At 42.8% G+C, this 124,771-nt stretch overlaps 5 protein-coding genes across 11 annotated transcripts; 3 read left to right on the forward strand and 2 right to left on the reverse strand.

Moving 5' to 3' along the window:
* Positions 1 to 2,325: 2,325 nt before the first annotated feature.
* LOC133214815 (synaptotagmin-like protein 2) lies at positions 2,326 to 26,328 on the reverse strand. Its single transcript, XM_061358113.1, has 16 exons — positions 26,194 to 26,328; positions 23,821 to 23,972; positions 18,976 to 19,066; positions 17,402 to 17,495; positions 17,153 to 17,246; positions 15,435 to 16,553; positions 14,038 to 14,136; positions 12,149 to 12,240; positions 11,588 to 11,689; positions 9,251 to 9,420; positions 8,353 to 8,455; positions 7,544 to 7,705; positions 6,721 to 6,799; positions 6,213 to 6,312; positions 5,148 to 5,353; positions 2,326 to 3,715 (listed from the first exon to the last, which is right to left on the reverse strand). The coding sequence occupies exons 1-16, from the start codon at positions 26,292 to 26,294 to the stop codon at positions 3,570 to 3,572; spliced, it is 2,910 nt and encodes a 969-aa protein (XP_061214097.1). The 5' UTR covers positions 26,295 to 26,328; the 3' UTR covers positions 2,326 to 3,569.
* A 304-nt stretch (positions 26,329 to 26,632) lies between these two features.
* On the reverse strand, positions 26,633 to 80,089 carry PSMD10 (proteasome 26S subunit, non-ATPase 10). 2 transcript variants are annotated; one of them, XM_061358135.1, is made up of 5 exons: positions 79,925 to 80,089; positions 79,687 to 79,785; positions 78,309 to 78,455; positions 78,038 to 78,204; positions 26,633 to 26,770 (listed from the first exon to the last, which is right to left on the reverse strand). In XM_061358135.1, the coding sequence occupies exons 1-5, from the start codon at positions 80,036 to 80,038 to the stop codon at positions 26,761 to 26,763; spliced, it is 537 nt and encodes a 178-aa protein (XP_061214119.1). In that variant the 5' UTR covers positions 80,039 to 80,089; the 3' UTR covers positions 26,633 to 26,760. The 2 variants fall into 2 exon arrangements, with proteins under 2 accessions (XP_061214119.1, XP_061214118.1); XM_061358134.1 differs by lacking the exon at positions 26,633 to 26,770 and adding an exon at positions 75,854 to 77,030.
* Positions 50,623 to 73,191, forward strand: VSIG1 (V-set and immunoglobulin domain containing 1). The gene is made up of 7 exons (XM_061358131.1): positions 50,623 to 51,511; positions 55,421 to 55,581; positions 67,347 to 67,545; positions 69,002 to 69,157; positions 69,846 to 69,965; positions 70,479 to 70,608; positions 72,039 to 73,191. The coding sequence occupies exons 1-7, from the start codon at positions 51,463 to 51,465 to the stop codon at positions 72,217 to 72,219; spliced, it is 996 nt and encodes a 331-aa protein (XP_061214115.1). The 5' UTR covers positions 50,623 to 51,462; the 3' UTR covers positions 72,220 to 73,191.
* Positions 80,090 to 80,166: 77 nt separating the features above from the next.
* ATG4A (autophagy related 4A cysteine peptidase) lies at positions 80,167 to 93,036 on the forward strand. Its single transcript, XM_061358129.1, has 13 exons — positions 80,167 to 80,320; positions 81,821 to 81,931; positions 83,097 to 83,168; positions 83,553 to 83,651; positions 84,907 to 85,008; positions 85,530 to 85,602; positions 86,965 to 87,044; positions 88,005 to 88,192; positions 88,305 to 88,383; positions 89,306 to 89,451; positions 90,082 to 90,138; positions 91,265 to 91,376; positions 91,762 to 93,036. The coding sequence occupies exons 1-13, from the start codon at positions 80,311 to 80,313 to the stop codon at positions 91,824 to 91,826; spliced, it is 1,194 nt and encodes a 397-aa protein (XP_061214113.1). The 5' UTR covers positions 80,167 to 80,310; the 3' UTR covers positions 91,827 to 93,036.
* A 1,567-nt stretch (positions 93,037 to 94,603) lies between these two features.
* Positions 94,604 to 119,608, forward strand: ZNF711 (zinc finger protein 711). Of its 6 annotated transcripts, none has more exons than XM_061358114.1 (10): positions 94,604 to 94,717; positions 98,860 to 99,446; positions 102,307 to 102,411; positions 103,944 to 104,474; positions 112,033 to 112,191; positions 114,452 to 114,598; positions 115,195 to 115,332; positions 116,697 to 116,744; positions 117,288 to 117,431; positions 117,906 to 119,608. In XM_061358114.1, the coding sequence occupies exons 3-10, from the start codon at positions 102,333 to 102,335 to the stop codon at positions 119,081 to 119,083; spliced, it is 2,424 nt and encodes an 807-aa protein (XP_061214098.1). In that variant the 5' UTR covers positions 94,604 to 94,717; positions 98,860 to 99,446; positions 102,307 to 102,332; the 3' UTR covers positions 119,084 to 119,608. The 6 variants fall into 6 exon arrangements, with proteins under 6 accessions (XP_061214098.1, XP_061214101.1, XP_061214099.1 ...); XM_061358115.1 differs by lacking the exon at positions 94,604 to 94,717 and adding an exon at positions 95,455 to 95,734; XM_061358117.1 differs by lacking the exon at positions 98,860 to 99,446 and having other exon boundaries at positions 94,614 to 94,717.
* The last annotated feature ends 5,163 nt before the right edge of the window (positions 119,609 to 124,771 follow it).

A 124,771-nucleotide genomic window follows, 5' to 3' on the forward strand; every position in this document is an offset into this window, starting at 1 on the left:
TGTCAGGTACTGAAGTGTGTTTATTCACTGAGGTTTTGATACACCGGTCTATTCGATACATTTTTTGACTTAACAAGCCTGCAAAACCATGGCACTTCTGACATCAACGGATGATGTTACTATACGGGTTTATTTAGCCAGTGTGATATGCTCCCCGAATCTTCATAGTACTTCAGTTTTATTCCTGTCTTGGTGAAGGATAAAGGTGAGTAAATATTTAGTAATAGATAATTAATTCAAACACTTCTTTTCCAACTCCTCCAAGACACTCATTCACTGGATGTTGTTCAAGATTCAGGATTCTTGATCTTCTTTAGTGAGCTAGCAAACTATTTTCAATAGCTTGATACCTGCAATATAAAGAGTTTTGAATGGACACCAGCCACATTATATTTGACTGATGGGGTAGAAACACTCTTGCTTTCTCCCTTTTCTTGCTTAGAAGATTCCCAAGAAAACATTATATAAATAAGGCAATAAACTCAAAGGAAGCACACTGACTCTCCAGTGCAAGACACTCGGGGAAGCAGTTACCCACCTCTACTGTAGATACTGAGCTTTGCATTTTATATTAAGAGGCTAGTGCCTCAGGGTCCCAGCCTGTAATATGGCATTTCACATTGCTCAGTCCCTGAGGTCACTGCTGTACTCAGCCAGAGCTCAGTGACCGCAGTCAGCTCCCACTGTGTCACTGCCAATTGCATGCTTGTATTCAGGAAAATAAGAGACACAAACCACATTTACTATGCGCATGGAGTATTTCCTTAACCCACTCCACAATGAACTAGCGAATGCAGTTAGAGAACTTGCCATCTGTTTTCTTTTTTCTTTACCAGTTACTACCCAACTCATGTTATCATCTATATATGCCTACAGGCCAGAGTCTGTTACATGTGCCATTCACAGAAAACAAATGTCAACATCATAAGCTACATAGAAACAGGCAGTTAACCTTATTCTCACAAGCTCTTCCATTCCTCCATATGACACTGACAATAAAGTACCTCTTTCTGATAGAGTGCTTTCTGTGCAGTAAATGAAACAGAAACAGCATAGCACATTTTACTACCTCAGATACAGCTGTTACAAAGGCACGTGTGGTTTAGCAGTGTAATCTTTTACTCTGATACAGTATTAAATGGCAAAGAAAGCTTCTTATGTTAATCAGGGCTTAATTTAAATAAACAAGCCACCCAAAGATTAACCCAAAATCCTCAATGGAATCTGAACGCAAAAATAATCTGCTCGCAAAGTCCTGGGCCAAGTTCATAAAAGCAACTGCGCTGGGATGAAACTGGCCCACTGACCCCCTTATTGGCACCCCATAGAAAAAGATGTCAATTTTCTAAAACACCAACAGAAATCATTTCTAGCTCCATTAACACAAACAGCAGTTTTGACATCGTCACAACCACATATGCTAACACTGCAGGTGAGGAGAAAAGGAGGCGGCAGGATGAATCCATTTCTGTGACAGAGAGGAGCCAGCTGAGCCCTCCAGGAAGAGACCTGGACCTACCCGAGCCAAAGGCAACTGATTTCACAGCAACAGCAGAAATCCCCCCAGCAGAACCCTACAGGATAGGGAAGCACTCAGGGTGAGAGCAGCAGTCCTGTGGGTAATTTCACTGCAACAAGCCACAGCTCCGAAGAGAGGGGCTCCTTGTAGCCTGTCACTTAGTGTGCATAAATACTCACATGTTCAACACCTAAACAGGTGATGATAGTAACCTAAAAACTCTCATCCTAGGCACAATATTGTTATTTTATCCCACAAGGGTAATAAGTGACCAAACCGTGGTGAACAAAACATGCCAGGCTGGAGCCCATGTAAAGTAACTCTGGGCTGACATGCTAGACATATGTATCAAGTCCTTCAACAATCATTATTCTGCTGCTCTACAGATACTCTCTTAGTGATTTCAGTACAACTGGTACAACATTTCCAAGTATTACCTTTCTCCCATTGCAAATCCATCTTCTTTCCTTATTTTGTCCCATGAAAGCTGCTGATTATCTCCCAAACGTCATCACGAAAAGGTCTGTTATTTTAAATATACAGTTTTCCATTCATTTCTTTACAACCATCTTTGCTAAGCTGAAAATTTACACTGAACTTGAGTTAAATAAAATCAATACATTAAAGAAGAACATGAGAATATCCACAGAGCTAAAATCTAGGGTAGGACAGGAACAGAAAACATTTCTTCATGACATTTCACTTGCCCTTTTGCGAAAATGGTTCATTTGGACAAAACTCAACAGTTCTTTTGCTTGCTTCCTTGTTACTCAGACCATGATGAAAATAGGTACAAGGAGACCAGGTGATGACTAAAGAAAAACATTCTATTTAATCACAGTATGTACATCCAAAATAGAAATCACAAAGCTGCATTACAAAATGCATTCACAACACCACTCTGCCACGGTCAATGTGCCAAATGCAAAGCTCTTGTGAGCCATGGGCAAAAAGGAAATCCCAGCCACAGACAACTTGTCAACAGGCATCAGGTGAAAGGAAAGCCAGAAGGGCAGCAGGGCGTGCAGGGGCAGGAGAGCAGCTCATACAACTGGAGCTCTGCAGCCACCCCTCACATTAATTCACTCCCTACTCACCTCTCCCACTGGCTCCCAACATCTCCCATGTTCCAGTGTGGTTTTGACCTTTCTTTCCTGACACATTGTGCCAGGTTAGCATTAGACTGTTTCCTATACGATTTCATATTGTTTTGCACACAAGGCATTTCAAAGGTGAGATTAGGCCCATTAGCAGTGTAACCATATTTTACATTTGGGCAAGCATTTTTTGTTTATATTGCACTGAAACTGTCCTTTCATAGAGAAACTTGCCTGAGGTCACTCAGGAAGCATGTGGGAAAACAGCCCCTGGCTGCAAAATCCCACTAACTGCAGGATCACCACTTTTCTCTTTCATATTAAAGTAGAAAGAACTTAATGTATTGAATCCCTCATTGTTACCCTCCTCAGGTTGCTTCATTTTCTGCTTCAAATAGTCCTCTCTTTCTTTATGCTCACCTTGGATCTCAATTTTTCCTCACGTTAGAGACATGTTATCATGAGCAACAAATGCTAACTCCTGTTCTCGGACTGTGCTGCTGGTGACTTGGAGCAATTCTACATCAAGTACAAAGCGTACCACTTGCAGGAGAATATGAATAATACCATGCTGCTGCTTTAGCACAACTACATCGCTGCACAGAAAAAAAAATGGCACAAGAAACAGTAAAAAAGAAAAAAATCTGTATCTCCTTTTCCTTCTGCCATTGTTCCCAGAGCTTAATGGAATTCAAATATACTGAATATAAGTGATTAAATAAAAAGGCAAATGAAGTTTCTTCTTGGTCAAAATCAAATATAGCATCAGTCTGGTATCTTCCATGTCCTCTGTTAGTGAATTAATACTTAACATTTAACATTTTCAAAGTGCTGTCCATCAACTGCCTTATAACCTGACACTTGCCAGGCCTATGGATGGCTCCATCACCTCTGTGCAGGAAGTTTCCTAATGCTAATGAACACATTCAGCCTTTCTGTGGCACAAATGCAGGTTATTTTAGTTTCTTCCTCCCTGCCAGGGAGCGCAGTGGCAGCAATCCCTCAATCCATTCATTGGCAGCCAACATCATCTCCTGCCAAAAGGCCACCTCCTCTTGCGTGGAGTCCATCCAGTCCACAGAGATGCCATAGCTCAAACCTGAAAAGAACAAGAGAACTATAATGTTGGGAATGCAAAAATACTCAGTGGGATGGAACTGTTTCAGATCGTGTCTGAATATAAATGGCGCTGACTTCTCAGCAAGTTGCACCTTAACCACCTCCTGCTTTTCCTACCGATGACCTCCATTTTACATCAGAGTTCAGAATGAAGGCAATGCAAAAACCACAAAATGCAAGAACCCTGAACATCTCCTGCCAAGGAAAACAATGGGATCAAGCCTTTCTGCCTCTTTCAGAATGGTAAAGAAGATCTAAGAGATTTGGGTTTTCCTTCATCCTTTCAGAAACCCTTAAGGATTTCCCTTAATCCTGTAAGGGAAAGGATTTTCTTGTGGACAGGGTGGAGTATTTGTCAACATTCTCTTGCTCTACATTTTATTTATACAGGAATCAAGCACACAATAGTGGAAAAGTGTGTACATCAATTCCAAGTTGATTATTTAACCAGATTGTCATGTGCCAACTACTTGTCAATGAGATAAAGGTCTATTCTTGCAGTTGGTATTTTTATGTCTTGCTTATGTGCTTATTTTTGTTGTCCCTTCCCACTAGGTAGTTCTCAACCCTCCTGGTGAGAGAGACTGAAAACAAAACACAAGCAGATCCAATATACATAAGTGCACCTGCAAGGCAGACCTTCCAGCTGTTATAAGCATTTTCGCAATACCCTCAAGGAACACTTATCCTTTATTACAACATTCTAAAATCTTCTCTTTACCTCTCATCTCTCAGAGAACCCTCTTGCTTAACAATCAAAGGTTTAGAAAACCTTAGATATCCCACTTACAAAACTACAAATATGAACCTCATGCATCAGCTCCCAGAGACAGGGATATCTCCCACTGGAGCAAAAGGCACCTCGGCTGAGGTCTTTCAGCACTACATTGTCTAAATAAAAACAAAACATAAACCCAACAGTAACACCTTGCTCTACACCCAGACAACTCCAGTATTCCAATCCAGGATTTCATTCCAGCTGATGTACTCTCAGTACTGATTACCTATTAGATCAACTAGTATAGCCTGGTTACCAAAGCATTTCAGGGAGGAGGTGATGTGGACAGAGTCACCAGGTGGTGCTGTCCCACATGGCATTCAAGTTCCTATCTGAGCAGCAATATAATGTTGCTTTGTCACTCGGCGTGTTTTCTTGTAACAGCAGTCTGATGGACCCAAAGGAGAGATTCTTGAGCTTTGCTAGACTGTAGAGCTGATGTTGGCAGAAGAGGTGGGAACACAGGGTTGCTATCATGGTAGGAGGGCCCCCTCCACCCAAGACACGGTACAAGTACCAAGGCTCCCCATCCCTGGTTTCTCCCCAACAGGAAAACGCTCTGCATCTTCCCATTATATCTTGCAGTTTAGCAATATGGTAACAGTATTCATTTAGTGTAAAGAAAATCACTTACCTGTCCCAAGGCCCAGCCTGATTCCTCCAAGGAAATGGTTGGTAAGTTTTTCATGATCCCATACAGTCAATTCAACACAAGCATCCTTTAGATCCTCTGTATGAAAGCCATCGTATACAATAGTGTGATTGAAAACAGGGTTTGTGTCTCTTTTTATGACTCGGGTCTTTTGGTAACTCTTCTTACTGGTGTCTGGAAGCACATAGCTTTGAGAGAAGAAAAAATACAGCATGTAATACTGAGTTTCACCTGAGATTTGAATTGTTCCTGAAAAATTCCTTAGTCTAAACAAGCCTCAGTTCTGAAGAAAGGAGGATTTTGGTCTCAACCTAAGAAATCGCTGTGGTTTTAATGGAAAATGTTCATAATTCCTGGGTGAAACCTTTTTTTTTTTTTCTCTTTTTAAAATTTCATTTTAAAAGCAAACATTTTCAGAAAAGAGGGTGTTTGCTTTAAAATTCCCGCTTTTGTCAATTTCTTTTTTCTTGCAACCCGACATTTAACATTAAAAAATGGACATTACTTTCACAAATTCCTATTTTCATATACTTCCACTGCTTAGATGCCAAAGGGGGCATTTCAAAATGGTCAGTTGAGCTTCTGGAGCAGCAAACCTTTTACCAGGAGAAACCTGTAAGGACTTTCTGGAATATGTGCATCACCTTCTCCCATATAAGAGGAAGAACTGATGTTGCAGGCTCCAGAAAACTGCACATACTAAATTCTGGAGAAGATCAAAGCTGGATGCAACCATCTGTACGTCAGTTCCATCAAGCCCCTAACAAATTCCCACACCTTTCATGCAACCTCGTGTCAAAACTTCATTCCCATTTACTCTTCTTACTCAGATGTTATTGAGGTGAATCACTGGGTGAGTCACAGACAGTAACTGACCAAGAACTTTACTACAGCAAGGAATAACAAGGGCAATTCTCTCCTAAAAAGCCCAATGCAACATGAAGGTTTTACAGTATGGAGACACAGCAAGGTGAGCCTGAGAAATGGGAAGAAAGCACACCACTCTGTGACCCAGGACCAAAGCCAACACCGTGCTTGTGCACTTACCATTTCACAAAGGAGTCAACTCCAGAAGGACGCAACTGCAGCAGGTCCTTGACATCTTTGACCCAGATGTGAACCTCACCAGAAGGAGGATTCTTGGGACCTGCCATTCAGGAGAAGAGAACAACTGTCATGCCAGTTATCCAACAGTAAGTTGCAAAATGACAGGCTTCCTCCCCAGGACCTGAGGGAAAAGCAACATGACTTTCCTGTGTACTCACTCCCTCGTGAGCTCTGTACCCTTCTGCCTGATTGCCAAAACACTATTACCCTTGCAGTTGCAGAGGGCTCCTGACAATGTGCTGGTGCTGCTTTGAAACAGGAAAGGAGAAGGAACCGTTGGGCAAACCCAGTCTTGTGCCACCCCACATTGAGAGGGGTTGTGTGTTGCTCACAGTGCTCAGAACACCTGAAGAGTTTGGGTTTGTTGAGCCCTCCTCTCTTCCCCCAGCACAATCCTAATAAATCCATATGTGAAGATCAGATGTAGGCTGCAGCCTACACAATTTACCTAGGCTTCCTGGAGGGACGTACTTAATAGACAAACTCATCACTCCTCGATGATCCACACCGTTAACAGCAGAAAGGCTCTGAAACAGAAAGAGTTACGATTGACTAGACAAGAGATTGTGTAAACATAGCAAGGTAAACAGCTTTTGAGTTCATTGGAGGGGCACAAAGGGACAAACTCTGATTTTCCATGGCTGAAGCAGCCTGTTCTTAGAGCAGCTCCTTTCTTTGTAGCTTTGTTCTCAAACTTGGTCCCTCAGAATCAAAAGCCTGAGGGTTCAGAGCAAGGTTGCCCTTTCAGACATGTCCAACCAGACATAATTAAACATCCTAGTTCTGAAAGACAAATGTCCTTTATTTTCTGAAAAGTGATCCCAAATCAGACTTGTGAACCCAGAAGGATGTGGGAAGCCGTGCAGGCTTGACAAAAACTGGCACCTGAATGTTTACCTCTCAAGACATGTTCAACTGCCTCACCTATTGCTCTGCTGTCTGTTTTAAACAGACAGTCTTTATGTGAGGAGAGAGAGAGGCAAAGTCACGTCAGAGTTTCTGCTGATTAGTGTCAGATCACATTTATGAAAGTGTCCCTACAGATCAGTCACCAAAGGAGACCTGAGAAGGCCCATCTGTGTTCAGAGCACTGAATTTTGCACTATCATGTCCAGGGCTTGTGGGTATTATACTGTGCTCCCCTAGGTATAATACACATTGTCCTGCTTCACCACACCTGAAGACCTCAGAGGAGTCAGGAAGAACTTCGGCCACCCGTAAAGGCTGCAGGGGTGGGCTTGGAAGCGGGACTGCAGTTGAGACACACTTACTCGTGGCTTCAGTGGGTACCAGTTGAGTTTCCTGTTGCTCCAGTCCCAGCTGGCCAAGTCTATTTCAATTTCTCCCAAAAAACTGTTACGTCCCAGTGGATCATTGTGCCAAACAGAGAGGTTTAATTTTTGGATCAGTAATACCATTTTCTCTATTTTATACTGGAAGAAGAAAGAGAAGTCAGGTTGTTCAATTTTTAGTCCCTTTCTCCCCCACTTCTCTCCAACTGGAAATAAAACTACTCAAAATCTTGTATAAGCTCTGAGACACTCAAACCCACTCCACACATGCCCTAACAGATTGGCCTCATTCTGAACATCTCTCTTTTGTCCTGCAGCAATACTACTGCCCTGACAGAGCTCTTTTGCTGAGCACAGGGAAACCTGCTCCATTCATCATAGGGCAAAGCCAATATTCTTTCAATAATTACTAATACAGACCTAGGCACTGCCAAATAATCCTCTAGGCTTTGATGAGTATGATCACATAATGAAGACCTTCCTCACTAGTCCATGCCTCTTGACTGCATCCAGGGAAAGGAAGAATACCCGTTGCTTTGGCTGAAGGCAGCACAGGCTGCAGGTCCCTAGCTCATCCAAAGACCACTGTGCAGTTTTGACAGAGAAATGTTGGGTGCCACACTCCTGGGTGCAGAGAAACATTAACATCTCTACCCTCACAAACCAAAGCACAGCGTTGGCAGGAGGCAGGTGAAGAAGCCTGGCCAAGGTGGCAGGACCTTTCAAGACTTAACCTGGTAGAGGTGCCTGCTACAACACAGGTTTCTAGAGCACGTATTTGTTCTTACCCGTAACACCTCGTTATAAATGGGATTCACAGTCCTCTTCTTCACTGAAGTTTTCCTCTTACCCATTCTAGCTTTGTCTGGGAGCAGGTAAGTTTTAACATACCTAGAAAAGAAAACAAACCCCACTTGGGTATCATTCCACACTGTCAAGTATTAATCAGTGGACAACCCTTGTGAAACAAAAGTCCCGGGTTGACTCCTTGAGGGCAAAAATAATTAAGAGATCTGCTAGGGTATTAACTTGGCTTGCATGTAAAGTTATGAATATCACTGAGGATGGGTAGATGTCACCAGCATTCAGAACAGGCAGCTCTCTAGGCAACACAGAAAGCCAGCAAGGCCATATATCCATTTTCTGAAATGTCCAGAACTATAGCATCTCTGTGCATTCAAAATCAGGGTGATATTACAGAGTAGGAAAGGGGTGGACTGTCTTTAAGTTTCTCTCTCAGGGTTCAAATCCAAGCTCCTTTTCATCATCTTTTAAACTAGAGATCATTAATCTCTGTACAAATACCACTGTGCCCCTAACAGCACTGCTTTATGGACTTCATTTTCATATAGACATGTGTCTGCATCATCAGTTACTGCCAAAGTGTATTTACCATGGGGAGATCAAGGTTCACGTGGATGCAGAGTGAATGTGCTCCAGTCATAACAGGAACTGGCTTTGTAGTGATCAAAACTTTCTCAATCTGTCCATATTTAAGTCTGGCAACATATTTACTGATGCAAATCTATCCAAACCCATCAGCTAGGGAAGTCCCAGCAGTAAGCATGCACCAGAAGTCTGAAGGAAGTAACCATGACATTTAAAAAGAGAAAACAAAACAAAGAAGTCCTTCAGAACACAAATATCAGCAACGTAGAAGTCAGAAGGCACTGAGGCATCACTCACGGGTCAGATCTGCCTTTCTTCTCATCCACGACAGCCAAGTCCTTGCACTGGGACACATGAACCTGGAACTCCCGGTTCTTCTCATCGTAGTCCAGAGCAAACTCCACTGTACCTTGGGCATCCACGCTCCCAAAATCACCACTGTAGACACTGAGCACACTGCCACTCACCTGCAGGTGGAAGAGCAAGGTCAGTGGCACTGAGACAGGCAGCCTCCCAGCCTGGTTTCTGACCAAGACAATAGTCTGGAAAGGGCATTCCCAGGGAAATAACCTGCAATTTGTGTCCTCATGTACTGCTGTGTCCTTGACACAGAAACGGCCCACATGTGCAGCTGTGCTCAAACAAGCAAGGATTGGGGAACCCAGATAGGTTCTCACAAATTAAGGATGTGCTACCCTAGACCAGGATTTAAAAACATTATTCTCCTGAAAACTCAAGAAATGCAGATTTTTCACCCCTAAATCCAAAACTTTGGGGAACAGAACAAATACCACTGGGGAGGCCACACAAATCTCTTCCCTTTCCCCATGCCTGCAGTACAAACAGCTGCTCTCCTGACCCAGTCTCATCACTAAGAAATACATCAAGAGAACCTGAACTATCTGGACATGAACTTATTCTTTACTGTAGATACAGCCACACAATTGTCAATCAACTTTTAAAATAGCTTAGTAAGAACCATATCAGACTAGAAATGTAGGAAAAACTATTACTACCTTGTTACTTGCTCACAATGCACATGGAGCTGTACAAAACAGAAACATATGTAGCTTCTGTTGTACCAGAGGCAGCCTGTGTGCATCTACTTGCCACAAAGGCACAGGAAAGTGATGCCTCTGTAGGTACAAATCAGGAGTTAGGCATCCAAGAGTCACTTGCTTTCCAAGAACAAACTGCACTTGCCCATATGGTTTGGGCTTCTTTTTTCATGGCTTTGTCTTTCATTGGCAGAAAGCGATGAAGCAGAAACAAAACAGAGCTCCAGAAAAACATAATAGTTTTCTACTGCACCAACCACTCATGATTCCTGATGGGATAACATAAAAGCTAACACCATTTACAAAGCAAGTAATTCACTGTCTTGGCACCATTCTGGGCTCCAGTCATAGAAACACCGAATCACCTAGGTTGGAAAAGATCTATAAGATCATCAAGCCTAACCATTACTCCAGGACTGCCAAGCCCACCCCTAAACCATGTCACTAAGTGCAAAGTGATCTCCCCTCATGATCTCCAGTCACAGCCACCCCTCACCTGCCTCGTCACAGTGGCCCCACACCATACAGCTGCCACCCCTACCCCTCATGGCCACCCCTCATCTCCTCTCAAGATCTCCCCTCATGGCCCATGACTGCCCCTGCTCTCCCCTCACAACCTCCTCTCACCCCTGATGACTATTTATCAATAAACTTTTGTAGTTATTATCCCAGTTCTCCTTGTCTCCCCCTACTTCCTTTGGTTCTGTATTTCATTCTATTATAACCTACAAGAACCTGCTATGTATCACTTCTCCGTCCTTGGAGCTACATTTACCATACCACCAGGATATTCACCCCAGCAGAGAATCCTGCACGAGCTTTTCAACAACACGTGTGACTTAAGACACAACAGGCTCATTTTAGCTACCAGACCCTCAAGACTAGGAGAAGGACTCATGTGGCCCAGAGTTCAAGGGTTTTTTAACACACATTGATGATCTCTCCCTGCCAGCTTTGCTTCACATATATTCTTTAAATCTCGCCACATACACCTCAGAGATACCTGTAATAACACAGCAAATTCAAGCAGTTTTAAGGAGCCCCCTCCCAAACACTGTCTCTAAGGAATCTTTAAAAACTACTCAACTAAACACTCTTTCTATCTTCCTTTAGAAGTTGAAGCTCTCAATCACACTGTTGCTGTCCAGCTCTGAGTTCCCTTGAATATGCTGACAAAAGTGAAGGATGAGCTTGCAGAGGGCACTCATCTGCAGTCCCAGCTCTTTCGGAGCTGGACCACAAACATGTCACTTAATAGCTGTGTGCTTCACTTCCCCACTTAGAAAAAGCCCCCCCCATCTCTGCACATTGCCAGGCTTTGGGAGCATCTGCCCCTCAGAGTGGCTTACTGTGAACTTGTCCAGCAATGACTCAGTGGGTCTGATTTCAGATGGTACCTGGAGACACTCCTTTAACACAAGTGAGTTATTAACCATCACCACTCTTTTAATAATGTACCATGCAGAAACTAACAGGATACTCCGGAGGCCACATCACCAGTATCAGCCTAAATGCAGTGTCACCGCGTCCGACGGAGAACCCCTACCTAAGCAAGATACACAAGTTGAACACCTACCGAGGAGACAGATGCCATGTCGGAGGAGTGGCTGCCAACGCTCGGCGTCTTTTTGTGCTTGTTAAACTGGAAGCTGATTTCTGAAGCCGTGTCTGATTCCGTCTGCTCAGGAAATAACAAGCATCTTTCAGCTCTGCCGTACAAGCACTTTGCAAGGCTACAGAGAAAAACCGATAGCTCAGCAGAGTCCCGTTAAGCAGCGATTAGGTGAGGAGAGTGGAGGAGAGTGCAGGGAGTCTCCCCAGAGGCATTCCCTCCGACTGGCGGTGAACGTCATCATTAACTGCCTCCAAACAGAGCTGCATGCAACTGCCTGAGCTCCTGGGAATGGCATGGAATAGTTCGAGACAGAGGGAAACACTAAACTCCTCCAGGATAGAAGGGCTGGTCTGGGTTATTTGGGGCTTTCTTCTTAATGTTTTCCTCATTTATTTATGACATAACCAAGGCATGCTCTAAAGCTAGTACCGTCCCTGCCCAGAAGAAGCATTCTAATGAAACTCATGGCTATTCAGGGGATGCTGTGAACATTATTCCAGCCATTTCTGGCATCTAGCCTACCTCAGACAACAGGAGAGGAGAGGATCTGCTCAGCTCTTTGACTCTTTCAGGTTCAAGAAACTGATGGGGTATCAAATGAGGTTTATTGTAGGCTGTAGGAACAAACAAAAAAAGGCATCAAGATATCTTGTCAGAGTCAGGAAAATATAACAAAGCCACATTTTGTCTAAGGGCACAAGAAAGGAGGAAAAGCTTGTGGGAGGCACTGGAGTACCACCTACTTGCCCTGTCTGTTGCCTGCCGTTGATGCTGACCCCCAAGACAAAACCTGCTAGCTAACATCATAAAGCTGCTTTCAATGTGGTTTTGTTCAGTGTGTGGGAGGCTGCAAACTCCCTCTAGTGGCTAATTTAATCCACTTATTAGCCTAAGGATGCATACCTGCATCACTTTGCGTAGATTTAATTTAGACTAAAACCAAACAGGCCTGCCTCAGGTTAAAGGAACCAAAGATGCTCACATTTTTCATCTCATAGTAAATTACTCTGTACAAAAGAGCTGTAAAATACTTTCACCTACATTTTCACCATTGCATACACCTCTCAATCATTGTGCTAGACAAAGCGGTGGAAAATAGCCAGATAGCTAAAAGAAAATAGTCAGAAAGCTTCATATCAACGTAGAAAGATGGTTACTGGCTGCTTAAATGTCTAAATAAAACCTATTTGCTCTATCTTTACCTTTTCTCAATAACTCACTTGAAGGTGTCTACCTCCATCCAAGAAGAACTTGGTTTTAGAAGATACATGTGCATACACGTGCACATGCACACACTTGTTTAGCATGTTAGTCACGATGCTAAATTCTTGGATGCTCAAAATGCCCAAGAGCTTCTTTTATTATTATTTATTCATTTTCCTTTTATATGATTTGCTTTTTATGTAATTTACCATTCATTTGATATTTACTACTTCTGTTTCCAAACATGAGCAAAGCATTAGCTCTAGCCCTCTCCTCAGACTACCTGGTATACTGCAAACAAGTAATGAAGTTTGTGGCTTTAAGCTTTAACAAGGGGAAGCTAAAATCTTGGCTGGCTCTACGAAGACCATGTCAGTGAATGGCAATGCATGTGGGACCTGAAGCTTCAAGCTGCCACTCTGCATGACATGTTGTTGTGCCATATGATAGGACATGCACTTGGCATAAGGCCACCAGACAGGGTGGCCACAGTCACCAGGCAATGCTGCATGTCCAACCTGCAGACTGCCTTCAACACAGCCCTCAGCGGCTCAGGGCTTACTTAAATGGGCTTGATCATTTCCTGCAAGCAGCTTTACTCTTCCTCAGGAATTGCCTTCCCACTCTTCTCACCTCAGTCCTGGCCACTCTGCTTTTAGGCAAGGTCTTGGCTGTCCTCTTGGGCTTGCTAGCTTTCACCTTTAGGGGACTGCTATTGTCTTTCTTGGCCACAGAGGCTGCTGCTGCCTTCTTCAGCTGGTAGCTGGGGAGATCAGTCCAGCATATGGCATGTGCCCTGGTGAGGTGACAGGCCCCAGCTGGGCACTGCAAGCCTGGTGAGTGTGTGACCAGAGCCCGCAGCACAACTCGCATGCTGGACCTGAGGTCTGGCACCTCTGATTAACCAATCACTGCACAGGCTGCCACGCAGCTCCCACAATATTTGGTGGGGGAAGAGGAGAAACTAGTACAAGCTTCCAACCCTTTGAAACCCTTGTGTTTTTTGCTGAAGACCCTGATAACATACCATCAATCTAGCTGCTATTTCCTGGCTCTGAATTAAATTTTAGGCACTATAAGCCTCTAATTTGATGATGAAACAATATGTCATTTTCCTTGCCTGGTACATGCACTGAAGCACAACTCAAGCATAATATATGACCTTCAGGGAATGTAAACCAAAAAGGAGAAAGAAAGATGTTACTCACTCTCTGTGGTTGTGTAAATGTTCACCATGCTTTTTGCAAGGTTAATGCTGTTCGCCCTGACCAGTGCCTGAGCGGCAGGAGAATGATCCCCATCTTCCTCTGGAATACAGGAAAAGCCAAATCAAGATGGTAAGTAAACAAACATGAATAGGCAGTGTGTCAACAAGCATGTGTGTGTGTGTCTCTCCTGGTCTTTGTTCCCTCTGCAGTTACACTACACAGGGCTGCTCTCAAATTATCAGTGTGCTTCAATGCCTCTCCCTGAGAAAAACTCTTCATGCTATGGTGGGAAATGTGAACAGTGGATCAACCCAGTCCCTAAAACAGACCAGCACTTGCAAAGAGCTTCCAGTGAAACACAGCAATCTGCTAATACCATTCTGAAATGAATATAGTAATAAGGTAAAAAAACTGAGAAATACAAGAGTGATCTGGTATATAAAGGAAACATTTGCATTTACCTGAAGTGCAACTCAGGATTTTCATAGAAATGTTATATGAGGTAGGAAATCAACCAAGAAAGAACACAGTTAAAAATCAGATGAGTCTATGGAAAACCCTCTCAAACAGGTCTTATCCAGGTACATGAAGACAGGAATTTTGGAAAAAAGAGGTAAGAGGATCTCTCTTCCTATGTCTTTGCATGGCAGAGAGCAGAGCTGTGGGCAATCAGAGCCCACATGTAAAATGAACTGCAATTAACAGTAACTTTTGCTCACAGTAACTGTGCCACTACAAAAGTCCATCAAACCCAGAGGAACAGGTTGATAAAGTAGTGATACTATTGACACCATCATGGAGAGAACACGGTATCAGAACCCAGAAAGATCAGACTCTGTACACTTTGGCTGCAGTTTAATATATAAATTCACTTGTGTATTCCCAAAAGACCCAAAATGTCATTTAAGCACTGACAGCCAGCAGCTGTATCAAGGCAGCCTAACAGCCAATGTAAGACACCTGCTTTTTATTTCATCTGCTTGTGTCAAACCTTCTTCTAGCACCACAAAGAATTCCTTCAGACCCCCACTGGAACAAAGCACAGTCTTCCCAGTGTGTGAAATAAAAGAAGTTCCAGTGACCTGTTGTAGGTAGTTTTAAAAGAAAAGGAGGGCTGTCCCAAGCTGAGGTGCTTGCAGGGAAGGCAGGAGGGCTGGCAGTGGGGCGGAAGGCAACAGAACATGGCATTGCCTCCTTTTACACTCACATGGCACTCCACAAGACTTGTATCCAGAGCTGTTTGCTAAACACACTCCACACATGCTAACTCTGCATGCACTGCAGTGTAGGGTAAATGGACAAATGAAGAAAATGTGCAACACGTAGAAGGGTTAGGGAAGAAAGCAGGCTTGGGGATGACTACTGGGGTTTCAGGGTAAAGTTACAGCCCTCAGTACCTGAGTAAACAGCCGAGTCCGTCCCCTGAACGGCTTCTCTCTCTCCAGTTGGCTCACCGGGGGCTGGCTTGTCTGAAGACTCACATGTTTTTCCCTCAGGCAGCTCTCCATTTACTTCCATGTTGCCATGAGTGCCCAAATCAGATCTTCCCTCTTTCTCATCATCGTTTTCACTATCTGTAAGCGCAGGCTCGATCAGTATTTGTACCCTGCTCGCCAGTGAATTCGCTGTGTACTTGGGCTCTTCTGTCATGATAAACTCTGTAGGCGTCTCTGGCTCAAACGTGCTGCCAGACACTTCTTTGGTAGGAGACTCGATTTTGACGGAAGGCGCTCGCACAGGCAATCTGGATTTCTTGGAGCAGCGCTGTGCTGCCTTCTCATCCTCTGGCATCAGCAGCTTCCCATTGCTTTCACTCAGCGAGTTATATCTTGTACCCAGGCCGCCTTTGCTCTTGGCATACGTGGATCTAGGAACGAAGGAAACTGAACCCTTCCTTGCAGGGGCTACATAGCTTGGCTCTTCCTCACTTGAAGACAAGGTTATTGTCCTTTTGTGGGGGGTTCTTGTTTTGGGGAAGATGCCAGGTTTTTCTTCACTGTTGTGGCCTTGCCCAGACTGCACAGAGAGTGAGCGGCACAGCTTGAACTGCCGGCCGTCTGCCTCCCCCCAGCGTGGGTCTGCCAGCACGCTGCCTGCTGCCCCAGAGTCTGCTCCCTTCTCCCAGAAGTTCTTCAAGTTCTTGAAGTGCTCACGATCGAGGCCAATATCCCCCTCTTTGTTACTCATGGAGGAGATCGTATAGTTCACACCTTGCTTCACAGCCTGGCTGCTTTCCCCCTCTGCTGCCAGGGGTTTGGGGCTTGCCAGCAGCTCTCTCTTTGGGAGGCTGTTCTCTGTTGCCCCCACATTATTCACAAAGTGCTCGGGTCTGGGGAAAGTTCTGCTTGGTTTCCTCTTAACTGGTAACTTGCTGGGAGTGTAAATTTCTTCAGGTGGAGTTTTTGGCCCCACTGTGGTGCCAGTGGCCCCTGCAACAGCTTCTCCTCCAGCCATGCTGCTGAGCTGATGCACAGCATCCTCTGAAAGCTTGGTGGGCAATGGAGATACTCCATGACCTACAAGAACAACAAATGCTCACAACCTCTCCCACCACATCACATCATATCTCTCTGGAAGGTCTGGGCTGCTGCTTCTCAAAGGGAAGCCAGAAGGAGTTTCCAGAAACCATCAATATGTTCCTAATTCTTATCCATTTTGAGACTCTACAAGCCCTGAAAACCCCAGCCCTTCTCCCTGAAAAAGGCCATGGGAAAAATCGATTGAGCTCTAAACTGTTGCTGTGAGTTGTAGATGAGTTTGCAGCTTTGCTTTCAGTTTGACAGCTTTCCCACTGGCTATTTGCTGTGTACCAAAAATACACTATACATTCAGGGAAGGAAAGAGAAGTAACCTGGATCTCTGGATTAGAGTTGTGAGCCAAGGACACAGTTTTAAGTCTACTGAGAGCCAGGAGAAGTTTCAGTCATTGGATCTTTTTCTCTTGGTCCCTGCTGCCTTGGGTATAACTCATTCAAATGTTGGCAGCCCATTCTCACATGCCAAGACAAGAAATACTTTCTGTTACTCATTTCTACACACAAAAAAACCATATTGTATCTTGGTGTTTGATGCTGAATAACAAAACCATCAATGGCACACTGAACAAAACCCTTACCTTTTCTCAACAAATGCAAACTGTTTGTTGCAGCCACAAATGGACTTGTCCCAGCGTCACTCTCTGAGGAAGAGACATCATGTATACTGGATCTCTGAATGGAAAACAAACCCTATCAGAGTATATAAACTGGCAAGACTGGACAAACGGACACCAGTGCAGGCAGCCTGTGGAGCCCCCACAAGTAGGTACAGACTGCAAAGGTCTAGGAATAATGAAATGGAAGTGCAGAGGCCGTGCCTATATTACCTTCTGTGATGCAGACAGCGGGATAGGAAATCGTGGCTTCAGTTTTGGCAAGACTTTATGCTCCTCTGCGGTATCAAGAGCAGGTGTGCTGGGTCTGTGGGAGAGGAGAAATGTCTGAACAAGGAGACCAGTGGTAGTGATGTGCCCGGTAGGGTGATCTGCAAGTCTTCAACATCATCTCAGTTTTGCTTAGCTACTTTGCCACTTTTACCTGACTCAGCCCAATATAAGGCTTCCCAGAGCTGGTGCCTTCATCTATTTTCTCTGTTACTGCTTGGAAGGACTGGGAAACATATTAAATGGCCTGACCTTGGAGTAAGGATGAGCCTGCATCCAGTGCAGAACTTGCTCAAAAAAAAACAAAACAGTGGTGGCAACTTCTAGGTTTATTCAGAGTTTCCCCTTCTGGGAGAAAACAGTAGGGAGAAACAGAGGAAGCAGCAGTGCCAGAAGATCCCAAGAGCCATGCAGGCAGGAGATGCATTTCCATACTATGGTCCAGGAAGGAAAAGGCCACACCTCCCAGTTCAGGCTAAAGGCATAACCAGATTGATGATGGATTTAGAAACTACAGGATAGTACAGGATATACATCTTCATGCTCGGAATGTAAATTAATTATTAACTGCCTATTAAATAAATGCAAAAAACACCTATCATAGGCAGTTTACTTAACTGTTTTCTACCACCTTTGGGAGTGTCTAGTGGTGGCTGCTCTCCAAGCTGCTGAGATTTCATATGGGAATGCTTTGTGCTTGGGTTCAGATGCAAAAAACAAAGCAAGTTGCTCAAGATTTAATCAAGCCACCCCAAAAACATTAGGACCGCTGCTGTGCCAGTAGAGCAGGAGTGTCTGGGGCTTGTTGACTCTTGACCCTTCATTAAGCAACACCCAGTGATCAGCTGCAAGTGGTCTGGAAATGTTGTCAAGGCCTATATTTAATATTTAACGGGAGCAATTACAACCTGTGAAGAACGATTCCTAATTCTACTGACAAAAAAATGCAAATGAGATGGGAGCAACAATACACGAGTATGCGAATACTGTAATGGCTTCTCCACAGTCCAAGAACATTGAGTGAGGTCACAGATTTACTTGTTGGGGTGCTTTTAGTGGGTTTCTGCTCAGTAAGCACAACATGAAAACCTATAAAGCCTTGATGGGGAATGCTGAGCCCTGGACACAGAGATTGGCACCGGCAGGAAATGAGTAGTTTCCTCAAACAATTCATTTTGTTAGTGTTGCTCCATGGCAAAAATTAAACAAATAAAACCATAATTACTTTGAAAAACTAACCAGAATATCCTGATATTAGAGACAGCTTCCACTTTACTGACTCCTTATCGAATCATGCAGGAAAAGGCTTTTCTGGGATAAGCACATTAGTACTTAGTTATTAGGGGAGGACTGATATTCTGACAATTCCTGGAAAAAGGGTTTAAAAATATCCTATATAACCTATTACTTATATAGCCTTGGGAACTCAATGAAAGACCAGGATTTAATGGGTAGCATTCAATTTTCATAAGAAGTAAGGGCAGCAGTCAGAGCATTGCATGAGCAGCAGTGGTTACCTCTCGTCTCGTGCACCAGCAGTGTGCTCAGGGAAGGAAGGACTTGGGGTTGCTTTGCCTTCCAGACCTGTCCGGATGTGCTCGTTCTCATCTGTAATGTAACAGAGACAACTGAGAAATGACATTACATTAAACTTGTTAATGATTTAAACTAAATGAAACTAGCAATGGTATCCTGGTGTGCAGCATCACCCACAACCCCAACACAGCAAAGGCACCATGGGTCCAAGAGGCCGCAGCGAGCTGCCCAGCACCTGACACACACCAGAAGCTGCCCCATCCCTGGAAACCCTCCCAGGACGACTGCTGGGGCTGTCGATAAAGTTAATCCGTTCCAGGATTTAAATTCAGCCATTTCCTGTTTTGACTCAAGTCATCTGATCTTGGCAAACAAAGGAGAGGCCAATACAGTTAATGAGGAGATCCCTGTTATTTTTACTGGCACAAGGCTCAGCTATGTCTTCTAAGCTCTCAAGGACCCTGAAGAAAAAAACAATAGAAGATGGTAACCTTTACAGCAGCCTGCCAGGGAATAAAGCTGCATTACTCATTTTGCTGGCAAACAGGCTTTCTAGCTACTGCAGAACCAAAGGGATTAGACTCTCAAATAGCAATGAAAAACTAAGCTTGGTCTCTTCAATGAGACCTGCACATATTTACCCACATGCAGCCAGGTCTATTTTAAAGAGGGAATCTGCCTATTATAAAACCTGTCAAATCTCTTTATGATACATTTCATTACAGAATACAGCAGAATCAGGGGCTCAAAGGATTCAGATATGACATAAAATAATATAATCTTGCTAGAAAACTGCACTAAGCCCAAGAGCAAGACATATGGAGAAGCTGTGCTACTAGTGTCACACTGATGCTGCCCATGTGGTGCCATCCAGTGACAGCAGTCAGATAACAACTTCATTCCCCCATGCCTATGCATCCCTATGGAAAAACAGGCTGCAGTCCCAGGTCTTCCTCCCTACCCCGTGCCTGGACCTACAGTGCAGAGGACAATGGTAGGCATTGCTTGGTTCTGTCTACATTAGGACCATGAGTCTGGCACATACATGAGAGGGAGCTGGGTGGCCCTGTGGTTTCTGCAAGTTGGAGAGTCACTCCTGCTGGAAGGCAGGGTCTGGTGGTGTAAGAATGAGCCAGGTTTAGAGAGCATGTCTCAGAGAGACTGTGTTTTGCCCGTGTAAACAGTGATGCACAGAAAGTATCCCTGAACATCCTTTCGGGAGAGACAAGCTGTGGTATAGCTGGTGGTACATGCAGGCCACATCACACACCAGCATGGGAAGGCATACTGAGGAGAGTTTACTTATACAGTCAGCCACGTCCTCCTCTTCTGCTCCAGACCCAAGAGAGGGAGATGCCTCTGGAAGTAGAGGAACCAAACACACAGCTCCCACATTTCCCTTCTGCCTGTCGTGGTTGAAGAGACCTTGACAACCAAAGACTGCATTCATTTCTCACCTCCCTTCCAAAGGCATTGGTGTCATATTTGCTTTTCACTGACACTTCCCCCTCAGACAGAGCTCCCCCCTCCTGGCTGGCAGAGCCAGGAGGAGGTGTTTGCTTCCTCCCATTCAAATCACAGCCCTTCAAAATGGCTTAGCCACTGACACAGCTATACCTGGCTTCTATAACCACAAGCAAATAGGTTATTAGCACGTTATAATCCATCAAGACAAGCAAAATGCCTTTGCTAACTTTAGGATGAGACAGAATAAGAAGCAAATTAAAATAGAAATTAGTAGTGGCCTGACCAGTTTAACTTGTCCATAAATATGTTTATATACATATATATACAGCCACTCCTGCTTTAATACTTTAGCTGCTTTACTAATTTCTTATCACTCTAAGATGAAGACAACTCAACACCTGGGCTATCCGTGCCATCAGGGCTGATTTGCCTCAGTGGGTGGATAAAATTGTCTCACTCCTAGACAATCTATAGCTCTCATCCACTGCACACAAACTAAAAGAGAAGTTATCACTGAATTCATCCACCTGTGCTGCTGCAGTTTAAATACATATCTATATATCTATTATACACTTTTATATTACTGCCAATTACTAACGTTTTCTATTATAATCAATATCAACTGTAAAGACCCTTAGGGATCCACATAATCCTCCCTTCTGGAGGTTGAAACCCGCCTCCAGAAAAGGTCACTGGGCATTTCCACCCCTCCTCTGCCCATTTACCATGCAAAGGGAATGCCAGCAACTATCTCAGCAGGGCTTTTCCATGCAGGAATTTTCTAATTTCACTCCCTAACACAGCCATCAAAGACCTAAATCAGGATTAACAGCTGGAGTCATGAGCATGTTACACTGATGTGGCTAAATGAACACTCACCCCTTCGTCACCTTGAAAGCCAACAGAAGGTGAACAACTCTGATCTTTCCAGAAGAAAGAAGAATAAAAGGTGTGAAGATGGCAAGCAGAGGCTCCTATCTCATCTACTGAAGACTGTACCATGAGCTGCACAGCCAAATGGCTTAAAGGGGCCTTGTCCTTGCTCCCAGATGGTCAAAGTGCTGCTCTGACCTGTGCAATGCTCTTGCTGTCAGTGAGAGCAGGGCTTGCCCTCATGTGTAATGGGATGCAATCTATATGTTAATGTTATGTTTATATGTTATATGTTATGTCACTGCAGGAGCTGAGCACACAACAAGCAACAGCAAGGTGAAAATAAAAGCTGCAGATTCTTGATCCTCAAGCAGCGCTGTAAAATGGCAGTCGGAAAAGAGTATGGAAAAAGTCACAAGTTATACCTGTACTTTATCAAAATAAGTCCAAAAATAGACAAAGAGAAAGAAAGGGAAGAAACAAAGTTGAAAAATAAATGTAGAGAGCTAAATCTAATTACTATAGTAATTTAGTAACATTTGCTTCTTCCTTCTTAAAACAGCATTAGTCAACTAACGCACATGCAAAGACATGCATATTACTGCTATATTAATGTGATTATTTCAGATGATAACCTGAGACCACACCTCATACGTGCACATCAACACTGAAGGTTAAATCAAAACCCAGCAGCACTTCAAATTTTGCTTTCCTGAAACGTGCAGCAAGCTAAGGGGGCTGATGGCTCTGGCAAGGCAAAAGGCAGATGAATCCAACTCACTGCTGGTCACTCGCTGAGCTGCAGATGATGGCACATTTGTCTGACTCTCCATGCAAAGGGGGTGCAAGCACAGATGCACACCCTCAAAAAGCAGAACATGCTCTGCAGAACTGGCCAAGACCGCTCTGTCGAGCTGGAAAAGGTTTTATATGTTTTAGGATTCTGGAGGGATGATAAAACAGTAAATTTAATGACATCATGAATGCTTAATACCAAGGATAAAAGCAACTTCATATGAAATATGATGGGCCAGTTCTGCATCAGAGGCTCGAATGAGTCTGTGCTAAGTTATGAGAGCTGTCAGGAATACGTAAAAAGCAAACAGACAATGAGGCTATCGGTGAAGTCCCTAACCAGTGCTTAGCTCTGAGAATGTGTCTAAGTAACGTGAAGCTAAGAGGGCTATACTAAACCCAGGCAATTAACGTCAGAGACATATCCTGGCCAACAAGACCCACTACACAAAGGAGTGACCTATATTGCTGCTGCCCCACAGCAGGAATGGGCAGCTGGGCCCAGGAAAGAGGGCTGAACTGAACTGGTGGAGATGACATTTGAGTTTTGGACAGATGGAAGATAACCCTTTACCTAACAGTAGCCTTCACTGCAAAAGAACAGAGCCCAATTATAGGGTCCTTGTATTAGGGACTGTGGTAGACTTTGCTGAGAGCTGTCTATCAAGGCCATGGCTTCCCCAGAGCAGCAGCAGCCATTAACTCCCCAGCCAGGTCTGGGTCTCTGTGATTACCCACCCTGACAAACTACCAAGGAGATGGCATGAGAGTAGGCTGCAGTCCCATGGTCCAGCTGTGGAGTCAGCTGGCCTGTCTTCATGTTAAGGACTGCATGGAATCATCCCCAGTTCTGCTCTGCACAAATGTTCAGCACAAAGTGCCAGCTCTAGGCTGGACTCAAAGCACAGTCCTGTTCTTTTCACACGGGACTGATCTCTTCCCTGCCCTGAGCTGACAAATGTGATTTGATCTGTTTTACATACCACCATGAGAGTTCATCTGCATGTCAAACAACACAAAATACATCTGCTTCAAATGATCACATGGTCCCAAATGTAACCTTGCTATGGCACAACAGCCTGGGTACCATTCAGACTTGTCTGCAAAGCCCTTTCTACTTTGAAAACCACATTGTGCCTTGGACTTATGCCCCTGTAAAAAGCTAGGCATGGATGCTCTCAAGTGGCAAAGATTTGCCAAAAGAGAGGCACCCCCTCTTTTTGCAGAGATGTGACTGACCCCACCATGCTGGAGGCTGTGAGAGCAGCTGCCTGGATGGCTTCATCAGACCCCCTATGAGGTGTGGTGAGGGGTGTGTTTGACCCACACATATCAGTTTGATGCCAGAAATTGCTCTGTATCACCCCTTTCCCTTTTTGCTTCTGTGGCAAGAAATGATACCAAAGACCTCTGTCAAACAGACATTTTGGAAGAAAGAAGCTCAAGTGCTGCATGTAGCTGGTGAACAGCTTTTGCCTTGGTCCTCTGGCAAGCTGTAATTTTTAGCTTGCGACCTGATTTTGACAATTAGGTATTTTTATTCTAGTACTGAAAGCTTTACAGAGAATCCCCTTATCACAACACAAAGACTGGTCCTCAATAGGATCCGAGTACAGGGAGACCGCCATAACTTGACCACTTTCTTCTGGTCCATCAGTTTGTTTTCTTAAGATGCACGCAAATATACTTACTTTCCAGTTTGCCCTTTTTCCTTCTAATCGATGCCCGAAGCAGATCCGGTCCCTCTAAGTCTTCCTGGAACCGTTTTGCCTTCACTTCAGAAAACCATTCACCTGTCACAAACTTCTTCTTCTTTTCATCCTTGATGGAGCCTTGTATCCGCCTGAAAGTCAACAAGAACATTACACACCAAAAAGGTTTCAACTTCCCCTGAGCTACCTTCATAACAATGGTCTCTACAGTTCACCTGTCTGATCCTGTGAAGGATTCGGAGATTATTCTCTGCAATCACAAGGGACAAACCAGCATTAAACCAGAACCTGGTTTATTCTTTATCTGAAGTGGGAACAGAACCTTGTAAACACAGGCTTTCACCTCTTCCATGTTTTACAAATCCAAATCAGTCACCTGGCAAGGAGATGCGTCCATTTGTTTTGCAGCCCTGAGGGTTTGGGAAGGGGTGTGGCTGTTTGCAGGTCTTGCACTTTGTTTTATTACTCTCTTTATAAGCAGCAAAGCCTTTTGGATCAAATCTGACAGAAACCATGGAAATAAATCATGTTATTTTGGGGAGCAACCTGTGTCTGCAGCGTTCTCCCCGGACACTGCTCAATTTCAGCACCCAAACAGTTAGCTCTCCTTCCTGAGCACAGCTCCTACTGTAACTGGCTCCGGCACACCCAGGGCTGGTTTTTGGCACCTAAACCCCTCAGACCTCTGTTTGCTACCCTGTACTTTTAACCCTCCTCCAGTTATTCTGTTTTCACACCACAGCTTGCTGAATTAGCTGCCTTTCAGTGGGTGCTGCCTCCCACAGCTCACCACCATTCAGGGAGACCTGAGAGGCCAAAGGAAACTCCTACCTCGGTCCAATTCTCAGCATGAAGAGGAGGCAAACCTCAAATAACCAAAGAGCTATGAAGTGTAAGGTTTGGCTGCCTAAAGACCAGAAGGGAACAGGTATGGAATAACCAGGCCCAAGGCTCTGCAGACACTGCTGGGGGGGCCTGCAGCACTGACAGCCAGTGAGCTGCACATCCACCCAGATCTGGGCTTCACCTGCCCCTGTGAGGGTCTGAAGGTGCTAGACGAGAGGAGATGTACAAAGCTATTTTCATCTTGCTGACACCGGATCAGCACAATGTGACTTCATTTCACCCAGCAGGCAGGTTGTGTTGGGGCCAAACATGCCCACACTTGCACCAAAGGTCTTACTGCATATAGCCACACTGGCAGCAAGGGGCACTTGGCACCACCCTCATCAGGATCTCCCTCACTGTGCTCCCAAATGAAAGCGCAACAGCTTTCAAAGAGAAGCAAAACAAACCTGAAATCATCCAAACATTCTTTTCCCCAAAGCCCCACTGCAGTGCAGAGATTTTAGTGCACTTCAGAAAAAGAAAAAATGAGGAAAAAAATAAGAGAAAGCCATGGTTCAATTCAGAGCAGATGTAGGAGCATGCAGACACACACACATCTCAAGCCCAAGCCTCGTGCATGCCACCACCAGTTCTGTTTCTGAGCAGAGGCCAGGGCACACAGGGTCAATGAAGCTGGGTGCAAAGGCACCCACTCCCCCTTTGAGCCATCCCTTCTACATGGGGCTTACTCTTTTCTGGCTGAACAGCAAGTCAAAGACTCATATCCTTAACAGAGGTAAACTGACACAGTATCATCCACCCTCACTGAGCTACTCAATTCTGGCCGTGGAGAATCTGGTGCCAGCTTCCTGAGCCTGGTGCATACTGTCAACCCAGATGGTCTAATGGCTGGCATTAAAAAAGTGACAGCAGCAACAAGCAATCCCAGTCAACCAGACCTATGCTCCAGGATGGCCAGTGGCAAGGGAGCTGAACTGGCTCTGAAACACCTCCTGCAACCTTTGGCAGATCATGTAGCCTCTCAGTGCCCTTCTCTGCCTGCACAATGGATGCTGCATACACAACCCACTTCAAAGAGCACCACAGGCACACAAAGCAGAGATGGGGATATAGTCTTATTTTAAAACACTCAGTGGGATTCTGTGCTACCGACTGAGGAAAATGAGATAGCAGCACCTTCCCTGCTTGGACCTCTGACAATGAGAAATCAGCACCTTCCTCTCCACAGCAGGAAAAGGATGATCTCCCTTGAGGGCTACCGATTAACTCAAAGGACAGTCAAGTCTTGCAGAGGAAGGACAGCAGCAACAGCAGGATGGCCAAGAAAGCAGGAGATGCAATGAAAAGATCCATCAGGATCTGAGCAAGAAGGGACAGCACTTGTGCACCTGCATCTCTCCTTGCTGCACACACACATACACACACAAAACACCTCTCTAAAAGAGGTAAAAAAAATGCCCCCAGGAGAAGCTCACATCCTGCTGTTACTGCATGCTCTCTCACCTGATGCGATCCCCATCCTTCTTCTTCAGCTCTGCATCTCTCTGCAAAACCTTCATCAATTTCTCATACTCCTCTTCAGTCAGGAAGCTCAAGTCCAACATTTTCCCTGCAATCTTCTTCACTTCTTCAGACAGCTGAAGCAATGACACACCAGGAACTAATACAGCCCAGACTGCAGCAATGCCATGGGCAGCCCCACGTACCCTGGTGCGCTGAGCTGAGCAAGACGCGGCTGGAGAAAACAGGCTTCACAACAGCATGGCTGGGTGGGAGCTGTGTTAGCACCTGGACTGGCAGCGCCAGGCTCCTCGGTGGCACACTCCTCTGAGCTGCATGCCTTCCCCTGCCAGGGAAGTGCTCTCAGCAAAATTCTGCTCCTTCCTTTTCCTTCAGGCACAGTCGCAGCCACTTGGAAGCCAACGTCAATCAAACAGGCAAGCACGGGAAGGGGTGAGCTCGCTGCCCGCCTCAGCCGCCTCAACAGGCACGAAAGCTCATCTCACCCACAGCAACCCCAGCACCTCTGGCATGCGCTTTCTTCAGCAGGGAAGTCTGCCTCCGTGGAGCTCAAGCGTCCCTGCAAAGAAATAGCACCGAGATGCCTCTTATGATAAGCACGACATATGGTAACCAAATGTGTACATTGGGGGTTTTTATTTGCTCTTCAGCACAAGTTCCAAAACAAGCTGCCCTACTTTCCTCTCTGTCCTGCAGCTCCTCACGCGGTATTAACCTTACCAAGACAATGTTTCATTTTAGCCGCTTTCCTACTAACAGGTAAATACTTGACTCAGCATGCTGCAAGCAAAATACGCATCTAAATTACCGAACTGCTTGCTTGCTTTTTACCTTCTTTTCCTCACTTCTTTCTGCCTTAAATGAGACCCAGGATAAGCAGCCAACCTTCGGAAAGCAATCTGAAAGTCTTAATTGCTGCAAGTTATGCCATAAAATACCAGAGGCTGCTCATTCTCTAATGCGCGTGCACTTTGCTTTACGCTGCAGTGACATTTGCTATTCAAACAGTACGGGTGCAGATCACTCAGTGTTTCAACAGACACTGAGAATGGCCAGAGGCTCCAGGGCGTGGAGGAAGAGTAAATCATCTGTTGCTTTGCTACTTTTTTCTTTTCCACTCTCCTGGCCAACTCGAGGGCAATAAGGCACACCTCCAAGGGAGCAGGACTTCTGCTGGGTCCATGTAGGCAGTTTCCAGCTCACCAGGTGGGATCTTTCCCTTGTTTCCAAGCCCATCAGGTGACTCTGGGTTTCAACATACTTGGCTTTCTCTCCCAAAGCCACAGCCTTGAGAGTCAGGTCATTAAAAATGAATACATTCCAGCTTTCATGTCAAACATCGTCTGAAGGTCATCAGGCCTGTTCCCATCAGGCCATTCTTTATCACCCCTACCCTCTGTCTGATCTACCCCTTTGAGGATGGCAACCACAGTCCTCCTGGGCCATTTCAGCATTTAGTTAACTGCCAGCAAGCAACTTCTTCCTATTGCCCCAGATCATCCTGACAGATGTCAGCCTGTCCTATCCTGCAATGGGGATGCTCCCTTTTCTGCCACTGTCACAGGGTTTCATACCCCAGCCTCCATATTAACCAACCTCAGCCTCTTCAGGTACCTCAGAGCTGGGGTCTTCTTCTTTGGACTGTCTCCACATGGTGCACCTCTTCCTTAAACTGACATATCCAAAGTTGAGCACAAGTATTCCAGTGAACTCTGCTCATTTGACATCATTTCACAGATTTATGTTATTTTATGGATGACATACTCCCAAATGTTTGCCTTTTTCAACATGTCAGAAGCAAGAATAGGCATCTGACTTTAGCAGTTATAAAGAAATACCACAGAGCATTGCATAAAAAGGCTTGTAAAAGGAATGGACATTGGCATAAAAACTCTATTTGAAAAAGATTTTTGGAGGAAAGGAAAAACATCTCATATTTCTTTGAGGCAAGTGTGGCTGTGCTTGTCACACTATAATTACAGTCTTTATCACCTGAGAAACTATTGATACCACTCTAAGCAGTTAAAGCAGAAACAGTAATAAAGAGCCCTAATGAATCTCTATTGCTTCAACCTACATTTCATTCAGTTTGGCACAGCTCTTCCATGCTTGGTTCCAAGCATCCACTCTCTGGCTGTCAGGCACAATCCTGCTTCTACAAAGACATTTACAGCAATTTCTAGGACATATTTTATTTTTAAGGCAGTATCTGGGGACACAGCTTGCACAGGATTTGCTTCTCTAGAACTTTTATTTATTTTTACCAAACCCACGACGTGTGGGCTGAAAATAATTCAGGAAAACTTCAGCAAAGATTCATATTTATTCATCAGGATGGTAGTCAATTAGAAAAAGAATAACAGCTACTTCTTTATAAATAGCCTTTTTATCCCTGGGAATATTTTATCTTCCTGGAATAGTAATAGTCTTCCAATAGCTACAAAGAGGTCTACAAGAAATCTGGAGAAGGACTTTTTAGAAGGGTATGTAGTGACAGGACAAGGGGGAATGGCTTTAACCTGAAAGAGGGGAGATTGAGATGAGCTCTTAGGCAGAAGTTCTTGCCAATGAGGGTGCTGAGGCACTGGCACAGGGTGCCCAGAGAAGCTGTGGCTGCCCCGTCCCTGGCAGTGTTCAAGGCAAGGTTGGACGGGGATTGGAACAACCTGCTCTAGTGGAAGGTGTCCCTGCACATGGCGGGGGGTTGGAACTGAATGAGTTTTAAGGTCCCTTCCAACTCAAGCCATTCTATGATTCTATGAATAGCTGCATTAGAAGGAAAAGGTTAACAGAAACTAACAGAAGCCAAATCCTTCTTTTGTTTTATATAGTTACACATCAAACCACTTAATGCATTCACTGTGGGAAAGCTGGTCCAGAAGACAATCCACCTTGGATTTTGCTAGCAGGCTCAGGAGCTGCAAAGCTGTCAGCCCAGGCCTGCAGGAGTAAACAAGGCTGGGAAATGATCTCCATATGCAGTACGATCATGGGGCTGTCCCAGCTGTGACTTGAGCTTTTGTAACCTCTGCTGGGTGTACCGCACTGCTGCATCTTGGACACGGCAGGGGCGTGAAACAGGAGAACCCACTATTAATCACTCAGGAGAGCCTGTTATTTGTTTACTTGGGTCTGCAAGCACAATAGATTAAGGATACAACAAACTGGCATGTACAGTGTGTTACCAGGCAGGCACACTGCACTGTACCAAACCATCATGGGCTCCCCAAGTTGCTTAATCCTACAGCTCACACACTCCTTAAACAGCATCACACAGCTTTGATGTGCTTTGCTAGATTGCACATAATCCTCTTCCGTCTCCAAGTCTTGTTCATGAACAGCTTGGAGACCACCAGGATCATGTAGCACAAACACCCAAACCCGTCAGAAAGCCAGGACCCCATGGCTTTCACAGACAGGGCCACTTTCTGTGCGTCCTGCCCAGCCCTCACCACCTCTGCAAACAGCAGGGAAGGGAAAGACAAAAACCTGACAGATGTGTAGAGCAATGATAGGAGCCATTGGGCAGCACTGAAGCAGATTTTACCTTAAACTTGGACCTCTTAAGTGCAAGAACCCATAAGAGCCCGCTGATGTAAACTGGTTTTGGACAAACTGTGACAAGTAAAAAGAAAGTAGCACTGTCCTTACCTCCTGCCAGTGGGAGACCCTCCTAGGTCAGGACTGAATTCTTCACAAGGATGGTGAGGCCCTGGCACAGGGTGCCCAGGGAAGCTGTGGCTGCCCCATCCCTGGCAGCATTCAAGCGCAGGTTGGACAGGGCTTGGAGCAACCTGCTCTAGTGGAAGGTGTCCCTGCCCATGGCAGGGGGTTGGAACAGGACAAGCTTTAAGGTTCCTTCCAACCCAACCCATTCTATGATGATTGCTCTGTGGCAACAGGAGCAAAACTGCTTAAAGACCGAAGCCCACCGTGCAGAGCCAGCTCAGGCTGCTCTCAGGCACTGCACCACCACTGTGCCTCCATACAGAGGAAGGAGCCCTGCCTTGGTCCTGCCACTTGTCACAAGAAAGCAGATGGGCAAAATGGATTGTTAAGACTGCAGGAAAGACCATAAATCCAGAGGAATGCACCAGATATCCAAAGGACTTTCCTCCCTCTAACTGCTTTTCTAGGGAAGAGAACATCACAGAGATCGACTCACACACCCACCCGTGTTGACAAATGCTGGGTGTGGAGACAAGCAGAAGCATGACCTACCATGTGGCATAACTGGCTGCTTCTCTTACTATCTCTTACACAGCTCTTGATTTCTTGTGGCTGCCTCCCCAGAAAGATGCAAATGTTCCAGTCACCACAGAAGATCCATGACAGCATTACATTGCTGTGCAGCTTGTCACAATCCTCTTGGAGAGAGGATTGCTCTGATCACCTGCAGAAAAGCTAAGGAGGATACTAATATATGAATAAACCTTCCCTTTGTCAGCTGCTTGCACTGTGCAACAGCATAGAGCAGTGCTACTTGGGGACAACAGCAGTCCTGTATGTTTTGGAGCTGACAGCCAGGGAAAGGCCAAGTGCTGAGCGTGGCTCTTAGGAGACTCCTGTTCAAGCCAATCAAGACATGAAAATTCATGACCTGTCCAAAATTGCTCCTTTCCCCCTTTAGCAAAGCATCAAGCGGCAGAGTGACAGCATCAAGCGACAGTGTGACAGCATCACGCGGCAGTGTGACATGCATTCCCTAGCACCAACCCAGTTTCCAACCCCTGAAAGTGAAGGGTCAAACACCAACCTTCCTCCTGCTGAGTGCAACATCCTCTTGCAGGGAGCACACCCACACTGGGCACACCAAGCAAAGGTACATTTGGACAGCCTGCAGCCTGAACAATGCTCACTTCCTCATTCCCCACACGTAATCAGAACCAACTGAATTACCAGTGCCAGTGTCCTGCCTCCTCTCACTTAGAGCCCCAGGGAAAAAGCTCCTTCTTTGTGCTGCATTTTTATTTCTAACTCAGCTCCAGCTCAGAGCTGTTAATGCTGTTCATGCCTAACCAGGCACAGATTGCTCATATGCACAGGACCAGCTCAGTGCTCTTGCTGTTGGCTGCCTACACACAATTATCTACAGACCACCTGCAGGGCACGTCAGCCTTGGTTCTGATTCCTCAGCACACACCCTTCCTTGCCAAGCTGCAGGTCTTCCTCAAGGCTGGAATGTGCAGAGATTAACAACATACACCGCAGGCCATGCAGATTTCACTGACCAGACACTGCACTGCATGCAAAGGAAGAGAATGAGTTTAGGAACTTTAACCTCCCAGTTTGGCAGTCAGGACTCACAAATGATGACAGTGTTTTAACACCCCAATTTTATCCCCATCCAGACCCACTTCACCCTTTGAGACCGGGAGCTGCACACAGGTCCATGTAATAAAGATATGAAAACATCCCTATCTAAAACAACAAAACGCAGAACAGATAATACTGACCTCACAAGGCTATTCATAGCCAAATTAAAATAGCAGCAGGCTGGAAAGGCTGCTTGCCCCTGTACATACCTCTTTATCACATATCCTGTCACAATGTAAGGAAATGACCTCCTTTTGCTTTACAATGTGTGGACACTTCCCAATACCCTTGTTAGTCAAGACAGCTCTTCTAGGGCAGGTCAAAACCAAGAGTAGCATTGTATTAAGAATGATGGATGTGGTCCTAGCACCCACAGTCATACTGCAGTTCCCAATACATGCTGCAATTAACAGCACCAGAATGACTTGGTGCCAACACTGCCATACCTGTACAGAGTCCATGCTCAGCCTTGTCCCTGTCTCTTTCTGGAGAATCCAGCCCTACTCTTCCTCCCCTCTGATCTTTTCTGCTGTCAGTACTATGGAATACGTAGAGGTATTGCCATCACTATTTTACATGCAAAACACTGACAGCTATTATAATGCTCACAGGCATAATACTATGATGTTTCATTAATGTCCTTTATCAGCAGAGAAGAAATAAAACCCAGACCATAGGATGGACTTTCTCTGTGTGGGGAATGAGCTGAAAACCAGTGTAAAAATCTCCTATCCATGGGAGCTGAACTGTGTCTCCCTGCCCCAAGTCTGACGCTGTGGAAAGGGAGCAGTGCAATTCCAGTTTCTACCCAGTGCACAAGCTTGCCTGTTGTTGCAGCCTGCATGAGCCACAGTCACCAGGAGAAATGGCATTCCTGTGCTGGAAGCCACAAGCCAATGGGGTTGCCATGGCAGAAGGGTCCCAGACGTCAGAGTTTCACTTAGATCTGCGGCAGCTCGACTGATGTAAGTGCTCCCTTTTACACACAGAAAGCCCTCAAGGTGCAGTAATACAGGTAGAAATAGTATTGCACAAGCCTACAAACATTGCTTTTAAAGTACCAAATGGCTGGATAACAGCAAGTGCAGTCACTGTGTAACCTTCACACTGAAATTCAGGTGCTACTCAGGCAGCCAAGGGCTGTCCCACTGAAAAGGCAAATGGCTGAGCAGCACTTACACAGGCATATTCTGCCTGTGGCTGCAATCACACCACTAACCCTCTTTCTGCCTCTCACTGTGATATAGTAAATATATAAAATACCTACGGTTTGGTTAGCCATTGTGAAGTGAAGCTCCACAGCACGACAGGAGCTCTTCAAAGGTGCATCATTTTCTCAACATCTGCAATATGCCACTTGTAGCTGTGGACTGTTTAATCCTTCACAGACCAAAGGCAGCTGTAAGCCAAGAGAACAGAGAATGTATTTAATATAATTGTTTTCTGAAAAGCTATTCCACTAAAAATGCTGTGGCTGCACTGTTTGCAATGGTATTTTGTCTGACTTGTCCCAGTAAAAGGAGAGAAAAGAAGTTGTCTGTTTCTACCCCCAAAAAAATCCTAACCAACTAGGTCATACAGAAATGGCTTTCAGATGAGAGACAGCTGATAAGATAAACATCAAACAAAGCAGGCAATTGTGGTCTCCCAGGGCAGTTAATGTATAAATGCTATCACACAAATCTGTCACCATCACACAGGGAACATCAGGGTCAAATACCAGGCTGGTTTGGTCTCACCTATCTCCAAATGCCAAAATTACTCAAGCTCAACCAATCAGACTTCATACAGATTTTTCTCTATTCAGTGTGGGCTGTACAGGACACGATGTACTGTTTCCACCTCGGTTATAACAATGGTGTTATTACCATCATTGATGGTGATGATGCACCAATGCTACATTGGTAGCTGGTGTCTACCGATAACCACTACCAAAGGCAGCTTTGGCAGGTCCTGAGGGAAGACAGCAGCTCTGACCCCAGCAATGGCTCTTCACTTCCATGTGCATCCCAGAACAATAAAATCTCCTCAGTTCATTGGAAGCACAGCCTCGGGTGGTTTCTCTCAGGTTCATCACTGTCTCACATTATACTTTCCAATAATGTTCAGCATGTGGAGAATCTCAGCTGTTTCATTAAAATCTGTTTCCTCCTCCTCCCCCTGGGCAGCTTTGGTGAAGGACATCCATTGATCAAGAATGGCCCTGAGATGTTCTCAGGTGCATAGGAATTGCAGGAATTCATCAGAGCAAGAAGGTCTCTAGCCCAACCCCCTGACAGTCGCCAGTAGAAGATATTTCAGAACAACAGCACAATGCTATGCCAAAAGAACCTGAGTAAACTCCCCTATTCAGAGCATGTGGGGACTGTGTAATTGAGGAAACGCTTTGCTGACCACATTAGAAGTGCATGAACTCTGCTTATTTGCGCTCAGCCTCAGCAATATCACTGCTTCCAGAGGAGGTATGAGACCCACAGCATTAAAGAAGGCTTCAGCTTCCTTTTATAAGAAAAGGATGCATAAGGATTTTCTTCCCTTGTGCATTTATGCAATGTAACTCTCACATGAGTAATTAACTACACTGAAGTCTACTCATTTCCTTCTAGCATGGGTGGAATTTGCATTACATGCAATTTACTTCCTTTTATCCATTTTTAATTTAATGAACCATCCTAGGGTTACTACCCTAACAAAAGACTGAGCTTCCTAGTCCTAACCACGATTTCCTAGAGCCATTATCACCAAAAAGAAAACCATCAGAAGCGAAGTGTGACTCAGACTCCTTCAGGCCTTTTACTGGTAATAAACTGATAATCCAGTGCTTTAGTTTAAATATTTGAGCCTTCTGTTTATTTCGTAGGTGAGGACTATTTGCAGATCTTGCAGGATGTAGCTCATTGTAATTCTGCAGATTGCGAGAACACAAATAAACAAGCACAGCGGCCAGGGACACTGAGAAACCCTCTAATATCCCATTGAACAAGGGTGGCTGTGTCCCAGCTGCAAGAGAGGACGCCAGTATTCCAGAGACCTCGCTGTCTGTCACCCAGCCAGCCCCAGCGCAGGCGGGGAGCAGAGGGAAGCTCTCCCACACCACCACTAAGTGCACTTGGCTTTGGGGTGGGAGGCAGAGGATTACGCTGAGGTTTGGTTAAATCTGCACTTACATCCTCAAGAAAACTGAGTTTTAGAAGAATTTGCAGCTCCCTGGTTATTAGCTCACAACAAGCTTCATCCCCATGGCTCAGCTGGGAGCCAGGTTATTGCTCCTCATACCAGTTGTGCTGCGATTCTGCTGCACCAACATTCCCATCAGAGAAGTATCGTGGTGTCCAAGCTTCCTGCTCAGCCAAGGGAGAAAAGTCACATTAAAGCAGCTTTAAAGAACCCAGCTGCTCTGCTAGCAGTTTTAGATGTCACATAGTATGAAGGTTACTCCTAAAAGCGTCTTTTCAGTGGCTGTACCTGAAATGGCAACAATATACAGTAGCTGAAAGTGAGAAATTAGCAGCTTAAAGCTAGGCCACTGCAGGTAAAGGTTACTTATTTAGACTCCTCACTCCCTGTCCCCATTGGCCACTCACTCATCCTCAGAACCCAGATACTGTCAACATGAAAAAGGGAGATGGAAGACAAGTTTTGACCGAGTTCAAACAAAGAAACTGCAGGACTAGAAGATGAAGAAAATAGCAGCCACCCATGAGAACTTCTGGCTTTTGTTTTTGACCCTGAAAAAATATTTGCTGGCCTCAGGTTTGCTTCTTTCCAAAAGCAATTCTTCCATGTTTGCTTCCAGTGGTGACATGTCATAAATTGCTTTCCTGACCCTGCTTGTTATGCCCCAGTAATACTGAGCTTGCAACACCTGCCTGCCCATCTGGAACTGGTTAGGAGCCCTCACAACCAGAAGCTATTTTTCTAGGGGAGAAAAAAAACAACCCACAAAACCAAAACAGCAAAAAACCCCACCAAAACCCTTCATTTTGTAACACAGGGGAGCTCAGAAGTCAAAAATACATGGGGTCTAATTCCTGTGTACTCCTCTGCCTGCTGAGCTCGCTGGCACGAAGCAGACCATGATGCTAAACCCCACAGGAAACCAATGCTGCTTGTTTAGGAAACATTGCACACTGAGGGATCCTTCCTTCTGGTCAGTGATTCTTTTTAAGCCTCAGCAATGCCTGGATGATTCTGGAGTAACTCAAAACTGGAATGAAGGTAAATGCAAAACAGCAGGGTGCATGTCATCACTGCTTAAAATGAAGTGTATTTGGAAGGTATCATTCCCTCCAGCATCTGGGCAAAGGAAAGTTTTGGAAACAACATTATAAGAAGTAATCACCTGATCTGTATCTTCCAGTTTGTGATGCCAAAACACAGAGCGGTTACATCCAGACTATGGAGTCAGCCCCCCATTAAAAAATGGGATTAAAACAAAGCTCAAGTCCATGTCTGATTTGGGATCCCCATCTTTTTCTCTTCTAATTTCCAAGCATACACTGAGGCCTGTGCTGCGACTCACTCGAGTACAGAATGCAGTACACTACCAGTTCATATAAAGCTGGGTTACTTTGTCATCCAGTGACAATGAAAGGAAACTCCAAGGAGATCAACCCCTGAAGCTGCCACTTCACCTGCTCTCACAGGTCTTGCTTCCAGTGTCTGTCCCTTTCATTTAGTTTAGCTCAGGATAAAGTTCACCTAAAACCCAAGTGAGAAATTCAAACACACTTTGCACCAACTTAATCACATCACTAAAAATAAAATCCCTTTCAGATGATCATCTGGTACCAGCGCCTTGCACAGACAAGGTGTTTCTTCCATCTGTGCAGCTCCAAGAATACTTAGCAAATCTGCAGGGAGATGGGGAAGACAGATTTCTCGGATAAGAATAACAGGATCAGTTGTACTGTTGAACAAGGTAGAGGGTTTTTTCTAGGTGCTCAAGCTGAACAAGATTTGGAGCTTTTATATGAGTGTGACAACTGCAATTCTGCCCAGACATAAATGCATGATGCTGCTGCTGTGCAGAAATCACATTATTCTGCAGAGGGCAAGATAACTGCCCAGTGACACTCCACGCTACTGACTGCTCTGCTTTGCAGTCCTGCATTCAGCCCAGCAAGGTATATGTCTGCAAGAAGGCAACAGCTTTTGCTGAACCTGCTGAAGTGATGCAAGCTTATTCAAGCAGAAACCCAGAGCAGCTGTCGGCAGCATACAACACCTTCTGTGGGTAAGTTTTGCTGAACTACTGTCCCAGTCCTGCCTGGTTTCTCCCCTCCAACATGAATTGTACCATTAGGTTTAATATGCAAAAGTTAACTTGATTTTGAGTCAAGAGTCACTAGCAGGCCCTTTTTTTCTCTCAGGCTTTTGCTGCCTGTTGACAGCCCAAGATAGCACGTACTCCTTTCAACTCTGTTGCACTTATTATTGTTCTTTCTCCCTCCTACATCTCTGAAGTGCAGATAACACTATTGATTTAAGTGCAATCAAAGCAAGCCTGCTGTACAATGAACATTTTGTCCACGCTGTGCCATACCATGGCAAGGGCTGCCTCTTTCCCAGCGATGGAGGCCCATTAAAGGGATGTGATTTATGAGTTCACAAGGGAAAAATGAGTTTGTGCTTCAATTACAGAATTGTGCAGGGAAGCAGAAACTTGGTTCCCACGTGGAACTTCTCAGATACAATGCCAAAGGGGGAACAGAGAAGGAGAGAGAGGAGGGGAGTGTAAAGGAGGCATGTTCAGACCTCATACCAACTGATCCTCGCCTGCTGACACCTGCACAGATGTTTCACAGTGGTAGGACAATAGATCTGCACTGTCCCAACCAAACCTTGTGGTCTGCCTTGGGGGCAGAGATGCAGGGGCACAGAATGTTATATTCACTGCCAAATAAATCCAGGAAAGACATAATAAACCAAACAGCAGTGGCCACAGGTTTCCAACAGCATCCATCACACCTGAGAGCTAGCTGCAAAGGGAGCTGAAATTAACAAATGCTGCACTTTGTTGCCATGACAACTATTTACAAGAGTAAAGCACGAATAAGGAAGTAAATAAAACCAGGATGGAGGGGGGAAGCTATGGAAACAGGAAAAATCGTGGGAAAGTGACACTTCATATTCCATGTTTTCACAAGTAACTTACAATGCAAAGTGAGGAAGCAATAATGAAATGTAAGCGATAAAACATCAGAAGCACCTCTTCTTTTGTGCGGTTTTCCTGTTTTTTCCCAAAGCTTTTCACATCAGGTTTTCTTTACAACACAGCTGCATCTTTGGCCCAATCCCTCTCCTCTGAAAACAGCAGCTGCCTCACAAACTTATTTTTAATAGAGGTCACAAAACCACTCCATGACTAGCTGCAAAAGCCCTTAGCACCACAGTTCACCAAAGCAAGATAAAATACGCTTTTATTCAGATAACAGCCCAAAGTCCCGACCAGGCTGATGCGCGTGATGGCCCAAGACGACGGCGGGGGAGGGGGAACTGGCGCTGAGCCCTGTCCCGAAGGGCAGCAGAGAGCACGGGAACCTCGCGGGGAGCCCCGCTGCCAGACCACGCTCAGCGCTTCCACCAGCGCCGCCACTCCTACAGCAAGCGTCGAGCCGGCCCCATGTGCCGGCCGCCGCTCCCGTGCCGGCCCTCACACCTACCGCTCCCGCCGCCGCGGCGGTGCCCATGAGAGCGTGCCTGGCGCTGGACCGTGCCGGTCCCACAGCCGGCGGCGCCGGGTCCTCCGCCGGGACCGGTCCCGCGAACCGCGGCTGCCCGGGGCACGGCCGGCTCCAGCGGCTGTGTGCTTCCCACCAGCGCTGCGGCTCCCAACGCCGACGGAGCGCGGCTGCCCCGGCGGGCGGGAGGGAGGGAGGGAGCGGGAGCAGCGGTACCTCGGCCGCGTTCCCCGCCCGGGCAGTAAAAAGTCTGCCCGGGCGGCACCGCTACCGGGGAACACGTCCCGCAGCCGAGCCCGGGACACACCGAGCGGTCGCGCACGGACCCGGGGAGCTCACAGCGCTCAACAGCAGGAGCTCTGCCTGGCCTGGCCCGGAGCTGAGCTCCCGCACCCCGCAGACACCAGGATCGGGCGAACCCCCCCAGCCCTTACCTGCCCTCGGCGGCGTGCAGCGGCCGGGCGGGGCGGGGCCAAGCTAAGGGGCGGGGCTATCCCCCTCGGGGGCGGGGCCGTGCCTGTCCCGGGCGGCAGCACCGCGGAAAACGCGGCCCGGAGCGCCGGGAGCGGGGTCCAGAGGCAGGTTGGGGTCTGGGATCCTCTCACCCTTCCCGACTATGGGCTTTACTTATTTCATACCTTGGCTTGTGAAGACGGCATAACCTGTCTCACAGCCAGGACAGGACCCGCCCCGAAGGTGGACGCCCCGAGGGGAGGTGTCAGCAGGGCAGGTGTAGGCAGCAGTGCTGCCGGCCTGAGCCCCAGTGCTTGGCAGCACTATGGCACGGAGCAGCCCATGGCCGCACCGCACAGAGCTAATGAAACCCCTTTGACCTCGGTCCGTGCCTGAGGGGTATTGGAGGGGAAACCCGGGGCTGAGGGGTATCCAGTCTTCAGTCCGGGCAGATAACAAGAGTGAAACCAGTCAAGCCGCTGTTCAAACCTGAGCCAGCAAAACTTAAGCTCCAAGTTAGGATGTGAAGGTACATTCCCAGCAATTCCAGTTCACTGGGATTCCTACATCCCTCCTGTTCACCTCCTCAGCACAATCTGGACCCTGCCACTGCCCTTCATTCCCCTCATGCCCCACTGATCTCCATCCCCTCACATCACGGCACAGCCACAAAGAAGAGAGACATAAGGTATGGGAAGAGCTCTTAGACAAAGAGGAGAAATCAGGATATGGCAGCTCCCACAGTTTTCATCTACAACAGAGAAGGCTGATGTGAGACTAGTCACACACATGTGCACTGAGTTTTGGCTGTTTGTCTGCTACACACACACCCTTTTATGCTGTCCCTATTTTAGAAGTGGGGAGATGAAGGCCACGAAGCAAAGCACCTTGCTCCAAAGCCCAGCTTGTCCCCAGCAGCATCACCGACCTGTTCATGAGTTCCAGCCCAGAGACAAACCCCACTGGTCTGCCTAAAGACTTGTGCTTCTGTGTGATCCTCACGTGCCTCTGCAAGCCTGAGCCTCTGTATACAGTGAGATTAAAGTGTTTCTTCAAAAAGAGGGACATTAAGATTTCAGAACATGGGAATATTTGCATTGGAGTATTTGCTTGCCTCCTGTAAGTGCTGATTTCCAGCTGAGCTAGAACCACTCTAAGGATCTCAGCTGATATAAGTGCAGTGGCAAATGTGCATTTCTTCCAGCTTGGCTAAACTGAGACCTGAAGAAACAGAGACAGCTCTGCCAATGGCCTTCAGCTTTAATCTTTTCAATAGTGCCTTTAGGCTATAAAGTGCAGCACTGGCTTTGAAGGCAAATAGCCAGAGCCTTGACACTACCATTAACTTCTTGTACAGCCATAGAAACTACTTCACTTTCTGTATCTCAGCTCCAGTCGATGACAGTAACACTAAAGCCCATTGAGATCACTAAGAGCACTGTGTTATTGCTGTAACTTGGCCAGGATGCTCACAATCCATTGTGGGGTATCAGCATGAAATTAATCAGTGCAACCTACAGGCTACAACTGCAGCAAGAATTTTGATATGAGGATTCTATAGGTACAGTATTACTTGGGTTTACAGCCTGTGCTTTCACATCTTTATCCAGGTACCTAAACCCAGGCCATTATAACCTGTGCCTAATAACGGGTGTAAAATAGCAACCCAAGAGCATGCAGTAAACTTCAGAAGTGATCGACATACAGTGTCCAAACATCACTGTAAGTTTGAATTTCTGCATGCTGGAAGTCAATGCTTCTGCATCAAGTGGAGGAAGGAATAGCAGCTTAGTAAAGGTTTATTTTCTGGCCAGATAAAGAAAAATGTGACTTGGAAGAGAGAAAATATAGTCCCATGGAGACAATTTTACAACAGTCTGTGAAATCAGCCAGCTACTCCTATGCTTGTCTCAAATTCAAGTCTTTTAATGTCTTCTTGAGGATAACTGGCAGAAGCCACATAAAACATTAAAATAGAAGGCAGAGGTGGGGAAAAATTGGATTTACTTCCTGAGCTCTAAGCTGTTATGGTCTGTACCTTGAATGAACTGCTGATTCAGCAGCCCAAGTGCATAAACCTGTGCACAGGAAAGGCGACCAGACATCCCTGTGCTGGACCAGTGTCTCTGGCTCTGTGGGACTGACCAAGGGAATATTCCAGACCGTGTGCTGTCTGCTCTGCAATAAAGCTGAGAGAAAAGAGGAGGGGAGGGCATTTGCTATTACAACATTTGTCTTCCTGGGCAACTGCTACACGTACTGCAGCCCTGCTTCCTGGGAAGCGGTCGGGCATCGCCTGCTAATGGGAACTAGAGAGTAAAATCTTTTGCTTTCCTTTGCTTCCATGCATGGCCTTTCCTTTTGCTTTATTAAATTGCCTTTATTTTGACCCATGAGGTTTTACCATCTGATTTTCTCCCTCCCAGTCCTGCTGACTAGGGGAGTGATAAAGTGGCTTGGTAGGTGCCTGGTGTCCAGCCAGGGTCAACCCACCACTTTGTTCATTCATATTCCAGTAAGGAAGAAAAGTTCCTCAAAACCTTCACAAGTTTTCAGAGTACAATGGATGACTCCTTAGATCAAATGCACCTTTAACTCGGCTAAACAATCCTTTTGTTATCTCACCAGGATCTCAATAAGTATAGCCCAGTCTTTCTCTTTATGCTATCCTTTTTCTTAACTCAAATCCTAGTGAGTTCAGTATTTTTAACTGTGACTTTCAAAAGGCTGCCAAAAGATAGCTGAAAAGTATATAGCAGTGTGATTAATGCTCTCAGGGCTTCTTCAGAATTCGGTTCAGTGTTAGAGAAACCTAAATGTGGAAGCATGACAAAACCGGTAACTATTTCACCAGGGGTTTTCATTCAAAGTTATGCTACCCCAACGGGTCTCTGTAACTCTCCTCCCCACCTACATAACTGCAGTGCTAAAATTACTGGGAGCACCATGGAGAGAACACGGTGGTTTACTTCCCACTGTCTTGTCACAAAAATATCATATTGAGAACAAAGTACCTCTCAGTTTTGTTTACTGGATGTCAAAATGTTAGTTTACAACATGCCAAAATACAGAATCCCCTGTCCATTACTGCAAATGCCAGCAAACCATAAACAAATGCAAACTCCAAAGCATAAAATATATGAGAAATCTGTGTATGAGCAGGATCCTACTCACATCTATAGGAAATGTGGATCTAGGACTGAATGGGGGCAGAATAGCAGTAAGTCTCTTTAGACATATCCCTTGTAAGCCTACTTTATGTTGTGTTAGAGAAGGAAAGTCATGTAACAGCCAAAATCCAGCTTCAGGTCAACTGAAGCTGCATGGAGCTCATCCAGTCTAAACCAGCTAAGAACCTGCCCTTATTTTATTTGGCACTGTGGACCTCAGTTTTTGCTGATGAAAAGTTGAGCTTTTTTAGTCAAAAACTGAGGCTCTGTGTCCTTCCCACTGTAAGGTATAAATCCATGGTTGGCAGTGGGAACTCTGAAAGACTTTCGATACTCTCTTGCTCAGCATTGCAGGAGTATTTTGGGGTTTTTAATGTGATAACAGTTTTAAGAGAGAAACTGGCTCATGTTTCAGAGAACTTTCTGAGAGGCTTACAAATCCCAAGGCATGGGGAAGGCGTTACTAACTCCTTACAGCCAAGCCAGCAGTTCTCTTAGAGCCACATTCATCCGAGCTACCAGTGACAGTCTGGCAAAGTATACACCAACTAACCACGGGAAAACTTGGTGGGCACAAGGAAAGTCTTTCTGGAAAACAAGCCTGAGACCTCCAACCATATGTCAAAACTGGTACTGATCGCTGTTAGCAGAGGAAACAGGTGAGAGGTTAGATATGGATAAGATGAAACAGCACTGACTGTATACTGATACATACTGCTTCAGTTGTAATACATCTATCTGTGGACCTATGTGTTTAGGTTGAGGGCAGCGCTACAACAAAGTGAAACCATCAGAGAGAAGTAAAGGCTATGCAGATGCTCTTACCACCACTGTCACTCCAGGTTTGATGTGCTGAACTGAGTGTTCAGGCTAGACATATAGTGCCTATGGCACAAAACATTCTCAGAAATCTGTTCCCTAGCTTCCAAGACATTCAGTAACCCAGCTTACAGCAGAAGACAACATGAAATATAAGGTGACTTCTTCATGAGACACAGTAAGCAAAGGTTTCATTTCCAGATAGAAATATGCAGGTGGTTAGGTGACACTGCCTGATATCCCTTCTGCACACTGTCCCATCCCTGCCCTCTGGGTGCTCTGCATGCTCCCTTCTCATCAGCAGGAAGCCCTCAGAAATACATGTTTGCTGCTAACCATCCCTAAAAATGTGCTATGTTGTAAGAGGAAACAATACAGCTTCTCCTGTTGGGAACATATCCTGGCATGCCTTTAGAAACAAGCAAACAATAAATCTTTCATACAGAGGTTCTTTGAAATATTAGTGAGTTTACTGCCCTCTTGCAGTCAACATTCTGAACCTGGATTTCTCTTTGGTTCTGAGAGTGTCTCCTAAGTAAAGGCTACACTGCAGCAAGGCACCCCACACCAGGAAAGATAACACAGAGGTGAAGCTGCTTACAAGATACAAAAAAAAGAGCAGATGTTTCTCCACTGAATGAGAACATCTGCAGTTACCTTAGCCTGCAAGAGAGCAAACTCCAGTGATTCACTTTCTGGTGTTTGCTCTTTTAGGGTACATTTGGAACTATTTAAAGTTTTTTTTCCATGCAACCAAAAAGATAGAAACAGCCTTTCCTTAAAGAAATGGCAAATATAAACTGACCTTTCATGTCATTATTCACCACCATGCCCAGAGGCAGGGATTTAGGGGAAACCATTAATTACTACAGTTCCTGATTAATCTGAGGATCCTAGTGCACCTGAGGTCAACACCTCCCCTATGCAACCTATTAGCATGATGAAATACAGAGGGCAAACAGCAGCTTTCTACAGCACGTGTGTGCTGTGGTGGTGTCCTCCTCTCCCTCAGGCCCCAGCCCCACACACGTGGCTGGTTCATCACTGCAGCAGCCTCACTGACTCCATCACACTAAAATCAAGGTTGCAAATGATCTTTTGTAAGGTCAGGGTCTGGCTGTCTCAGGAAGGCACCTTAATTACATGTAATTACTGTTAACAATGTACAACCACTCTAATCCATCTACTACAGGTCAGTTGTCAACTGGGGTGTGACCCGACTCCCAAAATCACAGTGAAGTGCAAACAGCTTTTTCCAGAGATGCAAAGACAGTGACAGTGATGGATGCCGAATGGGACAGTCCCGGCTGGATACATGACATTAACCTGCAGAATGAAAAGCTAACACTAATCCAATACGAGTCACATCAGCGATGCCAATATATAAGTCCCGGAACCAGGTTTTAAGCCATTATTTCTTTCTGGGAGCTGTCTGCTTACAGAACTGGAAGCTTTTCAGCATTTCGTACAGGCTCCAAGAACATATCACTTATTGAACATTATAGAAAAGGCCACCCATTAGGAGTTTTACATCATCTCTGGCACAGAACCAATACCAAGTATCTGGGGAGGAAAAGAGCACTTCAGATAATTTTACAAAGCAATCTGGTCCTTGGGGAAGCTGTACAAGCCTGCAGCTTTTTGCTTTATCCCTGAGAAAGCCTGGGAATTGCAGGGTAGTTTATACATCAAGATGTATAAACTAGTTGTGCAGCACCCTGGGTGCCCATGGGCATGAGGCTGCTCAGTGTCCTGGGCTCTGCAGCACCCATCAGCCTGGCTGAGGTGAACCCAGCCACAATGTGGGAGCAAGGACATAGCCACATGCAGCAATCGTGCAGGAGGCAGCCTGGCTGCAGGCAGCACGAGGCAAGCCCAAGGGAGCTGGGCTGTGGGGCAAAGGCTGGTGTGCAGTGTGCCACAGCTACTGGCCATTGGAGCAGCGGTTTCCCCACCAATGGGACATGTTTGCACAGCTGCATAGCCCTGCTTCTCACACGGGTGTCACTGTGCCAGGCCAGACTGCCCCACTGCTTTTATTAGCTCATTTGAATCAAATTGCTGTGTGCAACTGGATTAGACAGTTGTGCTTCAAAGGTTACACCCTACACACCATTAAGATTCATGTGTTTTTCAGATGACGTCTTCTGCGTGATTGCTTTCCCAGCTGCTCCCATGATGTACGGGCTGCTGACAGTTTCATTTTCCATTACTTCCCTCCAGTCTGCTGCCTACTTGATCACACAAGTGCTTCCAAAGAATTTGAACTCTAATACACTGTGTGTAACAAAGCTGCTGGGCTACTGGATCTGAGTCCTGATTAGATGAGGAATAACTTTGGTTGCCTGCCACAAGCAAATCAAAGGCATGACAACAAAAGTGCTTGAGTTTATCTCGGCTGGTCTTCCACCCTGCTTTTTATTGAGGATAGCCGATCCTCTGCTCGACAACTTCATCACATCATGCCATTGCACTGTTATACTCAATGTAATTAAAATCATTAATACAACTCAAATCAGATTATTAACCAAGTAGGATAGGAAGCACTATATCATTCTTCCTGAGAATTAAAACCAACTAAACAAGTAACCACCGCCCAGCACAAAGCTCTTGCGAATCAAAAGCAAAAGTGTCATCAAACCCAGGCACTAAGCAAGCAATCACTCTTAGTTCACTTCTCATTAGCTTGCTCACCTTAAGGAACCACAGTATCTCCAAAGCACTGCCCAGCTTTGGAGAATCCAGAGTTTCCCAAGGAAAAACACCCATCACATCCCACCTCGAGGTGTTGTTGCAGTGGTGGGAAGTTGCCTGCTGGCAGAGCCAGGCTCCAGCCACCACCAGGGACTCAGCACACACCTCAGAAGGGCAGAACAAGCTATACAACCATTAATTAATAATTAATGGTCTATGCAGTTATTATTGTGCCTCCCTGAGAAAAAGGCCACATGGTCTCACTGAATTTAGGCTCCTTCAGAGGGCAGCCGAGCTGTAGAGCCTGGACGAGGCAACAGCTTCTCCCTAAGCCTTCAGTTCCCTCCTGGGGCCAGTCATGCAAAGTAGCGTGGAAAGGATTCACACCCAGGTGAAGCTCAGGCCAGACTCCAGGGGCTGCTTTGGTCTCTTTCCTAAACTGGAGCACACCAAAAGCAAAGAGATTTTTAGCAACTCCTCCCTACTTAGCGTAGGGAGCAGCTGAGGTCAGTACTGAGGTTTCTATGTCCGAGCATTTCCTTGAAACTGAGAACTAAAAACAAGCTATTGCTTAAAATGAAGAATGAGATCACCTTGTATTCGTTTGACAGCACACATCGGTGTGTTTGACAAGTACCAAACACTAACATCATTCTAACATCTACCCACCTAAACCCTCCTTTTCAGAGACAGCAGAACCAGGTGGAAGGCACAGAGTTCAACACAATTGCATGAATCTTATGCCAGGTTTTAATTTGGCACAGTAATCCTAAAATTACATTATTCTGTTAAGACAAGCAGGCACCACATAAATTATACTTATATGCACTCATAAGCTGAAAGCATCTTTCATTTTAGACAAGTACAACAAATGCTGCCAAACTCAAGGAACAGTTAAACTCATAAGAGTTTCAGAAGCTGTTAAGCTATGAAAGTGAAGACGATGGCTCGAAAAAAGAGATAATGAGAGTCAATCATACGCAGTGAAAAGGTTATGCAGCCAATGCAAAGTGAAGGGAGCAGCAACTGTACAAAGGCAGAACCACCTTACTGTGATTTATCATGTGGCAGAGAGCTTGCTTTGGTTTTTGTGCATAAATGCATTCTCTGATGGTGGCACGTTTTGTTAGAGTCATTCTATAACCTGCATCAGGCAGGGCACTCGTGGTGCAGAGCAGAGGGGCAGGATCACCTCCTTTGTCCTGCTGGTCATGCTCCTCTTGATGCAGCCCAGGATATGGTTGGCTTTCTGGGCTGCAAGTGCACAGTGCTGGCTCATGTTCAGTTTCTTATTGACCAGCACCCCCAAGTCCTTCTCCGCAGGGCTGCTCTGAATCTCTTCTCTGCTCAACCTGTAGCTGTGCCTGGGATTGCTCCAACCCAGCTGTAGGATCTTGCACTTGCCATGGTTAAACTTCATGAGGTTGACATCAGCCCGCCTCACAAGCGTGACAAGGTCCCTCTGGGTGGCATTCCTTCGCTCCAGCGTATCAACCGAACCACACAGCTTGGTGTCATCGGCAAACTTGCTGAGGGCGCACTCAATCCCACTGTCCATGTCAGTGACAGAGATGTTGAACAAGACCGGTCCCAACACTGGGCCATTGACCACAACTCTTTGCGTGCGGCCATCCAGCCAGTTTTTTATCCACTGAGAGGTCCATCCATCAAATTGATGTCTCTCCAATTTAGAGACAAGGATGTTGTGTGGGACAGTATCGAACGCTTTGCACAAATCCAGGTAGATGACATCAACTGCTCTACCTCTGTCCTTCAGTTCTGTAGCCCCATCATAGAAGGCCACCAAATTGGTTGGGCAGGATTTCCCCTTAGTGAAGCCATGCTGGCTGTCACCAAGCACCTTGTTATTTTTCATGTGCCTTAGCATGCCTTCCAGGAGAATCTGTTCCAAGATTTTGCCAGGCACAGAGGTGAGACTGACTGGTCTGTAATTGCCTGGGTCATCCATTTTCCCCTTCATGAAAATGGGGGTTATATTTCCCTTTTTCCAGTCATCGGGAACATCACCTGACTGCCATGATTTCTCAAATATGATGGCCAGTGGCTCAGCAACTTCATTTGCCAGCTTCTTCAGGACCTGCAGATGGATTTCATCAGGTCCCATGGACTTGTGTATGTTCAGGTTCTTACGATGGTCTTGAACCAGATCCTCTCCTACAGTGGGCCTAGGGTCTTCATTTTCACAGTCCCTTTGTCTGCCTTCCAAGACTTGGGTGGTGTTGTCAGAGCATTTGCCAGTGAAGACTGAGTCAAAGAAGTCATTAAGAACCTCAGCCTTCTCAAACCTAGGGTAGCCAGTTCTCCTGATAGCTTCCTGAGGGGGCCTACGTTGTCACTAGGCTGTCTTTTATTTGCAATGTACCTATAGAATCTCTTCTTGTTATCTTTCACATCCTGAACCAAGTTTAATTCTAACTGGGCCTTAGCTTTCCTAACCTGTTCCCTAGCTTGTCAAAATAGAAGCTATTCTAACCACACAGAGCATGGGAAATCTAAATGGAATCCAGCATAATGAGATACACACTATTTACAACAAGGCAAACTATCTCTGAGAATAAAGATGCTAACTGGCAAGCAGGACAGAAAGAAGGCGTGCTCAGGGCTCACTGAGGATACACCCACAACACGGAGCCAACAGCTTTTATGCCATCCTCAGGACACAGACCTGCAAAGGTGTTACAGCCAGATGTGACATGTGAGCCCCTGCTGCTCTGCCATGCCCAGGAAACCTGCCTCGAGACACTGATAGCAGAGACACTGCCATATGAAAGCAGGCAGAAAGCCCAGGAACAAGCCCACCAAACCCATCCCAAAGCGCTGGGCCTGGCCGTGCAGCCCTCTACCCTCCTGGCAATCACTGATCTGGAGTATCTCGTTTTAGTGTTGGGGATTTTTCCCTTCAGAAAGAGGAAAGCTTGTTAGATAGAAAAGGGATAATATAAAAAAGACCAGTCCAGCACCTTTACAAGAAAATGGTATTGTGCTTATTCTGGCAATTGAATACAGATGATTAGGCATAATTCTGACCGAGTTATTTTAAGGCAACAGGCCAGGGTGCTCTCCCCAGAAGAGTTCATAGCACTCATACCTTTGCAGACATTAATTCACTGTGAGCTTGAAAATAACAGTGAGTTCACGAATTACCTTTCAGGCAGCAAACACTCCAGCAAAAGCTTATAAATATTTTTTAAACAACAAATGAGACTGTGCAATAAGCAAACTGTAAAGTGCATTTAAAAGTCAACCTAATGATGGATTTAGAGGCTTAAAGCAGCTCTTTTACTGTACTTGTTTGAATCTTTAATTGCACTTTTCATCCTCAGCAATCAGATGCGATACTGAAGTAGAGCTTTATAAATCACTTTATGCTATTTAGTGTCTTTGAACAATCATGTATTTAGCATATTTCAGGAAGAGAAAGCAGCTGAAGTGCTGCTGAGCTTTGTCAAGGTAAACCTGGAATTCTACAGGAAGGTTTTTAATTAGGTTTCAGAAGCAACCCCTAAATATCATGGCAGTGCTTGGCTGGGTGATGCTGCCTTGCTCTGGGTGTGCCTCTGGGCTTCAGTTTTTTAATGACTGACACTTCTATTTATAGAGTGAATAGAAGGGAGTTGCTTGGAAGGGAACATTTCTGAATACATTTCAGTGTACACAGATTTGAGTCATGAAGTCTGCTAACATACAGTTCCTGGTACTGGCCCCTTTCATTTTATCTCAAGATAAGAGTCCTTGCTCCACCCAAGGCAAAGCAACTGCTGCCACTGCCACACTCTGGGCTTTTCTCTCCTCTTGACTGAGGGCTGGTGGTGTGAGTGAGAGCTTCCTTGCCATCCCACTGTAACCTAACCTTAACCATCATCACATGAAGCCACATTTTGCTTCAGTTCTTTTACTAAGGTGACATTTGAACAGGCAGTGGTGCTCTTCAGTAGCAATGAGCTAGAAGCAAAGCCAGCAGCTGGCAGGTACCATTTATTACCTTCACAGAATAATAACCCTGGATGGCTTGGAAGATTAGCATTAGGGCACATGCTTCTGGATTGACCAGGCTGGTAATAGTAAAAAATAAATGCTACTGGTGTTCAGTATCCTCTGTAAAACAGGATTGATGGTTGCAATCATTTGCTATGAGATTCACCCGCTCTGTAATTGGTAATCTCAGCCCTGTGTCCCAAGCTTAAACGGGCACATAGTAGTGCAGGAGATGTGTTATTGGATCTTGTTCTCTGGGCAAACTGAGCATTTCACCCTCGAGGCATGTAGGTCTGTCATCTTTCAGAGACTTCATTGACAAAAAGTGAATATAACATGGAGAAAATATATATTAACTGAGGGTGCCTTAAGTGCCAGAGAAAGGACTTCAGTGTTGATAAATGAGAGGAAATTGGAGGACACACTGATATCGTGTAAGACACGGGCTCATGCAGGTGCATGCTGACTTGCAGTGCACACTGGCAATGTTTTTTGCATCTTCTTGAAAACTAGTGTCTTTTGCAAAGGTTCAGTGCTCTGTGCGCTACTAGTCAGACTCCTGGGTATTATGGGGCTGCCACAGGCTATCACTGAAATGGCTTTGTCAACTGTGCTCATGTTTAGATCATCGGTGTTCATCCATAGCTAAAAGACTGGAAAACAGCAGTAGCTCTCATTTTAGGCTGACCCAGGGAAAACCCATGAGAGGTCCCTGTGTGCATTTGGGATCCCTACATGTTTCTTTAGTGAAGGTGAATTTAAACACTTTTGGAAGAAACCTGAATCTGAATTTCAGTCTTTCAGTGTACAGATTCCTTTTTACACGGACTCTAGGTCACCTGTGCATCCATCCTTGGATGACACATTGAACTGTTCCAAGTCTTGTTGTCCCCATCACTAAAAGACAAGCACTGCTCACCCTCTGGGAATGCTGTATGAAGCACTAATAGTCAGAACTAAAGAAGACATGCCTTATAAAACTTCTGGAGATGGCTCATTTAAGAATATAATCAAACCCTGACATGTGCCAAGAGATTATTCAGACATCTGCCACAAACAGGAATATCTGGCAGAATAAAATTCAACAAGCATGGAAAAAAGGTCACTGACCATTTTCACCACCTTGGTCCTAGGTACAGGCACACATCTAAAAGGCAATGCTGCCCTCTGTTATGTCTTCAGCTGTTCACTAACACATGGCTGTGTGCACGGAACCAGCTATTCCTATCGGAGCTTGGGGCTTTGAATTCCCTGGACAACATGGAATAAAGAAAGCAAGAAACTGAGCACCTTCAGTTCCTAATGAGCTTTAAAGAGTTAGAGAAGGCATTTTGCATCCAGCAAGGACAAAGTAAGCTATTTTAGTTAATTCTTCAAGTCCTAACCTTCACCCACTGCTTTTCACTACATGCATCAGGCATTTAAATTTAAATAAAAATCAATATATTCACCTTGCAATTTTGTATTAGTAGCATCCAACTTCATGGATTAAAAATTGATGAAATGGATTTTATTATCAGTTTAGAAGATAACTGTTACCTTTATTTTGGGGTGCTATTGATGAGTTCTATTCAGAAACTTCAAGACACCCATGAGTCTAATGTAATCATTCTGTATAAAACTGTATGGGAAATAGTTTTACAATGAAAATGTACTAACAATGTATTATCTCCACATGCCCATTTTAAAAAAGAAATGTTACAATTTAACAGGAAATAAAGATTATCCCTTACTCATATTAGGCCTGACTCCAACACTGGTAATCAGATTGACTGCTAAATAACTCCACCAATACTTTTCTTGTACTCACTGGAAGGACTTATGTAGGCAAATACTACTGAGCCCTGGCAAAAGTGGGAAAATCTGGGCTTCTCTGATTCAAGGGTTTATTATTAACAAAACCCTCAGTTGCTCAAACCCCACAAAATGATTTCAACTGAACAGTCACACCACTAGTCGGAGAAAGGCACACATGTGATAAAGGAGGAGAATGAAAAAGCTCATTGACGTGTTGATATACAGCTGATAAGGAAAACAAAAACCCACTTAAAATAAACAAGAGTTGAGTTTCAGTCGAAGCCCGAAGCAGCATCTGGTTGCTTTTCTCTTGCTGCATCAAGATGTTTGCAACGATGCTGAAGGTATTTCCAGTTCTGGCCATCCTTACAGGTAAGTAAGAATAACAAACTGATCATAATGGCACTGGAATAAAGGAACTTGTTGAAATAAGAGAGCAGGTGAAGCTGACTGGCAAACTAGGAGAACATTCAAGGCTCATTTTAGGATGGAATGAAAATCATGGCTAGAATGCTATACCATGTTGTGGAAATCAGCAAGCTGAGCACTCACTGGAAAGAGCTTGTGGTCAAGAACTGAATTTTAGCTTTGATAAATTAATGCTTTGCTCTAACACCAGGACGAGGCGAAGATCGCTCACATGGAGACATCACGGTCTTTCAGGTGTTTTGAGGTTAGGTTTTCTCATGTTCAGCTTTTGTTTCCCTTTGATAATAACCCTGGGAAATGCTACGGATTCATGCTCGGATTTACTTGGTCCCACCTCAACCAAAAATTTTGGGGGGATGCTTAACTTTAAGCATGGGAATAATCGCTGAAGTTAAGTGAGAACATTATCCTTTGTGGAATCTAGGAATTATATGGTATATTAAAGATCATGTATTATTCATGTTTCAAGGACATTTCATCATGCTAAGCTTTATTTTCAATATATACAGAAGCAGACATTTTAAGTCTGATGCTCCACGGAGATGAACAGCCTCCGTGTTCACTAAAGAAAATGGAAGTTAGCTCCCACATTTTCAAGATGGAATTGCCTAGTTTAGATGCCAGAGAAATATTTTAAATAGCTGTTCCTGGTGTTTCAATGTTCTCTTTCTCTCACACATGTAAACCACACAGATTTTTGCCTTAGGAATGAGAAGTAATTCAGAATTAGTACCGATACTTCTTAAACCAATGTCCTCTAAGTTTAAAATCTGGATTTATGACTAGAAGTGTGCCTGTACTGATGGGTGCTGGCTGGCGGTTTCTATAGTGCCTAGGAAAAGATTGGCAAACATGGATTTAATCCATGAGAGTTAAAATCTGCATGGGACTCCAGTGAAAGTGGACAATTCCCAATTAACTGCAATGACTTTCTCTGTAGCAAGGAAACGGTCTTACCATAATAGTGATGAGTAAAAGATACGGATTAATTTTTAACAAGTTATAGTCTGTTCACTCTAGCTTTCTCACTGAGTTACCTCTTACTCATGTGCTTTTTTCATTTAAACCCTGTATGTATGAAATAAGGTTACAAGTTTGAAACCTTAAACAGTGAACTAAACGTAAAGCAAAACTCTCATCAACTTCCGTGATGAGATGAAAGGCTGTGTATGTCCAGTTCACTCCATGTTTAGTCAAACGCTCCATCTTGCAATTAGTGATGGCTTTAAGTAGCTTCACTGGACAATGGAAGTTTGATAGGATTTGGCTTTATAGTTTTACTGAAGCCTATATTTATATTTAAGCCTATTTCAACTAAATGTATTTCTTCAAAATACATAGCTTCATGGAAATGAGAATGCTTTGTGGAGTCACTTCTGCTAAAATCCATTCATTTTTCTGGAAAAGCCAGGTTCTGTGGCACTCCTGACTCCAAACTCAGAGAATGATAAAGGAAATACGTGGAGCAGACGGCTGGAAAATGGAAATTTCAGTAGAATGACCTTGTGCTGAAAGATCATAACTTTAATCCTGCAAAGACTAGAAAATAAATACACGTAAACCTGGCCAGAATTCTCTGGCCAACTCTAATTCTTAAAGCTGAGAACAGTGAACTGAGATATCTGAAATGTGATATAGCTTTTATATTAGATCTGAGGGAGGATTAAGCTACTGTGAATTTACAGGACAAGCAGGACTTACAGCCAGCACTGGGATCCTCTCTGTCCCCAAGGCAGGTTTAATACATTTAGGTCAATCTCCAGCCATCCCTGTGGGGCTGTCTTCACATATAACGTAAATCTTGCTGTAGTTTAAACCCGCTAGTTCTCATCCTAGCAACCATTAATCTGGAAAGTACAATATTCTCTTCTTCCTTGCGCTTAGCCTTTACTAAGCCATCAAACTAGGAACAAATTGAAGCCATCAAAAAAAACAGACCTCAAAGAGTTCAGGCTCTGTCTTCAGATAGGTTTGCATATTGTAGCAACTAATGGATCTGCAAGATTTAAATGGTTAAAAATGCCAAGATAGATATATGTATTTTTTAAACAGTGTTTTCCCTCATAGGCTGATAATTCAAGAAAAACACTCTTTCAGCATTACTGGAGGTTCTGCTTCAACTCTCAAAAGCAGCACCCAAACATAAGATGCGCTATCTTATTGAGAAGAATATTCCATGTGTTTTGCCTCTATCATTCATATGTGCAATAAACCCATGTAAAAATTGCTATTATTATAACATTCTCACTTTGCCTGTTTTGCATAGAAAGCTCCAACAGACTCATGTTTTCCATCACACTCAATGAAAACATATTATCCTTCAGAATCTTCAGGTGGTAGCTTTAAACCCAGGCTCGGTGATCTAGCAAAACCTTGAAATTCAGACTGATTCTTCTGACAGCTCTTGCTTTGTTGCCATAAGTCACTATTGTTAGTAACTTATATGAAGGAGAGAAACAGATAAATATTGTAAGATGATGTTTGATTCCTTTCCTTAATATGACTGTGTAGCCAAGACCGATCGCAAAACTATGGGAAAGGGCTCATATGTTACGTTTTCTCCCTTTCTGCTTTGAGCACAGCAAAAAGGGTTGATCAAGTTATCACAGAATTTCTCACAACCCACAGAATAAAAGCAGTTCCAAAAAGTGTAGTCTCAAGTTATCAGTGTAAAAGCATTAGAATAGAACAGCTTCTGCATGTAAGCCCTAAAAACTTAAAGAAAAGCTAAGTAGTTAGCAAGAGCAAAGTGCTGGGCTCCAACATGGGGGACCTACAGGGCCACTGACTCCAGTCAGAATGTAAGAATGCAAGAACAGACAACACTGTAGGAGATGGTGATCCACCATAAAGGAGCTCAGACATTTAAAGGAGTAACTGAAAAAAATAAGGGTAAGAAGGATAGAATCATGGAATAGTTAGGGTTGGAAAGGACCTTAAGATCATCAAGTTTCAACCCCGCTGCCATGGGCAGGGACACCTCGCTCTAAACCATATTACCCAAGGCCTCGTCCAACCTGGCCTTGAACACTGCCAGTGATGGAGCATTCGCAACCTCACTGGGCAACCTATTCCAGTGCCTCACCACCCTAACAGGAAAGAATTTCCTCCTTATATCCAATCTAAACTTCCCCTGTTTAAGTTTTAACCCATTACCGCTTGTCCTATCACTACAGTCCCTAATGAAGAGTCCATCCCCAGCATCCCTATAGGCCCCCTTCAGATACTGGAAGGCCGCTATGAGGTCTCCACGCAGCCTTCTCTTCTCCAGGCTGAACAGCCCTAACTTTCTCAGCCGATCTTCATATGGGAGGTGCTCCAGTCCCCTGATCATTCTCGTGGCCCTCCTCTGGACTTGTTTCAACAGATCCATGTCCTTTTTATGTTGAGGACACCAGAACTGCACACAATACTCCAAGTGAGGTCTCACGAGAGCAGAATAAAGGGGCAGGATCACCTCCTTCGACCTGCTGGTCACACTCCTAAAAAGGGCGCAACACAGCTGTGAGTGCAAGTTGCAGGAGAGCACTGCAAGTGAGGAGAAAGGTTTGGTTAAGCCACAGGCACTGAGTAAGCAGACAAGTCTCTGCAAGTGAGAACAAGTATGTAAAAACAAACTCTGCTTTTTCAGAGTATTATTTGTTGTAAGAGCACAGGTAATCTGGGGGATTTACTTGCTTATTGGCTTTTACCCACTCCCACCTTGACATCACTCAAAGGCCCACGGAGAGGGTACTGAAAAGAAGGACTGCACAAGTCCTACGGGTTTCCTCGATGGTGCAGGGAGTGCAGTGCTCCTGCACGGCTCCCAGGGTCTGGCTGATCCCTCCTCACCTCACTTACTGCCCACAGGTCATGTCAGCGGTGTTGTGGTGACCGTGCCTGAGAAGATAGTGAATGTCACTACAGGTGGCAATGCAACCCTCCTCTGTACATACACGAGTTCTGGATCAATGGGAAACTTCTTTATCCAGTGGAGCTTTTACAGTGCCAAAGAGACCCAACTGCACACCGTAAGATATTTATTTATTATTAAGTTATAATTAACATATCCTTAAGTCTTCAACAAATCTTATTGTGTTTAATAGTGTTATCCTCACCACAAACCAGGGAGGGAGGTAATGGTGGTGTTCCCTCCCTAAAGACAAAGGACTGGGATACAATGAAACTTAGGGGCAGATGCACAAAGTTATTTAGGCTCCCTAGCCCTACTGGCATGCCTGAATTGCTTTGGGAACTTATGAGAAGGTACAAAAGGGATTCAGATGCTCAAACAACTTTCTCCAAGTCACACAGGAAGCGTGAAGCAGAGCGAAGACCAGGTGTCCAAAAACCACACAAGCGCTCCAGCCCCTGGGCCAGCTCCCTTTTCCCTTGTCTGGCAGACATTTCCTGCCATTGTGGAGGCTGCTTTCCTTTCAAGGGTGAGACGCCCTTGCCTATGACAATGTGTCCCCCATTCTAGGATCAAACAAGCTCCTTGTCTCAGCCACTATGGTTACTGTTTAGGTGCTTGGTAAGAGCAACAGTACACAACAACAGGCTACTAGCACAATGTGAGCAGTGTTTTGGCAGGACTATAGTAGTCCTGTAGACTGTCCCAGCAGGAAATGTGCCATGGCAAACTTGTGTTGGCATTTTGCAGCATCCCATGGGTGTCATTATGGTAGCACAATAATCACAGATCAAAGGCAAATGTTCCCTGCGCTTCCCGAGACCGGAAGATGCAACAGAGCCAAACAGAATAGGCTGAAGTATCAGCACAAAGGCAGCAACAGGACTGTGAAGAGCACCAGATACTGGACAGCTATATGGTGTACCCACTGCCCAAGCCTCTCACGTAGCTGTAAAGGCCTTGCAGAGCAGTCTGGTCTGCCTGGAGGGAGTCAGGGACAGGATGTGTAATTTCCTACACAGACTCACAATACTGCTCAGATGTCAAGAGCTGACCATTAATCTGATATTTTGGTGGGGAAATAAGTCCATGAATCTCACTTGCATCATAACCTGCAGGGTAAGAGCTCCCATTATGATTTGCTCCTCCTGACTGCTGAGCAATCAGCAACCCCTTCCTTTCTAAGAAGAAATGCCAATTAGAAGTGTTACTGCATCCTTGAAGATGACAGTGATTTTTTCCCATGTCCTGGTGCCAGGCTCATGCCTGTCAGACATTCAGGCCCTTTTCTCTCCCACTGCTTTTATCCTGTTGATGACATTTTTTTGAACACTCCTGCCTGGTGTTACATCTGAAAGGTGATACATAGAAATCTGACTTTAGTGTCACAGTCCACACTGACGATATTCTCATCATGTTCACCAATTTCCTAGTAATATTATATGTTAGGAGGTTTGCCACTGCTGATAGAATTATACCTTCTATTTGACTGATCAATTACACAGAATTAGACTGTCTGTAATTTGCAGGATGAACAGGATGTAACGTACCTGGCATTGAACGGCAATAGCTAGTATGTAAGAAATAGCAGTTTAACGTAAGACAGAACTGCTCAGTACATCTCAGATAAAGACTGTATCAGTGCTAAATACAAACACTGGGCCCATCCCAGATTCTGACTCTAGGTGAATGCCAGACCGACACATGCACACCTTGCCTGACTAATTGTGTGAATAGCCGTTACTCATCATTTGCTTATTTCAAGCCTAAACTATTTTATTAAATGAAGAATTATTCATGAAAGGGTGGTAGCTGCAGGTTTCGTAAGTTGTACATAGTACAACATGTTGTAATTTTGATCCAGTGTGTACCTCATACATTTTACTCTCTTGTTCAGGTGAGAAGTACAGCACTGAGATAGGAACAAGCCCAACTTCTCCAGATTTGGTTAAGGTCTCTCTGTTTCACTTGTGTCAAATTTTCCATATTGTAACACAATAAGTGCAATAATTTTTCTGGTCATAAACAAGAGAAATAAGTAAATTGTAGTTGCAAGTATTTTAGAGGGAGAATCAGACAGTTTCAAGTGATCCAGGAGGGGAAAACCATTCACAGACTGTGATCAAGGATGAGAAAATACCCCCTGAGGATCAGAACTATAAAATCCTGTGGGTGGTTCAGAATATGCTCAACAAGAACTAACTGATTTGAGGCTACCAAATGTTAGGGAAACCTTGTGGATCCATCTCTTCCTTACTCACTCCTGGCTCCTGCAGCTCCCACTGCAGGCAACGGGAATGCTGTGCCTATAAGCACTGTAAAAAACAGTGGTAAAAATTGCATCTGGTTTTCTCCCCATTTGAAACTAATTTCACAGTAAATTCACTTTTACACCACAACACACATACATTTGTAATGGATGATTTGCATTTTCATTAAATGAAGTAGGCTCAGTCTGGAAAGGACACGGGTTAGTGACTAATCTCATTCTCCCTGAACATGGAGACAACATTTCCTCTCACTGCAGCACCAGTTATCCTTGGCTTGCATGCCCAGCCAGGCTCAGAGGACGTCCTTCACTACTCCTGATGTGCCTGGAGGGTGCATGTGTTCAAAGAGCTGCAGGACTCCTTTTAAAATGCTTTTAGCAATGCATTCAGTCCTGGGTTACTTGACCTAGTACCCTTTCACCACAACATGGCAATTCCTTCCCATTTTGAACCTATTCACAATAAAACCAGTTAATGTGAGCACTGGGAAGAAAGGACTGTGGCTGCTTCTGGAAAATACAGTTTAAGAAATAATACAACACCACTGAACATGAAATTGGATTTTCAACTTCCCTCTGAACCCACTGCAATACAAGGTTGCTAGTTCTGTTTCAGGCTGGTGACTTGTGTGAGCTTCAGAAAGGACTGAATGATGAAGGCACACATGTGCTCCTACAAGTTTAAACAAAAAAGTAATCTTTCTTTCTGCAAACCTGCCTTTGCCCTGGTTACTTGGCATGTAGCTGAAGTTAAGTTACACGTTTTGTTCCAAGTAGGAAATACATGGATGATAATGGAGGAGATTGCCAGCTTTGGCTTTCGCTGTTTAGATTAAATACTAAAATGCAAGTAAAAAATAAGTTTAATGTGCTGGTAAGATGACAAAACCAACTGAATTTAAAAGACTTGCACCATATCCATTGAATATCAGAGCAGTAGCTGGCATTTTAAATGGGATAAAATAATCAGATTCTGAAATGTCATCAACAAGCAAACAAACAAATACTTCCTTGTAAATAGAACACATTTTCCCTGGAAAAAAATTATGGAAAATTCTGGTTCCATTTAAAATTTGCCCTTTCTTTCAGCAACTAAATGGAAAACATTTTCAAATTCTGTTTTTTAAAGCTGAAAATTTCTGCCAGATATTTTGAAGACAGAAGACTTACAATTATATATATATATATAAACTAATGCAAAAAATACATCTTCTTATCTCACCTGCTGCAATTTTAACTTCTTAACATCTTAATAAATGCTAGGTATCTTGATGACCGTGTTATTCACATGGGCAGTATATTCCCAAAAATAAGATTAAGCAGAGGGGATGTTCTCTATAACAAATACAGAGAAAGAGGAATCTTGATTTTAATAAATCATGTTTATGTAGGTAATTGAGAACATGGCTCTTTCTCTCTACAATGGCAGCAAATAATAGGAAAAATTATAGAGTGTTAGAATTAATTAAGGCAAAGTTATGTCATTACAATACCTTTGGCTTGAAGAACGTGAGGGTTAAATTGCTAGATTTTAGGACATAACATATAATAAACACAGAGGCCATTTTTAATAACTTCTTTTTTTACTTTTTAATAAGAATATCAGTATTGTACTTCTTTGTGAAGCTGGCTGGTGTCTGCTGCTGCTTGTTCTGGTGTTTTCATTTCCTGTTCCGCACTGCCCACCTTACACAATGCTGGTGCAGGTGTTCAACACTTGTTAAGTCTTGGCAGTTACACCAAGAGGATGAAATACCACGAACAGGCTGCTCACAGACAGGATGGTGAAAAGGGAGGCAGCAAACAGCGGAATGGCAGGTGTTCAGTGCTGCTTTGAAGGCAGTGCAGCTATAAACAGTGCATGTATAGAATGTAGAATATATAGTGTATGTATAGAATGTAGATCTTTTTACTGTTTGTAGCCTATCTTTGCTTTTTTTCCTGAGAAGTTTCTCCAGTGCAAGTAATTCCCCTCATTTGAATTATATAATGTAAACATCAACTCATGGAAAATAGGATGCCCTATGTATTTTAACTTTCTTCTTGCCATTTACCTTTGTGACCTGTCTTTTTAATGTTAAACTTCCGTTTTAAATAACAACTCCCAGCTAAAGATCTTGAGACCTTCCCAAAACTGAACTATCTCCATTTTACGTCCAGGCAAACTGCGGCAAACACTACTTACTCTGCTCACACAGGGTAAGAGAGTAGATCACAGCCTGGCCATTGTTCATAAGGTAAAGTCTCAACTCCTAAAATCTACATGTGTGCTTCAGTTCATGCTCTGAGTCACTTGGCCAGCCTCAGTGTAAAGCACCTAAGTAAATGTTTGAAAGACTGAAGCCTGCTATTGACTCTGCACAGGCGAGGCTACAGCCTTGCAAAGCCAAACACAACTGAACCCAGCCAGGGCCACACCTCGAGCCTCCAGCCCAGGCCACCCACAGTTAAAAGTAAAGTGAAACTATCAAAGACACTGCATGGCTACTCCAGGTATGCCCAGGGCAGAATTCTTGACTGAAACTTTAAATTCACTAGATGAGTAAAGATCATGAATGAATGTTACTTGTAAGAGAAACTGAACTCTTCATAGACCTCTCATGAAAATGTTCTCTAAAATAAGGCAAGCTTGAAAGCACAACTGTGTCTGCTTCTTTCACCCTGAAACCCCAAATTCAGATCACTAGCAGTCCCAATGCCAGCACAGTTCTGCTGCCCAGCTCATAGCAAGGCACAGGCATGGGCACTGGGCTGACATGTGAGAGCCAGTGGCCAGTCAGCCCTGGAAGTGTGGGGCTCCCATACAAACTTTTGAAGGAACAAATTCATCCCCATGTACTATGAGCAGTTCCTGAAACCCCATCACATGCTGTCAGACACAACCAACCAAGATCATATACTGCAGAGGCTGTTAGTGCTGCAAGGGACACTGTCCTGGGAGCAGAGCAGTCCATTAGAGTCCATGAGCAAAGATGAGCCTGTGGAAACCACCTCCTGAAGAGAACAGGAGGAAAACTTCCTGGAAAGGTGCCTCTGGTACATGGGCATTACTTTTTGCCTAGAGGTGATTTTTAAAATCAAGTTTCATCTAGCACTTAGATGACTGAGCAGGCACTTCAAAGGAATAGCTTCATGGAAAGCAGAGGCAACACCCCCAAGGCAGAGAAATGAAGATGCTGTTGCAATGTCACTGCAGTCAGAGTGACACCCTGGATGTCAATGGGATTACTGTGGACTGCCTGTGGTTCCCTCTGGCACTGGGTTGACAGTCTGCAGAGAAAGGGTAAAATAAACTGATACATTGAAGCAGACAGTAGTGAGAACACAAAAGAAAGTGGAGCCAAGTACAAAACAATCAGGTTGTAACTGGTGTGTTTGGGGCAAACTTTAGACTTCAATCTTAGATTGCCCTGTTTTAGGTAGAACTTAGAATAAGATTCTATTGCATCTCACTGTTAACAAGGCTTAAGATACCTGCAAAATCTGCTGAACAGGAGGCACCCTGCCCCTGTGAATAGCACTGATGGTACTGATGGGGAGCTGCGTAGAGCAGAGGCTCTTTGGTTTTGGGGGAACATTTCAAATCTCATTTAACTCTCAGATCAGCACATTTTTACTCAAATACAGCGTTCCCCGTGTCATGGTATTCTGAGTATGGATGAAAAGTCAGTCAGTCATTGTCAAAAGATGGTGCATGTGACAGATGCACGGGGAAGATGTAGCTGGAGATACAAGGTAAGAAAAAAATAATCCTCCCAATCTTCAGGCAAAAAAAGAGCTTAAACAGCTTCTGCTACTGTGCTACTGTGAGCCCTGTAGTCATGTTCTGGATTAACACCTCAAACCAGCACGTGACTGAGATAAACTGAATCAGATGCATCATTCAGAGTTTTTAACTCACCCTATTGTGGATTGTATTTTTCTCTATCAAAATTGTTTTGGATGTAGCTGTTGTTTTTTCCCCACAGCTATTCTAGGTGGCTGAACTAGAATCTTTAGGAATATTCTACCCAAAGGGTATCTAAAGGGCATGTCCATACACCAGGAGCCTCTGGGCTGAATGTGAGTGAGTCTGGATAGCCCCAAAAAACCCCATCCTGGATCTTCTTTCTAGAATATAACATTTTGAGCTGTGAGGCATACAGTGGGACACTACGCTGCCTGCTGAAATGGCCTCCTCTCAGCTGCCAGCTCAATGTCCCAGCCATAATCCATTCCAAACTCTCTTTGACTGCAGTGGGATTCCTGTCTCACCATGAAGTACAGGGTACAACCCAATGTAAATGGAGGTCTCATAATAACTGCCGAAGAGCAGTTACACAAAATGCACTGAGAAAAATTTTGTGCTCCACGCGCTGTAGAAATTATTCCCTACTAGTTCAGCCACAAGAATGATACTGTGACAACATGAAAGAGCTGCTTCTCAAAAGTATTTTGCACCAGTTAAAGCTGCTGAATGATTAATCCTCTCAAGGCTTCTGACTCCATCCTTTTCTTCTTCTACCAATGTGCAATTGTGACAAGATGCTTCCAGTCATTATCAACATCCTCAATTACCCATGCAAAAATCTCAGTGATGCAGGACATAAACCCCTGCTGCAGTCTGGCAGATCAGAGTTTTGACAAAAATGTGTGAAAAGAAGCTGTGGATGAAAAAAGGCATTTGGGGCCAGACTCAGTCACATGACACACGTCAAAGAAACCAATGCATGCGTGAGCATTTGCTTTCTTATCTAGCTGAGTTCAGAAACTGAGCCTTGGGCTTTAATTAACACTCTGAGTGTGTGGCATTTGTTCTCTAATTAGATGGCAAGATGCTTAAAGGAGTGATCAACATTTTTTTCCCTTGTTATTTTACAAATTCTGTCTGTACTCAGAATCCAAAAGGAGATAAAAGCAGTGAAGTTGTTAATATTCTCCCTTGCGTTTACCGTTGAGAAGGAGACTTTAACAGTTTTTTCTCTAGTAGCTTGAAAGAATGTCAACAGAAAATTACAGAACACCCCAGTGACAGGTCCTTCTGAATGCCTGAGGTTTACGTCTCCCCTGGCAAAGACCGTGAATTGGGTGCTGAACACATCAGCCTAGAGAAACATCATCAAATAAGATGGTGTAGCTTTGCATCTTCTCATGGGGGAAAGTGAGAAAGGGCTGTGGAAGGGAAGAAGGTACTGGAAAGGAAAGCATGTCCTGAAACTGCCCCTCAGTCAGGAAATCAAGACTTCTGTGGACATGAAGAGGGAGGTTTGTAACACATCTTCAAGTACATCTCATCTTACAGTTTTGATATCCAGATGTACTGAGCATTGTACAGCAATATTCCTCCCACCCCCTGCTCCTGGTGTCACTGCATCACATATTATGTAAATTCTGGTTTCTATTTGTCCTGCCCCAAGAAGAAAGGAACAGATGGAGGCATGTTTCTTCTAATTTACTGCCTGCTTTTTCACACACCCCCTCCACACCCTGAGGAAGATCTTCCTATAGAAGCTGTATAAAGAAAACCTCTAGGTAGGTCCCTCACTCTCTGCCAAGCATCTGGCAGCCTTTGAAAATCCTCAACTCAGCCTCAGCTTTGCCAACTGCTTCCTCTGCAGGCAAACACTCTTCTCAGCACCACACTAGGAGAGGAGCAGCCCTCCCACAAGTCAGGCTAAAGGAGAAGGAAAGGACACGTGATTTCACGTACCAGATCCTTCAGAACTAGAGACACAAACAATCTTGTCTCCAGCATCTGGAGCACATAGAGATTACTGAGATTGTCTTTGAAACAAGTATGATCATTCCCAATTTCCTGTCTTGATTGTAACTCAGGTTACAAATGGGTACTCGAATAATTGTCTCAACTGCTTTGGGAGTCTACAAGCCCAAATCCTTTTCTTGGTTGCAGGAGAAATTGTGACTATGGAAATACATAGAAAACTATACCACTGCCTGAGAAAGCCAAGGAAGATGCCTGCTGACATCAATGGCTTTAGGCTTTAGGCCACTTTAGTGCCTGGCCCACAGGCTGCACACCCAAAAGAACCACAGTCCTCTTGAAGGTCAGGGAGACAATTTCTGGGGAATTCAGCTGTTTTACAGAGACTGGTGTTTCAGATGGTGGAGTTACTAGGGACAGCATTTTGAGGAGTGATAATCTCTGCTCTTTTCTGTCAGTTGTTTCATTAGTTATCCCAGGCAGCTGCTCCCATGAAACGTAAAAAAACACCATTATATAAAAACTTGCCTGAGCAAACTAACTGGTAAGGAGACACAGCGACCATTACTGCACCCTCAGTATTGTTTTTACACTGGTAAATCATCAACTTCACCAGAGCTGCTCATGATTTCCTTGAGGACATAAAAAGCTTATTTTTTTCAACAGAAGCACAGCAGACCTCTTTCATATTTATTTTATTTACATTCAAAATGTTGCACTTTAAATCTATTTATCACATTAAAATAAAAAGGCTTCCAGGAAAAGGCTGCCATTGACTAAATTTACAGCTCTCCCATACAGACACTTTAGGAACATTTTAGGTGAAATGGAAAGAAATGTCAATGAGATGTGTATCTGTAGGGGGAACATTAGCTGTCAGTTGCCCCCCTCCCCCCCAGTCTTGTATATCTTCAACAGAAAACAATTTTTTTACTGTTGAAATGGAACAGAAACATTTTTGCAACGATTTTCATTTCAGCTTTTTTAAAGCCACAAACATGAGCTTTCAGGGACAGCATAAAAGCACTTTGAAAAAGGGTTTAAAAGATCCATTTTGAGTGTATCGTTTAGAACAGGCTATGAATTCACAGCCAGTTAACTGAAACATATTCCTCTTACATGAAATGTCCTGTGTACACAATCCAATCATACCTCCAGGACAAGATATACACTCAGTAATTAATCACAACATTACTCAGACTTTTTGGTGTTTACCACCTTCCTTCAGGCAACAAACTCCAGAGCTAGTGAGATAAACATCATACAGGAGCAGAACAGGCAGGAGCCTGCAGAGGAACTGAAGGTGTTTCCTTTAGATGTTTCACTGCATTTATGTTCATAGTTGTGAGAAAAAAAAAATCAACACAAAACAAAACCCAAACCAGAAAGATTCTGTTTAAATCCATGTAGAGGACAAATATACCCTGCTGTGCTGACACCTGCCTCAGATTTAACAGTGTACACAAAATGTTTTCTCTGCATGCATTCACACAGGAAGAGGGAACACAGTGGATTCATTTTTCAGTGTATTGTATGAGGGCTTAGACACATAATTCACCCTGACTTCAGATTAAATATAGCAAGGAGCACTTGCTCTTCCCTAATGTTAATGGCATGCCCTGACTGTATTCAAGACTTATAGTGCCAGTCTTATTTCCCAGGAACACGTGCTATAGCTAAGCTAGCACTCAGTGCTATTGCTTACTCTCATAAATCCCAGATCACCCTAAGGTAGACCATGCAGTATTTAGCCCCCTTTTCCAGTAATCAGGCCTTTTAGTAAGATATAATGGGCCTCCTTCTCCTCTCATGCAAGTCACATATTACTTCGTTTAAGTCATTGCGCAACTTCATTTCACATTAGTGTGAAGAGCTGATGAAAGAAGCTATTTCTCTACCCCACTCAAACAGAAGCAATTGATTGAGACGAGATGCAAATCCAGCCAGGTACTGTTGAGATCTATATAGGAATGTCAGCTTAAGAAATCAGAAGTCACAGTTCTAGTAACTTTGGAGTCTTGCAAGCAATAGCGTATTGTTGCTCATACTTGGATAAATGTAGAATGAGACAAGCATGGCCAGTGTGGTTTTGTAATTACAAGTAGATCAGTTTTTTGACATGTGATTTGTTTAAACCAAACCCCTTATTCTCAGCACTTTTCTTCCTTGGGGAATACAAGTGTGTCTATCAGACTCTAGTTTTGCAACAGAGGTGCAATATTTTGCAAATAGACATTTGCAAAGCATAAAATCAGTCTCAAAACTGATGACATTGCATGCAGACAATGGGAACTCTCTATCCAGAGTCTATCCAGCTGTTCAGCACACTTTCCAACCTAGTCTACCAGTGTGCTCACACTGCACCTCTTATGGCTCCTCAGTACAACCCTCAGTTTCCCACACGGTGGAAAGGCAGTAGCGTAGCTTTGGCATTCAGAGCCCTGCATCAATTGTACCTGGTGTTTATAATCCTGGGGCAGGGAAAGATAAAGTCTGGCAAAACTGCATTTGAGCTGGGGCCAAGCTGCAGTACTGGAGCTGCCGGTGCTGTGCAGTCTGGGTTCTGACCTTCATTTAAAAGCCTTATCATTGCATAAACCAGCTATGCTCTGGCAGTTCTGGGGTGTAGCTCGCCTTAAGCTAATAAAGGCTTTCAGATAACTTTGCTTAAAGACTTCAGTCAACACCGTATCAGGGTGGATAAATAGAATTAAGAATAAAATACTCTTAATTCAAAATGCAATCAGTTGCTCTGCAAAGTAAGGAAAATTATAATTCTTGCCTGAAGCATCCCTAAAGGCAGGGAACTTTGACCAAAAAGGAAATCTGACACTAATTCTTAGACTTAAGGCCTAATTCTTAGACTCAGGCTACCAAGCAGGCTCCACAAAGAGCACAGTGCAACCTCTCAGTTAACAGACAACAGGTTTGGGCTTATAAACTTGTGAGGCCAATTCTACTCGCACAGTGCTGTTAATTACAATTGATGCTAATGAAGTCAGTGAAATTAGTCAACATAAGATAGCAAATTTTTGCTTGGGAGGAAATTTTACATTCCTGAGAGACATTTGTCCTTACTACATCTATAATTCTGCAAAACATTTTTTACTGTTCAGTAAAGGGGAATTATTGATCCCAAATAACTGCCTCTTCAAACACTGGGGCCAACAAGTATTCTTGACTTCCATCTATGGTATATACTCAAAAAACCCAAAATAGTCCATGACACTGTCTCTGACCCTGATTACACAAACAAGGAGAACAGCATCATTGCTCTAATTGCATGTGTGATGACTCTGCTGGTGTTCTTGGATTGTGTTTTTATTGCTTCCAAATTTACTGCCGACAGATCAGATACCTTGTTTGCTCAGACATATGTCTTGTGGATTCATTTCAGTTCTGTTTGCTAGCTTCTGTAATTGGAAAGCCCTGCAGCCACTCACTTTTTGCAATGAGAGGTCCATTCTTGTCACAATCTTCTACTGCGCCGCTTGTTAATAATATCACAAATTATCTGTGCTGCAATTAGTACTGCTACTCATCGTGCATGACTTGGCATCTATTCACAGAATTGTCATACAACAGTCAATGGTCTCACCTTTCTTTTTGAAAATGCATCAGTCTGTGACTGGACTATCCACAAACAGCTACCTACTGTCCATTTACACAACTACAAAATCCCATTTCTGAAAAGGTTGTATTTTAAAAACCACTAGAAATGTAAATGTACCACATTTTCCTGTCTGCTTTCTTGTGGGAGGGAGCAAGAAAGGGGGTAACATTAAGGGCTTAATCAGAAAGGGGGTAACATCAAGAGCTTAATCAGAAATCAACTGTATTCCAGTTATGAACACCAAACAAAGCAGCAGGAATATCTCTTGTTACCAGACTAACAACTGATTCTTTATCACAGATCTATTATTATTCAGAAGGCCAGTCTTACTCCTATGGAGAGTTTAAGAACAGGATAACAGCTGCAACAGGTCCAGGGAATGCATCAATTACAATATCCAACATGCAGCCCTCAGACACTGGTTCCTACACCTGTGAAGTTTTCAGTCCACAGGGTGATGCTGGACAGAGCCAAAAATCCGTGATTGTCAATGTGCTGGGTAAGCACCTCTCCTCTCTATTGTTGTACTGTCCTTTTCCTCCCTTATTATGAAACACTGAATTCACAGCTCAATATACGTAGGACCAGAGGGAATAACAGAACTGTGATAAACAAGGCCCATGATGCAGAGAAAGGGCTCACAGATGCATTGATGCAGAGATTTTCCAAGGGCTCTGGAAGCAGGCAGAGCCTGGGGTGCCCTCTAGCTTCCAGACAAAGCAGACCTGATAATCGCTCTGCAGCTCCCCTTGCTTGACCTACAGTAAAATCCCAGTATACCGCAAGTGGAATTCACTTCAGATTCACTTTGTGCTCTCAGAATGCTACCTCATGTCATCAGGTAAGCAGGTATCTGGAATTACACAGCTTCACTACATTCTTCATATTGGAAAACAAAGTGATATTAACTTTGATTAAAATAAAAAGCCCTTTCAGCTGGGAGTGACAACTTACTTCTTCTATGAGGAATGGCTGAGAGAGTTAGGGTTGTTCAGCCTGGAGAAAAGGACACTCTGGGGAGACCTTATTGCAACCTTTCTGTTCTTAAAAGGTTTAGCAGTGCCTGTTGCAACAGAACAAGGGGTGATGGTTTTAAACTAAAAGAGGGGAGATTCCAGCTGGATGTGAGGAAAATTTCTTTACAATGAGGGTGGTAAAATACTGGAACAGGTTGCCCGGAGAGGTGGTGGATGCACCATCCATGGAGATGTTCAAGGCCAGGCTGGATGTGGCTCTGGGCAACCTGACCTAGATGCAGATGCCCCTGCTCATTATAGGGGGGTTGGATATGCAATGATGACCATTGAAGATCCCTTCCAACCCAAATTATTCTATGATTCTATGATTACAGTCAGCCCCAGCAAAGACCAAAATTTTACTAATTTTACCTAATGTTGGTCATGGTGACTTGTGTAAATCTAGGGTTAGGCAGCATTACAGCCCAAGGGATCTGTCTCACCCCAATTCCCAGAAACTCTAGAAACTTAGTACATGTTGGATGGAAGTAGTACAAAGTTGTTTTGAATGGAAGAAAGCAATAGTTCAACCACGAACAGGGCAGAAAGGATGAAAAGCAGTAGATACATTACTTCTCGGTAAGACAAAAGTTTGTACTAACCCATTGTAATAATTGCTTTTGTATTGAGAATTCATACCTGATCAGAGTGACAAATGAAAGCCAATATAAGAATGTGATTCCAATATCATTTGCCTATCTATTAAAAGGTATCTTAGGCATGTATATATGTATATATACTTAATATTACTCAAATTGTCATGGGAGAGCCTTTGGTCAGATCTATGAACTCTGCTCTTCTATGGGAACCTGTAGATGGGGTTCAATTTTACATGTACAATACCAGAACTAGCTTTCCCCTCGGTATATACTCATGCCCCTCTCTTGCCCCTTGATATATGGCCATAATGTGTCTGTTCTCCTTGTTGTTATTTTACAGTCAAACCATCAACACCTTTCTGCAAAATAGAAGGAACTCCTGAAAAAGGCCATCTAATCTACCTCTTATGCAGATGTGAGGAAGGATTGCCTCACCCTACCTACCGCTGGTACAAAGTAGCTGACAATACCCTCAAGCCTGTGACTGAACAACTCAGTACGTAAGACACAACTACTGTACCATGTTCAAAATGTGGAGTTCCTTAGCACCAGTCATTTCTAACACTACGTATTACATATAGTAGTTAAACCTTATCCTCCTCTTCTGATGGTCAATGTCATAAAACCGTTATTTTTGCTTAATTCAAACGAACTGATAGCTGTCACAAACACAGGGCTTCTTTCTATTTGTTTTAACACAAGTTTCATGGCAGGTTAAAGTCTTGCCTGTGCCATTATTTTAAATTGCTAAAATGGGAGAAATGTTTATGCTGTTTCCATTTCCCTTCCCTCAGAAATTTAAGTCAACTTAGAATAGTCTATTTGTTATTCAGGTGCTAAGATCTCCACCCTGAAGGTCTTCAGCTCCTGTGGCATTTTCATCTGTGACGTTACACTGACAATAGTGGTGTCAGTGCGGGTAAAACATCAGGCAGACAGACTCTTATTACAGAGTAAGGGCCTATTTCCCATGTTCTAATACACTCCTACAGAATCTACTGTAGTAATTTTCAAGGAAGGTAAATGCTTCTTATTTAAAGAATATGAAACACCCCCAAATGTATGCATAACCAGAGAACCCTGTTTCTAATCTCTTAATAGCTCTCAGTATGACCAACTAAAGAAAATGGTTGGCCTCTACAGCACACAAACAGTAATCAGTCTCTGCTCTCTGTTTGTCACAGATCCGAACACTGGCATTCTTTACATTGGCAATCTCACCACCTTTGAAACTGGGTATTATCGGTGCGTAGCTAGTAACATTCTGGGGAACAGTACCTGTGAGCTGGACCTAACTACGAACTGTAAGTTTCATGCATGAAAGTAATCCCATAGCTGATGTAAGACATACACACTTTGCAGGAAAATGCTATGAAAACTTTACAGATTTTTTTTTTCAAGTAAGAACAGAATGGGCTTTGGAGCTCTCTGGAGTTTTCTCCCAGGTATGCCCAGAATTTACACTGACCTGGACAACTGATTTCATACTGGGAGCAGGAGCTGAACCTGAATCTGACTGCAGAGCCTTTACTGAGAACCAACAGACACTGAATTTAGACAGGCATAAACATTGGGTTTGCTGGGGCAGGGAGCTAACCAACAAGACAGGAGGCAGCAAAGGTCACAAAACCACATTTCTCTTTCCTAGCGAATCTTTGGCTTCCCTCATGGAAATCCAGCTGTCAGTCAGTTGTTCAGTTTTCTGAATCCAACGCCTTCTTTATGCTAAAGGCTCCTCTAAATTTCCATGGGATTTTGATAGTAATACTTTTTAAAAAAAAGTATTTATGTATCAAGTAATCCTTTCTTCTTTGCAGATTCAGACGGTGGCATTGTTGCTGGAGCATTAATTGGAGCAGTTCTTGCAGCTGCTATCATTTGCATTATTGTCTGGGTCTTACGCAAGAAGGCAAAAAAGACTAAGAAGACGCCAAGTAAAGAGATGCAGTAAGAGTTTTGTTTGCTTCATTTTAAGACAATTATTTCTGTAAAGCACTGCTGATAATTCAGCACTGAAGTAAAATATAATTACTCTAATCATTTTTGAAGGGTCAATAATGCAGGTTTTGGGAAAACTTCCAGAGTGACAATATTTGCTTTTGTGTGACTTTTAAGCTGTTGCTCTCGTAAGAGACATTGCCACTACCCTCTTCCATATATTTATAGGCAGCTACCACTTAGCAGTATCTAAACTAGTAAAATGGTTTTTAAACCCTGCAAACTAAAAGTGGCAAGTTGGAAAAACAGTTTTTAATATTTAAAAGTTAATGGTGACTGCTAATTGCTGGTGGAGGAAGTAAAAAGAAGGAACAGAAGCTAAAGGTTGCCACAGCAAATGTACTGGATTGTGCATTACTGGATTTAAACACAGCGGGCTCAATTCAGTGCTATTTGAAATTACAGGACACGTGCTTGGGGTGCTCTAAGGTGTCTCAAATGGCAGGAGATACAAGGTTTAGGCAACAGAATGAAGCCCAGAATATCCATTTTGATTCTGCTCTGGAAATGTCTTTTCCTCTGTGCTTTGGTTGCTCATTTTTTCCTTGAATTGCTAATTCTTCAGAATAGGGATGATCTCATATGCTACACAGACCGTGTTTAGCCCCATGATGTTAAATGCTAAATGAACACATGCAGCTGAGGACAGAAAGAAAAGTGTGTTTGTCCTCTGGGCCCTTCCCTGTAGCACAGGTCTAAGACCTCCGATGCAGAATTCCGCTAACCCACACCAACGGCGTGTCACTCACACACCTGCTTTCTGCTTTCAACTGATGTACATTAACATCTAACTGTGTGCTCAGATCCTAATAAATCTCACTTCATTGAACTAACCCACTAGCATCTAATCTTTTTTATATGTGAAAATGCTTAAATATCAGGGCTTGGTTTATTATTTCGATGAGATAAATGGAATCTATACCTGTTGCTAAAAATCTCTCTCTAGATTTTAGCTTTTTCATAACTCTTTTTCTGACTGCACTCTATTTTTATACACTTAATGGGACACTGTATCTGCATGGAATTTCACAGAAAGCTCACACCAAACAGTGTGTTCTGCAACCTCTCCTCAGACACTGCTTGCCAGCACTCAGTTTCCTATTCTGCTTTCCTGGTGTAGCATTTAAATATACTAAAACCCAGTTCATTCTAACAGGATCACTTAAGCAATGACGTAAATCAGTCTCATTATCTAACATGCTGACACTCTCTCTCTTAGCAGAAGTGATGTTGTAGCCTTTTCATGTCTCTTGGAACAATCATAATAATATGGGGGTTACTTTAAGACAACAAAACCACAAAGACTCATTCTTTTGAAAGAGTCTAGTGTAGATGGGATTTCAACATGTGAAATCACACTTCATCCTGTCTTCCTGCAGAGAAATGGCTCAGAAACAATCCAATGCAGAGTATGTTCAGGTACCTAACGAAGAAAACATTCCTGCAACCACAGTTCCACCAAGCAATGCAACAAATGAATACCCTAGTGTTGATGAAACAGCCTCTGGAACACCTCAGGATGATGAGAAGCAAGAAGTGGAAAAAGAAGAAACAGCCTAGTTTTAATACAGTTTTCCGTGTCAGCTTTGGACCCCTTTATATAAAAATTGTTGTCATTGAATTAACACAGAGGCATGACTAAAACTTAGATGGGTATTTGTATTGTGAACCGCTGTGCTGCAGATTGAAAAGGGTCTGTTACACAGGCACACTGAAGATTTGGCCTTTAGAGTTAACAAAATTTCATTTATTATCTGGTTATAATTGTACATAAATATAAGTCTAAAAAGACTACCAGTCTTTTATCAGTCTAAAAGACTATTTTGCAACCTATTTTGCAAAACTAATTATGAAAAGGGCTGGAGCATTTATCAAAGTAAAAGTTTTCCAGTCACCTCTCAGTCATGCTGTATGATCTATACAGATCCGAACCACAGCAGTCTTCTCCAGAAACAGTGTTAGCCAAACTCCTGTTTCCTGTGCACCAAGGACAATCATCATGGCCAATACACTGCAGTGTTTAAAGGCTCTGACTTTGCACATCAGAAGTAAAAAGAAGTTTCATCAATGTCCATCAGAGTGCAGAAACAGATGTTAAGACCTGGAACAATGATATCTGTTGTGTTTGGATTCCACTTACAGGAAAAAAAAAAAAAAAGGCCTGGAAACTTCTACCCTGTTGCTGCCAGATGTGGAATACATTTTGAAGTTTTAAAGTTCCCAAGGCACCTGCATTCAGAGTTGTGTGTTTCAGCAGTTTTGGTTTTCAGTTTAATGGAACTAGCATTCAGGTACTCAGTTCAGACATCAATTGACTGGTTTCCAGACAACAGGACCTGGAAATCTAAATCCCTTACAAGGCTTGGCATGACAGGCACAGAATATCAGATTCTTCTTGACACACAGATAGAACTGTTTTCAAAACTTGGAAGTTAATACTGCTTGCTGTACAACACACTAGTTTTTACTGCTTCCTCTGCCAGAGATGATTTAAATCTATCTCCAGGCAACTGGTCTACCAACTAAGCAACAAACGCGCTTTAGCTCAGTGTAACTGACTGTTTTCTATAGGTAAAGGCATCAAGAAGAAGGTAAGTAGTGCATGCACACCACATCAAACAGCTGAGTGATGAGCATTCTCTTGGAGAGAGAAAAGGAAATTGAACCCTGAACACTGACCACTAGACACCTCTCTGGGCCTTGTTTCTAAGGTTAAACAAACTCAGTTCTTCAAGTGGGAAAAAATACCTACTTTCAGAAGAGCTCAAGGACTCAGGTGAGAAGTAAAAACCCACACACAGCCTCAGCAGCTCCCTCCTGAACTACATGAGGCAGCTATTCATCGACACAAGGAGGCAGAGGTTTCAGTCTCATGCACTGTAGAAAAATGTATCTGACTCAGGGATCCACAACTTTTTGGCACTTAGGTCTTTTATAGGATCTAATGCTTACAAATCCTTTGGTGACTGTTCCTAGCCTGCAGTAAACATTAGTTACATACATCAGCCATCTCTGAATAGACAAAAGGAAATATCTGTGCTAAAACTGTCAGGTTCAGTTCAGCTGTTTATCAAGAAAATGACCACAAAAAAAGGAAAAAATAAAAGAAAAAAGGCCTGAGGTTCAAATTAACCTTCAGTTTCAGTCATTAAGCATAACTATATTCATCACCCTTTCTATGCAGTTTTCTGGCTGTCAAATATTTGCCTTTGATACATGCGTCCTAGCATTTAGCCTCAGTCCAGAGTAAAAGCATTTCCAGTGTTCTTAGAATACTGTTTTAGCTAAAAAACTGCTTCTGCCTGACTGCAAGAGTCAAACCCTTACTAATACCAACACTGTCATATTCTACCAGTTGATCTTCATACTCCTCCCTCCCCAAAATATCCAGGGTAAACCTTAAGTCATGACCTGTACCGAGGTCTCTCCTTAACCTCTCTCATTGACTCTCATAGCAATTGTGCTAAGATCAACAAAATCACATCCTTCAAACTAGGTTTAGAAGCTTACTGAGAATTTCTGATATTCACACCCAAAGTTTTGTAAGCATGCAGAACTAGACATTAAGCATGCTGAGTAAACAGCAAGAGAACAGTTAAGTGCTATGCACTCTGGTTTGGGTGCCATTCCTTACCAAATGTGTTCCCTAATGAGATAATTCAAATCAGTTACTGGTCCAAGGGAGCCATGAGTTGGCTGACAGTGGCATTTATTTTAAATCTTTTCTTTGCTGACACTCTTGGCATTCTTTTACTCTTGCCCTTTATAGGAAAATATTAACAAACTTCACAACACTGCTGTAGTTGTCTTAGTTCTTCTAAAGTAATCTCCTGTATGTATGTCTTGGTTATATTTCTCTTGCTGCAACAGTTTTCCAACTTTTACTTTCTGCCCCAGCACTATGTGATTGAGGAAAGGAATATGTTATGTGGTCATTATAATAATTTTTACATCTTTCCTTAATCTGACCTCCATAAATTTCTCTGCATGCATTCCTTAGATAATTTGCTACAGGAAGATACGAGCTTATGCTGGTGAAGTTGTAATTACCTTCTACAGCAAATACAATCTTCCTAGAACACTACAGGTCATACATTTGCTAAAAAAGTAGATATTGCTCAAGTTGTTTTGATATAAGAAAGAACAATTGAACATGAGCTCTAGACTAATAATTCCTCTCATACTTCTAACCACCTCTCATACACACGACACTGGTGTGTAACAGATAGATTTACTTTTTATTTTTGCCCTTTTTTTTTTTTAATACTAATTGCTGGGGATGAGGAGGAAGGTAAGAAAAGTTACATTTATTTGGACTTTCTTAACACATTGAGATATTTTTGTAAGCCTTCTGGCAGATGTTTGTTCTCATTATGAAATTTCTCTAATGTAAAATAGTTTATGAAAACGGATGGGGCACTTTCCTAGCTTTCCACTGATGCTCTTGGCAAAGCACAAGCTAAATTAGGCACTGATCCCTGGTGTGTAGCTCAAAAACCCTGCAGAGCCATGTAGGATGGAGAAACGTTTTTTAGAATTTGCCTCAGATGTTCCAACACTCTTTGCTGCATGGCCCATTTATCTGCTCCTGAGGGAGTAGGGATCATTAATATGGAAACTAGATATTAAGCCAACATTCAAGCCACTATATGCTAGGGAAGTGGATTTACAAAGCCACAGAGCTATGGCAGGGTTTTTTTGCTATACAAACACCAAGGATGAACACAGAATACTAACTTCAGCTTTTCTCAATTCAAGATTTCAGTAATGCCTGCACAGCGTATAAGAAACATATACTCAGTCAGGTTCCTCCTTCAAGTAAGGTCTGCATGGTCAGCACTTACTGTATCCGCAAGTTACCCCTCATGTCCTCAAGAGGAAAGATTTAACCTGCATTTGTGTTCTAGAATAAATTTGTGTAAGTACTTAGTGAAGATATTTGTTTGGTTGTAAGTTTCCGTCCTGCTTATCAAAATAAATTGCATTACCTTAATCCCTACAAGTCAAACTGTAGAAACTGTCATCTTCCATTTCAACCTCTCCTTGCAGCTGAAGAATAACAGTATTTCCATACTGTGTAATGGATGGCAGCGTTTCATCTGACTTGTTGTTCACATCCCAAGTGCACAAGCTATTTAGAAAATATTGGTTTTGTTATATGTATGTTTAATAAAGTTTTATAACACCAAAAACAGCTGTTTAAGAAAGATCTTTATTTAACATAATTTCATCAGCTTCGTTTGTTTAGGAAGAGGAAAGCTATCCCACTCATGTCAAAAGTGATCTGATCAACATCAGAAGAGAAGGTCACTTTTCAGACTCAGTATCACTAGCTCTGCCTTCTAATAATACCAGATTTGCTATGAGTAAATAGCAATTAAACCAAGCTTCTGTTATAAAATAAGATGATACACTGCAAATATAAGTGCTACATAATGGGAGTCAAACAGACCAGAAAAAGAAATCTACAGATGGAGCAAGAGAAAACTAAATTAGATTCTAAGTACATCTCAGAGCAGTATTCAGAACCATCCATTATATGACAATATATTTGCAGAGGTGACCCTGAAGCTGTGCCTGCATTTCATAGGCAGTCCAGTGACTTGATCAAATACACATTCAAAGATTCAAAGAAACAGGATAAAAACAGGAAACAACAGAAAAACTTTAAACACCCAGAGCTCACTTGAATAGACTGAGAAGAGTAAACACAGATACAATCATCCAAATAACTGAGCAAACTGCATTCTACAAAGGGAGAGGTGTAGTTTAGAATCATCTGAAGGAAGAAAACCAATACCCACAAAACCCAAACCACACACAAACCACAAAGGCTGAAGCAAAAAGCAAAGACTCTAGAATAAGCTTCCAAAGTAAAATTGACTTTAAATGGTTAAAATGTTTTTGGTCCTGTTGCTTAAAAAAAGCAATCCTAATCTAGGTTCTGAATTAAAAGGAACAACTGCATTTATACAGATTACACTGTAAAGTGAAAGAAAACTGCAAGATACTGAAAAACACTTTAAAAACAGTGAACTGTTCAATTAACAGGAAGTACAAAGATTTGTTTTGGCACTGTACTTGAAAGAAAGCTAAAGATACACATTTTATTACCATGCTGATGTCCACACATGACATCCTAGTTAAACTGTCAAAATACAAAGTTTGCAGACCTACACACAAATGCAACAGGAAAGACTCAAGCCACAAGTCTCCACTAGCCTTCCACCATTCTTTTAAGTATGGCTCCCAGGCCACCCTTTGCCACTTTCAGTGGCGTCAGTTCTTCTTTATTCTCAATGTGAATACTTGCACCGTGAGACACCAGCAGCTTTGCCTCCTCCACTCTCTCTTCATCACAGGCTAAATGACTGTAATAAGAACAAGAAACCCACAGGCACTATTAAACAGTCCAATCTTATGAAGAGCAATAATTATGCCTTGTCAAAATGACACCATGAATGTTGGTGGGACATACATTCTAGAACAAGATCACACACAACCAACTACCTACACAGCTTCCAAAGCTTGCTGTCCAGTCACTCTGTTGTCATTAAGCAACTCAAGAACGTTCCTCTTGCTATTGCCCTTGCAACATTATGAAAATTCTTTCCATTAGGATTTGCCTCTGTAGTCAGTAAGCTAAGGATCACATAATCCACAGTTAAACTGGAAAATAGTAACCTCTGATCTGAAAGTGATAAACCAAATTGTACGATGCTTTAAAATAATCTGAAGTAAAGAGTTACTGAAAATGCAGCAAACACTTTTTTCCATTTGTCATAGTATCTTCAGAATAAACGTGTGTGTGCCAGGACAATGCTGGGCTTATGCATAGGTGAAACATACCTCTTGAATTTATTCATGGAAAATCTTGGTTCCACTGTAGATAAGGCAGTCTTGCCACCAACTTCAAAGCAGCTAAGGTTTTACCCTTACACGTTCAAACTGATCTCTAAGGTAATATCAAACACTGAACTGATTATACTTATACTGCAACTTAGTTTCCTTAGAGAGGTGCGTTAGCTCTTGCTTGACAGGACAGAGTAAGCCAGTCTGAACGACCCATTTCCTCAGACTTTGATGTCATTAGCTCGCTTTCTACCATCTAGTGGCCACCGAACATATTGCAAACCATTACAGAATGATCTACACTTTGTTAAGTAGATGTAGGAACACTTATAAAGTATGTACGTACAGACAGACCTAATCAAAATACTACGCATGATTTTCTCCAGTCTTTTTAATTACAAAGGGTTGTGAAGCAAGGGATTATTTTGAGGCAATAAGAAACTAAAAAAAAACTAAACTGAAGTAACAGAGTTTAATTTGATAGATAATGCTGTATTTAACAAAATGAAAATTAAAGGTTACTTACAGAGGAGTATTCCCTTCAGAGTCCCGTATATTAACAGCTGCATTATGCTGCAGGAGGATCTGTACCATTTTTAGGTTTCCTTTAGCTGCTGCTCTGTGTAATGGGGTGGATTCAAAATGATCCCTTGCATCCGGATCAGCTCCATTCTTTAAGAGCATGAGTGCAATCTGAATAGGCAGAAAGAGAAAGGAAGGAGGAAGAAGGAGGTAAAGCTGATACAACTAAACACTTCTAAGAGCAACACCACCTCCAGCAGCAGAAGCAAACATACCTCCTGCTTATTTTTGGAGGCTGCATAATGCAGAGGCGTGCAGCCATTCTGATTGACAGCATTCACGTTAGCACCCCTGGCAATGAGCGCTCGTACAATGTCATCGCGGCCTGCCGAGGCGGCAATGTGTAAGGGCGTCCAACCAGCCTGCAGAGCAAGGGGAAAACACGTTATTCAAACCATGAGTTTCAGGCAAAACCAAGACAAAGCATAACCCCAATACTGACTTGACTACTCACTAGTCATACTGCACATGTCCTTGTAACTGTAAAGCTAAACATTACTGCTTATCATCAGAGAGACAAGTCTCACATCCTCTCACAAGTCTGCACTTGACACCTAACAAAAGCTGCCAACTGAAGAACAAAAACCACTTCTGTTACACATGGTGTCTTGCAGGGAACATCAGTCCTGCAGAATTAATAGTAGTGGATTTTTAATAACAAATAAGAGTGGCAGAAAAGGGTGTCCAAAAGTTTCTGCAATCTTTTCTATAACCTACCCTCTAATTAAACTGACAGAACAGTTTACTTCTTTAAGGGTGGTCTTTAGGATACTTCATAGCAGATGCAATTATTTCAACCCTTTCTTAAGAACAGTATCAGACAATCTCCTTTACTGTGAAAGGAATTGAACCTGTGGAATCTCTGAACCCACGACATATGTTATAATGCCTTCCCCAATAATGAGAAATCTTCAGGGTACCTCATATGCTTTGGCACAACGTATTTAAGAGGATCACACTGAAATAAAGGTAACATGGAAACTCCCAACAAGCACCCAAATGCTGCTGGTTCTGCAACTTTGTGCATAAGAATTCTTCTATTAAAATTCCTTGATGATAAATAAGATTTGTTAAGTCTCATTACCCCTATTCCACATAAACTATGAGGGTGGTGAGGCCCCGGCACAGGGCGCCCAGAGAAGCTGTGGCTGTCCCATCCCTGTCAATGTTCACGGCCAGATTGGATGGGGCTTGGAGCAAGCTGCTCTAGTGGAAGGTGTCCCTGCCCATGGCAGGGGGTTGGAACTAGATGAGCTTTAAGGTCCAACCCAGACTATTCTATGACTCTCTGAAGCAGTGAGAGGCCTGCTTTCCTAGTGCGCACACAGTAGTACGTGCTTTCTAAAATCTCCCAGACACCACAGTGGATACACCAACTGACTGAAGACGGAGCAAACCAAGGAAGCGACCAGTGCCAGTCGCCACCGGGAGCTGCCGGGGGGGCTTCTGCGGCTCACACCGTGAGGGTAAATGATCTGGACACAAGCTGCTGATCCCAGCTCTTCACGCCAGCCCAACTCCCTCAGGCTCCCGGCAGCAGCCCCATGCCCGGGGTCAGCTCCACACAGGGGTGGGGGATCCCGCGGCACTCACATCGTCTTTGTCGCCCACAGGCACACCAAGGCCGAGGAGGAGGTCGGCCACGTCCGTGTGTCCTGCCGAGCAGGCCCAGTGCAGCGCGGTGCGGTTGTCCTGAGGGAGGGAAGGAGGGAGCGGCGGTGAGCGGGAAGGTGAGGAGCGGGGGGCGGCTGACAGGAGCCGCTCCGCACGGAGAGGCCCCGCAGGCCGCCGCTCTCGCCCCGGAGGGCAGGGAGGGCCGCTGCCGGCTGACCTGGTCGGTCTTGGTGGCCAGGGCCTTGTCGCGCAGCAGCTGGGCCCGCAACTCCTCCAGGCGCCCGGCGTAGGCCAGGTTACAGACCCCCACGTCAGACACTGCTCCCTCCATGCTCACCGCTGCCTCAGCCTGCCAACAGGGGCAGAACCTCGGCTCGACCGCCGGCCAATCAGAACAGCGCCGGGGCTAGCCCAACCAATCGCACCTACCAGCCTGCTTCTCTCGCCTCTCGTGCCGCCGGGGCTGCTGGGATATGTAGTCCAACGGGCGGGAGGCGGTGCGCTGCCGAGGGCCGCCGGGACTACACCTCCCGGGGCGCCCCGCGCCGCGGCCGTGTTGTGCCTCCGTGTCGGGGCGAGGAGGAGGATGGTGACAGCGGGAGGATGGAGTCAGGTGAGGGGCGGCGGCGGGAGGCCGCGGAGGGGGCGAGGGTTGAGCGGGGCCCGTGCCCGGCTGCTGTGGCGGCGGTTGGCGGGGCAGGGGTCCTGGCGAGGGGCTGGGCCGCGCCCCTGGGGCTGAGGAGCGAGGTGGGGGTCGGTGCTCTCCGTCGTGAGGGGTTTGCCTGGCGGTGAGGGCCAGGGCCCAGCGGCAGCTCCCGGGGCGGGGGCACAGAGAGCTGCGGTGCGGAGGGACTCGGCCGGGGCGGCCCGAGGCCGGCGTTGCCGCTGGCAGCGGCGGGAGAGGGGACGACTCTGCGGGGGTAATTCTGCGGCCCTCGGCCGCGGGGAGTGCGGGACTGGGAAGAGAAACCACGGGAGTGCTGTCCCGACGGCCGCGGAACCGGGACGCAGCCCCCTCCTCTGGGTTTGGAGGGGTGAGAGTCTGTGTCTGGGGTCAAACTCGGGCAGTTTATCCTATAAGTGCAATGACTGGGGAGTTTCTGACGGAGAAGACAGAGCCCCCTGTAAGAAGTTCTGCTCTATAGAGTGTCTTAAAGAAGTTGATGGTGGTTTTGAACAGCTGCCTACGGTAACGTGCAGAGGAGCTGCATCTCCAGTGCTTGGTAGCACCGACCTGGGGCACCAGTAGGCTGCTGTAGCTCAGCTGCACCTCCGATTGCTATAATACATGTTTTTATATTAAATATCTTTTGTACCTTTACCTGCTGATTATTTATTCTTTATACTGTCTGTGTGTGCACTTAATGTGAAGAGTAAAACATAATGGTGTTTGCTTTCACCTTCTGATTTTGCAGCAGTATATCCCTTAAGTTTGTTATCAAAAAGAAGTGATTTTACATTAATTTTTACACTTGGAGGCCTGTTTCACTCTTCCAGAAAACCCTGCTTTAATGATCTAAAAAAAATAATAAAAATTGAACCGTCTTCTTTTAGTAACATTAATTATAATTTGCTATTTTGTACTAAATAGACCTAGTGTTGAAGAACAGCAGTAATACTTTTTTTATCCTGATGTGTTTCAAATCTCCAGTGAGGAAAGTAAACCCCAGCCTTCCTAACACTTTTCACATGCTTCTCATTAAGCACAAGGCCATAATCACTCTCAGTCACAGTTTTTGTACATCTAGGATCAAGCATAGGCACATATGCTGTGATGCCTGAATTGGTTTTTCCTTTCCTTGTTTCCCTGAATCCAATCTTGCTCTCACTGAAGTCATCCTCAATTTCTGCTGCTGGCGTCAGTCAGATGTTTATAACTGAGGTGTCAGCCATGGTATTCTCTCAGCACTTGCTGAGGATTGAAATAAAAACCACTGGAGACATTGGATATTTCAGTGTCAGAAGAGCTTGTCAAAGAAAAAAGACTAAATACAGCTGACAGCACTGTTCAGAAGACCTGAAGACTACAGCTAGTTGTGTTGGAGAGCTCAAAGTTTTGCGTGAAAGAACAAAGGGATAAAATGGAATTTGAATTGTGTGTATTCCTGTTCAGTTTTGTCTAGGTATGAAAACCAGATCACTATACTGTCAGACTACTTAGAAGAATTTCCAGAAACTGATGAGCCAGTGTGGATTCTGGGAAGGCAACACCACCTAAACACAGGTATCTTTAGAATGAAAATTATCTGTAAAATCTATAGGGCATTCATAGATCCACATGAAGCAGCAGCTCCTGATTTCCTTACATTCTCTAAATGTCTCATGAGAGTTTATTTTTCTCCACCAACAAAAGCCAACTATAAGCAGCAGTATGCATCGTGTAATCAAACTGGAAGTTTACCAATGTACTTTCTAACATAATTCATGCAAAGAGATTGTACTTGTAGCAAAGGTTAGTCAGGTCACCTCTTAACATCAAATGCCTCAGAAATAGATAAAGGAATAACTTTGGGAGAATGTTCAGTGTAACTAATGTTATTTTCTCTAGAGAGATGCTACCTGCAGCCTGTTACTTGCAACTAAAGTGATATTTCTAAAGGATAATAATAATAAATAAATCTACGTCCCATGCTGTATTTTGATGAAAATAAACATATGACCTAAAAGTCATAGCAGATGTTTGTATATCATACAAAACAAAGATTTCAGAAATGAGCTTTGCTCCTTGGGGAGCAGGCATGGGCATCTCCTGTGTGGCATATTGAAGGCAGTGGCTATTGATGCAGGGCTGGTGTTCAGGACAGCGGCAGGGCACCACGTACAGCCTCCATCGGCTGAAGGATGCCTTGGAAAGGCCACTGTGTCAGCTACAGCACAGAGAAAATGCAGCAAATAAGGTTGTTAAGAGTTGTTCAGAGCCTTTGGGAGAATTGTGTAAGTGCATGTGTTAAAAAAAAAATAGAGAGATTTAATTACATTTCATATTATGAACCTTTTCTTAAAGAGGCTTTGTATTGGGTTTGGAGGTAATGCATAAATCCATGTTGGTTTGCGTGTAGAAATTCTTTGCCTTTCTGAACTCGCTTTACCAGTTCTTTCCTGAGGACATAGTTCTCCCTAGTTGTTTCATTCAAGCTGGGCATAGTCATTCCAAACACCTTGGAAAACTTCATTGGCTAATAATTATTTCATCCTTAATAAGGTAATTTTAATTAGCAGTCTGCAAAAGCTCGCTCTGTTTAAACAGCCAAAAATAGTTTAAGGGTCTTGTATGTGAAAGCTAACAGAAGTGTTCCATGCAATCTGTATATTGACTGTACAAGGAAATTATACTTTTTCAGGTTTAACAATCCATTTTAATAATTTATTTCCTCTTAAAAATATTCCAGACAAATCTAAGTTATTGTTGGATATAAGTGCTCGTCTCTGGTTTACATACAGAAGAAAGTTTTCGCCTATTGGTGAGTATGCAGCAGAGCAGCTGCTTTGTGATGTGACCATGGACTGAAATACCATTTTTACAGTATTTGAACAATTTGAGCATCATTTTAACTGTTTATGTAAATAAAATACTAAAGCTATTACCAACTCTGTTTACTTGCACGTGCAAGTCATCAGGTCTTCACATCTGTCTAGCAAGCAGTAGTTAGACATAGAATCATAGAATAGTTAGGGTTGGAAAGGACCTTAAGATCATATAGTTCCAACCAGCAATATGGAAAGAGAAGATCTTGCTCAGTACCTTCTATCCATAGCGCAGTTGTTGGAGATTTTAACTCTGAAATTTTCTGTGGTGCTGCATTCATTTTAAAGCCCATATTGATCATAATGAACTTTTTTAATAGGAGGCACTGGTCCTTCATCTGATGCTGGCTGGGGATGTATGCTGCGATGTGGGCAGATGATGCTGGCACAAGCACTGATCTGCAGACACTTAGGAAGAGGTGAGTACTATCGCGGAGTGAACTTTCGGGTTGTTTGAAGACTGTTTAATTTTTGTTGTAGCTTTCCATACAAGCCAAATACCTAAATTTATTAATGAAACTTTATTTGATGCCCTGAGAGATGCTATTAGTGAATTATTCTTCTCTGTCAGGGCAAAATCGTGCCATCCTTTAGCAGAGAAATAGAAACAGACAGAGAACAAATAGGGAATCCCACTATTGTTGTTTTATAACTCTTTTTGAGGAATGCCTGAGCTGAGGACAAGGAAAAACCTGCCAGCATGGGTCTGAGCTCTTGCCCTTCTCTTCATTGCTTACATAGCCACCAAATATTCACACACACTGCCTGTATGAATAATGACATAGCAATAGACACCACACTGCGTATTTCACAGACCACTCCCCCACCACCAACCTGAGGTCCAAACCCCAAAGGAGAACCCAAGCAAGCTCTTAAGCCCATATCAGCACCTCACATCCCAGAATCACGGGTAAGTGTCATAGGTCTGTCTGGTCTGTGTGTAGCTTCTGTGACAGTTGGATTCTTACAGTTAGGTCTGTAATCCTCATGGTATTGTGCTGTGGTTTCTATGGCAGCATGCTTTGTGGATTTATCCACTTGAATAGCTGAATGCACAGAACACAGGTGCAAGGATTTAACTGAAGGAGTAGGCCAACAAACAAATTACCTGAGAAAAAACAGGCTATGAACTTGTATGTAGCTACTTCATAGTGTCAGCCCTACATAAGTGTTTCTCCATCAGTAAATGGGAGTCAACTACCTTATGTTAGAAGCAAGAGCGCAGACAGCAAAGTTACGTGGTGAAAGATGTGGGAGATGGCCAGCGTTATTTGGACTTTGCCTTATGGATCTGATACCACTATCTTACAAATGCTTACGTTATGCTTACAAATCTAATAAAATCTAAATGGAGCATGTTGTTTTTCCAGCGTTCACAGAAGTTCGCATCCAGCAATAGCTCTCTTCTCCGCAGTGTTCACTCAGAACATACTTGCAGTTGACATTTTTCTTTTATTTTCCCAGTTTTCACAATCTAGCCTGTGATGATAAGGGCAGTTTGATAATAAATGACAAGGTGTGACTTCTAGGGATTCTAAACAAAATGTAAATCGTAGAGATGGAGTCTACATTAGTCTTTTAATATCTCATTTGTAGTAGCTAAAAACTTGATCAGGATGATGGGCAACATTATTATTTTTTAATCTGTATGACTTTTTTTTTTTTCCCTGTAAGATTGGCAATGGGAAAAACACAAAAAACAACCAGAAGAATATCATAGAATCTTACGGTGCTTTCTAGATAGAAAAGATTGTTGCTATTCCATCCACCAAATGGGTAAGAACATCACCTTTTCTTTTTTCCCATTGAAATGCCTGTGTTGAATTTTTTTAATCGAAAATGTTAATTCAGAACTTTTAAAAGGTGATTATGAAGACAGTGTACTTGTTTATATATAAATAAAAATCCATGCAAATGGGTACAAAGAAATGTTATTCGCTGAGACCTAAGTAAACCTGTATACAACAGTCTGGCTCTTGGTAAAGTATGTGAGCCTCAGGTACTAGAGATGATAGTATTAAAATAGACAGTCACAATGCTTATTGCTGTAATTTCTAATAAAGGGCACTAATATTTGTAATTCTTATTAGTTTATAAACTCGCTGTAAAGGAACTAGCAGTCATTAAGATTTGAAAAGAGCATAGACTGAGAAAATTATTGCTGCTAAAACAGTTTGCAGTTGCTCTAGAATGTATGTTAAAATATCAGTAGGTCATGCTGTTTAACAGAGATTGTGACCAGAGTCTCTGTGGTCTTTTTTTTTGTGTCCTGTATGTGTTTTCTTCATAAAAAACAGCGCAGATGGGTGTTGGAGAGGGGAAATCAATTGGAGAATGGTTTGGACCAAATACAGTTGCTCAAGTCCTGAAGTAAGTCAGCTTGTGCTAGCTCATTCAGAATGTATTCCCCCCACTTAGTGTCAGCTCTGCTCAGAGACCAAGATGAGGCCCAAGATAGAGTTTTAAAGGCTGATGCTTCTCTTGCAGACCAAGGACTATATATGCCATGTGTCTGCAAGTACAGTGCAGACCATGGTGCTGTAGCCTGCTGGGTAGGTATTGAGTTGGGATTGGGTGAGTTCTAAATTTTGATGCGCCAAAAGTCTGGGGAAGACCTGCAGAAAGGTCTCTGCTGCCGTGCTGTTGACATGCCCTAGACAGTAAGCACCACAGACAGGTGTTTCCTGCTGCATAGTGGCACAGCTTTGACAGGTCAAGAGTGCCACCATGCAAGTTATACTGTAGTGGTATGTGAAGCCATCATCAGTAAGCATCAGTGAACATCAGTGAAGCCATCCAGGCCAAGAAGCAACTGAACTGCAATTTCCCACTGTCTGAGCTACAGTTCTGCCTGAAGGCTGCTGTATAAAGCATGGTCAGCTCCTCCTAGTTCAGAAACCGCGCTTAAAAAGTTGACTTGCTGTGTTTCTGAGGGATAGGTGGATGTGCCAAATCTCAAGTGGAGGCTAGACTGCAGGTCCAGAGTGCTCAGCAGCAATTCATTGCATTCTTAGGACAGAAACATTCTGCAGAGAGACAGGAGCTAAAGCATGCCATGTCCTTCAGCTCTTTTCACTTACAAATTGTTCTTGTCTTAGTGCTAAAATGCAGGTTTTTCTGGCTTATTTTAGACAGCTGGCTTTGCCTGTGCAATGTAAGAGTGTAACTTGCTTGATCAGAGTCCTGGATTTTACACAAATGGACAGAAACCCATGTGCTGAATCCTCCTTTCTGGTGCTGAAAACCCTTAGCTAGTCTAGCTTTTGACACCACAATTCTGCTGTCTGCATGTGCACAGAAATAGTTCTACTGAATTTAGTGCAACTTCTTAAGCAAAAAGTAATATGCAGAACTGGCACAGGAATTGTTTCCTTTCTAAACAGTGCCAGGCACAATGGGCAAGATCCCACTGCTGGGGCTGTTAAAAAGTAATAAATCTAATTATGTGGTTGAGCTATTACTATTGCTGCATTTGGCAAAAGGACAAAACAGTTTTCACATGGTACAGTGTGTGCTTTTCCTGGTACCACTCAGTATTTACTTTTCTAAATATATTAAGCATGCAAAGTTATCTTTTTATTACCTGGAGTTTTCAAAAACTATCCAACAAATGTGTTTTTCCAAAGAACCAGTTTAATGTTTTTACTCAAGTACTATCTAATTGTTCTGAATCAAAAAGTTACCCTCATGGTCCTAATATTTTATATTAATTATTACTTCAATGTTTTCTAGGAAGCTTGCTTTATTTGATGAATGGAATTCATTAGCAGTTTATGTATCTATGGACAATACAGTGGTCATTGAAGACATCAGTAAGTGAAACAAAAGTCTTTCTAAGTCTACTTTAGCATCTTAACAAATATTAGGGAGAAGAATAGCTCAAACTGATTGCAAATTTAAGTGTTTTGGGAAACTTTGTTTTGGGACTGTTAACAGTTGGACTCTGATCTTAAAGGTCTTTTCCAACCTAAATGATTCTGTGATTAATTTCCTGGTTACAGTTGTTGATTGAACTCCACTTTCTGGAATGTATCTAAATATGACCAAAATACTTTGGGGCCATCCCTGCTTGTTCCCAAGGAAAGAAAAGAAAGGAAAGAAATACAAACTCAGGCTTTGGGTGTCCAAAACTCAAGCTAGCACAGCATGATGCCATGGTGGCTAACTTACAGACCATGCAGGTTGGAGGAAGATGGATTTTGGTCTGTGCTATCTAAACTCCTACCCCAGAAATGGAATGAAGTTTCATGTAGAAATACAGACAATTGCTTTTAATACAGAGTTTGCCAAAGAGAAACCAGGGCAGATCCTAGAGAAACACAAATGGCCAGGCTTAATTTTCAGCTGTAAGAAGGGTGGGTTTACAACTGGTATTTACCCACAGCCTATTTCTGCTTTAGTCCCTGCTTCTGCTTACTTTATGTTTACATCACTGGCAGGACAGAGTTCCCTGAAGAGTTTCTAATGCTGTCATCTGTTGTTGGATTTCCCAGTCAAAGCTTGACAGTATTAATAATTATAGCGGTAAATGTAACTTGACTTAAATGTTCATTCCCCAGTCATTTATCTCATGTCTCACTAATGCGCCAGCGCACACTCTGTCTGCTGGAATTACTGCTACTAAATAGTGATGATTTCCATGCCCTGCTCCTTTTGTCTTAAAACAAGAGTTCTGTAAAGATGTTTGGGAAAGTGTCTCAATTCATGATTGAGAGGAAGATCTGCTCTGTGTTCCTTTGTGCTTTCACTGATTTCTGGTTTTATTCCCACAGAGAAAATGTGCTGGTCCCCTCCACAGGGCAGCAGTGCAGCCCACAGCACTGCATATCTGCACAGGGGTGCTCTGGGCCGAAACAAGAACACAGCAGGATTCTGTACAGGCTGGAAACCCCTCTTGCTTATCATACCTCTGCGGCTAGGAATAAATCACATAAATCCAGTATACATTGATGCGTTTAAAGTAAGTTGAGGGTTGTTGGGTTTTTTTTAGTTAATTGTTTGTTATTGTGAAATAAGTTGAGGTATCTGTTATATCAGTGCCGATTTCATTTTTTCTCCCTTCGAATGCCTAGGAATGCTTTAAGATGCCACAGTCCTTGGGAGCATTAGGAGGGAAACCAAATAACGCCTATTATTTCATAGGATTTCTAGGTAAGGCAAAAAGCAACTCGTTCCAAATATGCACAGGTTCTGAAGAGAAAGGAGGTTTTTGGAAGGGGAAATAGTAAGCAGTTTAAGCATGAGTATAGAGTAGAAGAAATGAAGAAAAATATCTCAAATACTTCTGGAACAGTATGGTATCACCCTGTAAGAATGGAAAAGTAGCAGCAAGCCTTGATGTAAAATTAAATAACGATACAAGCAAGAGCACCGCACTGAGAAAAGTTTATAGCATTTGACAAGTGCCAAATGTCATGACTGCAAAAATACTGAGTTTTCCTTAGTCTTTAATACTGCCTAATGAAGGGTGTCTTGTTTTATTCTTTTGCTTCACAGTTTTCTTAAATTAAATTCTCATATTTCAAACTCTTTCTGACAGCAGAATCTTTTTTCACCTTCTTCCATGTATTCCTTTAAATTACAGCAATAGTTAATACCAGATTCAGTTGCACCCCATTTTGAACCATAATTTTATGGCTATTTTGTTCTTCCTTTTGTGAAACCTGAACTCTTTTAGTCAGATGTCCTTGTTCCAATTTCTGAGTGAATGCCTAATGGGATTACAGATTGCATTTGTAGTCATTCCATAATTTTTGATCTGTGGAATGTTTTGGGATTACAGTGGTTGAGATTTTTAAGAAGTGTATCAGACCTCACATAGAAGAGGGAAAGTATGTGGCAAAGGTAGAACAAATCAACCAACAAATCTACTTTAGCAGGTCACAACAGAAGATACTAAATTCCCTGGGGGAAACTCTTGTACATGTCCTTCTGAATCCCTTAAAGACTCCCTAGCTGGAAAGACAACATATGGACTGTGATGATAATTAATTCCCGTTCTACATGTCTGGATGGAATAAGTGCTTATTGAAGCCTCTTGCTTATTATCAACCTGTGGATTTCACCCCTACAGGCAATGAGCTGATCTATTTGGATCCTCACACCACTCAAAGTTTTGTAGATTCAGAAGAGAATGGCACAGTTGATGACGAGAGCTTCCACTGCCAGCAAGCCCCACACAGAATGAAGATTATGAATTTGGACCCTTCAGTAGCTTTAGTAGGTGTTAGGGATGTACTAATGCATGTATGTACAGATGCATGTACTTTATTTCAAAGTAATACCTCTGTGTATCGATAAAGGCATTTCCTTGAGCAGAATCAGAATCACAGGGCAGTATTCTATGTTCTAAAAATCAGCACATGGTAGTTTATATATTAACTGCCTAGGATGCATTAATCTCAGGTCAAGCAGGGAATTGACTGTTTTATATCCAGGGAGCTAATTAACCTTCTTTGATGAGCAGCATTTACTGTTTGCAAAAAGTATTTTGAAGGTCAAGGTAAGGAACTGAATCAGGTTTCTTTATTTTATTCCATCACTACCATATATATATGGTCATTCTGGGCAAGTTACTTACTTAAGCTTAATTTATTTTATATCATTTACAAATCTTTAAATGGAATTAATTTGTAGAAGTCATCCAGCATACATCACAAGAACGCTATGGTAGTTGCAGGAATTAAATCTGGTCCCATGCTCATGTCCTTTGGTTGGGTGGAGGGTGGTTGTCATTTGAAACATATGTTTCTAAAGCTTTATACAAGGCAGAAAGATACCACAGCATCCTTTGCTCATTGCCATACTGTTATTATTTGATACCCACTACTGTATGTATTTTTTCCTTAGGGCTTCTTTTGCAAAGAAGAATGTGATTTTGATAACTGGTGTAGTCTTGTACAAAAGGTAATACTCTCTTGGGTTCCTCTGTACAAAATAACTTGCAATGTTTTAATGGAAATTCCCATTGCATCTTTCCCTGTGTGCAAAGTAAATGAGCCAGAGAAGGATGCATTACTGTATCAGCGCAAGCCAGTACTACTGAAGTACTGATCAGAGCTTGCTCAACATTCTGACAACCATCAACCCTGCCACTAGAAAAACAAGTGTAACTATATACCCTTAAAAAGTTAGTCTTTTTTTTTTTTCACTCTACTGTGTTACCGTCTGAAACTTAGTCACTAACTGAGCAATAGATGATCAAACTAAGTATCAGCTGCCAAGCTGAAGTAGTTTCTTTGTTTGTTTCCTGGTCCTTCTTTATTGTTTAACACAGCATTTTATTACACATTCTAGTTATGACTTAGTCCGTGGTACCACAGCAGGGCTGACTCTGTTAAGTGCTGCATTCCTCCAGCTCCTGCTGAGCTGTGGGACACAAAAGGCACTTGCTGCCCCAGGACGGGACATTTCTGCACTCGGTATGCTGAACAGCAGAAGTATGAATGTAACACCAGCCTCGAAAGGCATTTATTGATATAAAAAAAAAAGGCTAATGAAAGCAGTTTGTGAATAACTGAAATACAGGATATGATATAGCTTACCTGATTGAAGAGGAGTGAAATTTGGCTTAATTAACTTGTTTCTCCTGATCAGAACTTGTCTTTCAAAATCTATTGGGGTGTTTTTTGATAGATTTGTCTTTTGTTCCCATCGATCAACAGAAAGCTTGAACACTGATTGATCCATGCAAGTCATTTTCTTTTAAAAGGCAGAAAATACTGCTTGCTTTTGGTGTCTGTTTGCTACATGTAAACAAAATTGTAGGTGTATGGATACCAGAGCTCATCAGAACACACTGATAACTTGTAGGGCAGATTATCTGTCTTCTAGGTGTGTTTTCAGCTAGGAAAATGTTCCAGAGATCTGAGAAGCAGTGATTTGTAATGAGATATGCTTGTTTTTCTCTGAATGTCTTCATGAAGCCTTTGGATTTTGAGAGACATAATAGTTACAAATGTTTTTAATCAGACATTTCTGTGTATGAAGGTTCTCTTGAGGCATCTTTATAATGAAAGTATTCTATCCTCAGGAGATTCTAAAGCAACAGAGTCTACGGATGTTCGAGCTGGTCCAGAAGCATCCACCACACTGGCCTCCTTTTGTGCCACCAAGCAAGCCGGAGGTGACGACCACAGGAGCAGGTGCAGTACTGACTGAAAGCAGTGTGGCAGAGCCTTCCTCCTTGGCAAAGAGAGCAGTCAGCACAGGAGCAGCAACTGCACTTTCCTAGGGGCAAAGTATTCACCACATGATGAAATGCCTTATGTTTACAGAATATCAGATCTGTATCCAGTCAGGCCACATACAATTGCTAGCACAGAGATATATATGCATATTTTCTTAATATTGCAAAATACTTTGAAGGACAGATATTGGAAAAGGGGGTTTTGGTGGAGTTTTTATGTTTGCTCGGGTTTTTGTCTGTTTTGGGTTTTGGGGTGAGTGGGGTTTTTGGGGTTTTTTTAGTAAACAAAATTAGGCATGTCTTTAGATTCTAAGTTGTTTAATTTTTTGTATGTTTTCCAGAACTCATTGAATCTACTGACAAGCTATTTGAATTGGAAGAAGAATTTGAAATCCTGAGTGTATGAAGGAAACTGTGGTGACCCTTCTGAGTATTGAACGTATTGCTAATATTATTGCATTGACGTAAATCAAACAGCCATGTTAGCCCCAAAGTGCCTGAAATGACAGAAAACAGAGCACAAAAACGTGGTAGTGTCCAAAACTCCAACAGCGACAGTTCCTTCTGTCAGAGAGCTTCCCCAGATGGAAAAGCAGTAGAAGATCTCATAGTAAGAGCCTTAAAGGGAACTTCTTTTTAATGTGTGTCTTTTCTGAAGACAGACTGTTGAGATTAAGGTAAAAATAAGTCTGTGGGCTGTGTGTCTGGAGAAAGGAATAACACAAAATGGGTGTTTCTTGCTCTCGTATAATGCAATATAGTTCTTAAAGCAAAACAGTCTCCAGTTAAGGAGGATGTTTCCTTCCGTCCCCTCCTGTGGGCTGCATTGTTGGGAAATATTGTCTTGTTTAAAAGATCGACTGGATCAGAAGAAAACCGTTTCCTTGTTAAATATTTTAACATGTATTTGAGCAACCACACTTTATTACAAAAATGTTTCTGTGAAAGGAACTATGTCTAACGTATATGTTTTGCAATAGCCTTCCTGTTTCTGGGAAACCTCAAGAGGAACAGGAGCCTCAAATATATGATATCGATCACAACCACTGTTAGAGTTATGATATATTTCACCTTGACCTTAAAACTCAAATCATTAAAACTTAGGCTGACTTTTCTTTTGGAGCTAAAATGAGTCAAAGGTGGTTTAACTGTACCTTATTTATTATAAAAAAGATTTACACAAGTTTCTCTGTTACAGCACTTTATCTGTGCATCTAATAAATTTCTTAAGCTTTTCATAGGTTGTATGCTGCTATATTTTCTTAATTTGTTTGTGTGAACTAAATACAAACCAGGTTATTTTAAAACTTAATATATAGGCATATGCAAATTACTTGTTGTTTTCTGACTTGTTGCCTTTTGAAATCTGTTTTGGTAGAAGTGCCTTAATTCTGCAGGTTTATCAGAACAGCCTATGCAGTTTGAGTCCTAAGGCAGAGTGTCTCTCTAGCAGCCATAAGAAAACCAGCTCAGAATAATTAAAGGCAAAGATCTTTTAATCCATTCTGAAGTTCATTTTTACTATCAGAGAGTCCCCATGATGGTCATTCTGTCGCAGTGTTATGGATGTGAATCACAGTTTCATCTTCACCAATAAATGACAATACAGAGAATCACCAGATGCTGTCGCCTCTCACTTGCATTTTGTGAGCGGGGCCAGGGTGATTTCCAAGAGAACAGAGCATGTTCCGTCGTTCTTGCTTTCAGTGTTTACTAACCACAGTGTGGAAACCATACATTTAGAAAAAACACTGTTTTCTTCCCCTTTCTATGGGTTAGCTGCAAAGTACTACTATTTAATACATGAACTTACTGTTCATGTAACAGTAACTGTAGCCCTCTGCTCCTACAGATGAAAATGAAGCCCTTGTTCTGAAATGCTCAGTCTTGAGTGATGACTGCTAAAAAATGGAAGCACCTAAGTTAACAAAGTAAAAGTAATAATAAAATCAGTGGAGTGCAATTACTCTGTATGGAGCTCTCAGCTGTTACCTAATGCTTTTCAGAGAGGAGGTCATGCTCCAGGCAATCTCCTGAAGTATTCCTGATGGGGTAAAAAAGGGCTGGTGACTGGAATTCCCACCCCATACACTGGAACAGCTTGTGTGGAAGAAGGCTAGGCTTGTGGGACATGTAAGCCTGGACCTTGGTGGTGGAGCCACTTAAACGACAGTGGTGCTTAAAGTGCTAAGGCTCTGGTCCTAGAAAAGCAATTAATCGTATTTGCATGTGTCCATGCTCAAAAATAAAACCAAATCCCTGCAGTACCTGATGCCTTTTTTTTAGAGCTCTGTGGCTGGAAAGTTCTCATTTGCCAGTTTTTTGCAGATTTGCATAAAGTAATGAGCCCTACTGTGGGCATACTGAGATCTAACGTCACCTTTGCAGCACCCAGCATGTAAATATAACAGGATCTGTCTGCAATGGGCCAGCTAAGGAGCAGATTGGATATTCTGCGTGAAAGGATTGCTACTCAGGGACGTTAAACGCCTTAAAGATACTTGCAAAACGCATCCAAAGCAGTCGCTGATCTCTGTTCGAAGGAAGTTAAAGGCAGGGACAGGACGGGGAGGGGGGAACGGCTTTAACCTGCCAGAGGGCAGATTGAGATGAGCGTTAAGTTCTTCCCTGTGAGGGTGCCCAGAGAAGCTGTGGCCCCCCCATCCTTGGCAGTGCTCAAGGCCAGGTTGGACAGGGCTCGGAGCAATCTGCTCTAGTGGAAGGTGTCCCTGCCCGTGGAACTGGCTGAGCTCTAGGTCCCTTCCAACCCAGCCCGTTCCCCAGCTGTGTGCCTCTCACCGCCCGCCGGCCGTTGCGGTGGTGATGCGGTGCTGGCTCCGGTCCCGTGCCCTGCACCGCGGTGCGGGCGGGCCGCGCCGGCTTCCGATGCCCATCGCTGCCCCGGGGCAGGAGCCGCGGGCACGGTGACAGCGGGCACCGCCCCTGGCGGGAGCTGCCGTGCCCGTGGCAGAGCCCCGCGCCCCGCCGAGAGCGCGCCGCGCGCTCCCCGCCGCGCACAGGCTGAAGGGCAGCGGCCTCGCGCGGCGGGTGCGCCTGCTCGGCGCGCGGGGCGCGCGGTGACGTGCGGCGGCCGCGGCGGGGCCGGCGGCGAGCGGGCGGCGGGGGGAGGGGAGCAGGCCGCGCGCGCTCGCGGCCCAGGCTGTGATTGGTGCAGGCCCGGCCCCGGCGCACAGCAAGGCCCGGCCGCCGCCGCGCGGCGGAGTCCTGCGGCCCGGCCCTTCCCCCGCCCCGGGCCCCGTCCCGCGGCGCGGCCGCCCGGCGCGGGGACCCGCACAGGTGAGCCGAGGCGGCAGAGCCGGGCCGGCGGGGGGTGGGCACAATGGAGGCGGCTAGGCCGCGCCGCAGGCCGCGCCCGGGCCCTGCCGGCGCCACCGCGGACACCGACAGGCCCGGTCGCGGCCGCCCGGTGGTTGGGTCGGTGAGCCTCGGCCGCCGTCGGTTGCTGCCGCGGGGGGCGGGATGGTGCGGGCGTCGCCAGCTACCCCTGCGGGTGAGGGGCCTCTGCGGGCGGCCAGAAAATGGCGGAAAACAAGATGTCGGCCGGCGGGGCGGGGAAGGCTGCGGCCCCGCGGGCCGTCGCGCCGCCGGGACAGGGGTTATCCCCGCCTCCCGGCCCGCCGCGGGACACCTTGCTCCTGTGCCGCCCGAGCCCGCGGGCGGCGGGGCGGGGATCTGGGGCCTCGGGACAGCAGCAGCAGCGCGGCGGCGTCACGGACGGGGTCGCCGCAACGACGGGAGGCCGCGGGGGGCGGCGGTCCCTTCCCAGCAGCGGGCGCGCCGCCGCCCTGCGCCCTCAGCGGGCTCCTTTGTCTCCGCGTTCCCACCCCTTTCTCCGCCGCCTGTCCCTGGCGCGGCGGCACCGCTCCCGCTTCCCTGCGGCGCGGAGGGGCGCTTCCAGGCGGGGACGGGGTGCCTGGGTCCGCTGCCGGCCGCCTATCATTTCGCGGGCGCGGAGGTTCCGCACCGGGGATGCCCGGCCGGCACCGCGGGCTCACCCGCCCGCCCCGCTGCCGCGCTCCCGCCGCCCGGTGACGCGCCCGCTCCGCGAGCACGCGCCTTGCGCTGCGCTGTGCTCTGCTGCTCTGCGCTGTGCTCCGCTCCGCGCTCCTCCGCAGCCGCGCAGCCCCAGCGCGGTGCCGTCCCCGCCGTCTCCGGTGGAGTGGCGGGATAGCGAGTCCAGGCGTTGGAGCCGCGGGCAGCCCCTGCGCGGTGCTTCATGCGGCGGCCGCCCTTCTCTTCCCGTGGTCGCTATTATGGGAAGTTCCGTTACGGCTGTGGATGTAACACGTAGATGTAAATTCTATTTTATTAATTTATTTAAGAGCCTTAAGCGCATTTTCGGGCAGTAAGGCACAATCTCGTGCACTGGTTTTGCTTTTGTCGTTTTAAATGGATTTGGAGTGCTAAGTTTTCATGGATGCTTTACAGGCGAACACAATAAAGGACTTTAAAATGGAGATGTTAGTTTTTCATACCCAGTCTTTTTTTTTGTGAAGGGCTTATGGTAACCTGCACGTTATTACATCAGTTGGGTTCTTCTGCTGAAGATTTCTGCATAAGCAGGATGTTTGTCGTTGCATTTCTGTTGGTTGCTGTGTTAAAAATTGGGGGTGAAACCCCAAAATCCTCAAGTGTCTTCAGGGGAGGATAATTCTTTTGTATTCTTCTTGAACTTGAATATAAGAGAATTAGAGAACAACTGGTTTGGATTTTTCAGCTACATCTAAGTTTATTGTGTCGCATCACTGTATCTGAGCGAGGTCCTTTTGGTTTAATTAAAATGTCATAAGCAGCTTACAAATATTTGAAACAGCAGACAAATTCTGGTGTGTTTTCCTTTATTATATGTAAGCAGGACATAATTATTTAGAAAAAACCCCATTATTTTAAAGGAGTGCTTAAGGGCTGACCGTGCAAATGTGCTTGATGTGCAAATGCATCCCCTGCACATACTGGAATAATTATATGTGTGAACTGGGGAGATGCTTGGCATTTGCAGGGTTGGGAGATTTAAAAAAGGATGTTTAAGATGTCACACTGTTTAGGAGATGTAAAACACTGTATTAAGTACATACTCTTGTGTAAATTTATTAAATTGTAATTGGCATTTTGTATAAATATTTGTTATATTATAAAAATGTAAAGTATGCCAACAGTGCCTGTAAGCCAGCATTGTGACTGGGCGCTCCACTGTACCCCTGGGTACAGGAACGACACCCTTTTCTTTTTAACCTGGGAGTGCTGAGGTGTTGTTTTTTCCCCTCCTTAAAATGCTTGGATAAAGATTTCTCAATTTAGGGTGCTTTTTGAAAGCTTTCTTAAAGAAAATTAAAAGAGGAACGGTTATTTTATGATATTTTTATGGGAAGAGTAAACTTAAGAATAAATCACTGTGTATACCAAGAGCAGTGTTATAAGGGCCTGGGCCTTTACAAGTTTCTAAGCTGAGTTTTGCTGTTACGTATTTTTAGGTAATGCCAAACTGCCAAATGTTACCTTTGATTTTAAATTTTAAACACCATTTACAGTAGTAATTTACAGTAGTGTTCCTGCCCAGAGACAAAGAGGTTATATATCCCCCTTTTTTACCCTAAAATTCACTGCTTGGTCTCAGCTGAGCCTTGTTTAAGGAAGAGCTTTGGCATAAAGAACCAGAATAGCTTCTAACTGAAGCTAGTTCGAGAGCTGTGGTTTTCAGGAAAAGGAAACCATTCTCAGATACATACATACTTTAAAAATTTAGGCTTGAGATGCTACCCTGGAGTCTCAGTTTAGTAACTGATTCGTGAAATTCTTCATTTTGGGATCTCATGGTGATATGCTTCTTCCTGGTATGAAATAGCAGGCTGTAATTTAAAAAAATAATAAAAATAGAATGTTGTAAAATTGTATTATTTTAGTGAATGATGCTGGTAGAGCATTTTTGTGGTATTTTCTTTAAATACACAAAGAAGAAGGAGAATATAGAGGAAAAAACCTTGAGATCTTGGTAGTTAGAGGCAAGAGGTATGGGTAAGTTTTGGCTTTTGACTGTATACCAAATTTTGGCTTTCTGCCTTATTTCTCAGTCCTTTTTAAAAGATGAAAAATCATTTATTCTATTGTGTGGGTATATAACATGGTGTAGAACTACAGTTAATCACTGTACTACATTTTTTGCTGTTTCCAGTAATAGGATTTGCATGCATATATTGTGTGAAACTGAATCATCTGCACTGCTGAAATCTGTGAGCAGAAACAACCAATTGTAGGAGAACCGTGGGCATAACCTGATGTTAATTGTTACAGCATTAGCAGCAAGGGGGGTTCTTGCTGTCCATGCATTCCTTTAAGACCCAAAAGTAGATCTGAAAAAGAAATTGGTGATTGTGTAGTTAATGCAACTCTGTCCTTTGTCTGCATTGAGGGTTTAGAAGAGTATGATTAAGTGAGGGTTGGATACCAGCTGCATCAGCTGAGGTACAGCTTCAGCATGTTCTTTGCTAGTGTGTCATCACCCATCTCTGGTTTTAGTGGAAGTTTGAGGTATTCATAGTACTACATGCACAGAAGGTGCCATCCCATAGCTGTACTTTATAGCTCTGTTAGCTACTAGGAGAATACTCCTTTTAGTGATAATTTGCTTTCCTTGCAGAAATTCTAATTTAAGTTAAAATAGTAGTCTTACTTTGCATTGAATTTTCTGTGTAGAATAATACATAATAGGTTTGGGCATCTAATTGTATAACCTGAAAACAAATTAGACTGCTTATTGAGAAGAAAGGAAAGCCCAGCATGTTCTCCTGTAATCCAAGATTGATGTAATTTAAGATAATTTTTCATAACCATTTACATTTAAAAAAAGAAGGAATACCTGAGTATGAAGGCTGGAAATTGTTAAGGATTGCATTAGTTCTGAAATTGCTATATTAAATTAGCATTCATGGTCCAGAGCTGTGTATTATTTTGTAACGGCAAGTATTTGTTAGCTACCCTAAGAGTTTCAGATGGCTGTGTCTGTAATTGAGGAGTGCTGGAGCACTGCATGAAGGTTCTAGAACTGCTCTGTAATTCTTGCAAATGTGAAATAATTTGATTTTTAGCCAAAACCTAAAACTACATTGAAATTTGATTGTCTGGGTGGAATTGGGTTAGTTAAATCCTAGACTATTTTCCTCATGGATAATATTTGACTTGTGTTTTTATAGTACTGGCTGGTCTATGGACCTAACTTACTCTGTTATGGCACTATTGAGAAATTATTTTGGGGAATTCCTGTGGCTTTGCAAGAAGAGTGTTGTCATTGTCCCCAGGAGTTAGTATTGCTGATGTAACTATTTGAGAGAAGTAGGTTTGATCAAATGTTATATGGAGACAATGTGGAAAGGATGATAGTGACAGTAGGTGATACAAGTTCTTTGGTTCTTTTGTATTCTCAGTTAAGTTGAAACCTCCTTGGGGTGGATCCGTGACTTTTTCTTGAAATTACCATCATTGTGGACCACTTCTGCTTCCTTCGCTTGAGGATTTGAAGAGTATAAAAGAAGGAATGATCTGCTCAGTTCCTTCCTTGACAATGAAGATGCAGTAAGCATGGAGTGTGTTTTCCACATTTCTCACCTTTAAGATTATTTGTTACCCTGTTTTGTATTTTTTCCACATAAAAAAACCCCAAAGACAGAGTTGTACACACCCTGCATTTGTGGCGTGGCCTGCACAGAATAGGAATTCTGCATCACCTGCTGGAGCGAAGGCATTTAACACAGTCATGCTAAAGGAGGTAAAGCAGTGTAGCACTACAGTTGACTTTTCACATCATCTCACCTTGGTGGCCTTCTGCCTGGCTTGAACAACATCTGGAGCTTCTGTTTCCATGCACAGACTGGTGCTGGACTGACGCAGTAGAGACCACCTGATTCTGTGGGTCAGCCCTTTGCAGCGTGACCCTAGGCACTGACAGAGTGCCAGCATCTCCCTCACAATGGCAACTTGGTTTGGTGCCAAGGATCCAGCGCTGTCAGTTCTGGTGAGCCACAAGTGTTGCCATAAATGTAGTAATTGACTCCCTTCACTTTTTAGGTCTTTTACTGTGGACTCTTGTGCCTGTAACTGATAGAGCTTCATGTTTAAGAGAAATTAATGTCATGTCCACTGCAGTGTGGTTTACTTCTGGATTAGCGCGATAGTGTGAGTTGCATTAAGTCCTGGCTCTCTGGGTCATTTGGTTCTAGCCTGAAAGTGTCTCAGAGACTTCAGGCACTTAACGCCATTTATTACAGCTTGGCTTATTCTGTTACTCACCTTGCTTGACTATGTTAGTGCTTAAGTCTGTTGTGATATATTTCATTGCAGCAGGGTTGTCAAATAGTACCACCACAAAGTACTTGAAGTTTCTAGTGTATTTTGGATTTAGATGCACAGACTTAAAGACATTCTTGCAATAGGATAGGGGTCAAATTTTTATGAGTTTCAGAAGAGCAAAATCAAGGTTGGTGCTACAGCAGTGAAAGTACCCTATTTTGGGGGCTTGCTCTTAGAAGCATTTGTACTTCCCTGTTCATATCCCCACCAGCTGGTTCTTACTTGAGCTCTTATTCTGTGTTCACTTCCTACAACTCCTAAACCTTCATTTTGTGTGTAATACTTTCATTTATTTCTGGCTCTTGGATATGGGAGAGCAGAAAAGTAGATTCTAGTCTTGTGCAACAGAGATTTTTTTTAAGCTAGAGATTTCTTCTGCGTGCTCCTGTAGCTGCTTCTATGCAGTGATTTCATCTCCACTGAGAAATTGTGTACAAGTCTTCTGGGTTGCAGCAAGTTGCAAATAATTTGGAATCCCCACACTTTAACACACTTTAATTTAGTAGCAATGCAGATAACATGGAGGAATGCTATTTTGTCCTTCTCTGTTTTATGGAAACACTCTGTCAAAGAACTGTTACATGCTTTCTCTTTCTCTGAAAGCAAGTTTGTGTATCTCTACCTTACAGAAGAGATGCAGCACCCTCAAGGTAGGTGATACCAGAAATTGAGATCTTGGTAAAATTGAGTTCAGTAAGAAGCTCAACGTTTACTCTCCATGTGTGAAAATTCTTAGATATTGGAATAATTGGAATTGCATTTCAATGACTGTGAGAATCTTGGAAGTAAAACTCGGAGTAAAGCTGACATAGCTGTGTGGCAAGGTTTGAGGAGCTGGTGTAATTTTAAATGATAGCAGAAAATAGGCAGGTCTGACAAAAGAGAAATCTGAAAACAGAAGCCCCTAAAGCATTAAGGGGCATTAGAAGAGTCAAAGCAGCAAAGCAGTTGTCAAAAACAAAAGAAAGATGAAGGTGTAACAGTGAAAGGGTAACTGGGGAGTTTACCAAGAGTTGGTGGGTTTTTTCTATCAGTAGCTTTTAAAGCTCAGTTTCCTATTAGAGGGATATTGCAGATAGCTGCATAGGACCAGCTTTCCCTGGCAGCAGAAATGAGGCAGCACAGAAGGGACAGTGTTGGAAGATAAGATTTCTAGAAAAACCTGACAGTTTTGAAATGAAATGTCAACCAATATGGATAATGCAGTCCTGACACTGGAATGGTGAACAGAGGTGTCAGCCCTGAAGTCTGTTGAGCACTGTCGTTTCTTCAGTGAGGATCACGGCAGTGGAGACATTGAAATGAGTTGGCCTCTCTTGTGCTTATCTGTTGGGTGTTGTAATGGGTAGTTCTGCAGTGTGCATGCAAATCTAACTGAGGGCTGATTAAATTTTCTATTGGGCCTTCTGTCAGACTCTTCATGCAGTAGGGGGGTTCATATGCAGCCGCTGGAAGGGAAATGAGCTTGGGCATTTTGTTCACAGAAATGTAGTCCATGATGCAGGTTTTTGAAACTTATAATTACCTGTAATTAAACATAACATCCAGTTAAATGTACATATTAGAATTTGTTTTGAAATATCTGATAGATACAAAATTGTGAAAGACTAGGAAAAAAAAATGATAGCTCTCAATATGGTGCTCCACTTCCTTTGGTGTAGCCCCACACACTGTAACCACCAGTCTTGGTAATTAGTTAGAGTATATAGAGACAGGGCTAGAGCAGAAGTGTCTTCTTTGTGCACTGTTGCTAATACATGTTATTACAGTAAGGCATGTACCTAGTTAAGAGCGTATACACACCACTGATCTTTTGACTTGTATTGCTTCTGTAGCAAGATACAGTTTAAGGCAAAGTTAACTCACTTCTTGACAAAGTTTCTGCTTTTAGATACTAAGTTACCTGTGACAAGGTTCATTTTTACTAATGTGTTATATTTTGTTCCTGTCCTGACCCTACTGTTGGTGTTGCAGGTGAGATCTTTGCTGTCAGTTACCAAGCTATGGTGATTCCAGTCTCAGAAAACTGGAAACATGTCTAGATGTTCACTTTGCAGTGGGGAAATTGACAACTTAGGCATTTCTTGTGTTTACTGCTCCTAGAAACAAAGGATGTTGAAACATGTACCTCTGCATGCTGAAGGGTAACTAGGAGCACTTTCCACTTAAATTCTACAGAATATGAACACAACTGTTCTAGGCCAGGCAGTAGCCAAAGACTTGTATAAAAAAAACAACTTTTAAGTCCTGACCAAGAATTACTGACTTGTTTGGTTTCAATCACATGTAATTCTTTTTTATTACTGTAGGACTGCTTATGAATGGAAACATTTTCAGGATTTTAGCTCAAAAATATAAAACAAAAGAATAAATGAAAGTGAATTGTACCAAGTACTACATGCTTTTTTCTTTAAGCCTTTGATAAATGCTGCTTTCTGTTTGTCAGGGGGACATGTTAATCCAGTAAAGCTAATGAACACAATATAACATTGTTTAATGTAAAATCTGTTTCGCTGTTGTTGCAGTTGTCTGTGAATGAACTCGGCTGACTATGGATCCAGGTGGTGGAAGTCTTGGATTGCAAACACAAGAATCCAAAATGCCTCACACTATGATTATGCAGGATTTCGGTAAGCATTTTTACTATTAAAAAATAATTAATAAAATCAAGACTGTTTTTTCAGGAGTTTGCTAAATGTTTATAAATATCAAGATGTAGAGCTGACTAATGGTATTGCTATTTGCATGAGTTTTTCAGACAGTAAAAGATGTAAGTGGCGTATACTATGTCGTTGTAGACTTCGGTTGCTGGTCTTGAAATAGTCACTTATTCCAAAACACTGAAGTAATTCTGTGGAGGAGGGGAAAGGAAGTTAAGTCTGAGGCCCAAAGTGCTCTAGATGAGACATAAAATGTTATTTGGAGCTCACTAGTTTTGTGGGATGTGTGCTTCTGCTTGAAATCGTGAAATCACCTTGACTAGTTGTTACATCTCCAACATACAGGAGAGGTAAATACCATCCAGTACAGGATGTAACCAGCATTCAAGCTTCTGTGTGCATGCGTCGGTCAGTGTCTCCTTTAGGGTATTTCAGTAAATGGTGGGTAATAATGTCTGTCTGTGTGAGAACAGATAACATTATGTAGATAACAGTTTACGAATTTAGCTAAATCTGCATTTCACATGTGCTTAGAAGTCTTCTGTAAAGAACATCAGTCCTGGGACTGTGCTGATGTAAGAAAACTTGATTCTAAATTATTTTCCTAATTAAGCAGTGCTGAATAACCTCATCAATTCTGAAGGTTTAGAAAAAGGACACCAAGAAATCTCCACTCTTTTGTGGACCTCCATTTCTGCATTATGACAAGAGATGACAGTCCTCAAGTATTGGGAGGGACCGCGTATTTGTTCTAACGTGAATTAACATCCCTCAGTGTACCAATATAACTCCATTTGCAGTACAATGCTGAATAAGTTTTTTTCATTCTGATCAGAACCATTTTCTTGCATGTTTTATTCATTAAGATTGAAACTTCTGTTTATGTGTGTGTTAAAATATTTCACTGCATTCTTTTTTATGTATAGAGAAGTAGTGTGTAAATGTGACTGGCTAGTCAAGTCTGTTAATGAAAAACAGGTTTCTTCTTAGAGCCATTTCTTGCAATGTGTCAAGTTGCTGGAAACTGTACTACAGGTATTGCATACAGCTGAGTATTTTTCTGTCAAGGCCCATGCAGTCTAAAGGATGGGGGTCCTTGTGCTGTAACAGCAATTAATGTATTGTCACCACACTTCCCATGTCATGCAAGAATTCTGTGAAGGTGCAAGTTACTACTGTAATCAAATATTTTCTAACTGGGGTTAAAAAAAAATAAAAGATGCAGTTGCCAGCTGGCCTGTCATTTTTAACATATCAGCATTGTAAAACCTAAATTTGGGACACATAATGGCTTAAAGAAGTGCATGTTTCGTTTTTCTTAATTTAAAGAATACAGGCTGCTTTGGATAAAATTTATCAGGTGAAATGCAAATTGTGATTTGTTGAAAAGTAACAGATTTGTACATCTGTGGTTAACTTCTCTATACAGTTGTTCCACAGATAAACTAATAGCTAATGCAATAATATTAACATTTTTCTCCTCGCTCATGATTGTTTCATAGTGGCTGGAATGGCTGGCACTGCTCATATTGATGGAGACCATATTGTTGTATCAGTTCCTGAAGCTGTCCTGGTGTCTGATGTTGTTACCGATGATGGAATAACTCTTGATCATGGCTTAGCAGCTGAAGTTGTCCAAGGACCTGACATCATCACTGAAACTGATGTTGTAACAGAAGGTGTAATTGTTCCCGATTCTGTTTTGGAAGCTGATGTTGCTATTGAAGAAGCTTTAGATACCAGTGATCATGTTTTGACTTCTGATCTAATAACAGAAACTGTTAGAGTTCCCGATCAGGTTTTTGTGGCTGATCTTGTAACGGGTCCTGATGGACATTTGGAGCATGTGGTGCAAGACTCTGTGTCAGGAGCCAACTCACCGACAATGGTTTCAGAAGAAGTTCTCGTAACGAACTCAGATTCTGAAGCAGTCATTCAAGCAGCTGGTACTGTTCCTGGCTCCACAGTGACTATAAAAACAGAAGACGATGATGATGGCAAGAGCACATCTGAGGACTACTTAATGATATCTTGTAAGTTAAACGGAGGTAGATATGAACAAGAGATTATCTGAAGTGAAAGTGGTCTGTGGGGAGAAGTTCCTCTTAACTGGTTCTTGCTGCATTGTGTACTGGGACTCTCAAATAATAGTCTGTCACCCAGTTAATTCTTGGTGTCTGGATTTGGGGTTTCATGATGAAAAAAATGATTATCATTTATACATCAAGAAAAAGAATGACATTCATGCTGTTGAGTGAATGTGTGTGTTATGTCTGTTTCTGAAACTAGATATTCCTGAAAATTAAGACAAACACATTGCAAAGTTAAACATTCCACCTATTTTTAGTATAATATGATTTTTTTTTGTAAATACACAGGTATATTACTGTGTTACATGGATTGTTGTAAAAATAATGTGTTGGGTTTAATCAATAGGCTCCAACAAAGAAGTCAGTTTTTAAGATACTTGACACATAGTTTTCTCTTACGTGCCCACAAAATATTTGTTTAGCTGTATTACAAATGAAAATGGGCATTTTATTGTATGTTGTGGTGTTCTGGACTGAACTTGACATTGAGGGGTTGTGTGTATTAATTGATTGGCTCTGTAACACTGGAAAGTAGCTACTCATTTCACTTTCCATGCAGCATTCAACTCTGAGGAAACTGTATGGTCTTATACTACTTATTGAGTGAGATCTACTGAAAGGACCTTAGGTGTCTTACATTTCTTCAGGGATTAAGTTATACACAAAGGTTTTATTGTCACATGAGTTTGATAAAATGTATGATAGTTTTAGATTTTTGACTTCTGCAAATGAGTTATTGAAATGTGAGTAAGTCAAACCAGGCTTTATTTAGTCAGAAGCAACGTTAAAAAAATGGCAATGCCAAGTGTGTCAAAGTGTCAGCTTGTTCACAGCAAGCTGCATTTAATGCAACTTTCAAGACAGAGGACATGACTGATTGGTGATTGTAATGATCTCAAGATTTCTTATCATTTATGTCCCTTATGCAAAATACATTTTTGGTCTTTTTTGTTCAATATGGGATGGACAGCAAATATTTTTTATCATTTCATCATTATTGTAATGCCATATGTCACTAATAGTAGTAAAAATGGGGCCTTGTTTTGAAAAAGAACCAAAAAGCCCTCAACCTAAAAGCAAATTATACCTACAACAGAAAAAGTCTTGTGTGTTTGTAAATGAAGCAACACCATTTTTAAAGTCAGTTGTTTCACTGAAAAAATTCCTCCTTTCTGACAGAGTACTTACGATGAGTTGTATTCTGTAACTGCGGTATTTCCAACTGCACCTTTGTAATTGTAAGTAAAGTCATCTTTGGAATTCCTTCTAAGATAGATAAGTTTGATTGATAATGGTGACCGCTGCACTTAGACAAGAGCATCTTAAATGTTCAGTAACAGTTACCTGATAACTCCAGCTGTGTCTGGTACATTCATAGTTTTGTCACATGTACTCCAGCCTGTCAATGGCTTTTGCAATGTTTCAAAGCCAGTTTGAGACCTAGTTTTCAGCAAATTAGGTTTATATGTGTATATATATATGTATCTCATCATGATATGCCTGAATACTCATGGTTGGAAGCTACACTGTTGAGAATTTTAAGCAATCATTTTAGATAAATTGAGGCAGTCATAGAATCACAGAATCATTCAGGTTGGAAAAGACCTTTACGTTTAGCAAGTCCAACGGTTAATCCAGTGCTGCCAAGTCCACCACTTAACCGTGTCAGTAAAGGCCACATCTGCACTTCTAAATACCTCTAGAGATGAAGACTCCACCACTTGGCTGGGCAGCCTGTTCTAATGTCTGACAACCCTTTTGGTAAAGACAATTTTCTTATATCCAGTCTAAACCTCCCATGGCACAACTTGAGGCCGTTTCCTCTTATCCTGTCCCTTTTTACTTGGGAGAAGAGACCAACCCCCATAACAGTACAGCCTCCTTTAAGGTAGTTATAGAAGGTACCCCCAGACCTCCTTTTCTCCAGACTAAACACTCCAGGTCCCTCAGTCTTTCTACATCAGACTTATTCTTCAAACCATTCACCAGCTTTGTTGCCCTTCTCTGGGCCCACTCCAGCACCTCAATGTCTCTCGTAGTGGGGGGCCAAAAAGTGAGTCCAGGAGTCAAGGTGCAGCCTCACCAGTGTCGAACAGGGGGACAAGCTCTGCCCTATTTTTGCTGGCCACACTGGTGCTGATACAAGCCAGGATGTCAATGGCCTTCTTGGCCACATGGGCACAAGCTGGTTCAGCCAACACCCCCAGGCCCTTTTCCACCAGGCAGGTTTCCAGCCACTCACTCGTGTGATGTTGCACAGGGTTGCTGTGGCCTAAGTGCAGGACCCAGCACTTTGCCTTGCTGAACCTCGTACCATAGGCCACAGCCCATTGATCCATCCTGTCCAGATCCCTCTGCAGAGCCTTCCTGTCCTCAGGCAAATCAACCCTCCCACCCAGCTTGGTGTCAGCAAACTTGCTGAGGATGCACTCAGTCTACTCATCCAGATCATTGATAAAGATGAATTCTCTTGCCTCTGCTAAGTTTTGAGGCTGTATTATGCTGGGAGTGGCAGCTTGACAGAACAAAATCCCTGCTAGCTATTTGTTCTCAGCAAAAATTAATCTTACACAGTTGGGGGAAGTTTGTTTGGGTTTTAAATGTCTTTAAATTCGCCTTGAATGGTTATGTTCGTGCAGATCATCTGTCGTGTGGAATAGATAAATGCTTAGTTTATCAAGCAGTTTAAAACACCTCTTATTTACTTACATTTTTAAATTGTCAGATGTTCAGTAGATACTGTAGAAAGTTACCTTCATATTTCTTTTGGGGTGTGTATATAAATATATATGAACTGTTTAACTTTTTTATAATGTAAACCACATCAAAATGATAGTTTATAAGAATCTCAAAATAAGTAGCTGTGTTTTAATGAAATCTAGCATCTAGAAAGGGTGGTTTTACATAAGCCGACAGATAATATTCTTAGCGAATACCACCAGCTGTTCTGTGGAACACAAATATTTTAGGGTGTGAAGCTGAGCTGAGTGTGGTATTTTAACTGGCCTTACTCTTTTGTTGGGAGTTACAGTTTAGATATACTGAAAGCTGATTTATCACCGTTTTAAGACATTGCCATGTAGTTATTTTAGACACTGTTGGTAATTATATTTTTGTGTAAATACTCCTTGGAAGATAAGAAGTGTCTCTTGACAGTTGTGTAAATCAGCTGCATATGATTTTGTAATAGGAAATTTACACTAGAAGATTGTCACCATTCTGCTCTCTCAGTGCAGACGAATTCAGCTTTTTAAAATCAGCTTTAGAAGGTGATTTAAGTCTTAAATATTTCTCTGATACGTTCCCAACGTATGCCATGGGATATGCACGATCTCTTGTTTAAAATATCCAGAATACCTGTTTAAAAAGGAAATTCTGAATGCAAATGTGGGGATCGTGAATCCAGTCCCATCTCACACCGAGATGGGAAAATTAGGAGCAGTGCACCCCCCTTTGCCAGGGAGGAGTTAGGACACATGTAGCTTAAAGCATACCCTTTTTTTGTTTTTCAGGTTTGCGATATTCAGACCCACAGCGGATTGCCAGCTCCCGATCCGTGTGCTGGCCCTGCATGCACTATGTTGGTGACCTCATACCCACCAAAGAACAACACTGGAGCTGGCCTTTAGGGGTAAGGTACTGTTCCACCACCACCTCCTTTTTAGTATATTACAATACAGTGTTACATAAGTTGCTAAACATTTTATATTAGTACTCCTATATTGTAACCTATGGGATATAAAATAAGTACATCAGACATTAGAAAACGATTTAAAAATGTAAAACCATGGGACTTATCTTGCCCTCATGTTATCCCTACGGGCTCCTATGGTGGGTGTGATATCACCAGCATAGTGCATGCTGAGGCATCACATGAATTGGGAGCTGGCAATCCACGGTGAATCTGGACATCACACACCTGAAAACAGCGAAGTAAGGTAAGTTGAAAATTGGAAGTGTGCTGAGTTTTCCTTTAAACCTTGTTTATTTAGGAGGATTCAGCATATATTTATGAAGGTTCTCTGTTGTGTTTTTTCAGTTAATTTTAAGTGACGAGATATTAATATGTAGTGCTTCTGGCGGATGAGTCAAATCTGGAAGACACTTTCATATGCCATTGACCTAAAGTAAGCATTCCTGTTCCTGAGAACTATCACTGGGAAAAGTCATCAGATAATTTAACACTGATGGGTTAGCAGTCTGTGATTGAAGTTGTATTATTTTGACAATAGAATATTTTACCATCTGTTTTTTTAAATAGTCCTACTATTTTGGAACTTGACAAAGATTACACGTGTCCTGCTCTGTTTATTGTTTTCCCCTTACCTAAATGTGTTTAAGAAGTAGATTGAATCCATGAAGTGTACTTTGTGTAAGACAGCAATTTAAGCAATAGCAATTGGCGATTCAATGTCTTTTTGTTGCTGAGGTATTTGAAACAAGAGGCAACATCTTACAAATGACAGCCTGTATCAGTATCATTTTCTCAGTCCAGTTTGTATTTTTCAGATTTTGTTATATTACACTTTTGATATTTTTTTCTTTTAGAAAAGTGATTCCAGAGGCCCTGGGTACAGAGGCTTCCTGATACATTTCCATTACTTTAGCTTAAGCTGTAGAGACTGAAGACCTTTGAAAACACACAGGGTGCTTGGTGGTGTGGAAGTAACCACGGCTCCCTATGGTTTTAAAGGATACCGAAGATTTGGGGCTTTAATTAAAATACAGCCTGTGAGCATCCATGCTCTGTTCATGTATTTTACTGTATGTTTTTGGCTGAATATGCATATTCTTATAAAATGGTAAAATTGAAAAAAATCCTCCTTTTTTCTTTGTGTTTTTTGCTGCATTGCAGCTTGATGTCCTGGTAAGGCAACTGTCTAAAATTGCATGGCTTTCCTTATGTTCTTTCACCAGATATATAGTGGTGTACACTCATTGTCACTGAATAGTAGTTAAATAGTTGGAGATTTTTGCCATAAAGAAAACTTATTACCACATACATGTGGTTACTCAGCTGTTCGTTAGGAAGTTGCCATTGTTAAATAACCTTCCAGTACAGAAATGTTTCCTTTCCAGGTTAAACTGATAATGTGTTAAGTTTATAAAATGTATGAGTTTAGAAGAAATAGGTGTTGCTTGAATTGCAGATTTGAAAATAACTTTACTTCCACCTACCCATTCTAAAATTACAGTAAAAGCTTACAATTGGTGATTTCTTTCACTCAGCCTTTAAATATTCTTTCTGCATTTTGGCAGCATGTCTGGTCATACAGCTGTTGATGGTATCACTCCTACCTTGTTACCTGCAGTCTTTCAGAGACTCATGTGCTGTGGAAATGTTCACTGTACTAGAACAAAGTGTATGTGTATCACTTTAAAGAATATAGATAAGAAACTTCTATAAAAACCATGCAGAAGAGAAAATGGTCTTCAATAAATTCAAACATAGTAAATATGTAGAAATACTTTTTCCAAGATAAGTAGGTTTTAGCATCTTCCCTTTTCCTTTTAGCAGAGGATACAAGATCCTGTCTTCTAATAACTCCTTTCTGGCAGCATAAAAAATGTCCGTTAGCAGATGCAGTAACACCCCCATGCTGGATATAAAGATGTACTGATAACCTGATGCTGGTCAACTTAAGCATCAAAGGAATGTGCCATGTTCACTGTGTGGCTTTCTTATCTGTAGTGTTCGTAATTCTTAGTGTTCTCGTCCTGCAAGGTGACATGAAGGCCATGCAGTACATGTCACCTTCCAACAGATGAAGGTGTTGACATTGCCAGAATCAATTTATATTTAGAAAGAAACCCAAACCCCAAACTCTTCTCTTGAGGAAATTTTTTTTCTACTGATTCAAGTTTAATGTTTTTTCAGCAATGTAATTAATCTCTTATTAACAAAACCAAACTGCTACAGTGTAGCATTTTTTAAAGTTGTCCACCTATTTTTCATCAAAATATGGAATTTTCAGAGGTTCTAAAATAGAACCAAATACTTATTTGTATCTACATTATTATTATATCTGGTTCTGTCCTCAATAACTTCTGTACTCTTCTGGTGCAGTCCAAGAGATGTGAAATAGAAACAAGGTTCCTCAGTGTGGGGATGAAAAATAGTGTTGGACAGGTGTTTCTGTGGAATCCTCTCCATGAGTGGGAAGAGCTTAGTTTGGTATTGCTGTGGTGGATTCCTGCCCTGCTGCAGGAGGGGCATCTGCTCCTTTTCTAGCAGGTTCTTTAACAGAAGCTTAAACTAACTCCAGTTTACCGCAGGGCTCCAGGCTGTAGCCTGAAGTAGTCAAGAGCAGCTCTTCAAGAGCAGTCACCACTGCACTGAGGGCACTGGGAAGCACTGTAGGCATCCTTTCCTTGGTTATCAGAGCCTGCAGCGTCCTCATTGAGTAGGCTGTGTTCTTGGTTGGGAAACATTGTCACCGTGATAACAATTCAAATGATTTATTTTCTTTAACCTAGTTTGCACATATTTCAGTGTTATATGTGCAGTAAATTGCTGTTTCCCTGGAATGTATTTATTTCAGGTTTTGTTTATATTTTGTGGAATTCTCCCCTATTTATAGGATTTCAGTGGGTGTTGAGTTGCACAGGTTTGTGCTGACCATCTGCATAGGAGCTAATTTAATCCACCAAGAGAAGTGCGTTGACAGTACATATGTCAGAGAGATGCTTAGTTCAGTGGACTCCATATTGGGAATTTGGGGCATACATATGTATGGATATCTATGTGAATACCCTTTTTACCAAAATAGTGTTACTTCTACACTTGTAATAGTTTGAATGAATTTTTGTTGTATAAATAAAATGAGCATTTTGAATATATAGACCAAAAACTCAGGGCGACTAAGTTGCATACATACAGAATGAGAAGTCAGCTTCACATATTAGTATATGCATTTGTTGTCATTGCATCTTTTAATCAGCTGAGTATTATACACTAATCTTTAATTTATATGTTTTCAAATGGTAAAGGGGATAGAATCATAATTCCTTTTAGAGTGAAGATGTCAGATTTTTAATTCAGACTTCTTCCATTGGGAATATATTCCAAGTCATCACTCTTCATATTTCAGTTACTAAATTTTAGAGCAGTGAAATTTTGGAGGACTTGGACTGTAACAGGCAATTCTGGGTTAATTTTTAACATTTTTGATAGGTGTTTAATTTTACTTATTGATACATTTTTGCTTTCTCAATGTTACATTTTCAGAAATAACCAGTTACCACATTCTCTTTGATGACAAGCTCCCTCTTGTGTTCTTCATTCTGTAATTCTTGCTGTATTTCCTGAGTTGCAATAAAATGAGTATTGAACTTCTGAAATCTCTTTTTAGTATCTTGAGATTAACTGTTTTGTAAAGGCTGTTCATGAATAGAAACCTTTACTGTGCATGGGGATGGTAGTGGAGAAAATCATGCTAGTGGTTACTCTGACTTTTAAAAAATAAGTTTGAACCTCATTTTTATTCTCTTATGTTTCCAGTGGATGATGTTGGAGAAAAATTGGACCATATAGGAAGCACTCCCTTGAAAATCAGCACTGAGGTGGCAAATGATGATGTTGCTAAGGATGACGGGTTTGGTTCAGAAGTCATCAAAGTCTACATATTTAAAGCTGAAGCTGAAGATGATGTCGAAATAGGTACCTGTTAAATTCTGTGTATTCTTCCAGTAGTGTGGAGTATTTCAGGGAATTTTCATTTGTTCTTAATTTCATGTAACCTACTGACTGGAATGTCTTTTAGAAGGTGACATTTATGGAGGCTGCCCATATGGGGTAAACACTGGGACTGTATTAATCTTGAGTTCTTTTTCAATTAGTAGTATTTATTTTCAGGCAACCAAAGCCCAAATATAGAACTGGCTGTTTGTCTGCGGCTGTTTTTCAGCTCTTGCTTCTCTCTAGTGTTTGCAAGACTCTGTCAGCACTGGAAAGCTTCTAGAGTGGATTGCAGTCATTGAACAATCTTTGGTGGGGAAGATTGCTGGGGCTGTAGAGACATAGTCATTTCCAAACCTAACAAAGAAACTCAGAATTGCTCTGCAGTTCTCCTGCAAAGGAAGATCCAGCCCTTCAAGGGCTTTGTAAGCAGCCGTACAGCTAACCCATGTTCTGTTTTTCGTAACTTCTAAAAGCAGAGTCTCCTTTACAGTCACGAGAGCTCAAACCTCTGTCTTGTTCCACTTTACCCTTTGCATTTAGGCACTGGAACATACCCGGCCTGGAGTCCCAGAGCCATTTACAGAACAGATCAGCCTGACTGTTATTCCTGGAGTGGAGAAGGGAGTTCATCTCCCATAGATCAGCAGCATTGGCCTGGCTATGCCATGAAAATCATGGACTTGAGACAGAATGACAGATTATATCAGAAAACTCCAGTTAGTAACAATCCTGGTGCAGTTTTTCCAGTGGCTTGAACTGCTGTTTCAGGAAATTCTTAGCTGTACGACGCCTTTATGTTTTTTTCTCTCTGAGAAGCAGTTCACCTTTTCATATGCCCCCCAGCTTCCTGCCCTCCGTGCAGTGGCGACAGCTGTTGAAGACGTGCTCTTGACTACTTCATCACAGGCTATATGCATCTTGCAGTGGAGATTATTTCTCTTGTAATTCTTCAGAATTACCCTACCTGTTCCAAAGTGTCATAATGAAGTGTTTCCTTTGCTTCCTTGGGATCTGTCTTATGTTGCATGACTGATAGGAGTAGCTGCTACTTTAACTGTCTGTTTTTAGCACCATTGCCTTCAAAAGCATGAGAGTCTCCAAACACTGTATTCTACAGAGACATAATCCATCCCAGTGTTGTTAATATTATCTCGGCTTTCATCTAGCTTGGGAAAACTGAAATGTCACATGTTGATTGCAGAGGGAGAGATGCTTATTTAGTCGGAAGAAGGATGTTTGGCAAAATCTGCTATTTACAAACACAGGGAGTGAAGGATCAATGTATATAATTTGAACTCGTCTTCCTAGCTGAGTATTTTCCATCAGGACCAGTCATAGTAGCTACCAAGAACTCTTAGTGTAGTTGTTATCTTGTTCTGCAGATAGGTGCAGCTTCTCTACTTCTTTATTATCTGTTCAGCCCCTGAGATGCACAGAAGACTTAAGCATCAATATTTATCTGCCACTTCTCTCGTGACTCAAGCATCGATATCAAATTCCAGGTTGGAGCTCGTTCTTTTGCCTCCGTTCAAGTCAGTGAGCCAAAGCTTGTTAGTCACATGGAGCGAGACCGTGTGGGCCGTGTTCTCATTTCCTTCTTTCAACTGTTACTTTTTGGATTGTGTTGTCTCCAGGGATTCAGTGCATCACCTTACATCCCTGCTAGTCTTTCCCTCTAGATAATGTTCTTATTCTTGAAGTAATTGGTAATGACATTTACTCTCTCATGGTTTGACAAGTGTGACCCCAGAAGAAGCTAGTGCTACTTGGTCCCATGTGATGAGGGAAAATTACCTAAGAATCAGTTCTTTCAAAGTGAATAAATGGGATTTTGGGAGAGAAAGAGGTGTAAGAATTTGGCTGCTCACATCTCAAGAGAATTTAAAGATTGTGTTTGGAGCAAGATGAGACTCAGTCAATTTTTTGGGGGTGTGGGCAGATGTGTGTTCCCAGTTGTGCCTCAGTTCACTGCTAGAGGCATAAAGGCTCTTGATCCTTCTTGGGTAGAGCTTGTTCAGTCCTGAATTTATCAGGACACACTGAAAGACCTTTTTTCCTTACCTGCTCCAAAATTCCAGACTTGCATGATTTTGTGGCAGACATGGATGTAAAAACATTTAATTGGGGTTTTATGAAATAGCGTTGTTGTACGTAAGAAGAACATACTTAAATCTGAAATTAATCTGCACAGTGGCTTTGTTCACATGTACCTAATGTGTTCAACTTCTTTTTATTAAAGGTGGGACAGAAATCGTCACAGAGAGCGACTTTCACAATGGACATTCTGTAGCTGGAGTAATTGAACAAGGAGGTGTTGGTAGAATGCAGCGAGAAAAAATGGTTTACATGGCAGTGAAGGACTCTTCTCAGGAAGATGAAGATATTAGTAAGCATAATAAGAAACATTTTTGTTTCTCATGCTGTTTTGTACAACACTATAAACACCATTCCCAAGGATGTCTTTATTTTTTCTGAAGGATTCTTCAGCCTGAAGTGATAGAAAACTAAGCTCATCTTCCCTAAAAATAAAAAAGAGGCTATAATTAAAGTGATGTGGATAAATGCACTTTGCACATACTGTATGCAAGCATTTCACTGTTAATAGTAAATTTAGCATGTCCATGGATGAAGTTAACGAGGTCAGTCAAATTTCTCATTTCTCTGCTTACCTACTGTCAGTTGCCCCGTTTAATCAGCTTTCAGGCAAAGTGGTAAATAAATGTCATCAGCTACAAGGTTTGAGGTTTGTATATTTGAATTTATGTAGGTATCTGGTTTGGATTTGTGTTTATTGATACCTGCTTTCTCTCTTTAAGGAATGTCTGAGTAAACAGTGGCCAGCTAAGGGAAGTGGTGATTCTAAATGCCAAAGGAAGAAAAGTAATTTGTAATTAGTACCAATCAAAGTAGAGCAAATTCACTGAAGGAAGATTTAGGATGAGCAGAATCAAGCTAAAGATTTATTCTTCTCCTTTAATCTAGGCTGTGCTGAAATAGCAGATGAAGTTTATATGGAAGTCATTGTAGGTGAAGAAGAAGCCACGCCACTTCCAGACACGCAGCTCGAAGACTCCAGCGTGAATAAAACCTTTGTCCCTGTTGCTTGGGCTGCTGCTTACGGTAGGAATCTGTATGCTTTCTCTGAAAATCCCTTCCATTATTTCCTCCCTGGTCTACTCTCCAGAATCTCTGTGCAAATGTGATAATCTCTCACCTTGTCCTAAAGGTTTGGAAACAGCTCCTTCTGATCTTTTAGCAGTGTCAGTTAGTGGAGTTGATGAACTGATATGAAAACTCATCTTGACATCGTTCATGACCTTTTACACACAAGGTCCTTGGGTTTTTTGCAGTTCAGTGTGAAGAAAACTATTGTGTTTTCCCAGTGCTGATCTGTCAAACAGTTACAGATTGCCTGAGGAGTTGATTGTCTTGGATGTAATGAATCAATTGCTGTATGCTGAGCTTTATGGAGTAGAAGGGAAAGCTGTTAGGAGAATTTTTATACTGTTCTGGATTCCAGCTCAGATATACAGAATGCATGGGGGTTAATGGTTAAGTTGGCTGTTGAAGATCTTAAAAACTAAGAACAGCCTTAAGTATTTCACCATAGCTGGGAGGAAGGGGAAGGAACTTCAGAAAGGGAATAGGAGGAATAAGTGTATAGAAGAGTTCCTAATTTCAGTTTATATAACTGTTTTAAACCTGTTAGTCTTGCTAAGAGGGCAGTTTGTTCTCTTTAGCCATCCTTCAGGTAGTAGAAGCATCTTCTCAGGATGTCTTGCAAATTCTAAATATTCTTTTGTTTCCTTTTTTTTTCCTTGGATTTTGGCATGTTAGATGTGCATTATGAGGGTGTGGGGTCATCCATGGTGTATGTAAGCAAATTAGTTAAAATTCATTGGTGTGATATTTGTAAGCACAGTAGTTGGGCTGATAAAGTGGTTTAGAGCTACACATCCTTGGCACATAGCAGTAACCACTTTCAATCCAAAGTGAGGAATATACTCTTAAGGTGTTACTTCTACATCTCCAGACTGTGCAGTGCCTCATGTAGATAGGTGCTGAGTGGCTGATAAGGTACAAGTCTTCTTATCTGCCTAGTTATACTCCAGAAAGATAAAGTGCTTCCATCTCAAGAACAAATAGTGGATTTCAGATAACCTTGTTTCTGGACTGGTATCTAAGGTTATATATGAGGTTAAAAGTTTGCAGAAACAAACATATTAATTTGAAAAGCAGGAAAGACAGTCAAATGCAAACACAGCTTCAGTAGATATTAGCTATTCAGAAAGATATGATTTTATTTCCTGGGGCTCATAATTATAAAGTACTGAACTCACTATGAACTTCACATCTCCGTTTGGATGCATTTAAGCAGTTACGTGTTAGCTGAGTTAGTTTTCTCTCTTTATCAGACTTTCAAAACCATTGTATTTAAAAAAAAGAGTTTTAATTTATAATGACTAAAATACCATTTTCTGCAGGAGATGAAAGAAGGTTACCCAGAAGATACGAAGATGGTCAAGCGGCAGGTAAGAACATGTAACTGCTTGGTTCAGCATTAAAGCTAACTCGCTGTCTTTGAGAATATGTATGTTTATGGGTCAGCTCTTCTAATCTGTTAATGCAAAAAATTATCCATAAAGTATATATTGAAGGGCTCCAAAGTCTTTCTTTGCTATTTTGAAATGAAAACAATTATAGATGTGTTGTAGGCCTTCAGAGTGGGTGGGGAAATTGGGAGGATCTGCCAGGTTCAGTATTAGAGTTTTTTAGTTAATAATGTAGATAATGCAGTTGTTAAGAAGAAAACCCAAGTTGAATGGAAACAGCATAACTTGTAAGAAATTAATGCATTGAGAAGTGTGAGAAATCAAGGAATAGATTTGAAAATTAATCAGTATTGAAACAATGACATTCTTGATTCTTGCCAGCAAAGATAGGTAGTGCTTTATATTGGCACTCTTATGTATGTTCATTATGAAAAGTAGATATGCTGCTGTGCAATTCCAGTCACCAGTCCCAAAGAAAAAGGTTGTTTAAGGTTTTTTATGGTGTCTGATTTTTGTTTCTAGGAAATAACTTGGATACACGATTAGAAAACAAAAACGGTAATGCAACACAATACCTGCAGATTTGTGATAGCATTAGCACTAATAGAGTGCTAAAACAAAAAACCAAGAAAAGGAGGAGAGGAGAGGCCAGGCAATGGCAAACAGGTAAACACTGTATGGTTATGCATATTGTCACGGAGTGGCACTTACTCCTGTATTACTATTCCTTTTCTTCTGTTTTTTTTAAGCTGAAGCAGAATTAAAAAGCACAAACGATGATTTGCGTATTTCCTGTGTCCTTCCCCCCTCCAGTTCTGCGAATAGAAAATGTTATCATTTTTGCTGTTCCAAGTCAGTACACTCAGGGCTGGTGCAATTCATTTGAATTTTGCAAGCTATTAAAGCCTACTCATGGATATATTCACTGCATGTATGATGCTGCTGGTCTGTTTGAGCAGTTTCTAAAACAAAGCTACGTAAACTATAGGTGCTGTGGATTGGTTGTTTTTAAACTACTGAACCATTCTCTGTCCGCTGCGAGTGTAAGTGCATGACTCTGAGCAGCAGTTGGCTGATTTAAAACTTCTTAATCAGTAAGTTTGTTTCCTTCATAACTTGTTTTTGTTTGTTTAAAAACAGCTGTTATAATAGGTCCTGATGGACAGCCCTTAACAGTTTACCCTTGTCATATTTGTGGGAAAAAATTTAAATCCAGAGGATTCTTGAAAAGGCACATGAAGAATCATCCAGATCATATGATTAAGAAGAAGTACCAGTGTACAGACTGTGACTTTACGACTAACAAAAAAGTAAGTTTCCACAATCATCTGGAAAGCCATAAACTTATAAATAAAGTTGATAAAACGCATGAGTTCACAGAATATACAAGAAGATACAGAGAAGCAAGCCCATTGAGTTCTAACAAACTCATACTGAGGGACAAGGAGCCCAAGCTACACAAGTGCAAATATTGTGACTATGAAACTGCAGAGCAGGGACTACTCAATAGACACCTACTTGCAGTTCATAGTAAGAACTTCCCTCATGTGTGTGTGGAATGTGGGAAAGGATTCCGTCACCCGTCGGAGCTGAAAAAGCATATGAGGACCCACACTGGGGAAAAGCCATACCAGTGTCAGCACTGTGTCTTCAGGTGTGCTGATCAGTCCAACCTGAAAACTCACATCAAAACCAAACACGGGACTGATCTACCGTTTAAATGTGAGCACTGTCCCCAGGCTTTTGCAGATGAAAAAGAACTGCAGCAGCACACAGAACTGTTTCAAGGGCATAAGACTCACCAGTGTCCACATTGTGACCATAAGAGCACCAATTCGAGTGATCTGAAGCGACACATTATTTCAGTTCACACAAAGGATTTTCCCCACAAATGTGAGGTATGTGAAAAAGGCTTCCATCGTCCATCTGAGCTCAAAAAGCATAGTGAAACCCATAAAGGTAAAAAAATACATCAGTGTAGACACTGTGACTTTAAAACGTCAGATCCTTTTGTACTTAGCGGGCATATCCTCTCAGTTCACACCAAGGACCTGCCTTTTAAATGCAAAAGATGTAAAAGAGGATTTAGGCAGCAGAACGAACTTAAGAAGCACATGAAGACCCACAGTGGAAGAAAAGTGTATCAATGCCAGTATTGTGAATATAGCACTACGGATGCGTCAGGCTTTAAACGACACGTAATATCAATACACACAAAGGACTATCCACATAGGTGTGAGTATTGCAAAAAGGGGTTCCGTAGACCATCCGAAAAAAATCAGCATATAATGAGGCACCACAAAGAGGCCATAATATGATCTCCAGAAGGAAGCAATTTAGAAACTGTGATATGCTAATTGGGGAAAAAAAATATCTCATGAACTGTTTCTCCTGGTTTCAAAGCTTGATATTAAATCATAACTTTACATTCTTTGTATTAAAAGTCTTAAAAGTATTAGGGTTGACAGGGGATCTCATAGCCCTATGATTGTTGCTTATCAGAACCTAAAGAGCACTATAGAATGCAGAAGGATGGATGAATGTCTTAAATTTGCAGAAAGATGGATGAATGTCTTTAAATTAATAGTATTACACGTCGTTAAGCTATAGAAGACAAAAGCAAGGTGATTGTGTTACCCATTTTGTCAGTAACAGCGTTTGTCTCCAATATGAACACAGTTCAGATACATGGTGGGGTTATTTACAAACTGTTTGCAAAGGCGACTGCGTCTTAACTTCTTGTGCAGTTTTGAAAGGAGAGTATTAGCCAGTTACTTGATCATGATGTTTTTAAATCGTGCCTAGGAATTAAATTCCAGAACTGGTCAAATCTGGGGGGGGGGGTTCTTTTAAAAAAAGACATTTCATTAGGAAACTTTTTTGTTTCCTGTATTAGTTTAGGTCCAACAAGGAAATTTTTAATGGTTTCAAAGCTGCTAACCTATTTCATTGCAGGATATGATGTTTAAAATATAGCATTATGTTATGGTCTCAGAGGTGGTGTTCTGGTGCTAGGGTTAAAGGTGTGTATGTATATAATTTCCCTTTTTTATCTGAATCTCCAGTTGAATGTTGTTCAGTATGGCACATAGAACAAAATTAACTTTGGATTTGACTTTTTTCTTCCTCAAGGCTAAAACGGATGCAGCTCATAGTGTTGTGACCCAACACTCAATTCTTTTCCTCGCTACTTTAAAACCGTCTCTAAAAAAACCCATTGAAAACAGACTTGAAAAGTGTCAGATTTTGTTAATTAACATTCAGAGCACTTAGAAGCTCTTTAGGGCAGTGTTCTTAACTGGTATGACGAGTGTCGTCCTACCTCCTAATGTGAAATCTTCCATATAGACATGAAATTGCACCTTTTAATCAGCCCTTTACAGAAGTCTCTACCATACTATAAACATGCATTTTCAATCTGTAAGAAAGTATATATGCAGTATTTAACCAGAAAAATACGCTGCCACTAGAGTTTGGAGGTGGATCTTCAGTTTACAGTGTATACATTTAAAATATGCATCCCTTTAAACAATGCTTTGTGTTAGCATGCTGCAAATCAAATGGCGCTTAATATAACAAGCTGGTCTAGGGCTATTTAATGAAAAACCTGTTCATAAATGTTATGCATATAATGTGTATTTTTTACTTTTTTAGTTGCTTCATGTTTGCACACAGCTGTTCACATGATAAATTGTAACTTCATGCTATATTGTGGCTTTGTGTTTCAGAAATGTTCATATTTTGGTTTTTTGCACCAGATGAGAATCAGTTCCTTGAGAATAAATTTTTTTTATATTTCTAAACTTCAGAAAGTTAAATTTGGGAAATCTCTTTAGAAAAATCCGTGTTTTCTGTGGCTGTAAAAACTGATGTACACGCTGTAAAATAAGAGTGTCACTGTTATGTGGGATTATGATTTCTAAATGTGTTACTCATCGTAACGGGCATACAATAAAACGCATCTCTTGCACTCCAAATATTTTGGAGTTTGCTTTTCATTTACGGTGTTCAGGAACGTCTCATTCTGTGTAAATTTGCTTAATATGTTAAATCGTGTTACTCACTACTGAATATGTAATAACTGTTCCGAGTAAACAGGTTACTTGAGGTATATTTATCAGACAATTGAGAGGAGACTGCCGGGGTTTGTTTGACTTTAACCCTTTGAAGTTACAGGTATTGTGTTTGTGCTTAGTTCTGGAATAATCAGCCGTGATACTGGCATTCCTTGGACATTTTTTCCTTTAAGTAAAGAGAACACAAAACTTCTCACGTGTTTTGGGAAAAGCCAGGTAGGTTTTGTCTTTCTGTCTGTGTAATAAAAGAACAGCTTGCAAAATGGAGCACTAAAAACATTGCTCTTAATTCCCCTCTCTTTTAGAGTGTTTGGATGATGACATCAGTAATAGATGTCATTCCTTTGAAAGCTTTTAGAAGAGAGTGCAATCAATATCAAGTGAGCTCCTCACTGGGGGCTTCCAGCAGGCTTTTAGCCAGTGAACTCATAGGTTTTGTACTAAAAAACAGAGATGATGCACACCTGAAACTATTCACCTGTTATTTATGCTTCTGTTTTTGGTATGCCCAGCAACTAGAGGGGGAGGCTGCAGGATTCAGAAACTTGTAGTGATGAAAGTGTGGTGTTTTGACAATTGCAATGCTTTATTCCTGAATGTATATTGAATACATAGACTGAAAGAGTTTCTTCATAGCAGACTGAAGATGATCATTCTGACTCTGTGACAAAGCACACATCTGTGCTGGCTCATTTTTCCACCTTGCAGATGGATGGAACAGTCAGGTACTGGACCATTTTATGCATCTTTCTGTAGCCAACTTTGTAGAAAGACTTAATGCCACATTGCCTAAGAGTTCATGGGGTGCAGACCAGGACGTGGGGCTAGAAATGTGTCCTGGTTTCAGCTGGGATAGAATGAATAGTCTTCCTAGTACCTGGTACAGTGCTGTGTTTGGATTTAGGGTGAGAATAATGTTGGTAACACAGTAATGGTTTAGTTGTTTGTGGTGTTTGCATGAAGTCAGTGACTTCTCGGTCATACCTTTTGGAACACTAAGACCTGCAATGAACACATTCTTCAAGATGTGCGGGAGGGAACAGTGGTTGGAAAAACCACACCTATACTTGGTTATTGTCAGCTGAGGTGCAAATACAGGGACGTGTGTAGGATTTGAAGCAGGTGCAGTCTTTGTGTGTGCCCTGCTTTTTGTGATGGCTGTGTGAAAGGGCTACATTGGTAAACTCAGTGGGATGGTCCCAGGCAGCCTTCTCACTGTGAGTTACTGCTTTGCTTTGGCTGCTTTGTTGCGTTTGCTCTTGGAACGTTTCTTTATGTTAACTAGTTTGGTTTTCTCTTGGCAGCATATGGACAGTGAAACCCAGCTACGAAGGATAACTGGAACAAGGTCTGTCAAGGAGAGGAAAAGCCTTGAGACACCACCCACACAAGTTGAAGGTTAGTGGATTACTACCAATGTGTTGTTAAATTTCCAGCAGTTTAAATCAGACTGTCAGCCTTTCTGCTTGAGCACTGGTGGTAAAATCCAGTAGCTTGTGATACCTCTGGGAGAGTGTGTGCTTCTGCTTGGCCCTTTGCTGCTCTGTCCAGTGCCGCTTAGATGTTGATGACTTGAGGCTGGAATTACGTGTTCCCGTGTAGCTTGAAATTCCCACCAATGCTTCTGCTCCTGCATCCAGATCTGATGCCTGTCTGCCTAGCTGCAGGTGTGGAAGCTTCTTGTAACTGTCCAGGCTGGGTGGTGAATAGCAAAGGGAGGGTGTTTAGAATGTTAGGGGGGCTCTGATGGTTTAGAAGAAACAAGTAATACTGTGATGGGTTGAAAGAGGAAGGAATTGGCATGAAAAGACCTGTGCAGTGCGGTACAGGCGTGACATAGGGGTGGTGGAGGAAAAGATGATGTAGAGGTTAGGGAATGATAAAGGAATGTACCTGCTATGCCAAGAGAAAGAGGAGAGGAAGCACAAACACTGAGGGGGTTCAGCTGTTCCTGGCTGTGTTTAGGTGTCTCCTTTGCCTGCTCCTGCAGTGCTGTACATGATGTATCAGCACAGCCTGGCTGAGTGATCAAGCAGTGAGTTTCACAAATGTGTAAGGGTTGCTCTAAAATGTCAGATCTGTTTATGGCATCTTTTTAGTTGAATGACAGCCTAAGAACTCCTGAAAACCAGGAGCCAAGTGATTCATTTGTGAATTGATCATCATCTCTCTCCTCCTTTTCAGATGTGCACAATTAAAGGTAATGAAATCAAGAGAGAAAATAGAGGAGGACAGCAGCAGAGTGCTCTCAGGGTGAAGGTACCTTAACTTGATGTAGTGTTTGAAGTCTGTGTCACCTTCTCAGCCAGAATGCAGGAGGTGGCGGTAGCTTCCGAACCAGGGCTCTGCTTGGCTGTTGTTGTGCAGCCAAGGCAGTGCCTCTGTTCAGACAGCACAGAGAGGTGTGTGGGAAGGTCAGTGACAGAAACCAGAAGACAATTTTCTCCTCATCTGCAATGTAAGAACAAGAAGCTCTGCCTGCTCGTGGGCAGTGAGGGCTTATTTAATGACCCTGTCCATAAAGGCAGCCTAATACGAGGGTATGTAAATGCTGCCTTTGGTCTTTCTCATTTGTTCCTGAAAGAATGCAGAAGTCCTAGTGGACATACTGAAACTGAGGTGAAAAATTATCTAAGGCATACTGTTTATAACCAGGGGGATAAATAACACTTACAGAGGTGTGTAAATGAGAACCATGTTTCTGTAAACTCCAGCACAACCAATCTGGTTGGTAAATCGGTTTCAGTTTAGAGGCAGTGTCTGAGACTACTGCAAGTACATGTACTTGTATAAGAAAAAATACTAAATTTGCCTTCTAAACAATCTAGTTTGAAAACAAATCCACCCCCAAATGGCCGTTATGTTTCACCTGCTGGTCTAATTCAGCTGCTTGACACTAGCTGTTGCTTTGTGTGACTTGTCAGTACAATGTGTTGTTATGACCGCAGCTCTGTAGCATTTACGGTGTGTGGAAGTCTTACATGCTCAACAACCCCTGGAGCAGCTGATCCCTGCTGACAGTGCAGTATTGACATCTGCCTTTCCTGAGCAGCAAACTGGGCTTTTTTTAACTAGTCTGTCTGTGTTACCCGCTTCTTCAAGTGCGAGGATCAATCACTGTGGTTTGTGGTTGTTGATTGCAGTGCCAGCTGTGTATGCAAAACAGCATTTGCCTCACTGGGGCCGGTGTCATGGGTTGTAATGTGAATCGTAGTCAGAGCCAGCGTGTTTCTATCCTCTAAGGGCATTCGCTGCTTGCATTGTGCTGTTACGTGGTGATAAGATTGATGCAATGGTTAGCAAACATGCTGTACAACCCCTGCAGTGCCTGCTGCAAGTGCCCAGTGAGTGTGACAGTTAATAACTCGTGCTTCTACTCCCTGTAGCTTCTTCCAAGCTGTCTGTGTCCAACCAGTGCTTCCAACCGGTCAAGCCCAGCTGAGACCACAGCCAAGACCACAGTAAGTCAGATTATTTTGTGTCCACTTCAGTTGGGGTAACAGCACAGTTGTGCACAGGTAACAGTGTGATGGCATTAAAGAATATGGAGTTCCTACCCTTTTTATTTCATTGTTCAGGTCATCAAAGGTAGAAAGTCATTAGGTGACTGTGTAACAAACATGATTTATTGGAACAGAATTCAGTGACACTGTTCTGTGTCAGAGCATTTTAACTCTGCATGTACCTTGTATCCGACTGCTCTACAGCCAGGAGTGGGTATGTCAGAATCCAGTAGGGACTCGTTTCAGAAGAGCAAGGTGCTCTCGTTCAACTGAGGATGTAATTCACTCATTTACCCCTCGCTTCTGCCAGAAAAGGGACCCAACATGAGTCCTTTTCTTGTAAAGGTTCATTGAGAGGAACAGGCTGGATGAAGGACAGGCCATGCCCCACCACCTAGAACAAGTCCCTCCAGCAGATGAGATGTTT

This window comes from Neopsephotus bourkii, unplaced genomic scaffold, assembly GCF_033783945.1.
Source record: "Neopsephotus bourkii isolate Nb327-2 ecotype Australia unplaced genomic scaffold, CSIRO-AGI_Nbou_v1 NB_936, whole genome shotgun sequence".
NCBI classification, from domain to species: domain Eukaryota; kingdom Metazoa; phylum Chordata; class Aves; order Psittaciformes; family Psittacidae; genus Neopsephotus; species Neopsephotus bourkii.

Bases quoted from the DNA above. Each gene is read 5' to 3' on its own strand.
- LOC133214815 (XM_061358113.1), bottom strand. From the start codon at position 26,294: ATGTTGGACTTGAGCTTCCTGACTGAAGAGGAGTATGAGAAATTGATG. The intron at 17,496-18,975 runs GTAACCACTGCT...CCTCTCCCACAG, and splicing joins GCTGGTGCACGAGACGAGAG to ACCCAGCACACCTGCTCTTG. The intron at 14,137-15,434 runs GTACTGAGGGCT...CCTGTATTCCAG, and splicing joins GGACTCGGCTGTTTACTCAG to AGGAAGATGGGGATCATTCT.
- PSMD10 (XM_061358134.1), bottom strand. From the start codon at position 80,038: ATGGAGGGAGCAGTGTCTGACGTGGGGGTCTGTAACCTGGCCTACGCC. The intron at 78,456-79,686 runs GTGAGTGCCGCG...CTTGCTCTGCAG, and splicing joins CTGTGGGCGACAAAGACGAT to GCTGGTTGGACGCCCTTACA. The intron at 77,031-78,037 runs GTAAGTAACCTT...TTCTTATTACAG, and splicing joins TCTGAAGGGAATACTCCTCT to TCATTTAGCCTGTGATGAAG.
- ATG4A (XM_061358129.1), top strand. The intron at 83,652-84,906 runs GTGAGTACTATC...TTTCCCTGTAAG, and splicing joins CTGCAGACACTTAGGAAGAG to ATTGGCAATGGGAAAAACAC. The intron at 89,452-90,081 runs GTAGGTGTTAGG...TTTTTTCCTTAG, and splicing joins TGGACCCTTCAGTAGCTTTA to GGCTTCTTTTGCAAAGAAGA.
- VSIG1 (XM_061358131.1), top strand. From the start codon at position 51,463: ATGTTTGCAACGATGCTGAAGGTATTTCCAGTTCTGGCCATCCTTACA. The intron at 51,512-55,420 runs GTAAGTAAGAAT...TACTGCCCACAG, and splicing joins AGTTCTGGCCATCCTTACAG to GTCATGTCAGCGGTGTTGTG. The intron at 55,582-67,346 runs GTAAGATATTTA...TCTTTATCACAG, and splicing joins AAGAGACCCAACTGCACACC to ATCTATTATTATTCAGAAGG.
- ZNF711 (XM_061358114.1), top strand. From the start codon at position 102,333: ATGGATCCAGGTGGTGGAAGTCTTGGATTGCAAACACAAGAATCCAAA. The intron at 104,475-112,032 runs GTAAGTTAAACG...TTATGTTTCCAG, and splicing joins GGACTACTTAATGATATCTT to TGGATGATGTTGGAGAAAAA. The intron at 115,333-116,696 runs GTAGGAATCTGT...CATTTTCTGCAG, and splicing joins TGCTTGGGCTGCTGCTTACG to GAGATGAAAGAAGGTTACCC.